Below are 142603 nucleotides of genomic sequence, written 5' to 3' on the forward strand. Positions count from 1 at the left end.
GTTTAGAGACCATTCTAAGAAAGAGTGTGAGAGAAGCTTTGTTAAAAGGGAGTGTAAAGGTTCTCTCCTAAGCCTGCAAAAGGAGAATAGAGTTGTAAGAAGGAGGTTGATTTTCGCCTATTAAAGGAAGATCGTTAGTGGATGTTGATGACCTTGATGGAAGAGGAATTGGTGGAATAAATATAGGTCATGACAACCGAATCACTATAACTCGGTTTGTATTTACTTCTTGTAATTTACATTTACTGCAAATTGCCCTTCCTTACTCTTACTTGCATTACATCCACTACACGCTTCCGTACGCTTTCAATTTCAAGCTATCTTTTCATCGTACAAAGAATTTTTCGAAACCGATAATTTTACCGCTGCACTAATTCACCCCCCCTTTTAGTGTCGACTCGTTGTTCCTAATAGTTAGCACATACTCAATGATAAATTTTATAATTTTTTTATCAATATAATCGACAACATGGGCGAAGTAAAATTCTTACGTCATTTGACTTCATAAACAAAAATATCGTATATATTCAGTAATAAATTGAAATGAGATATCATACACGAAGTAAAATTCTTACCTCATCAATTCTATTAACGAAAATACCATATATATTCAGTAATAAATTAAAATGAGATAGAATTAGCATATACTCTATGATTTTTTTTATTTTATCAACAGAGCGAATATCACGAAGTAAAATTAAATATTTTATTTTTAAAAATATAAATATCTCAATATAATTAAAAAAAATAAGGATCGAAATATTAAACATAATTAATCATAGATAATTAACCCTTCACGTGTCCCATCAAACTGCTGTGAGGTGGACGGCAGCACGATCGAGAGAGACCAGCAAGTCGAACAGTCGCGATTCGGCGTTCGGCGCACGAAGCCTGTGTGACACGAGGCCGTCCCTCCTCCGGCCTTCTTCCGACGAGGTTTACCTCCACGAACGCAGTGCACGCGCGGACAGCGGAAACAGCCTCGGGAACCAGAAGGTTCCACCCTCGTCGTCGTCTTCAACGATCGTCTCACCGTTTGGGATATGATATGGTTTTGTTTGGTTCTCCTTCTTGATCTCGGTACTACTCCAGTGGTTCGTCGGGAAGGAGTTCTCGTCGTTGGAATCAAGAATGAAGTCAATGTTGGGGTTTGGGATTGGCCTTTGGGTTTGAGTCCAATTGAGAAAGGATTACTGCATCCTTAGGTGCTGCTAAGATTGTTGAACAGTTGTTCAACCAAATTAATGTTCGAGTCCAAGCCTAACTTAGTATCTGATATTATAATTATCCCAATGAAATAATTATCCTCAACAAGTTCTAAAAAAAGAATCCAGAATCAAAACCCTGCCACTGTTTGCCATCTCTCAACTCTGAGAACCATTAATTTCTTAGGCAAGTCCTTGATGAACATATGTGATGTCCTTAGTTATATTAGTAGGGATTAATTATACATTATTTTTTATGATTAATTATCTTTAATATTTTGATTCTTATGTTTTTAAAAAATTATATTAAGATTCGTATATTTACAAAAGTGAAACATTAAGATCCCTATATAAGATTAAAAATCAAGAAAGATTTTATTGAAAAAATGAATTAAATGTTTTACATAGAGATCTTTATGTAATCTTTAAAATTATAAGGCCGAGGATACTAAAAGTAACTAATTATAAAGGTAAAATTAAGCCCTAATAATTCCTACTATTTGGGAGATTTTATTAGGAGGATGTCATAATCTGTGAATATTTTGGTGGTGGAAACTTGTGTAATCATGTGTTGCAAATGCATCATTGCTGGTGGTGCACTCTAATACTTCAGAAGCCACTAGCAGAGGTGGATTGCCTACACAATCCTTCACTCATTGCTTGTATAGCTTTCAGGCAAGCATTTCCATAGTGGCCTTATGCAATCATTGTATCTACATTAACAGGGTCCATCCAAATCCTTTACTTGATGGGGTTTCATTATGTTACCTGAATGCACTCAGTGATTGACTCATCTAACTTTCAAGCATTTGTTGTTCCACTATTTGCTACCTTGGTAACTTCATCAGACAGACACAGAATGCAAAGTCAGAATGCCCAAGGTAAGAGAAGTGATTTAATGTTTATACTCACTTTTACAGATAAATGGTGTCATAGTGATGATGGCTTGAGTTGATGACAATGTAAAACACCACTGAATACTGCATGACAATGTCAACCTGGAAGACAATGGATAGCTTACTTTCAGTTTTCTTAAATCCATTGTGCTGCCTACTTTTTCTTTTATGAAAGAAGACATTAATATGTTGGAAGCATAGGGTAAGTTTTAATGCAAGCTTATCCTGAAACCCCACATAGTTAGTAGTCTCACATCTTACTCTAATGATTTAGCACATAACAATGTGAGATAAAAAGAGTTTGCAAACTACAGAAAAACAAAAAATAATGTTAATTTCCTTTGCTAACACTTGCAGTTTAAATCACAGTCTGCCATTCATCTCAGATATCAGAAACTTGTAAACATAAACATCAGCTGTTAATATATCTTATTGTTGTCCCACCAGAAAAAGAACAAAAAGAGAACTGATGCTGAGTTCCACAAAATCATTGTATGCACTATCGGGAACATGACAGAAAAAGATGAATTAGTGAATGCGCATGCAACAAGATGCAGATAAGTAGTGTACATGTGGTCCAACAATGTAAATACTAATTCTCTTCAGATTCTGCAAATTTCTTCATGCATGCTTTTCATCAGTGAACTCAGAGATCAACACACTTCATCATCCATGACATAACATAATAAAACTTCTAAAAGTTGAAAGCAGATATAATTGTCATTCAGCACTACATCAGTGCTTTGTCTCAGTCTAGTTTGTTTCGACACTATAAGATGCTCGGCGCATATACATGTACCGAATTTATATAACAAAAATGCAGCGTAAGTTGGCAACACTAACACAAACTCGATGGCCATATCCAATTTTTTCGTGCAATGTAGTATGCATTTTATCTCATGTTTCAACAATGAGTTCTCCATGGAAGTGCTGTTACAACTACAAAATGCATTGACCGGCACATCCTTGAACATCACAACAGTTGCATTCACCTGTTGTGTCTTCACATAGATGCTCGATAGCTTGAAGATAACACCACAACAATACAACAGGCACACCCATCTTTGACAACTCAAACTGCGATTGCATAGAAATGCCTACCACATTACACAGCTTACTCAACAGAAATATCCAGTAATTGCCGTCTAATTCAGTTAGAAAATTTGTACTTAGCAGATCAAGGTTTGAAGTTAAACTGAAATAAATAAAACCAGGGATAAATAAACTCAAATAAATAACACCATAATGCGTATCCGAACTAGGTGCCGACATACCGTTAAGATGTCTCAAATTGATCTGTTGCAAAGATATAAACTCATTTCAGACTGAACTAATAACTAAACAGAAGTAAACTATTCCTCCTCAAGCTTAATGCGCCGGTATACAGCTCGAAATGTTTGACCGCCATTCCTGGCAACCTTCTGACCTTCTTCAGTCGCAGAAGACAACAACTTAACAACAGGATCGAGTACGAGTTCTTCCTCAGGAACAGCTCCAAATAGAGGATGATCCTCCAAGCAAGATCTCATCCAATCACCAAGTTCCTCCACATCCGTGATTGTGTATATGATACCCCCGACTTCAAGTGCATAAGCATACTCATCGAGCAGTTGAGGGCTGATCACTCTTCGTCGGTGGTTCTTCTCTTTAAAGTGGGGATCAGGAAAAAGAAAGAACATCTTCGATAGCTGCCCCTTCTCGAAGTAGTTAGGTAAGTATTTCATCGAATTGGTTCGAACCACAGAGATGTTCTCATAATGCCCTGGGTTCGAGGCTCTTAATGCCAAGATTCGCTCTTTCACGTACTCAGTTACCTGCACAGAATTTCCAAACCTTTTTGATTTGTTCTATATCGTAGTTCTCGAATTAAGTTTTCGTATACAAAGGAGTAACATTTCTTACCTTATCTCTGAGCTCCATCCCTAGCATTAGAGTATCTGGAAAGAGAGGCGAGAGGCCAACGAGCAATCCACCAAACCCACAGCCAATATCAGCAAACCTGACTTTGCGGGGAGGTGCATCCCCGTCGCTACGACCACCACTCCCGGGAGGGAAAAAGTAAGGGTAGTGATGGGAGCAATCAAAATCCGCAGGACTTAAGGGGATTGGAAAGTGCGAGTCGCTGAGAGGATTGCTGTGTGCCCGTGCTCGATAGAACCGCTTTCTGGGAAGGCGGCCCGATCGGCTTTTTGCTTGTGCAGTGTCAGCATTACTCGACATTGCCACAGTGGATCTAGGACGATTTTGCGATGCAGTTGTCAAAGCAAAGCTCAGACTGTGGTTCCCAGGGTGCCTATCAACATTTCAACAAACACGTCACAGGCATCGACTCTCCTATCTAATGAGCAACTCATCAATGTCACGTCGAAGCCACAAGATGCTAGATTGAATTCGTAGCCACATCAACCATCATCGTCAACTGTATGAATCGAACAAAAGATATACCACAAGACCATGGAACGAAGACACCACAGAAGATTTTTACAACCAAAGAGAAATCAAGATCAGAAACAAAACCTGCAAACTCAAAGACAAATGTATTCGTGAATCATCAGAAGAAAACACTCTCTTGGAATACCTCTGGCGACTCTGCCTCGATCGGGAACGGGGAGGAAGGAAACCCTAACAAGGGAGGTGGGGGGGGGAGGGGCTTCGACGCCGAGCTGGAGCGGTTTGGTTCGTATCGAATACTATAAAAAAAGGCAAAATCGCGGCCGAATCGAGCCGGTTCAGCATTGGACCGGTCACTTGGGTTCGCAAACACGAGAGTTGCTTCCATTGGCATCCTCTCGCGGAGTCTGCAGTTTGTTCCTTTTCAGATGAAGCTTTGGGAGAGCTTCTTTTACTTTTACTGCAAGCTGACAACAAAACAGAGGCCTTTCTTCTTCCCCATGCCCAACTCCCGAGCCTCTCCCATCCAGGCACAAGCTCCTAACGCTCAAGCCAGTTTGACCGGCGGTCAACACGGCATCCCAAGCGCCATCTCATTTGAGCTGCTGGTGGAGTCTCCCCACTGGCCACCACGGGGCTGTGGTGAATGGCTACAGCGGAAAGTTACCACCTAACTCTGCAACTTAAAAGCTTCAGAAGGGGAGGGTGGCGACGGAGTAAAGAGACCTCACATGGTTGAGAGGAGAGCCACCAAAGTCCTCCTGCGCATGTCTTCCTTCCCGCTGGCCACTTCATTTGTTCTACTGCCATTACTGATGCTAATTGGAAGATGCCAGAGGATCGCATTGATTGCAAACCACTCAATAAATCTTTCTGTTCTTTTTGACGATCTACTCACCTCAAACTTAGAAACAAAAGTGCTGTAGCAATGGGATTAATAGACATCAAGTTATGATTGCAAACTAGTTTTGCACACAGCTATAGTTGTGTTTGGTTTTGCATCACCACAAATTTAATATTTGCAGTCCTAAATGCCAATGTAGTTGTTTCCAGGAAGAACATAACTGGTTCAAATACCATATACTAAGCAAATAGATACCTGAAATGATATATATAAGAAATGGAAGGGGAAATATGATAATCTTTAAGCTCTGAGGGGATAGATATGTAAAACCACTGAAAGAATCAAATCCATGTTAGGATTTCAAACCTCTTCTGACAACATTGAATACCTACTACAAATAAAATTAAGCTCCAATGTGAGGAACTCAAAAAGTCCACAAGAAGCCAAAGGCATGGAGTTCAATCTATGATGTCAGGCCCATGTAAGAAGTTCACCATTAGCCAACTTTACTACCTTCCTATCAATACACTGTATATTAATATTATATATATTTACATTGTACTTCTCATTACTGAGAAAAATACATGAACTGAAGCATTTTTAAATCATTGATTTCAGTTCAACATATTTGTAAATCAGTATCATATTAAATTGAATCATGATATTAGAGTTGACAAATTATTGTATAGAGAAATATGATATCAAGTGTAAAGCTAAAAGGCAAATACACTGCTAATACTTCTACTACTGCTCACTCTTCTCCCTTCCCCACCCCATCTTACCATATTATATAGCAACAAACAAACCTCATGGACACCACCACTCCATTCCCTTCTCTCCTCCCCAACTCCCATTCTCACCTCTCTCCACCACCACACTCTCTTCCTCCCTTCCTCATCTCCTTTCCACCTCTCACTCTATCCCTCCTGTCTGTGTGTGTCTCCGCCAGTTGCTCTATGTCTCTCTCGGTGGGTTGGTGCTGCGCGGTGATGGGAAGGCAATGAGGAGGCCATGCCGCTCACGCTGTCAGACCACGGCTCGTGCTGGGACCTCCTGTGCGGCGAGGACGTCAGCGAGCTGGCCGATGACTCGCCGGGCGGCGTCGGGGAGCCGGCCGAGTTCCCCGACGACTCGGACGAGTCCATCGCCGGGTTCATAGAGGAGGAGGCCGATTCCTCGCCCCAGTTCGACTACCCGGACCGGTTCCAGTCCAAGTCGCTCGACCCGGCCGCGCGCCAAGAAGCCGTCACCTGGATCCTCAAGGTGAGTTCCCCCCCCCCCCCCCCCCCCCCCCCCCCCCCCGCCGGCGCACGTTACGCCGCGATCTGCTACCGTGAGCCGGATCCCCTCACCGTCCCCCCCTCGACGGACGTCAACTGTCTTGACCGTCTTCTCGTTTTCCGTTTTCAGGTGCACGAGTGCTATTGTTTTCGCCCGCTGACGGCGTGTCTTGCCGTGAACTACTTGGATCGCTTCCTCTCTCGTCACTGTTTACCGGTGAGTTTAATCCTAACGTTACCGACTCGCATACAATGGTCCTGCCCTTAGCATAATTTACATTAAAGTATCATTTAAAGGAAGGAATTTGTTCTTGATATACCTTCAATAGTCATTCAATAAACCAAAAATATATGTGCTATTGCAAGAGAAACCTACTATTTCAATTTTGATTAAAATAATTAGATGAAAAAAAGGACTATGCATGAGATTCCTACCAATATAGTGCATTTGTGGTGAATCAAAGTACAAAATCTTACATGTCATTTCTATATTCTCCTATGTCGTAAATGAGCAATCTTATCATTTATACTGGAAAATAATGAGATTGCGATTATTTAAGATATGGAAAGACCATTTTTTGCATGAAATATATTGATAAGGAAAGTATGGAGTACTTGAGATGTATATATAAAAATAAGGATGATGGAGAATACTATTAGTCTTCTCCTCAATAAAAGTTGCACATTCACATGTAAATCTTTTGTTGTTTATTTGAGGATGACAACAGTACTAGTCATAGAACAGTAAGGTATTTCAATAGTAGCAGAAAACTGTTCTATCATTTGTTTTGCTTAGAGGTATGGGTAAATCTCAAACATGCTGGGTCTACTACTTGCAGCAAAATGAATGGGCATTGCAGCTTCTGTCAGTGGCATGCCTCTCCCTAGCTGCAAAGATGGAGGAGACACTGCTGCCATCCCTATTAGATTTGCAGGTGAAAGAACTTGAACCACAATATATTGTCATAAGAAGCATCCGCTAAGCTTAATCGGAATGTGCTTAGGTTGAGGGTGCAAAGATCATTTTCGAACCTCGCACGGTCCTCAGAATGGAGCTCGTCGTGCTCAATGCATTGAATTGGAGGCTTCGATCCGTGACGCCTTTCACTTTCATCGATTTCTTTGTTCACAAGATCGATCCTGTAGGAAAATATGCGCAAACTTTGGTTTCATTGGCCACTGAAATTACATTAGCGACAACGAAAGGTCATGTAGTTTTGGTTGTTATTGCAACATGTAAATTAAGGAAATGCATTCTTGATTCGAGCTGATACGTTTGGATTTACAGATGTAAGGTTCCTGAGTCACTGCCCATCGTCACTTGCTGCAGCTGCCATAATCTGTGCCACTGATGAGATTAAGGATCTAGCTTTTGTTGATCCTAGAATTGCAGCCTCATGGTGCATTGGATTGACAGAGGTAAGGAAGAAACTTAATTGTCTTGTAGGATCTGCAACATGACAGAGTCTAGCTCAGAAAATTGCATTGCATTGCACTGCATGTTGTGCATTTTGCAGGAAGGGATTGCAGGTTGCTATCGATCAATGAAGCAAGTTATCGTCAATAGAACGAGGAAAGCGAGCACCTCGATGGACTTGGAGCCAAGTGTGTCATCATCTTATTCTTCTCCACCTAGCAAAAGAAGGAAGCTGAACAACAATTGCTTATGGGTGGACAATGACCAGGAGAGCTCATAGGAAACCTAATAAGTTCCTTTTTCTTTCTCTCTTCCTTTATTTGTTTTCTTCTCTGATTGTGGGTTTAGAGTCTCTCCGGTGAGTAGGCAATATCTTTTTGGGATATGCAGATTCCTCATTATTTTTCAAAGGAGTTGGGGAATAGGATGCTGGTTTATGACTGTGTGTCTGACCAGGACATAGGCTGGGAGTCTCATTGATTTCTTTTGTTCTTTTCTTCTTGAAGTTCTTTAATTTGTGGGGCTTTGCTATCATAGCAAAGTGTTGCAGATTCTCAAGGGAGGGGAATCTGCCATTGTTTTTGGGTGTGATGATAAGTGTGTGAAGGACATGGTCTTTGCTTGTGGAGGGTGTGGGGGCTCTTACAATCACAGGCAGCACTTATTGCTGAATGAATGAAGCATATCATCAGAGTGGGTCTTTTTACAGCCATGGTAGAAAGGAGATGTCACTCAACTTTGCTGGTAAACTGGTAGCTGAGCAACCTTCATTCACCAAATGGCAGTTTGGTTGGCCAGTCAATCCTCCTCCTCAGCCTCACCAGCATTTATTGTATTTCCTCTCTCTCTCTCTCTCTCTCTCTATATATATATTTTATATATATTGGTGAAACTTTGTGTGGTTGTGAGGTTGATGCATGTCAACCTGGAGAGGATGTATGTTCATCCTCCTTCAGGCTGTGCTGTGCAGCCTGTGGTCATGGCTGCTAATTCTCTACATCAATAAAAATAATGATACATCTATTTTATTGGCACAGAAACATGATTCTGATTTCTTTTGCTGCTGGATATCACACAGTTGCTTTTTAGACAGTGAGATGACTTGTTATAGAAAAGTGCAGATCTCCACTGAAGGAAGGCTTACATGGGAGACAGCTCTCATCCAACTCCAAATGTCTTATGAGACAAGAAGGAATCCAAACAATGCACATTCATATGTGCTCACTATCCAAGAGACAACAGTTGCAGTATGAGCAGTGCCCACTCTTTTTGGCCACCATGGTGACATGACATGACTGAATAATTTGCTGCACTATCAAGCTGGGTCAAGTGACAGCAACCTCTCAATCCATCCATCCATGCAAACATGGATTCCTGTTGTCCTCATTGTTTGAATGCAAACTGAGTTTAATGATCTGAGACAGGATTTAGCACGGCATCGGGCAGTAGATTCTGCACTGTTTTAGCAGGGAAAAGCGCGAGCAAGCGCGCACGCGCACACACAAGCGCCGCTCACGTGCCAAACAAACGGACATTTCCACGAGCACTTTAATGGCAGAGACACAGCAGCTTTAGTCTCTTTTGTGCTGTTGCCTGCTTTGGCCTTGACCGAAGAGACTCGTCTTCCGTGAGTAGGATACATCACAGTAAAGAGAGAGAGAGAGAGAGAGAGAGAGAGAGAGAGAGGGGGAGAGTAATGGAATGATGGAACGGACGTGGACATGGCACCAGATCGGGTTGGAACACATCCGGCCAACGCAGCTCAATGAGTGAGAGGTACGGAGCAACAGCAACTCATCTTGTTTCCCGCCCTGCTGCTTCTGCTGCAGCTAACGAACTCATGACCATGGCCAAAAGGAAATCACAAGCTTCTTCTCTTAACATCCTCTCTGGATCAAGCAATATCAGACTCCTGTTCTTCGTATGCTGAGAGAAGGAAGAAAGAAGCTTGGTGATGTTGCTTCTGCTCATGGAAGACTACTGTGCATGTCTCAACCAACTGCAGAAATCATAGAACAGCAGCAGTTAATCCTTGAAAAGCTAAAATAAACCGAAAAGTTTCGCTCAATCCAGCATCAAGAATGCACAAAACAAAAATTAATTCTGTCTCTTGAAGATTTCTTCTGAAATCAGATTCATGTGCAGAGGCACACTTGTCATCTACTTTTATATTAACTCTTAGCTAAACTTCATTCCTCACAATCCAGACTTCATTGATACAACACTCAGACACATGAGCTGAACTTTAAGAGTATTATTAGTGTCATCTTATTCTAGCTTTCTTCTTGTTCTTCTCTAAGAATCTTACACCAATCAAGGAGGATATATGATGGGCACTTCTTAACATTCTCTTAAACTTCATGGAGCAAGAAAGTTTGTTGTCTTGCCAATCAAATGCCATAAGCAACAACCAATTACAGACAAGGAAATAACACATTCAAGATCAAAGCTTAAGCTTTCAACCTCCTCTCTCATCTTCAAATATTCTACATCAGCTGCTGAACTAGCATTTTCAGAGAAATTTTATTAAGCTACAAACAAGTATAAGCTGCAGCTAAGTTGCTAAAGTCGATGATAAAACCGATATCGAAAAAGAAATATATTTTATTTTTCAATGAGAAAAACTGTAAATTACTTAAACAAGTCTGATACAAATAATCATTCCAACAAGAATGGTTCATGTCGGATGTGGCAAAGTTTGCCTGCCGATCCGCATCCGTATTTCCTTCACGATAAACATGTTTGAAAGTATACGATGCTAAAGAATGATTGAAACAGACACAAAATGTTTGAAAAAGAAATGTTTTTTGATTTCAGGGTGCTGTATATGCATTTGCAATGATGTGAGGTGTTCAATGGTGATCTTCTCATGTTGTCAAAGGAAATAAAAAGGAAGTTTCTGTGGTACTAAGTGCTGCATGCATGTGCTGCAGTCTTAAACTTGCACACACACACACACATAGAACTGTGCCAACAGAAAGAAGCATCCAATATAAGTGCTTTTCTATTCTCCTCTCTATCTGGCTCAAGTGCAGAAGCAGAGGCTGCTTTCTTATCATCCACTATTCCCAGCACTCACTCTCCTTTTCCTCTCCAAGTGAGGAATCCTATGAATAAGCCCAAAAGCCTATTACTCTTTACCTCCCACACAAAGGAAAAAAGAGTGCTGGGAGCTAAGTCTCATGTCTTTACCACATTTTCTTTCTTAAAAGGATGCTTAGCAAAGGTGGCCATGGGCTGATAAAGAGAGAGTTCCAGCTTTTGGCCCTGGCTCTTTTGGTTTCAAGAGCTATGTAGCTCATGGTGTCCCTGTAGGACACTGGATGCATGATGATGGAGTCAAAAGTTAGCATCATCACAGAATATTTGGGCATGCTGGTGTTCTTTTTAGCATATTGGAAGCAGGACCACTTGCATGCCTGGGAGAGGCTTGGTGTCTCTGCCTTGGGGGCACTGTTCACCATATAGGAATGTGCCCCATCATTCACTGACCACCCAATCTTCCTTCCCCTACTAACAAACTCAAAAGAGCCTGTCCAATATCCATCTCCTATATCAGGAAGAAGATGGTTGTCTTAAATGGAAAACAAATTCTGACTAACTAAAGAATTTCTTTTCTTTTCTTTTCTTTTTTTGCAAGAGAAGAAGGAACTAATGGCACATTGATCCATTTTTGTTAACATCTAAAAAATTGGCACACATCTACATGTACTATGAATGCTTATGGGGACCGAAATGAGCTGTAAAGACATCTTGTTATCCAGAAATCTTTGCTCTAAAATTCTTCTACCCACTTGTCCATTAAATGGATTGAGCTAAAGGTCCTCTGTTCAATCATCAGAAGCCACCATCTAGTTGTGAAACCCATGATCTCCCCTTTTATTCTGCTTTTCCTCCTTTGGGTTCCTGCCATCATGATATGCAAATGCAAAAGAGACTTTGATGGCTGTGGGGAAGAGAAAGGCCAGTAAAAGTGGTCATGATACCTATAACCCCATGGTTGGAGAGGAAAAGCACCTCAAACCAATTCCTCTGGAATTGAGAGTTCCATCAGAGGATGAACCTTTAGGCTATCTTTTTATTAGCTAAAGAATATATTCTAGAACTAAATATTAATTGGTCCATGAGCAACTTTGTTGACAAGGAGAGAACTAACTCATAGTAACATAACACACTTAACTGTATGTTAAAAGTCAACAACTAGCTGAAGCAGAGATTGGAATTCATAACAATGCACTTTGTCAATGACAGAGAACATGATATAACTATTTCATCAAGAAACACATAATTTGGCCTAAACTTGGGCTGATATTTTGCCAAATCTAAGAACAAAACCCACATGGCAGATTTAGCAGGCATAAATAGAGATTTAATGCATTTACACCAACAAATATCCAATCAAATATTGCCTTCAATTCAGAGACTTGTTATGGTCCAGCTAGATCAATAATTTAAACTGAACTCCATATGATAACATAGTATGTTAACACAGCCTATTACTGGTTTCTTTGAACACAATAAATATCACAGCATGCAATCATGAGAGTTTAGTTCGATAGAGTTTACTGGAGAAATAAAAAAGAAAAGTCAGATATCTGACAGGTCTAAACTAAGTTAGATCTGCCGTACAGCATGTAAGCGTGGAAAAATATTTTCCATAGAAAAATATTTTCTTCCTGCCTGTTTAAAGTATGTTTCTAATATCTTTCATACACTGAGGAACAAGAATTCTGCTTCTACTCGGGTATCGGGTTTCTAATATCTGGTACTAGAAAATATCAATCAAACTATTTCCAATGCCCCAAAATGCCATTTCATGTATGTATCAAATATTTTCACTATTGCAAGTGAAACTGAGACTTGTATCAGAATACCTTAATCCACAAAAGACTTTTTATTTATACTTTTCTTTGTTTTAGCAAACTCATAACAGCTAAAGAAAAAAGTTCTAATTTTAAGCACATCACCCAAAAGGAAGAGAACAGGAATATGAATTGTAGGGCATGCATCAAATACCGATAGAAGAGGAATTACTTTTCTAATTCACTCATAAAGTCAATCTTGTATATGAATGAAACATCTTAGTCTGTAAAACTGGATTTTTCTCTGATACTAAAAGATTATGAGAAATTCTGAATAATTGGGAAGAATTTATTAAGATAAGCGATAAGGAGGAGATTTCCTCACATTGGCATTGATCTTGAATGACTGAAAGTTGTCTTATAGATGATCCCTCATATCTTATAGTATTTTGTCATAGCACAGGTACACCCAAGAATAATTTCCTGAAGCCTGCAACATATGACTGCACATTGATTACACCATTACACCTAAAAAGGAGGAAAACAGTTGTAGATGTCCAGGACCAAAATCTGTGCTTGTTGCAGCTACTAACACACCAATCTTGTTCAACATTATGAAGTGAACCAGATAAACCCCCGCATAGAGAATCCTGCAATGAACTTAGAGCACAAAAGCTCTTAGGATTGCATAATGGAGAACAGAAGGCACCAGCAGCATATTTTCACAAACAGAAACAAAACTTAATTAGCTGAGAATACAGATTAACTGGAGAATCAAGAAGCATTACTAGTGGTTTATGTACCTCAACACATACAAGGAAAATGAATCTGATGCAAGAGTGGATGCAAAAACAGCCCCAAATTTTCCTAGATTGGCACAAGCGAAAATTATCAGTCCACTCAACTTGGTTAATTGAGCCATATGAAGGTGTAAATGAATTTTCATTTTGTCTAATGCTTTGTGTAACTTGTCTCATAATCAAATTGGTGCCTATGATTCATGAAAACAGACAAAAAAACAAAGAAATACCAAGATGTGGTAGACCATACAGATCAGTAATTTTGTTTTAGTCCAACCTATTGTTATGAAGTGCACACCCCATGGACCTCCTCTCACAAACTATCAAACAGAGAGTCTGACTCCAGGAAGGAATCACTACTCTGGAAGAGGAAGGAATCCATGACTCCTTGTTGCTGTGGGATGGGTTCGGTGACCCTATTTCCAAACAGTAACAGGCTAATTAGCCTGCTCATTTGTTTGACAACCCTTCTGTTTTGTTCTTTTTATATTCTTTTGACAGAGTTATATTTGAGCACTATTAGCCTACATAAGCATAAAGTTATACACTTAAGGTATAAGATGTGGCCTCTATTCAATATAATGCACTAGCTTCTCATCATCTTTCTTCTTCTCTTTCTCTCTTCCCCATATTTACATCTAATTTATAGTGTAGAGTGCTGAGAGTGATCTGAATTGTGAGGAAGAAATACTCTCAGCACCTCTTGGAGATCAAAGTAGAGTTTTAACCAGGTAACATTCATCTACAGAAGCTCAAACACAAATGATCACATACCGTTCAGGTTATAGCAGACCTTCCTCAGTCACATCTTGGTAGAATTTGCCGAGAATGAAAATATCACCATAAAGGGAATATAGTCATTGTTTCTTTATTCTTTGTGTAGTGTATATATACATATATACATTTGTCTTAGAGTTGGTAATGATTCTCTTTTGAGACAAAGATAAGCTTACTTTAGAGGAAGAAATGAGCATTAAGAGACTTTTAGTTGGTACACCTGACTGATGTTTTTTGTAATAGCAGATTGGAGCTCTGTGAGCAATGCCATGTCCATATCAACAGTGTTCAACTTCAACAATGGTGGCTCTTGCCAGTTTTATGAATAAAAGCAGCAAGTTCGAAGCTTGAAAGGCACATCAACCAACCACCACCCTAGTTTTTGCTTCTCTTATTCACCAGAAAGAGTCACTCCCCAAATTTGAATAGCTTTTAGGTCCATTTAGATTCCAAATGAAGCCTGCTCCCAACCAGCACACCAACCTTGAGATTTAAACTGGCATCAGGTATGTTTTCCACTAACAGCTGAGCTAACAATGCAAGATTAAAGGTGATGAAACCACTCAAAATGAGAGAGGTTGTGCCAGCCAACCCTTCTTATACCCTCACATTGCTTGGCTCTCATGCCATGTTCAACAAGATGGTTCCTGCTCTCTCTCCCTCCATACCAAAGCTCCACTACAGCTTGGAGTGGAATGTGATCCAGAAGAAGGTTGGCCCTCTGCTGTGGCTGCTGGTCATCTCCACCATCTTTATCCTCTTCATCATGCACTCCTCTTATACTCTCAGCATCAGTGCCAAAGGTGGCCTCAGCCAAAGCCCTCTCATGTCTGCTGCTAACAGCAACGTGATACAACTGGTGCAGAGCCCCCCTGATTCAGAGCTCCTTTCTCCGAACCTCTCCGCACCACAGCCTGCTACTGCTGCTACCATTAGCAGGGTGACACCAGTTGTGGAAGGTCTCCATCCGAATACCAGTGGTAACTGCAGTGCACTACATTTCTCTCACTGCTCAGCCACTGATGTCTGATGAAACCTGAATCTTTTCCTTTCTTTGGTGCCGAAGGAATTGAAGAGCTCTGTGATATGACAAAGGGCAAGTGGGTGACAGAGCCACGAGCATCGATCTATACCAACGTGACATGCCCGACGCTGCCTGACATGAAGAACTGTGGGAAGTATGGGAAGGATCAGAACTATTTGTATTGGAGATGGCAACCCGATAGTTGTGACATACCGAGGTTTGATCCTGTGACATTCCTGAATCTAGTTAGAGGGAAGAAGATGGCCTTCATTGGTGACTCGCTAGTTCGCAATCAAATGGAATACCTGCTGTGTCTCTTGTCTCAGGTAATTCATCTATTAGCTTTATAGGTAGAGAAGCAGAACAAGGTAAGAACAGTTCATGCAAACCTGTTGCAGGCAGAGACTTCCAGGCAAGTCTTCAGGGATTCAGGCGACAAGTACGTGACATGGTACTTCCCTCGCATGAGTTCACCCTCATGGCCATGTGGACGGAGTACTTTGTGGAAGCAAGGCCAAGAATCATAAACGGAACAGCTTCATCCTCATTTGAGCTTCACCTCGACAGGGTGACCATGAACTGGACGGAGAAACTTCCCGGCGTCGACTACGCCATCCTCTCCGGCGGCAACTGGTTCTTTCGAGGACTCCACTTGTACCGAGAAGGAGAGATCGTCGGGTGCGTCAACTGGTGGGGCCAAAACCTGACCGATTTCGGCGTCGCAGGTGCCATCAGAAGCGTCATCAGAACAGCCCTCCTGTTCATAGCCACATGCAAGGAGTGCGAGGGGCTCGTCACCTTCTTGCGGACCTTCACGCCATCACACTTCGAGAATGGCTCCTGGTTCAGCGGAGGACAATGCAACAGGACTCAACCATTGGATGAGAGCCAGATTAGTCTGAGCGACATCACCTGGGAGATAAGGAAGGTTCAGCTGATGGAGATCGAAAGAGCGAGACGGCAAGAGGGGGAAGTGAACATCAAGTTCGAGGTGTTGGATGTCTCCAAAGCGATGATGCTGAGGGCAGACGCACACCCCGGGAAGCACTGGACGACGAAGACGAAGGGGGGTGTTAACGACTGCTTGCATTGGTGCTTGCCCAGCCCTGTTGATCTGTGGAGCGATCTATTGCTTGCGACTCTCGAGAAGAATTCTCTATCTCGTTAGTTGCATACTTGTATGTATCGTCTTCGCATGAGCATTTTATCATATGACTCGTGTGCACTTTTCATGGAAATCTCACCGTCCGTAGCAATGGACACGAATCTTAAAGTCACCACGCGTCCTTTTCTCCTTGAAGCATGCGAGAGATCAATTTCCACTATACCGAGGTCACGGATGACGTTGGAGGAACGGGCGAGATCCGATCCGACTGCCACTGGTGAAGCATCGATTCGGATTCGGATTCGGATTCGAGTTTGATCCAATTAGGATTAGCTCAAATCGACGACAGGCAGAACGTATATGTAACGGATCGGGTTATAGTATTGATCGGGTTATCGGAGGACGAAAGCTTCGTCCCTTTCCCTAGCAGGTAGGTGGTCGAAACGAAAGGCAAGAAATATAAGTGCAACGAGCGGCTCCGGTGAACCCTTTATAGTAAGCTTTCCTGCGAAGAGTGCCTGCATAGGGTTTCTATTCGAGATCGAGAGAGACGGGTACGTCATCAATTCCTCACCACCAGAATGGAGAAGATGGGCGCCGCCGACGCACAGATCGAGGATCTCTTCGTCAGCAAGAAGCCCATCAAGAACCCTCTCGTCCCCATCGGTAAATCGCTCGTTTGTTTCCTTCCCCCGGTAGTTCCTCTTTTGCGAAAAAGGAAGCTAATTTGACTGCCCACGCGAATAACTCGATGGTAAAAATTAGATTTTGTCGGTTTTGGTGAGTTTCCTGTCTCATTTATTTTTCTATTGGGAGATTAAAGAACCTCAAGGACTGGATTTGGGGGAAATTTCTGGTTTTGATTATGGATTCTATGGAGCGGTGAAGAGTTATTGGTGCATCAATCAAAACGTTAGGGTTCTCCATCACGATGGGTTGAATTGAGAAGTTGATGTGTAGGCCTAGTCTTGCATTAGTTTTGGTTTTATATTTTCTTTTTGGTTCAAAATACCATTATGTTGCCAATGTAGTTGTCTTTAATAATGGAGATAGCTGAATAAGGCCCTCTAAGAATATCGTTGGTCTTCGTATTAGACTGTTTTGTTTAGTAGGCGCAGTTATATGTAATTAATTATGTTGAGATGGGTAGTCAGTTTGTGTTGTACTATGTGCAATAGGTCTTCTTGGATAACATGTTCCTTATCTTGAATCAGCATGGTAAGTGAAATCTGTGTATCTGGTTGAGCTTTTAAAGAATGTTTCATCTGGTTTACGGTTTATTTGATGTCGTGCAATGTTTGCTTCTCATTATTTTATAATTAATGCCACTAGAAGGATAAGTAAAATTAGTTTTCCTTATGGTTATATTAAATTTTACAGAAGTAGTTTGTTCTTGAATAATATAGCTCGAATGATTTTGAAGTAGTTGTGCAGAAGTTTAGAAATCTGTCACAGCAAGAGTTACTAGCGCTTGTCATATGGTCGATAATGGGATGTTCTAGTCTTGAAATTGATTGTTATCATCAGAATCTTTTAGGACATGCATTATACATGTCTTTGACCTATAACCAAAGGCAGAAAAAAAAATAAAAAAGTCCAGATGGTTATTTTCATCTCTTTTCTTAACCACCAATTTATTATGGGCCAGGATAAACTAGATCAGGCCACAGCTAGCCAGGTCATCTAAGAAGTTGGGACTTTGTCCAATCCGTCCTATCCTAGTCTCAAATGCTATCAGGCTGATCTAATCCCTTGATTCTTGTTTTTTGGGTTTTTTGTATATTCTTTAAAGGTTCAACTGGTTGCAGATGCTAATTTGTGCGTAAATTTAATCAAGCAGAAATAAAGTTAGTTTTGGCTGATTTGCACGAGTGATTCTTATTTTTAGCTGATCTTTGATTCGGAGGCTTCAAGTTAGTTTGAGGTCTAAATTCTCTCGAACTGTTTTAAACTCTCTTTCTATATATACACAGAGAAGGATGAGGGAGCAGGAGATGAACTATAATACACATAAAAGCATTTGTGGTCTGGATATTTTCCTTTCAAATTAATGAGGGAATACTAGGATAGGAAATCAGCACCATCAAATATAATCTGGTGGTTTTTACAATTTTTTTCCAGTGCATTTATTAGATGACCTGATCCATCATTGGTGCGCAGCCAGCTGGGTATCAATAAGAGTGTTTTGTTGACTATAATGTGTAGCAATATTCTGACATCTTATTTGGATTGAACTAGAATATGATGTGACTTAAACTGGATGTTTTAGCATATGTGAATTAAGTGATACGTTAGATAGCCCTGTCGGGTTCCTTAGTTTGCTTGATGATACACTTTTTCCTGAATGGTGGTATGATGATACCAGGAGACGAAAATTAGTATTGTTTTTCTGAGCAAAGTTTTGGATCAGAAGTACATTCCGTTGGTTTCTTAGACCCTAAGTTTGAACCATTATTAAGTTGTTTAGTCTGCATAAAGTATTTCTTGGTGTAATTTTGTCAATGGTTATGCTTGTGATGGCTCCACATGTCAGTTTCTCTGTTGTGGTTGTCTCTACTCCTCTGTAGAAGTTGAGTTGCCTACTCGTTTCTGCCAACAATGATACATAAACTTTAAATAACATTATTGTTATCATTTTTTCTTTAAATTTAAATTGATTGAAGAAATTTTCAGGTGCACTTATGACTGCCGGTGTGCTTACGGCAGGTCTAGTTAGCTTCAGGCAAGGAAATTCTCAGCTGGGACAGAAGCTGATGAGGGCACGAGTTGTATTTCAAGGTGCAACAGTTGCATTGATGGTTGGCAGTGCTTACTACTATGGTGAGACCTTTAGGGGTTCTAAGAACAAAAATTAAATGATATAAAGATGGCTTGCAGTCATCTTTCATCTATGACTGAGTTTTTATTGGCATCAAAATAATTTATTACACGTTTTCTTTCACTTGGGAAAAGAGTGGTAGCTGACCAAATCTTCTGGAAAATATAGTGGCAATGAAATAATGCGCCAGTACTTTCGTGTTTGTATTATTTACACAATTGTATCAGAATGTATTATGTAATCATGTGATGGATCCATGTATGACATGAACATTTGGAAACATATTGGTTATAAATGGACACTTTGAGTCAAATATCAGGAATTACCATTGCAAGTAGGATTAAGGATGGATCTCAAACAAGGATATGAAGATGGAAGCAGGGTAGTCATATTATTTTTAGTTAAATAAGGTTTGGCAAGGGAATTCAATAGATGATAACCATACTGTCATGGCTGTCATGCAAGACTCCATATTAGGGTGAACTTTGAAGAAATTTAGAACTTAGTGATACCTAATGGTAGTTGACCTCAAAAACCAAACTATCAGGAAATCTGCTTCAATGCAACAGAAAACTGCAGGAATTTAGAAGTGGGAAGAGAATTGTTGTGTGTTTATGGCTTTTTAGACATGTCTCGAAAAGAAAGATTAGACAAATGAAGTGGTGACTAAGTGTGACTGACCAAATTGGATCATGCAGCTTCTTCTTCAATGAATGCATCTCTACCACACCTTAGGCATGGTAAACTTTGCTTTTGTCAAGCTAGGGTTTGAAAGAAGAAGAAGAAGAAGAAGCCCTTAAAAAAATATACACGCTCCTATCAAGCAAACACTTTTCTTCGAAAAATGGGAAAAATGAAAGCTGAAGACTTTTTCTGATAAAATCGATCAAAAATATATTTTATATTTTTATAAGTCGTATTTCAATGATAAAAAGGGAATGCAAAAACATCTGTTAGTGGATAAGTAGTCTATAAATCCAACCCATACAAATCAAGCCATTTCAATGATCAAAGATGGAGGTATATGGATTCCTTTATTACCAAAGCATTTATATGAAGATGGATTCTGCAATTTTGCTGCTTCCACATGCATGAAAAGTCTCCAGCTTGAGATCTTCTACAAGATGAGATCCACCGCTATGGAGAAGGGTTAGTAACAATGGCACACTGTCCATTTCCCAGTCCCTAATTCTTCTGATATATACATCTGTTCAAGTGACAGTTTGGCAGGAAGAGTTGCAGCAGATCAAAGCCACAAGTGGGTGTTCGAGGAGCTCCAAGATCATGAGATCAATGCTTTGCCCAGGTGGAGCAACCTTGTTGATGATTCTGTGAGTGTGCCTCCGCCCACATGATCTATGTCTCTTCACGGTGCAAGCTTCTTTTTGGTGTGTCGAATTCCTCTCTCTCTCTCTCTCTCTTTCTTCCACAAAGCCTTGTGCTAATCCCTTCTCAGCCATACAGACTATAGCTTTTGATATTGGTTTCAATCTTTTGTCATCATGTTGCGTAGCAAACTTAATAATCCATCATCGAGCATATAGTTCTCACAGGATGTCCCAATTTAATTCTAATATCTTAATAATTAAAAACATTAATCTAATGTAATAGTTCATGAGTATACCTTTCTGCTCATGACAGTTGATTAAGATGGAACTGAGAGAAATCGTGACGCCATTTCTGAGTTGTGTCAACCTTTTCTATTCTTCTTCTTCTTTTTCTTCTTCTTCTTCTTCTTCTTCTTCTTCTTCTTCCTCCTCCTCTGTATCTATAGGATGGTCTATCCTTCAAAGTAAATAACCCTTGTCCCACCTTGTTGTTCTTAATTAATTGATACTTGATTGAGAATTGTTCTATCAAGAAACAACATTGTCACAGTATTGTAATTATGACTCTATATCAATGTATTTTGAACCAGCATAGTGATCTTGACATTTTAAGATTGAGAAAGAGAATGTTCTTAATGCCCAGATTTTTTATGGCAGGCATATTACTTTTACTACATAAGGGTTGTCTGAGCTCCAAAGTTGGCAGTAATGGATGCTATCCTACATTTGGTAGCTAGTGCTGGTCCAAAGATGTTAAGCTTTCGGCTGTGGTGATGTTACAGAGAACCAAACCTCTTCTCAGGTCCAAAGCATTCTTCCCTTCATTCTTCTCATCAAAACTTTGGGAAAAAACTTAGAACCTGCTGTGCAACAGCCAAGAAAACACATCCTTATCCTCCAAGTATGCATCTTATTATTCAACTGGAATGATGACATTAATTTTCTCCATCTCTCTAATTCCTTTACCCTCAAGACAAGTATGGAATGACATGTTGTCATTGACAAAGTAGCATCATTGCATATGATTTCAATTCTCTGCCTGTCCTACTTGTATCTTCTAATGGTTCATTTAATATAGACTACTTGAATCTATAATTCCTTGAAATGGTTTGACATTGCCTTTATTATATGCCAACAGCTTTGTTTTCTTGGTCTTTCATCCATCTTCTTCCTTCATATAAAATTTGCAGATAGAGCATACAGTAATATATAGTGAGAGAAGTACAAGACAGACCTCTTCAAGAAATCTATAGCACATGAAGAATACTCAATAGAGAGAGAAGATGCAATTGACATGAACCAGCTAACTATCCACAAGTCATTCAATCATCAACTACACTGAAAACTTTCACATCACCAAAGCAACTGAAACAAGTTTTCGTATCATATTACCTTAACTCTACTAGTAAGAAATGCAACAAGACCAAGTGTAACATAGAAGATACATGTGTGTCCATGCACATCTCATGGTAGGCACAACTTGGAAAGAGCCCTCAAGACATGCACTCGCAACCTCAGCTGGAATATGTAGTCGGCGGTGCGCGAGAAGAGCTGCTCCGGCTGCAACCGCCGGCCGCCGGGCACGAGACCTTGGAGCGTCCTCACCTTTCTCTGCACCGACGCGCGGGAAACGCTCCGCCCTTTCCTTTGATGTCTCGTGCCGGAGATCCCGTGGCGCTTCGATCCATTCCTACGCCTCTTTGCCTTCTCTAATAGCCATGGCCTCTCCATTAGGAAAAAGACGACGGAGAGCAGCGTGAGGCGGAAGCCGAGATCAATGGAAAGAAGGATGAGACTGCAAACGAGGCGGAGGAGGAGGATATATAGATAAGCGAGGAGGAGTGATGCTTGCTGCGAAAAGCCATGCGAGCCACCTCGGGGGGTGTGGAGCCCGGTGGACAATGCTAAAGCATGGCGGCATTTTGTCGTCTAGCTGGAGGCGGGCCACGTCATGTCTTGCCCACGTGTCTGACAGCTCTGACACGTGGGACAGAGGGGGTGTAACATTCGATTCCCCTCATCAATAGGGTTTACGTGAGGATGTTTCCTGCAGTACTGCATGCATGGGTGTCATCGTTATCCACGAAGAATCTGTAACTTGTTCCTCTAAGAAGAAGTAAGGGATAGAGAGTTCAACTTTGTTTCTGTAACAATCCATGTTTTTGATCATTTTAACCATACAAACTCGTAGTATTCAACTTAAAGATTCTTTGCATGCAACTGCGAGAAGCTACACGAAATAAGTTGGCTGCTGACTTTGAGCACATGAAATTGACTTGAGCCCAATAGCAAAGTCTACCACCTATCACAAAAAGAATCTCAAAAGTCCAACTATGATCATGTCTGTCCTCGTTGATTCAACCCGTGGCATGTTTCTCGTGGCAAAACATCTTAGGTGGCCACCAAACACAGCTCTCTTGCCTGAGCACAAACACCATGTTCGGCACCACCCCCTTGTGTTGCAGAAGATGGTGCAAAGCTACAAGTCTCATAATGATACCTAAACCAATCAACATGTGTCAACTCTAAATGATCAGCAGTGTGAGGGGGACCATTAGGGGAGGAACATGGGAAGCTTAACTCGAGAAGAAGAGGATTAGGAAGTAAACAAAAGAGGCTTGTTGTGTCGTGAGGGAGGTGTTGTTGGCTTTTTGTCTTAGCGGTGGGGGGGATTAGATTAGAACTGGGACTGCTTGCTTGCACATGGAAGCACATGACGAGTCTCTCCTCCTTCCATGTCCATTTCTCAGTTCCCGGTTGACAAGGGTAGCTTGTGGTGGGTGCCACGATACACGAAAAGCTCAGAGTTATTCCCCCTTCTTCTCTCTCTTGATGGACCAAAGGTTTAGGTATTGAGCTACATTTACCATCGTTTCATGTCTCGTATGGGGTACCATTGCTTGAAAGATCAAGAGAGGGGAGACAGAGGGGTTTGATCTTTCCATGTGTGATAACTGTGCAACACAGGGGCAACTTCGTGCTCTCACATGCTCTCTCTCTCTCTGTCTCTTTCATGATGGCATGCTTTCTCTGAGCAGTATGAAAACCAGATCAGCACCTAATCATAGCACACATGCATGGTGGAAGAAAATTTTGCTCTCATCACAAGCATGATGAAGGCTTTGCTTCTCCCCAAGCAAACTTTGGAGAGAAGTATGGGTTCGTCTTCAGCTACTAATTAGCTTTCCTATTCAATTGAGTTAGAGCTAGTAGTACCTGGTTTCTGTTGTTGCTTGGAAGTTGTCATAACCATGAGAGAGAGAGAGAGAGAGAGAAGAACCCTAGCTGTGGCACCATTGCACTTTGTTTAGTCCAAGTCTAGAAGTTGCTTGGACAGCAATCTATTAGCAGTGGAGATGGTGTACAGTTTACAGTCCATTAGGTTTAGGATGTTCATGGGGCAGAAGGGTTCTAAGGTGCATGTGCTCCTGGGCTAAACCTGGTGGGTGCAGATAATGATGCATCACTCAGGGAAAGTTAATCATGTGGGAAGTATCCATGAGAGAGAGAGAGAGAGAGAGAGATCATATGACTGTGGGTCTGAAACCCAGAGATGATAAGAGACACCACTCACAAGATGGGGACACTAGTTGAGTTGGATGGCATGCGGAAGGTCTCAATTGGTGGACTTAAATCATCCACTTATTCTAAGAAGAAGAAGATGATGATGAAGAAGGAGAAGAAGAAGAAAGCATGGGTTGGGCTGACCAAAGCTTTCTTGACCCAAACTACCATTATCCTTATGTCCAAACTCACAACTCATGATCTTCTAATTCTATTTCTGATTCTTATAAACTTAACTGTGACCACTTGGAGCAAATTCCGAATTAGTTCGAAATTTTCTTTAGAAATTCTTTGATCTTTGATTATTCCTATCAGAAATAAGTTGTTCCTTTCCAAAACCTGATCATCTTACAATTTCTATCTCTTGCTTGCACTATATTTCATTTTTCACATCATAGATATATATATAAGATTATGCAAGGATCATAATCTAAGAATGATTTCCATAATAAGACCACCACAGAATTAAGAGAGAGCATTTATTTAGCAAACTATTCCTTGCACAAAAAGAGATCCCCTCACTGCCTGAATACTCTTGCAGTGCTTGTCTTTTCAGGTTCATTCTGCAGCAAAGATGTCTCGGCTTCTATCAGCAATTTAGCACGCAACCTTATAATGGACAAATTCTTCCACATCTATTTTCTGGTTGTTAATAACCTGTGTGTCAGATTTTTCTTTTTCTGGGGAGATCCATCAGACAAGGAATTCATAGTCTGACATCTTTAAGGTACTTGTGCAGTACAATCTTAATGCATTTATACAGATATTTCACTCTCATAACCAAAAGAAAAGGTAGATGTTCTGCATCCTCTTCCTGTTCATGTTCAGATGCATGATGATGCACACATTACAGTCTAATTAGAAACCACTACATCAGGTTACTTTCCATTCAGTGTGGCCTGATCACCTTCTTCCATGCTTGGACTAAACTTGGGTCACATGATTCAAAGCTTGCTTCCAAGTAATGCTGCAGTAGGGTGCAGAAGCTGCAAACAGAGCTCAAAGCAATCCAATGGAGAAGCAACCTCTGTACTTTAAGCCACAGATCCTGTTTTCTAGAGGAAGTTTACTGGATGCCCATAATGAGCCCAAATCCAACTCCCATCTGCTGAAGCAAACAAATGGAACGTGACAGAATTTGATCTCCAATTGGAGTTACAGCAATGATCTAGAGAGTTGGGTTATGGAGACTGGAGAAAGTTTCAGCAAAATTCCACCTTGGGCTTTGGAGTGCAGATTACTTGTAATAGCACAAAAGGGTGCAGGGAAGTTAACAATGGAACCAGAGAGCAAAACACCAAACCCACCAAATCAAAGTATGTCCACACTAGCAAGTGGAGGACACACCCCACACAGGAGGCAAGCCACCGGTACAACAAGCTGCTCTCTTTCCTTTCCCTTCCCCATGTATTTTCTTGGTGTCCAAGTGGGCCAAATGGGAGTAACATTTGTTACTTCTCTTTGCTACTGGTACAGTTGAAGAAGACATGGGGATGGGATTGGGTGGATCTGTAGTTTTGTGTGGTGTCCTCCTTCCTTGTTTGATCTTGTTCTTGATCCCTCTTCTTGTCTGGTAATTTCCTGGTTTAAGGGAAAAAGACGGCCTTGATGGTTTCCCTTCCTGCTGCTTCTTCCTCCTCCTCATTCTTATCCTTCTCTGGGTGCATGTGATCTGGACTTGGTTTGGAACCAGGAAAGCTTCCTTCTTTTGGCCAAGCTACCTCCTTTTCGTGACCTAGAGTCCCAGATTTGCTGTGAAGCTCCAAGTTTGCTCGCCGCTCCGTCAGATGACTCGCGGTTCTGCTCCAAGTCCATGAGGAAGGAGATGGTTGTCACACCTTACCAGTCCTCCGGGCCTCACTGGCTTCTTACCCAGGTCAAGAACAGCGGTGGAGCTTCTTCATCTCACCATTCCTCTCATCTTGGTGCCTTGAGCCGGGACTCTATCCCGTTCCAGCCATCTCCAACAACAACGGCTGCAGCAGCAGCAGCATCCTCCCCAAGCAGCAGGATAAGCCCCGCAGTCCTCTTCACCATTGTCATCCTTGCGGCCCTCTTCTTCATCTCTGGCCTCCTCCACCTCTTGGTCAGGTTTCTCCTCAGGAAGCGGCCGCCGTCCTCCTCCATCTCCTCCTCCCCCCACTCCAACGCCCACGCCCGCCGCCGCCGCAACGCCGACCTCCCGGGCCCCGGCACGCTCCAGCGCCAGCTCCAGCAGCTGTTCCACCTCCACGACTCGGGCCTCGACCAGGCCTTCATCGACGCGCTGCCGCTCTTCCTCTACAAGGAGATCCTTGGCTCCAAAGAGCCGTTCGACTGCGCCGTCTGCCTATGTGAATTCGCCCCCGACGACAAGCTCCGGCTGCTGCCCGTCTGCGGCCATGCTTTTCACCTCGGCTGCATCGACACATGGCTGCTCTCCAACTCCACCTGCCCGCTCTGCCGGGGAGCCATATTCGTGCAGGGGCTGGCCATCGAGAATCCCATGTATGGGTTCGACGATTACAGGGAGGAGGATGAGGAGGGATTCTCCGGGGACCAGGAAGCGGAAGCCGATGAGCGAATGTTCTCTGTCAAGCTTGGGAAGTTCAAGAAGCTGAGCACTGGAGCCAGTGACGGTGCTGTCGACGATGGCAGCAGCATGGGTGAGAGTAAAGTAAGCAGAGAGATAGGGGAGACTAGCAGTAGCAACTTGGATGCCAGGAGGTGCTTCTCCATGGGCTCTTATCAGTATGTGGTGTCTGATGCCAGTCTCCAGGTGGCTTTTACAGGTTCCACCATGAACGGCGATGGCAGGGGAAGAAGGGTCAATGCTATGAGCAGAGATGAGAGCTTTTCTGTGTCCAAGATCTGGCAGTGGTCTGATAAGAAGGGGAAGTTCCCAGTGTGTTCAGATTCTGCTCCTTTGGATGGGCACTTGCCATGGATCAGGCCAAGCTTGGAGGATGCATGAACCATGGCTGTAATGTGATAAATCCTGTCCTCCTTTAATGATGGCTTCTCAGAACTCCATCTTTCTTTTGCTTCTCTTCCATTTCATCTACTTCAACTCTTTTATATTCTTTTAACATGCAGTGAAGAGGTATATGATGCTAACCTTATGTTGTAGTGATGCAGATATCTTGTGTTATTCAAGCTTAAATTCTTCTACTGTTCCATTTCTTGAAGGCTTAAGAAACACATCTAATTGTCAAGCCTGCAGAGAACATCTGAAGCTACTGTAGCTTCATAACTGTGCTCAGCTTCCATAGACGTTGGATAGTCACAAACCTCGGTTTAGGATGCTTCTCTGGTCAAGTAGCATCTCCTGCAATCAATGTCTTCTAGTAGATGGGCAATTTTGCTCCTGTTTTTGTTGTCTCTCCTTTCCCATAGGATGATGGAGAATCCAAAGGACTTGGCCATGGATTCAGTCGATGGATGTTCCTTATCTAAAGAGATTGTGTTAGTTCTGCCATTGCTGTAGGTTTCTTGGATTTTTGTCTTCAGTAGTTGTCCTGTCAATTAACCCAGAGGGTCTGTCGAAGACACTAAGTCCAACAACTCATTCCAATGATCTTTGGGGATGTATATAGGATGATCATTGAGTCAATACACTATTTATATAGATATAGATATATGTTTTGATCTTGCTAAAGCGAAAAAAAAAATCTAACTGGAAGCTTGAAGACCGATGTTTCGTGCTATTATTTCTACCGAAAAATAAGATTTCGCTATTGATCGTGCCTGATATCTGAAGAATAACATGTGTTTATTCTTTTAAAGATAAAGTTTCATACTCCATTTTGGACATACTGCCATGATCAAATCTGAATTACTTCATGTAGGTCTTCAGGGCTTCAGACTGTTTCTTCTACAGTAAATGTTGCTTTGCTTTTAACCAAAGCCTTCAACATCATCTCAATTATACACTCTCATTATATATGAATAAGTTTGTGTTTGTGCTTTGATGTAACTTTTAAGACTTCTTGTAGTGGTAATGATCTATTAGAAGTCAGATGGAGTACAGTGGAAGGGATTCTCATGCTGAAAGATTTGGAATGTCAACATCTCTGAAGGGTATTTTGTTCTGAACCCATATATTTCACCTTTTATCTTGTCACTCTTGAATCTTACAACTGACAATCTATTTACTGTGACTGTTTCAGCAAAGAATTTAATGGGGCAGCAACAAACAAACAAAATCAATTTAATTGGATATTCAAGCTAATGCATGCAAACAATCAATGAATGACTGCCCATTTGGTTTTGTTCTGAGGTTGATATGGTTGTGTTGGAATCTATTCTTTTACTGAGTGATTGGATGAAACAGAGGAGGGTGAGAAAATGTCTACATCCATCTGTGAGTTTCAGAGTGCAGATTACAACTTTGAACTCAGCAGTAAAACAACTGAAGAGTCATAACAACTGTGTTGGGAGTAATGTAAGATGATGGAAAGAGTTTTTCCAACCCCCTGAAGCTGATTTCAGATTGGCAGTGCCATTTTTTGTCTCTTGTTTGCATGTGTATGGAAAATCTGTGAATCAACAACTACAAATGCTACTCTTATCAGGCTTTTTATGTTTTCCAGGTCCAAGCTCTTATGAATTCTGACACTGCAAACTGTAAGCCAAGAAAAAGGATTATAATTGAGGCCTCTGCACCACCAGCAAGCAATGTAAGCCAATCAAAGGACAGTGCGTCTGATGTTGTCTGCATTCACCTCCAAAGAACTGACAAGAACAAAAGGAGGACCATCCAACATGGCTCTCTGCTGCCTATGGCCACTGTGTGAGACTTGGTTCCAGTTAAGGAAGAATCTAATGTATTCAGTGTCATCATCACCTTTCCCTTCCACTGGCTTTCCCTTCCACTGGCTATAAATTCTTTAGGATTTTGTTATTGACTCAAAAAAAAAAAAAGTCTATTTACCTTTTTATTTTTTATTTTTTTTGATGTGGACATTACAAGTTGTCTCCTTTTAAGTGCTCATCTTTTTGATCTGTTGTGTAAAATCTTTATTTTCTTTATATATTCAATTTTATTTATACGAAATTTATGCTTCGGTAATAATTATTTAGATAAAATCAATTAAGTTCGAAAAAAACTTGACTTATTTTTAAGTGTTTATAAAGATTTTTTTTTTTAATTTTATGTGAAAGAAAGCACCATAATATTTTGTGACAATAGATGGTAATAACAACAACAATATACCAAAAAAAAAAGGGATTACTTACGGTTCATTGCACCCTGCGCGAATCTAAAAGGCATAGCTGTCGCGTTCTGATCCGTTCCTTTTATTAGAGGTTTGGACTCTACTTCGGGCGGCCCATATGAGAACTGGGCCGAACGGAGAAACCCTCCTTTCATCGGGCCGGGTAGTGGATCGAAGAACGATCCCTGGCCGGCTCCAGATCCGCTCTCGTCAAGCGGGCGACGGGGTGGGGATTCTGCTCAGGTGATCGGCGCTCTTTCTTCTTCTTTGGAATCGATCGCATCCTTTTTCGATCGTGTTGATTGATTGTTCTTGTTCTTGATCGTGTTTTTCTCTTGCCGGTTCCTTTGAAGATCGGAATCTGGTTTTCTATCTTGCTATTGTTCGATCGCCTTTCCTCGGTTGATCACCGTTTCTCGTCCCGTTATTGTCGCCTTCGATGAAATCTTTGATCTGACCGCGTCCCAAATCAAAATATTCGTGGGCGGAATCGGACCGGGCACATGTTCCGTTGTCTTCACTCGATTGTACTTCTTGTAGGCTGGATCTTGTTCTTGTGCTCGATCGTGTTTGTTCTTGCCGGTTCCTTTGAAGCGCTGGATCCAGATCTCCATCTTGCTATTGCTTGATCGCCTTGCTTCAGTGGATCTGTGAATTAGCAGGGTTTTTGGGTTGATCGGCCTTTCTTGTTCCGTTATTGTCGTCGTCGATGAAATCCTTGATCTGACCGCATCCCAATTCGAAATATTCGGGACCGAACCGTACCGGGTACATCTTCCGTTCTTTTCACATGTTTGTTCTTCTTGTTGGCTGAATATTGTTCTTGTGCTCGATCGTGTTTGTTCTTGCCGGTTCCTTTGGAGATCTGGATCCACTTCTCCATCTTGTTATTTCTTGATTGCCTTGCCTCGGTGAGTAGGGTTTTTCCTGGGTTGATCGGCTTTTCTTGTTCCGTTATTGTTGCCTTGGATGAAATCTTTGGTCTGAGGGCGTCCCGATTCAAAATATTCCGGACCGAAGCGGTTCGGTTCATTAAGTTTCGTCCGCGGCCAAAGAGGTGGGGCATTCTAGGTTTTAGGTTCGACGTTGTCTGTCGTCCTGAGCCCCTGTTCTTGATCTCTCATCGCGATCGAGCGGCGAGTTCTTGGCGCGGAGGCGGAGTCATGAAGGAGGGGGAGGAGCAGCAGGGGGGCCCCCAGTCGCCGCCCAGCAGTGTTGGTGTCGATGGCGCCGCTGTCGACTCAGCGATGCCATCATCCGATCTCAAAGTATGTCCTTTCTATCTGCTCCTATCTCATTATTTATGCATTACCATGTTCATGGACATCAAAATCGTGGTGAGGAATTTTCCGCCCCTGGAGTTAAGAGAAGACTTCGATTCCGAATCACTTATGGATTTGATTTGTTCTGTTTCTTGAATTCTTGATCGTTTTGGTTACCGAAAGAGAGTGCTTTTCATTCTATTAGGTAGGTTGGTTCAAGTTACTATGGCTTACAAGAGGAACTTACCTGTTCCTTGGTGATTCTGACCGGATACATGATGGCTATGCTATATTTGTAGATTTACACTTATGCGGATTTGTAGTTAAGTGGAGATTTTTATGGTACAATAGTTACTTTTTAGATTGGGAAATGATTTTTGATAGTGTTCTATTTGTCCAAATAAAAGGAAAAAAAAAGGAAAAAGGAGTTTATGTTTGGCCGGGATACTGATCTTTTGCTGTACTGAGAAGATAAACTGTGGACCATTGCTCTAGGCTCCTCCAGCCTGTGTGAAGGATGAATGTAAATTTTGATTACGAATATCCTTTTTTAGCAACCTTGCTATCCTTAAAGTAGGTCTGAATCTCTGCTTGTCTTTTTGGGAATTTGTTTTTATACAAGACTCTTTTAGATAAAGGCTAGGAGGTGCTGCACAATATACTCAATCATAGCTGCAGCTATTTCTAACCTTTAGTCAAAAGGTGAAACCAATTCAAATCTTAGCTGATTCAACCTATCAAAATAAATTAACAATGACACTGAATTAGGTAAGTTATATGCTGAAGTCATTGTTTGATTAGAACACAAGGACCCACTTCAACTAAAATTTTATTTCAATTGAGCCTAGGTCTAGAAAATATGATGTGGTTAAATTGAATTGCAATTGTGAAGAATGTTGAGCAAATCCACTCTTCCATATTTGTGCTTGATAAGGTGCTTCTTATTGACATCTGATTTTTGGGAGATCTGAATGAAGAAGCTTTCATATTCCATGGGTTGTGATAAAGGCATTATTTTGCTTTTGTGAGTTGATTGTGTGCTATTGTGCAATGGATATGGCTGCATGAAACAAATATATGGCTGCTGCATGCCTGCATATTAAGATAGTCAGGAAAGCAGGTTTAATGGTCAAACTTTATTTATTTGTCACTTAAAAAATGTCAGCAAAAAGAAGAATTTATTTTAAGGATCTTGTTGTGGATACCTCGACAATAGAACAGTCTTAGATGGCTAAAGCTTAACCCATAACTTGTTACATCAGTTTCAACTTCCTTTGGAGCTCATGCACATCCAACACTACTATTAATACTCATTGCACTTACAACACCCATTGGGGATGCTAGATAAGCAATGATCAGTAGCTGCAACATTAGATAATAAATGTCAAAAATGAGATTTTTGATTCAAGCCATTATTAGCGAACTCCATCATAAAAGGTGGAACAGCCAGCAATATGGATTATATCAGATAGAGTACAAAAATAAACAACAAGAAAAAGGGGATTCGAGTTTGAAGAGGGCATCCACAGTCTCAAACTTGCCCTTTTGTGTTCTCTGCCTATATGGATATCAGATATGTGAGGCTTCTAAGGAAAAGTGAATTGAGACGTCAAACTTGTAGGTAGAAAATCCAGGCTGCTTTTGTTTCTCCCATGTACCATCTTCTGTTTATTATATTATTACTGCTGAATACGTGGAAGAGTTTCCAGATTAGCAAAATATTTTTAGATGTACTACACTGCTGAATACGGGGAAGAGTTTTGCAATAGAGTGGTCATAACTGTGGAATTGATATTTGAAAGAATTCTTTTGAGATGCATATTTTCCAATGGTTTAATACATTGTTTCATATTCAGGAAAGTCGAAAACTGCCTGGAACAGTTAATTGGGGTACAGCAACTATTGTTGGAGTATTTGCAGGACTGCTATATGGTGGAAGCAAAGAGGCTTCTGCATCTGTGGTAAGCGTTTTTTTTTGGGGAAAAAGTTTGGTTTATATTGTTTGTCTTATTTCTCATTAGAGAACCACTTACTATACCTTCACTGTATTGTATGCTTCACTGGGGACCCCTTTTTTAAACAGCATATATGCTTTATCGGTCAAGCTAACAACTCGTTTTGACTACTGATTTCTGGGACTTAGTTGGAAAACTCATTAATTGTTAAAAATATATCTTGATAAGAAATTTGTATCTGTTAGGGGCTAATATCTTAGATTTTGCTCTACAAGTCCTTTATGAACTCAGATAGGTTGATGGTTTCGTCTGCATGGTAGCATTGTGAACTCGAGACTGAGGAGGGCTGTGGTCCCAACTTGATCAGAACTTAGGATTTCTATTGCCTTGTATCTTATTCTTGACTAAGATTATCTATCATATGGAATGAATATACGGCACGCTTCGTTATATTACTAATTTCATTGAAAAACGAGCTCATTCATTTTGTTTCTCTTCTTTTTGTCATGCATTATCACATTTATGGGAATCTTTGCCTTTATCATTGTAGCAAGTTTCATGCACGTCTATTTTTGCAATTATTTAAATGCTGGGGTCTGGCCTATTACATTTTGCCAAACAAGATCAACCAAAAGCAAGCAAAGCAACAGCATTGTGAAATTGCTTTGGAAGTCACAGGTATAGCAGTATAGGTGTGTTGATGTAAGAAGCTGGTTTTTTATAACTTAACTGCCCCTTTTCTATTGATTGGTAAGCATATTCTATCTTGTCAGAGCAAGGATGCAGAAGTTATGTTGAAGCTTGGGAGTACTCCAGACAAGCGTGAACAGTACAGAATAATGAGAGATGCAATGGAGAAAAGATTCATCCGCGTAGCTCGTGGTTCAATTGTTGGTGGTGTTCGCCTTGGCATGTTCACTGCAGCATTTTATGGCTTGCAAAATCTCCTGGCTGAAAAGCGTGGTGTGCATGATGTGTATAATGTGGCTGGTGCTGGTTCTGCAACTGCTGCAATGTTTGGTCTTATAAGTGAGACAATTTGACTATTTTCTTCTGTGTTTTACCTACATCTGTCTGATCAAAGAATGGTTTTCCTTGACAATGAAGTAGCTTATTTTTCCTACAAGAGATTATTTTACACAGGATGCTCTGAGTTATTTTCTGCCCACTAGTAATACTAAAAAAAATTGATCATGTAAACTAGAAGAATTGATTTTGCCTCTATATTTAATCAATTAATATTCTCTTTGTTTCCATTACCTTGTTTGACAAGTGTATCTCTATTTAGTTTGAATGTTGCCTGACTTGAAATCTATACTTCTTAAGGCTGTGGTATCATGATATTGCACATGTGCAAGCAATATATGCATTATTTATTTATTGCTAATGTTTTAAACTATTAATTGCTCGATAACACAGACTATGGCATCCAATGATGATATGCATATTGTATTCTGGATTTCTGGATGACTGACTAATTTATCAACCAACTGTTTCAGATTTTTCTCAGACACCAAATTATTGATGACTTCAGCATATGTAGTCACCAACTTTATTAGTAGATTCATTCATGTTTTGATATTTAACTCTTATGCTTGTCATCCTTTTACACACACAAAACATTATGCCGATTATTCTTATCAATTAAGTATCTTAATCATTCTGTATATGAATTGTAGAGAAGATTAGGAATGGTTAGTGGGTGTGTTATCAGCTAGCAATCAAATTTTCAACTCGTATTGTTCTATAATATCAGTGCCAGGTTCCTTGAAGTGGCGTGCTAGGAATGTGTTGCTTGGTTCAGTCCTGGGAGCTGGAATTTGTTTCCCTTTAGGTAATATAAATCTGTCGGACTCCTTTTAGATTGTGATACGGCTTGTGATTATAACCTAGCTTGCATTCTGTTACTTCTATCGATAACAATGAAAGACTTAATACTTTATGTTGTTTAACGTGAGACACAATGTTGATTCATTGCTTTATTTTGCAAGGTTGGGTACATCTGAAGCTGATGGAGAAGGCAAATGAAGAAAGATTAAATTCTAAACCTTCTGATCTGGATGAGGAGGGAGAGACTAATAGAAGCCGTGTTGGTGCTGCCATAGAGAGGCTTGAGGGGAACCTACGCCGGTAGCAGCAGTTATCTATTACCTTGTGGAAGGAAAAAATAAAGCAGACCAGGAGGAAATAAGCAGGCAGACAAGGCTCAGCTGAGCAACAGAAGAATTTACTGGTTTTCTTGACCTTGCGCTGTGCGAGACAGTATGGTTGATCCAGAATTTTCACTGATTTCTTCAGGAGTAATGATTCTTTGCTCAAACCAAATCTGTGGTAACCATAAACTACTTGGTTTCCATACACGGAAGGCCAAGGCCTATGAGCCATCATGGATAGATGTTGTCTCGGTAAACAAATGGTAATGTAATCGCTTTCCTCCCACAAGATCAGGATGTTCTTGACATTAATATTGTTTTTGTTGTGATGATGCTAAATAGAGTATAAGAATATTGGTTTCTGGTTTTAACTGTCGTCGTTTGTTGATGTTCCAATCCAGGAAGGTTGACTTTGATTTGCTGTAACCTACGGCAAATCTGCATGAGTTTTAATGCCCTTTTTAGGGAACAGTAAAGCTTGGATATATTTCTGGTTTGGCATTGGGGTTAGAAGCGGGCGGCACCGAGTTGGCATACACGGCAACCCATTCGGTATACATGAGGTTGACCAGAAGTAACGAAGTAGTTATACACATTTGTATTAAAGAATTTTAAGCAACCAATACATGCCACAAAGCCATAACCTTCCTAATTTCATAAATATTATATCAGAACAAAAAGCAACAAGTCGACGCTGTATCGTACGGTTTCTACCACACCAACAATAACAGGACCAGACAAAGGCCAGCGAAAAGGAATAGGAACATGAAGACTGGACGACACCCACCAAGCCGATCTACCAACAGGTAACAAAAAGGAAGCCCAATCCGATTACGCTAACGTGCGTTGACCACCACCCTTTCCAGGTCAAAGAACACCTCAGCGCCCGCTGGCGGCTGGCGGCGGCGGGGCCGGTGCAGCGAAGCGGGCAGAGTAGTCGCGGTGGTCGTCGTATCCCCCCTCGGGGCTGTCGCCGCCCTGGCCCTCGTCGAAGTTGAGGGCGTAGCTCAACGGGTCGTACTGGAACCTCGCCAGCCCCCCCGCTGCCCTCCCCCTGTTAGGGTTCCGCCCGAACCGCCGGAGGAATGTCTTCCACCTCGGCCCGGCCACCAGCTCCGACCACTCCCTCCCCTTCATCATCAGCGCCCTCAACCCCGCGCCGCTCCACCACCGGCGACGCTCGTCCCCTCCCTCGGCGGGCGCCGGCGCCTGGATCCGCTCCCAGGGGCTCGAGAAGGGGAAGCAGCAGCAGTACTGCCGGCGATCGGACCCGGCCGACGGATCATCGAACGGGTCGATGTTGGCGTCCACCTCCATGTGGCGAATCGAATGGATTGGCTGATTGAGATACAGAAAATTGAGACTGAATGAATTCGCCTCCCCTGTCAAAGAGGACAGAGAGGACGACGGCAATAAATATCGTCTATTATAACGGTTTCGGAGGCAACGTAACGTTACAACTAAAAGATCTTGTCACGGGTGTAAGACATGTCGCGGCTGTCACGAGGCGTGTTGTTGGACGCCACACCTACCGGGCCTACGGGGCACGATCATGTTCGATGTCGCGCCTAACGCCGCCGCTTCACTCACGACTCAAGGACGTGGTGCGTGCGCCACATCATCCCCCTATCGTAACTCGAGCAGTGACCCGAAGCGGCGGGCTTCACTCATATTGGTCGTCGTTTCTCCAAGTCTCTGGAAGCATTAAAAGAGAACGAATCCTTTTCCAAGTCTGCTTCCTTCATGCAAACCACGCGACGGAAAACACGACCTGTGGAATCCAAGCAAAAGAATACTGTTCTTACTGTTCTATTAAACCCCTGTTAACTCCTAAATCTGAAATTATCACTGAGCTAATGAACTCTTTCAAGATCATTCGAATTATGATCACAACATCCATCATATCATACAGTGACTTGAACAAGAGAGAAGATTTCTCATTTGAGCTGTGATGAGTATATATATACATATATGTACATAACAAAACATATCTCCTCATTTGTACAATGGTACTTCAGGGGAACTACAACTTCATCTGTAAAATCTACCATCCTGCTAAAACTACTACTCTTTCTTGATTTATCATCACTATACCATGAGAAGCAACATGATCATCTACAGTTCACATGACAAAAAAAAATAAAATTGGAAACACATGAGGAAGCTCAGACATGGTAGACCATTGCGACCTCCAAAGTCGAAGCATGAGGGATGCTGAAAGCATACATGTGGCCCCTGCAGTTTCTCCGCAAGAACTCATACCCAAGATCGATCGCCAGCCGCTTGATGAGGCTCGACCCGCTCTTTGCTCTCATGTACTCGTGCCCGAGTATGAAGGCCATTCCTGCCTCCCTTGCTTCCAGCAGCTCTTGCAACTCTTCCTTCGCCTCTTCCTTTATTTTCGGGCTCCTGGGCAAGAGAAACCTCACTTGTTTCTTTGGTACTATCACAGGCGAGAGTATCTCCCTCGAGGCTGATGGGCCTGGCACATCTTCAGCTTCAACTTTCTCCTCGCGGATCCTCAAACCTGTCCCGACGACTGTCATTTGCCCATCATCCTTATCGGTTTCTTCAGCCAGACCGCTGGGCTTTGATCCTTCAGATCGGATGAACTCAGCAATGCTGCAAACAAGATCCCTCTCAAACTCCAAGTCATCTTTTTGTATGTCTTGGTACCCGTATCGGACGATGACCCTGTAAAGCCTGTATTCCTTTGGGCCAACCCGACCGACTAGGAATCGTTCTTGGGGGTCGACGTACGGCATTGGCACTGATTTAATGCAAAGGAAGACAACAACCTGAGCCAGAAGAAATTTAAGAATGGCTTGATATATTACGTAATATCAAAATGTATTGATAAAGTGAAAATGAAGACATATATTTGATCTACTACCACCATAGTCACAAGTATTTAGACCACCTAAAATTGATATGTAAAATGTAAAAAAGATTACTTGGCAATACCTGGTGAAATGCAGGCAAGTTGGTGACGAAGTGGGAGAAGATGGCTGGGATTCCTGATACGAGCTCAGTGTGTATGAGGCCAATGCCTCGCACACGTACAAAGCCTAGGGTAGGGCCGAGGCTTAGAAGCCAATTGATGGAAACCTTGTTCTCAACATCAAACTCGTACTTCTTTATGGTCCCATAATGCCAGATGTACATGATGATCATAAAAACGATGCATAGTGCGAGAGGAAACCAAGCTCCTTCAAGGAACTTGATTAAAGATGCCGAGAAGTAGAGCGCCTCAATTGAACCAAAGAAAAGAATGAAGCATGCAGCCAGAAAGATGCTTTGATGCCAACAGAGGACAATTACGAGGAACATCAAGCAGGTGGTGACCAGCATGACAGACATGACTGCTAACCCTGTTGCAAAAGATGATAAATCAAAAAATTAGCAAATTGAAAAGGTTGCTTTGCATATGAATCATCTCGATAGACATCATGCACATAAAGTAAAATAAAGTATTAATCATATGCTACAAGCTTCTGATGGCTACTATCATTACCACATCAATATCCGGCTACATTACACTATTGTCAGGTAATTTAGTTACCACTGTTAGTTGATGACACATCCTTTTTCTTTCTATTCCTATTTTGCATGCTGAAAGCAAGCAGAAGTGACAGAAAGGCAGCAAAAGCTGTAAACCAAGATACTGCACTCTTGGAAAGTACAAAGGAAGCGAACAAGCACTACAAGACCAGAGGTGGCAATGACACAAGGGATCTAGAAATTATGAATATAATAGCGTGATAACCACATTTGATTATTTATACAACATGGAAATTGGAATGATAGAGAATGACACACAATAAAATGGATTCTATAGCACCATATAGGATTAAAATGCAATAAGAAAACAAACAAAAAACAAAAAAAACAAGAACAGCAGCATGATGCTCAACTTAAAATGGCCTAGTAAATCAGCCGAGCCACCAATCAACCTTTGCTGATCCTAGACACCCCGATTTCTCAAGCTCATATGATCTTTTTTATCCTAGTTGGTCCCTGCCAATGCTGAATAATACCAGACTAATCTTGGCTAATACCATGAGTTGATCTCAAGGGATCTCTGGAGTCCAACCAATTATAACCAATTAACCAGGATTGTTAATCACGGCCAACCTGAAATCAAATTATTTTACTTTAATCATTCTTATCGAAACCTGAAGACACGCCACCAAGTATACTTTTCTGTGGTAAAAAAAACACTTAATATAAAGATAAACACTTTCCAACAAAGAAAATACTCATTAAACAAGAGACCAGCCGTCGCTTCTAACAAATGGACAAACATATGTTGATCCCTACAGACATCTTCAAACTTCATTTTAATTTAAGAATTTGCAATAATCATTACCAAAAGACGATATATAGATTTCCAAATTTTGTTGTGGAAGACTTTGGATACAAAAATTACATGATCTAGATGAACAAGCACAATAATTTTAATATTATAAGACCACTTGCCCATGATGAAAGTACAAAATCTATATCAAAAGATGGGTGGAATATGAACAACTCCAAAAGGCATAAGTAGGAAAACATAAAGAATATACCAGTGTGAGAACAGAAAAAAATTTCAGAGAGATAAAACCAAAAGGGTTGGAACACCTAACATGAGAATGGCAAGTAATAGTTGTTTGATACTTTATATGAATGTAATACCTGATGCGTTGCCCAGGAGCTTTGTGTCTCTAAATCCAACAGTGACAGCTAAGCAAAGTGTCATCAAAATCCAGTTGATCTCTGGGATGTATATCTGACCATGTATTTTGGATGATGTATGCACTATCTTCACCCTAGGAAAGCATCCCAAGGCAGAGCACTGTTTAATGATTGAGAAAGTACCCGTAATAACTGCTTGGCTTCCCACCACAGCAGCAAGAATAGCAATTGCCATGACTGGCCATCTTATCCTCTCTATCAAAGAAAATTACAAGTGAATCATGCAAAATCAAGCATTACGATGATTACTGATCCCGAAAGCAATTTCAACCTAACATAGAAGGTAACTACCTGGTACAGATACATAAAATCCAATTCGGTAATCAGTTTGGATGATGTGATGCTGAGAGAGATAAGCAGCTTGTCCCATATAAGCAAGGAGCAAGGATGGGTATACCACAGAAGTAAAGGCAATCTGTACAAGTGCCGTTTCATTAGAGAGCTAGAGTGGGTGACCCAGGCCACAAATCACTTTGAGCAAGATTATTAAAGCAATTTTTATTAGAATAATCTAAAACGCAGCATTCTATCTTGATACCATATAATGATAAAGTATTATGTAGGATGGAAAATTAGGTGTTACAACCACCACATATCAAGATTGCATCATTTTAACATATTTCAACAAAAAATAAATTAGTTAACAGCAGAATCTTATGATCAACTCAGTTGTGATCATTTTGGCTGGCATAGTGCACAAGGTTCTGACCAATATAGCGTTAAGCCAGTGCACTTCAATCCCATTTAATTTTTAACTCTTCGTAGTTAAATACTATATACTTTTCTCAATCCAATTTTTTTCCATTATTCTAGATCATAATACGTAAAAAATCACCATACGCCATAAACCAGAAACGTCTGATGGTCTACAAAATCAAGCAAGCAATGTTTCACCACTCGAGTAAAATCAAGAACATTATGAGAAGGAAACAAACTTATAGAATTAACAAACATGCATGTTCACCAACAATAATCCAGATCCATTCTCTCTTTTTTCCTATACCTTTATTGATAACGGTGAGAAATGTCCCAGATCAGCAAACATAGCTTCGGAACCTACAACAAAGTAGAGAATGTAGATTCAAGCATAACAAGATTTATTTCCACAAATGAGCAACTTCGACAAACCTGTTATGCATAGCAGAATTCCACCCAGTGACATCCAGCCTCCTCTTTGGGTCTTCTTCAAGAAGTTGTACATATATAAGGGGGAGAAGGCCCGATATACACGTGGATTCCAATAGAATATATTGTACACACCAATGACGCTAATGCATAATAGCCAGAGCATAACAATTGGCGCAAACAGGAACCCTAGTCGGTGAGTACCATAATGTTGCAAAGCAAACAAGCAGACCAATATGAGACATGCGATAGGAACCTCGACATCTGGAAATTGAGAACTGATATATCAGAAAAAGTATTTAACATCAACAACTAAGAAAACAATGACCACATAGCCAGTGTATAAAAACCACCTCGATTAGTTTACCACTGAAGATTACATAGCAACTACTTTCCAGTCGCATTAGAGATTCGAAAACATTTTTCTCTATTATGATATATTAGCTAATTAACTAATTTACTACTAGAATACACAGTAATAGCTACTTCCAATCTCATTAGAACTTAATACTTCACGAGCATAAATATCATATAGCTACTAGATGCAAGTGTTTTAAGTATTGCTACATTTCAACGAGCCATAGACTGCTTTATCGTACAGTAGATGGGGAAAGGATGAGCATAATGGATGAAAGATTTCAACTTTAAAAGTTAAGGAGAAATATATGGAGTAGCAACTGAGATGGTACAAGCTTGTCTAATGATGACCTTAGAAGGATATAAGCTGCTATGTTATATTTAACATCGTTAACTTTAGATAGCACGATGACAATAATATACTCTAGGTCAATAACAAACATTATGGAAAAGCTCAAGGTCTCAAACAAATGGACGTGATTAGACAAAATTCCTGTGAAAAAAGAAGTTTATTGTTGCTTAATAATAAAACAGCAATATGCATCAGATTATTCTAACGAAAACATAAGGCAAACCATAAAAAACAAAAAAACTTGGAAAAAAACATAACGAGTCTTTTCTAATTGATACAGAAATTATATGACAAGAAATACTGTTGAATTTTGCAGCCATAGATGATTAGTCAGAAGGCAAAGAACTTGTGTGCCAATTTCATCCACAGCCTAAACACAGTATGATAAATAAGAAGTTACACAGAGAAGAGGAGAGCACTATCCAATGGCAGCTACATCTGTCCATCTACATCTAGTTCTTGTAAACATAGCATCTGTGTAAAAAAATATCTGTATTACAGAATAATTTCCTTACATTTGTGATGTTCCTTGGACATAGCAAGCTCAAGTCCTGAGACTGCCGAGAAAACTGTCGATGTCAAAGACAATATCAGATCAAAGAAGCGAACAAATTTACCACTAAAAGAATCCAAAAAAAAAAAAAGACAGGGAACAAGGTACAACCAGAGATTGCAGGAGTGAGGATACCATCAGCAATAACCATGCAAGTGCCAATCAATGCAAGAATCAGCAGCATAAGCTGCAGCGCATGATGCTTCTCCAGTAGTCTCTTCACAATCGATGCAGCAGCACCACCACCAGAGGCAGGACTATCTTTTTTCTTATAGGCTGAGAGCTCCACATCAGCTAGCTGGCCACTTGGCAAGAAACCAAAGCTCCCGTGGCGGCACAGGAGCGAGTAGAGAGCAAATGTGCCACCTTCACCATTGTCGTCAGCTCGGAGCACTACGAAGACATACTTGAGGAGAGGGATGAGGGTGAGGGTCCAGAAAACAAAGGAGAGCACGCCGTAGATCTCGTCATTGCTCTCCGTGTGCTCGATATCATCGGCGAAGGTGCTCTTGTAGACGTACAGTGGCGAGGTGCTGAGGTCCCCATAGACTACTCCGAGGCTTTGGTAGGCCAGCATCAGAACTGACCTCCAAGATTGTTTCTGCAATCCAAAAGGCAAACAAAATCTTCCTCCTTTGAACACAAAATCCCCTCAAAATCTGAACTTTCAATATGAACTAATCAAATTATACAATCCAAAGCATTTATGTTAGCTTAAAACCAACGAAAAACTTCAAAATCTTAACTTCAACAATGGGAGAGAAAAGTCTGTAAACCAATTAGAACTCCCAACTCGGAAGCAGGAATCCATTACAAACATCAAAATCCGGAGCTTAACGTAAAAGAAGTAGGCAAACTACCACAGATAACAGAAGCTCTATCGCGTCCTACGAGTCGCAATCCCTAGAAACCAACTCTTATGTCCAAACTTTGGTACAAGAAAAAAAATGAGAACTTTCGACATCACAATCTTAAAAATCTAGACTTTAATCCGGAAGCAAACTCCAACCCACCTTGATAGTTCGGGAACGCTGTCCCCTTTCGAGATCCATTGCCAAGCGAGCACAACCTCACACACCCATGGTTATTTTTCCCACGGCAGTCGAAGCTGCAGAAGAGATGCACAGTAGCAGACAAAAGGGATTAGGCTTCAATTCTTTATGCAGATGCGAGAAGGTGGCAAATGGGAGTAAGCTTGAGAATCCAAGGGCGGATATATCGAAGAAGGAAACACTGAGGGATTAGGAGGAGATTAGAATATTATTATTACAGCCCTGTTAGCTCTACTTCTTTGGGCTCTGCTGTTCTTGCTCCTCTTCAGCCACAAGACTTTTTTGTCCTATTAATAAACAGAAAAAAAAAGTCTCTCTTTTTATTTTTTCTCTGGGAGCTTCTCAAATCTCAACACAAAGTAGGAGAGAGAGAGAGAGAGAGAGAGAGGTGGATGGTTGGGTGGCCAATTGAGGTGAGGGAAACAGAGGGATTAAGCTGAAAAAGGCCGTGGTTTTACTTGTGGGGGTGATGAAAGGGAGAGATTATAGGCCAAGGTGTTTGTTTATGAAGGAAAGGTGATAGCTTGGTGCTCCTTTTGGTGCAAGTGGGAATTGACTTATCAAAGGGACAAATGCCCCTGACATCACCCAAACAAAGGAGGGATGACCACTACCTGCTTGCCTTTTGGTTTGAACAAATCAATATCCATTCCACACCTTTTGATTTGTCTAATCAATCATCAACCTCCTAAAGACTACAAGTAAATTGCAGCCACCTTTTTTTCCTTTCTCTGCAAGAAACTGGGTTTTATGGATGACACATCTCACATGACTTTTTGTGGTTTGAATCATAAATCTCTGTAAAGGTGGATTAAGGGAAATGAATCTTTCCATGAGCAAAAAAGACAAGTACAAGTTTCCTTTGTGACCAAGTGAATTTTATTTAAGAATATCCATAGATTGCATATTTTGGAAAGCTTGTAGAGGTTAGATTATATCAATTAATTTGTCATTTTAGCATGTGAATCAATTTCTATATCTTTAATATTAAATTGTCATCCATGGATGCACTCTTTGTTTGTGGTGTTAATGTACAGAAGAAGACCAAGAAGAACAGCAAGTTGGAAATAGTCAATTTAGGGGGTTTTGCTATTCATTTGAATTATAATCTCAGTAATCATATTTTCAACAGAGAATCAAATCCAATTTTATCCTGCATTGTGGTGTTCTTCATGAGCTAAATTAAACCTTTAAGAGACATGATACACCTAATCTCATTTCCTTTTTCTAAAGCACATCCTGTGTCTTTGGTTTAGCACATGATTTGAAAACAGTGGAAGAACACAAATCAAATTATGCTTCCATTGGATTTCTATAGTGTGGAGACCTGGATTTAACATTAAACAACTTCCAACAGCTACTTTGAACTTGATAGGGTCATCATACTGTCTCTTTAGATAACTCCAATTGACAGGTGCTTCAAGCCAACAAAAACAAGAGTGAGATACACTGTCAAGTAACCTAACCTATACCTATGAACAAGTTGACATTTGTAATTCTTGTTACCTAATAATAATTAGCCCCACAGAATATTTTTTGACTGCTTTAATACTCAAAACAGTTCCTACAAAAAAGCCATGGTCTTATCAGTTGGGTGAGAATGATGTGATTACTGATAGGATGTCAGTGGATAGCATAAATATTTGGTTGTCTGTCTACCTACCAATCCAAGATGGAACTATGGCTTGTTCTCAGTACATTCTTGTCTACATTTATCTAATCTTACACCTTGAAAAGATAATTAGAGAAATCATATTGTAACAGGACATCTATCAAGCTAAAAAAGCTGTGTATATATATGAATCTACCAGTCTTTTCTTGTAGCCAATGGCTAATATACAGAATGTTCTGCAGTGGACAAGCTTATCTGAGTTGAGCTTTTGTGAATCTATCAATCTTTTGTTAGTCTTTGAATCATTCCTTTGTTTCAACTGGTTAAGTAAAAAGTTGCAGGATAAGCTCAGGCCACTAAACAAATCCACCACAAGATCTGAAGAAAGGATGCAGTAGTAAGCCTGCATGCGCACTAAACACCATTAGGTAAGTCTTCAAGAAACTTTTGTTGCTGCTTTTGTCTTTATTTTAGTATATGCTGTGTGTGTGTTTAGGTTTTGATGTATTGTGTCTAATACATGGATCCATTAACATCCATCCTTTGAAACCTTATGGATCATTTGGTAGTATAGTTCTTGCTGGTTCTTTACTGCTAATTCTCAGAAAGCTCTATAGACAAGTCACATAATATGTAGAGCAGCTTAGTTTAAGGTCATCATCTGCAGACATCGAGTTTTGAGGATTCGGATCCATGCATGCATCTGATCCATATCACTGCCATGAAAACTGGATGTTAGCTAATGTCTAGTGATAAGGGACCATTTGGTTTATCATTCATACGGTCCGTACCCGTACGGTTTTGTCTTTTCAATTCCAAAAAATATCTTTGAGGATAAGAAAGACCTAACGAACTTATGAACCGTTGATTCTGATACTCTTCGATCAATATGAGACTAAATAATCTTATCATCGAGCATAGTCAATTGCACGAGCCAAGAAAGTCGAACTACGAATCAAAAATCTTCTTTGGGGCATCGATTTTCTCCAACAAATGTGACCTTTCGAACAGTGACTTGAAACCAACAGCATTTCTTCCTCCACAAGCATCTCTGTTTTTGTTTCTGGAAGAGCTCTACAAACATCTCTTTGGGTCTTGAAGAAATAATAAGGGAGTATTCTTCAGTGTTGTAATGCATATATTTATATAGTCAACTCTGTGATGAGGTCAAACTGAGACTTTGCCCGGTTGGACTTGGACTAGACTCCATGCCCAGGCCTTCATCTTCTCAACTTGCATGTCTGCTAAAGCAGAAGCCAACTATGGCTCTCCTCTTGCAACCCACCACATGACATCCACTGGTTTCAGACTCTTCAGCCATGGCTTCACTCTTTGAGGTGTTTTGCCCCCATCTGGTGGGACCTCCCTGCCATGCTCAAGATGACCTCATGCAGAGACTTCCTTCCCCATACCCATACCCCAGCATGGCCACTGCAGATCCTCCAGCCTTTTGCATCACAAAAGAGGACAAGAGAGCTTCTTGCACTTCACCCATTTAGGCTTCTGTAACATCAAGCTCCTCTGGTGGGCCATCCCAGTAGAGGGACCTACACAGCCATGTCTCCCTTTGCTTGGTGGCTGCCAAGTGTTGCAGGTGATCAATGTCCAGCTGCCATAATCAACAATGGTGGCCACCAACCATGCCATATGATGATTGGGTTTGGTGCTAACTACAACAAGGAAATTAGGTTCTTGTCCATAATTTGGCCTACCTTTGATTAAGCCTCCTATAGAAAGCCATCAATTCTAGTGGTGAAAAATAATATACATGCATCATCAATCATGAATTGACTAATTCTTTATACCTTTTTTAGGGGATAGACTATTATCATCATCATCATCTTCGTCGTCATCATAGTCAAGCAATCGATCAAGATATCCATTCCTTTAATAATATAATATTTTTATCATTGAGGATACATTTATTATAATTCATAATCATTGATTGAAAAATATAAAAAATATATATATATAATATTATAAAAAATATAATATAGTGAAAAAGATAATAGACATATTCTTCATCATTATACCACCATAAATAAATATTTTTTAATATATATATATATATATATATATATATATATATAATAAATTTAAGACTCAAATGATCCAATTGATCGATCGATCTGATCTAAGTTTTGCGACTATGATCATGAGCCACTCATCGATCGAACCATGCATGAGCCTCATGCCTCATCTCATCTATCGTCAACCAACAGAGGATCGACGGTTCATTTTGGGTCTGAATCGATGGCGGGTCTCCTCTTTCGTTGTCTATCTATGTAGTCTCCTATTACTGCTTGATAAGAGACCACGTTTATCCACTTGGAAGAACGGCTCTTGTACGGTCTAGTTTGACTCCGTCGCAATTAGCTGGCTCTATGTAGATTTTATTGCGCAGGATCTGCCGACAGATCCACTTAGATTCCGTCATCCACCACGACGTCTCATTTGTCGGCTGTCCTCATCACGTATCCGATGGCGGAAGCGAATCACCCAAGACGAAAACACTGGGTGTAAGCCAGTTGACTCGGTCAACTAATATGGGTCCCTTCCGCCGCGGCCAGTAAGAAGGCTCAGAAGGTCGTATCCTGCTTGAGCAATTACATGTCAGCCGCGACCGGATTCAATTCCGTCGTCGTCACCGCCTGTGTCATCTTTGTTGCGCTATGATGGGTGGATGGAAAGGGATGGAGCTGAGCCCCGTTCGTCGGAAGGAGCCATGCACGTTCCTGAGGAAGAAGGCTACTTCTTCTCTGGTGGGTATTGAGTCATGGGACACCATGACCTCTCACCCACTCTTATTGTCGTCTTGCGATTACCTGTTTCGTGTGGTTTAGGGTTCCAAGTTGAAGTACGAACAAGCAATCCAATCTCATCATCCATGGCCACGAAGCAGACAGGCATCTTAGTCTGAAAAATCCAAATCTTTCATAGATATTTTTTTTGTCTATTTTTGAATCGCAGAAGACAAAAAGATTCCACGTTGAAACAGCCTTAGCCATGAGAAATCTTTCAAGGGATACATCTTTGCTACCAGGGAAGAATCTTGTATTTAGCTCTGGCTGTTTGCCCCCACCGAAAGAAATATGACAGGGAGCATCTTCTAGATATCTTGGTTGAGATCAACCAGGCAACAAGTAGCACAACAACATAATTGAGATGATGCCATGGACTTCTTACTAAGATGATAATGAGTCTAGTATACAGCTCATACCATGTATGTCATACCGACCTGAATAATGTTCATGTGAGGAACACTCAAATTGGCTGCTCCTGCCCGGCAATTCCTCCTCAAGAATGCATAGAAGTAGTTTATGACGAGCTTCTTCCAGAACCAGGACTCCTTTCTTGCCCTCACATCTCCATGGGCCAACAGATATGTGAATCCAGAATCCATTGCTTCTCTTAGAGCCGAAAGTTCATATTCCAAACTGGGATCTTCGTCGGAAGTGATAGAGCTTGACGGAAGCAATGAAACTCCTGCTTCAGAAGTACGACTTTTACGGATTCCTGTATCAGATAACAGTGGAATTTGCAGTTCATCAACTCCGCTCGGTGCAGCGGAATCTTGGGACCTTACAGACTCATGATCATGCTCGATGTCGATTGGACTCGTCTCCAATGCAAGCTCTTGAGCCTCCCTTCTCAAAAACTTCTCAAGGCTCTCCACCAAGAGCTGCTCAAAATTGTGGTGGTCTTCCTTCCGGATATCCTTGTATCCATAACGGGCAACGCAACGGAACATATGGTAGTCCTTCTGGCAGACTCTCCGAAACAAGAACCTTTCCTCTTGGGGGACAACCGGAACAGGGACATACTTGATGCAGACAAAAACGATGGTGGAATGAATTGCAGGGAGGGTAAGCAGAAACTGTCCAAATATTGAAGGAATGCCTTGGACTAGCTCATTGTACACAAGTCCGATGCCAGGGACCCTAATGGAGCCAAGGGTGGATCCAAGCTCAACCATGAAGTCCATGGATATCTTCTCTCGAATCTCACTCTGATACTTCAACACACTTCCATAGTTCCAGGTGTACATGACACATAGAAAGCAGGTAGCAAAAGCGAGAGGCAGCCAGCCGCCTTCCATTATCTTGGAAAGAACTGCACATAGGTAAATAAACTCCACTGTACCAAATACGGCGGGAAAACATAGAGCAATAAACAGATTGGTTTGCCATATAAGGAGCATCACTAGTGTCACCAATGAAGTGCTCACCATCATCACCAGAACCTCCGCAATGCCTATAGAAAGAACCTAATCAGTCATTCAGCTCCACTATTTGCATTAATTTATCAAAACATCAAGAAATTACATGAATTACATAGGTCATCTATGAGATGGAAATTGACAATATGGCCAAGAGAGAGGTGAAAAAATAAAGATGGAAAGAGAACATGAAGAATCCAGCAATAACTAATTAAAAATTATAAATAAATATATAATTGTACAGGAAATTTTGAAAAGGTGCTTCTTAACAAGAAGATAAAAAGTCTAGTTACCATAGGCATTGGCGATGTCTGTGGTATTCCGGAAAGTAGCAACAACTATTATGCACATAATCATCAGGAACCAGTTGATGACAGGAATATAGATCTGACCCATGAATTTCCTGGATGTATGGATAATCTTAATCCTGGGAAAGCAACCAAGGGCCATGGATTGCTTTATGCAGGAAAATGTTGCTGAAATCATGGCCTGACTGGCAATCATGGCCGCGAACGTGGCAATGACAAAGACTGGCCAGAATAAAATATCTATACAACAAATTGACATCAAATAATGTGTAAGCTAGTTACAAGGTAAATCTTTGGACTAGAAAATTAATCTTTAATTTAACTTAGAATGAATAGTATAGAGAAGGCTCACCTGGGACAGAATCATAAAAGATTCCTTCCACTGAAAATGGATGTTTCATCAAATACGCAGCTTGGCCCATGTACGCCAAAAGAAGACATGGAAATACAGTAGATGTGAAGGCTATCTGCACATACAGTAGGAGTTAGTGAATAAAAACTGTCTTAATTGCAAGGGTCGATCACGGCATCACCCCAAAGAAAGATAACTGTCATAAACCTGTATAGACTTTACAGAGAAATGGCCCAGGTCAGCAAACATTGCTTCAGCTCCTACAAACATGAAGCAAAAGGAAATTCCATGAAATATACATAATATGTATACACAAAGCAGAGGTCAGAAGCTAGTCAAAATACATTTAGCTGGTAATAAAGCTAAAAAAATCACTAGCGAGGTATGAAAAGTTCTCTCAACACAATGTATATGCGTACCACAGCCACAGAGAAAAACATAAAGTACAATCACATATATTATCTCTTTTAGTTATTTGCGCTGTAACGAATATTACATCAGGTGCTTTCATCAATGCAGTACCCAAAAAAACACAAGATGCACGGAAACATATTATGTCATTCAGATCTACTAAAGAAAGGCATCCCTGGCATTGATGATTTTTCATTAAATAATTAAGTTTCCTTCGATCTTCCTCTTACTGCAGCTGACTCAATGTGGCGCTTATCTGGAATGTCAAAACTTTAAACTACCTGGATCTACAGTAGCAGTCAGTTATGTCGTGGAATTTGTTAACTCATTGATACTCCATGGTACATTGCCTTTCTCAATTTTCTTTTTGTCTCAGTGTCAAGATGGCAGTACTATGTTGGCACAGCCTTCCGCTGTATCATGCCAAGTGGTGTGCCAGTGTTCTGTCAGCACAACTTTAGATTCTGGATACTGAAAAAACATGAAGTGTTCAGTGACATGGAGCTCTCTCTCACCACAATATAAATTCATATTACAATTTTGATTATGCTCCGTGAGGTCGAGCCTTGACACCACGGTCAAGGAAATGAACTCTTTACTTAAAAATAAGGGTAAGACTGTATACTAGACCCATCCCAGCCCTTGTATCAATGAGAGACTTATATACTAAGGAACCATTTTTATTTTGAATATTCTCCTTGCACTAGATGAACTAAATAATCTTTAATTATGACAAAACAAACAAATTATTCTTGAGTTCCCATTTTTTTATATTAGGCTGTTAAGATAGTACTAGATCTACCTACAAGATATTCTAATACGATCAAAACAACTATGACTTACTAAGGCCAAATAACAAAAATAATCATATATGTTACTCATCAAAACTGACCTACCAAGTTGCTCTAAAATTTGACCACATGACTTTATTCAGCTTGGACATGATTATATTCTTCACAGGATGCATTAGGGGTATTACTAGCTTTGAGTTAGATTTAGCGTTAAAGATTAAACTATCTTCAATCACTATATCAGAAGTGTGATCTATGGTGTGAAGTGTAAGCCATTATCCCAAGTCATTATAATCCTGAATCACTATATCAGAAGTGTGATCTATGGTGTGAAGTGTAAGACATTACCCTAAGTCATTTTATAATGACTTCAAATCTAGATTACCCCTAAAACTTAAAGATGTAAGTGATGTCGAGTCACTACACTCCTCATGGCTAATGGCTATACTTCCATTGAAGTACAACAAGCCTTAGCCACCCAAATCCAGATTAAACGTTTTGGTAGAATTCTGGGGTTGGTGCACTTCCACATGCTTAAAATACGGTTGGTGCACCACCACATTAAAGTCCAGATGACCGCATTCCTCTTTACTTTCTTGCTCTTTACCCATCTAGAGTCAATAAACCACACTAGCCAATGACAGAATTATCTGAAAACAAAATCTAGAGACTGAAACCACTTAGAAGTTAATTATTTTAAATGGTTGATGATTTTAAAAGACTTACATGAAGTTAAGCTGGGTATGTGAACAAACAACGATTATATGCATTAATGTACAGAATCAGATTTCAGTTTCTTCGCATCTTTAGAAATTTCAACCAGTGTACTAGGATAATCAAATTAAACAAATTAGGAAAATAATATTGGACAAAAAAAATCCATAATGAAGTATTTGAAAAGAATCATTAAGAAAAAAAAAGGATAAGTATCTGAAGTTATGTAGTTAAAGAAACCTGTGATGCACAGAACACAACCGCCAAGAGCAGACCATGCTTTAGTGCTGTTTCTCTTGAAAAAGAAATATATATATGCTGGATTGAATGCTCTTAGAACGGAAATATCATACTTAAGTATGTTGTATATTCCAATGGACCCCAAACTGAAGAACCAAAGTGCCAAAATAGGAGCAAACAAGAAACCCACTTTGCCGGTCCCAAACCTTTGTATACTGAACAATACTACAAGAATTACACTTGAGAAAATGACCACGGCATCTGCAAGAAGAAATTAAAATATCATGAGTTGACACGAAATTGACAGTACTAACAATTTCAAGCTAAAAGGGGAAATATGGCACTGTAATGGCTTGTGCATGTTGGTTCAGATGCAACAAAAAACTGTCACCAACCTGTGTCGAATCCTGAAATTCTGCCTTGAAGACCGCTCACAGCAGACATAACTGCACATGAAACGGCTATGAGATATAAACATTAAGCAGAGTTTAGAAAGCATAACCACAGCCAAGGAACTAATCCCTACTAGTTAGAAATGAGAGAGCAACTGCATGTGAGAAAAATAAACTGGAAAACTGATGTACCTGACATGGATGGAGTAAGAATGCCATCTCCAATTATCATAGAGGTACCCATCAGGACCAATAACAACAGAAGACGTTTTGAAAAAGAATTTTTCTCCAAGAGATCTTTTATGTATAGTGCTCTTTCTAGCTCTGGAGTAGGCAGCTTGAGCCTAAAGCTGGAGATATCTTCATCGGCACGCTGCTGATTTGGAAGTAGACTAACCTTGGCATATCTGCATATCAGTGAATACAATGCAAAAGTTCCTCCTGCAGGCACAGATGCAGTGAGTGTGGAACAATCAGAACATAGTGTCTTTCTAATCGAAACATGATATATCACAAGCATTTCAAATAATAAATAAATGTGCAAATCTGATATTTTTTTTCTCAGATAAATAAATTGAATTCTGTAAATTAAACAGCTACATGTGAAGTTGTGCAAAGGCATAGAACTTTTCCAAAGTCTTTCAATACCTTCACCATTATCATTTGCTTTCAGCACTATAAAGATGTATTTTGCAAAAGGAATGAGTGCGATTGTGTACATCACCAAGGATAAGGCACCCAAAACATCGACTTCTGATTTAATTGGGACTTTGCTGAAGACATCACTAAAGACATATAAGGGACTCGTGCCCATGTCACCATAAACAACACCAAGAGTCTGAAATGCCATTGCAAGCGTGCTCCAAATTGAGATGTCCTGTTCGATTTGTAGTGAAAGAGTGAGAAAGCAAGAAGTTCGATTCCACCGATAACTAAACGGAGAAAAGCTCCATCTACAGAATAGGAAGCAGGACACCGTATACCACACTATGAACGCAAGAAAATCCAACAAAATCGAAAATAACACGTTTGTCATTAGCAAGAGCAAAGTTCCATCGACACAATAGGAGGTACCGAACACCAAAGACCCGCCGCCCGAGATGGTACCTTTTCGCGACGCTTGTGAGCGTCGGCGATGTCCATGGCCTCCACGTCCAGCGAGTCCACGCTCCGCGCCTTCTTCACCAGCCTCCGCCGCAGCGTGGCCTGCAGCTCCGGCCCCAGCACCAACGCCTCCTCCTCGATGGACCACGGCGGCGACTCCGAGTCCACCTCGCTGCCGTCTACCCACCGCACCGTGCGGGCGCTGCTCGCCTCCTCGACGATCCCGCCTTCCTCCATCCCTTTCCTACCACCTCACTCCTCCAAGATCGGATTTTGGACGCCTCTTCCCCTTGGTTCTTCCCAGCCGACGCGAGGGAGAAGAAGAGACTTTTCTATCTCTGACACTGAAGCCAGCACGGTTCTCGTAGAAGCGGAGTTGTGTTTGGAAACAGAGCAGGGCCCACAAGGGGTAACCTTTTGGGTGGAATCGACGGTGGCTGTAATGGCGACGTTTGAAACGTGCGCTGCTAACCAACGGTTACGTGTATGGATATCGATGATGGGCATAAACAATGCCATGGTAGCATAACCCATCCTATATATTCCTCTCTCACCAGTATATTCAATGTCGGTCCGGACACCTGCCTTGTGATTGGGACAGATTTCGAGTCATTCTTGGGACCCACATATCAGCCACCGATGGCCACAATCAAAAGGCTGGTAGGTCATTTGGTAGACGAGAATGGGAAGGAAAAGAAACATCGTGTCATATTGGTCCGTGTCTTCATATATTATTATGGGAATTATATCAGATATAGGGACATCAAAGAGACTTGGTGACACCAGTGAGTCAACTAATTGAACACGAGGTTCAATAAAAATATTATTTTCGCTATAAATACTACATTATTGTGTATATTTTATGATATATATATATATATATAATATTTGATTTGTTTTTTCTTTGGTTTCTTGCACTTTATTCTCTTCTTTCTGTCAACAAGATATTTTTTAATGCTTCTTTTATTTTATTTATTTTCTTTTTTTGAAATTTATATTTAATTTTACTCTCAAAATTATTATTTTTTTATGTGTTTACTAGTTTAATTGATAAAAATTTTAATAAATCAGACTTGAATCTTGATTTTATCACTTTATTCATTATAAACAAATAAAAATGAGATTCACTATAGTGCTTCAATCACCATCAATAATATAATACTTTAAATTATCTTTATGAAAACCTCGAATAATCTTGAGAGAATATTAATGTGGGTGATATCGATAATATTTGGATTAACCCAATTTGGTTCAAATCTATGTAAAAAAATTTAAGTGAAGTTAGAGAAAATCTTCGAAGCTTAATTGAGCATCGACCTATACAAAGATCATTCATCGTGCATCGTGGGGTTCTAGATATGATTTATCTGATAGTTTAATTAATCATGAAACAAAAAATAAAAATTTTAAATATACAATAATTGATATCGATTAAAGTTTTTTAAATATATTTAAATAGGATGAATATTATGTAATATGTGCGAAATATTTTTTATTTTTTATATCAAGCTAATATATATATATATATTATAAAATTATATTTATTATTTTTTTAGGGATCCAATAAATAATCTTAGAAGAGTTGTATGTCTACGTCTCATGTTATAAAGTAACTTTCCAAAGGATAACCTCTTATATATATGTCCATTTTCTTTAATGAATTGATACTGCTATGAGATGAGTTGTATATGCCTTATGGAGACAAACAATGCAAGAGCATTTGATTATGATGTAATGACATTAAATTCTAACATATAGAAAGATGATCCAAGTGTCTTTTCCTTTGTCACAGCACAAGAATTTACACATGCAAAGTGGCTTCATTTATTGGGAAGGTGGTGAAGCTGAAAATGATTGAAATCTATGTGTCAAAAGTCTAAGTGGATAGCTGTTTCCCTTGACAATGCCATGGTTTTCTTGTCTTCACCTCAAAACAAAACATCATCTCATTTCTTCATATGACTTTGTGCACTCATATTATATTACAATAAGACGACAACCAGTCACAGATCTTTTTCATGGGTTTCCAGTTATTGGATATCTCTCTTCACAATTGAGTGAAGAAAAGTTCTTGTGATCACCTCCAAAAAGTAGCAAAAAGGGTCAGAAGAAATGACTGGAATAACTCTGGCTAAAAGAAACATACAGATTGTATTCTTTTCATCTCTTCCAATCTTGTGGTACTTCAGCTGGAGATTGGGGTTGTGTTCCGTGGAGCTCAGCCAAAACTCCCAACTGCTTGTTGAGTCTGCATGAAGGTTTCAGGAAGCAGATCTCTGCAGCTTTTACTCACCTAACATCAGAAACAGACGGGTGTTCCACATATCAATGGGGCCAGGCAAGCACCAGTGCACGCAGTCGTTGTACAGGGTGACGTTCTCATGCGCCCAATGGCCATATCTACTCGGATGCCCATCGGGCCTCAGCAGCATAGCTCCCGTGGTGTCCAACATCTTCAACTCCACTCCCTTTGCCCTCCCCACCCTCTCGGCTTCCCTGAACTCCTCCACTTGTGCCTCGTAGAACTCGAGATCCAATCCCTCCAGCCTCGTCTCGTTGCCCCGGAACGGCCTCGTCCTCACGCAATTCCCTCCCTTGTTCCACTCCCCGTTCTCGAAGTGCGACGGCGAGACCGTTCTCAGGAAGACCTTCCCCCCGAAGCCATCGAGCTCGGTGATGGCGCGGAGAGCGGTCCGGAAGGCCATCCTGTGGGAGTACCGCAGCGTCAGGTCGGTGACGTTGTCAACCAGGCAGAAGTGGCAGCCGACGATCACTCCCTTCTCGTAGAACATGGCTGGCCGAGTGAACCAGTTGCCATCGGATATGATCACGTAGTCGAACTCGTGGATTCGGGACGCCCAGTTGTCGTCGACCTCGTCGAGGTAGAGGTTCCACAGGCCAGTATGGTTGGGGCCGTCTGTGTCTGCTTCCTGAGCTTTCACCAGGAACGGCGACCAGAAGGTTGAGATGGTGAAGTTGTGGGCGGTGTAGAACATGCGCTTGAAGTTCTCATCCGTGGTGTTGGAGATGTCCTTTGGATACTCCACCTGATCGGCACAACAGACAGAGAGAGAGTGGTCAAACTTAGAAGATCCATAATGAATGACAAGATTATAAGATTCTACGAGTACAGATATGGATCCCATGTGGGCACGTCAATTTATATTCACAGCTCGCGCTCCAACGTGAAGGCCGGATGTGTTGTGTTCTGTCATGTTTATTCATTTCATTGAACGTTTAAGATGGTTGATAAGGTTAAGATCTGGCTTTGGAGGAGGTATGAACGGGTATTGCTTTGGTTTGATGGCGCCTTTACCTTCGACAAGAGGCACATCAAGGACTGCATGTGGTTTCTGGCCAAGGAGTCGCCCACGAACGCCAGGGACTTCCCTCTCACAAGCTCGAGGAACCAAGAGGCGTCGAAGCGCGGCAGCTCGCAGGCCGCCGGCCTCCACCTCCATTTCAGGAAGTCCATGTCTGGCCTCCCGTACTTCATGCAATTCTGGTGCTCCTGGATCGTGAAGCACGTCAGGTTCGTGTAGTACAGCGCGTCTGGATCCCGAACCCACTCGCCCTGGGAGATGTCGCACTCCCGGGGCAATCTGATGGAAGGATATCGAGGCGGCGGCGGCGGCGGCGGAGGAGGAGAAGGCGACGAGGAAGACAAAGAGGAGGCGGAAGAAGAAGAAGAACGTTCATCGTTGTACGAGGGTAGGGGAGGCTGGTTGCAACAGGAGATGATGGCAAGCACCAACAAGATGAGGAGGATGGAGAAGAGAAGTGTCCTGGGATTGCCGTGTGCATGATGGTAGCCCCAAATCCGAAGCCTGTAGGCATGAGGCTTCATTGGAAGAGGTCAGACGATGGTGAAGGAAGAAGAAGCCATGACTCTATAAAAAGCAATGGTGGCGTGACTTCATCTCTGTTCGATAAATATTGGGTGGTTGGCATGTCTTTTGCTGCCCACGTTCCGCATGTTGGGCTTCAGAAATAAAAATTAATATTTTTATTGAAATTAAGTATCATAAATTAAAAATAAAAGTTTTATATTTTTGAAAATGATAATCAACATATTGTGAATCCACAAAGAAAAAAAAAAGCTAAACTTTCTTTTTCTATTTTCAGGATTATTATATATAAATTAAAAAAGTGTTGTTTATATATAAAATAAAAATAAAAATCACATAATAAATAATTAAGAGAGCACCTAAGCAACCAGAATAAGACATGTCACTAACAGTTAATCTATGTACTGAGTTGGCCTGTGATCATGACCTTGGCGACCGAGTATGGTTTATGATGCTGGTCGATGAGCCAGAACAGCTGCAACAATGGTGGCATCCCACCAAGACATCATGAACTCCACCACGAATCCATGGCGGAGAAGTGATGGAAGAGGCAATAGAGGAAAGCTCTTGGCTCTACCAACGAAGGAGGGACCATTGCGCCATGGGCGTGCACACGACGTGAGGAAGCTCGGCGGCATTAACGCAAACACCAAACGCACACTCAGTCCTCTTGCATCAAATACGATTTCTTTCATCGCATGTTCATGTTTTAGTCAAACAATGGCATCCCACCAATTATTTCCAATGTAAATTGAACCCATTAGATCCACTTGTCTCCGCTGCATTCCTTCTATTCAGATGCGTCCGTCGGAGGATGGTACTAAGAACATGTCCGAAGCTGCAGAAATGATAGGGATGGAAGAAAAGCTTCAAGAACTCTTCAGATCATTCAACAGAATCCATACACATACAATTATTCATCCCCTCCATGAATGATATAATCCACTCTATTAGATTGATTTGATGATCCTGTAACGTGGATCTCGGGGGAAAAATTTCTTCTCAGCCCCAAGCCCACACAAACACTGGTCTTCCTGTTGCTTCACTCCCCCAGCATCAGAAACAAGAGCTGGTTCCACATGTCGATGGGCCCGGGCAAGCACCAGTGCACGCAGTCGTTGTACATGGCGACGCTCTCATGGATGGAGTGGCCGTACCTGCTCGGGTGGCCGTCCGGCCTCAGCAGCATGGCCTGCGTCGTGTCCAGCAGCCGCATCCTCACCCCCGGCTGCCGCTCCGCCTGCCTGAACTCCTCCAGCTGCTGCTCGTAGAACTCCCGGTCCAGAGACTCCAGCGTCGTCTCGTTGCTCCGGTACGGCCGCTTCCGCTTGCAGTTGCCGCCCTTGTTCCACTCCCCGTTCTCGAAGTGCGACGGCGATATGGACCGCACCAACACCTTCCCCTTGAAGCCGGCGAGGCCGTTGATGGCGCGGAGGGCCGTCCGGAAGGCCATCCGGTGCGAGTAGTGCAGCGTCAGGTCGGTGACGTTCTCGATCAGGCAGTAGTGGCAGCCGACCAGCTTCTTCTGCTCGTAGAAGAGGGAGGGCCGGGTGAACCAGTTGCCGTCGGAGATGATCACGTAGTCGAACTTGTGGAGCTGCGACGCCCATTTCTCGTCCACCTCGTCCAGGTAGAGGTTCCAGAGGCCAGTGTGGTTCGGCCCGTCTGTGTCCGCCAGCTGCGCCTTCACCAGGAACGGGGACCAGAAGATGGAGATGGTGAAGCGGTAGGTGGGATAGAACATGCGCTTGAAGTTGTCATCTTTACTGTCCGACATGTCCTGTGGTCGCTCCACCTGCACACGATCGATTCCATCGTTACTAATCTTCTCAACCGGAGATCAAATCGAGAAACATCAAGCCAGATATCGATGATCTCCTGCAAAAGACTCGGGAGAACACCGTCGTGGACATGAATCTGACGTCAAAGGTGCCGAGTTACAGGTTGGATGTAGCATCTGACAATGTCAAAAACGGAGGCTAGAAAAGAGTAGATGAGAACTCTGAGACCTGCCAGCTTTTGGAGTGATGGCAACCACGTGGGCGAGTCGGCGATGAGAGAGCGACAGCAATGTAAAGATCGAAACACGATGAGTCCTAAAGGTTACAGAGGCGATTCCCATTGCCCTTTCGAGGTGAAATCTACAGACTTGACTTAGACTGTTCTCTCTGGTTCGTCTCGGGCCACGAGATCTTACCATTAGATCCTGCCGGTTGGCTGGCTCTTGTTAGGGGCATCGCCTGGGCCAACCAAATGCTATCTTGTTTGTCCTCTCTCGCTTCCATTAATCGATGTGGTGTGTGTTTTGCTCCTCCCCTCTTTTCCCCCTTCCTTTTAACCTACCTTTCCCACCTCCTCACTCATTGCGACGAAAGGAAATCACTAGGAAAGAAGCAAACAAAAGACTGGATTAGCTTTGTTGCCCACTCACTGTTCATTAAATATTTAGGAGCATCTAGATCTGTTGTGTTGATCCAGGAGAGGAATCCGATTCGCAATTTGATTTCCAAGAGCAGATCAAATTCTTGATTTGGAATTTCTATCGAGATTAGATTTCAACGCCAACGGCAGATGGCATCTCGTGAGCTGAATTCCGGTGGCTTCTGCCTCCAGAGAGCAGGAAAAGAATTGGAGATCGAGTCATGGAGAGAGAGAGAGAGAGAGAGAGAGGGGGGCTTACGCCGGACAAGAGGCACATCAGTGACTGCATCTGGTTCCTGGCCAAGGAGTCGCCGACGAAGGCCATGGACTTGCCCGTGACGAGGTGGAGGAACCAGGCGGCGTCGAAGCGAGGGAGGTCGCAGCCCTCCGGTTGCCACCGCCACTTGAGGAAGTCCAGATCCGGCCGGCCGTACTTCATGCAGTTCTGGTGCTCCTGGATGGTGAAGCAGGTCTTGTTGGTGTAGTAGGGGGCGTCGGGGTCCCGAACCCATTCGCCCTTGGACAGATCGCAGTTCTCCGGCAAGCCGAGGGGAGGGTACCGCCGCGTGTAGGGGAGAAGAAAGATCTTGACCAGCAGCACGAGGACAACCGCGGACAGCAGCACCACCTTACCGACGCCGTGGCCATTCTGCTGCCTCCGAAGCGGCGGCTTAACGGCGTAAGAAGGCTTCATGGTTCTCCGACGGAGGAGGGAGAAGGAGCTATGACGGGATGGTGACTGCTTGCCGACCTTCTCCTCGCTCTACAAAGAGGAAGTAAGTAGTGGTGGTTGAAGCAGCGCTTGATAATATCGAGTGGTTGGACGTGAGCGAGAGCGTCTTCTCTTTCTTTTTGTTCCATGCGGGCCATGCAGCGAATGATGCGCTCAGCACCTCCACAACAAAGATGGCTCTCTCCCATCCATTGCTGCCGTAAATTACACTCCAGACGATGGAGATTAAGAATTCGATCATCCCTCCCCCATAAACGTGTAATCCACTCGTAGATCCGACCATGTCGAGCAAAATCCCTGTCGTGGTTGGCCAGATTTAGTCTGATCTGATAGCTGCACAGCCTTGTTCATGTGATGGATGGGTTGTCTTTTGCCTCATGACACCCTTCACATGCTCTTTCCTTCAGCTCTGTTGAGCACAGAACATTGACGTGATTCTTAAATGGAGAGACAGACACAGAGAGAGAGAGTAAACAAAGCCACACATATCAACATCTTGAGCTGTAATGGATACATTGAGGCATAAACAATACCTAACATGCAGCATTCATTTGATGAAACGAGTAGAGATGCAACTGTACAACGTCCACAACGTTGCGTGGATGCTAAAGAATATTATCCAAAATAATACTTAATTTGGACAATAGTAAGCCAACACCACATTTATATTCAATTAACCTTTTTCTTTCCTCCTTGTTTAGCTGTAAAGCTCACATCTTCTGATTACTATGATTTGTTTATTTTATGGTAGAGGGTTGTCAGACTCCTGCAAGTATTTATGCTGATTGCCATTTTCTATGCTATCTGCATTCCATGCCAAGAACAAGCTGAGATCAAAATGTTCTTTGCTTATTTGTGGTGTGTCATATGGTAATGTGAAGAAGAGACTCCTTTGCAAACACAGATGATTTGCGCTTGTAGAAAAAGAGGCATCATTTTGAGGTTAATTTTCTGTCAACTTTTTGGCTTTGTTTTTTCTTATTATCCATGAGATTTCTCTTTTCATTTTAAATGTCATATCATTAATTTGGAATTCAAACTTTTAACACATCTTAATTATAACATTGTTTTAATGGTTTCTTTCATTTGATGAGCATAACTATTTAACTATTTTTTTCTTCTTTGTAAGTAATTTTATAGCATCAAAATACTTCCAAGAGGGCTATATATATATATATATATATATATAGAGAGAGAGAGAGAGAGAGAGAGAGAGAGAGACTTATATGAACATGGTATAAAGAAAAATATTTTAATTCATTGTATATGAAATCTACTTATTATCTTATTGCTTGAGAACCCAAAAAGAGGTTCCATCAACTCTCCTATTGAGGTTTCAAAGACATCATCTAATAAATTTTACACATAAAATATTAATACGATGATAATGTATGATACTTTAAAAAAATGATAATTTATTAGAATGAGAATATTGATAAAAATATTTGTGAGACATGACATTACTTTAGTACATCAGCTATACTCCAAAATTGTTAGATATATCGTGTAGACACTCCTCTAATTAATTTTTATAACCAAACAAAACATCATTATGACGGATATTCCGAATTAGCCATAAATCATACACTATAATAGCATATAAGATAAATTAGTTTATTTATCCAAGATAATTTATTCCTGCACTGACCAAGAAATCTAAACGTTATTTCTCATTTATGTTGAAAAATCTCAAAAATTGATTGACTAAATGAACAATCAAAGAAAATATGAGACAATCCATCCATTTGAGCAATGTTGAATCTCGTATTTTGATGATGAAACTACTTGATATATGTTTATGATTTAATCTGCGTTTTGAGTGACGCAGGATGCTTCGATCAGGATGAGACAATTAAAGCAGGATAATCATGTTGTACCGAAGGAACATGTCAGAAGATTGGACGTCGGGCCGGTGGATCGGTCGACGTATCGACAGAAGGCTTCGGGCCGTGAACTCGGGCATCGGGCCAAGAAGAGCGGGTATTGTGCCAAGGATATCGGAGTTGCGGAGTCAACTGGCCGATTGGGCAATAGGCTGCACGAGAGGACGATGCGCTGAAGAATCGGACGAAGCGTCGAGGGACCAATGACATGTCGGACAACTTGGTTAATTGCTTAGGATTAATTGTCTCGATTGAAGTTTTGTTTTGTTGTGCAGGATTAACTACGATAAGAGTAAGACAAGCAGCAGGTGTTGCGCCGGAGTCAAGATCAGGATCACGTTGGGAGTTCGAGAGTTCGACGGAAGTTCGGACGGTCGTCGGAGGTTCAGCGAGAACAGATCCGAGAAGTCCAGAAGCTTGCCAAGCGAAGCTCGTCGGAACTCGCCAAGTGGATCGTCGCAAAGTCCAGGAGTATGCCGGATGTCCGCAGAAGGATCACCGAGGGTTATTGGTTGATCGACGGAAGTTGGCCGGAAACTCGCCGGAAGAAGCGATTGACGCATCGGAGCAAAGCTGCAGAAGTTGTCTTAGAGTTAATCGTAGTTAGCATGATGATTAAGCATGAAAATGGGAGGTGATCCCATTAGCTTAATCTTGGGGCAATTGGGCCCCTGAAAAGATTCAAAGTGGGCCGAATGGAGTGAACCATTCGGACCCTGATTGCACCAGGAGGTGCAACCGCCCCAGCCAGGAGGTGCAACCGCCTGGGCTGTGGGGTTGGGAGGTGCAACCGCCCCAGCCAGGAGGTGCAACCGCCTGGGCTGTGGGGTTGGGAGGTGCAACCGCCCCAGCCAAGAGGTTGCACCGCCAGAGCTCAAGTTCCGAGCTCTGCCAGGCGATGCAACCACCGAGCTCAGTCTTCGAGCTCTGGCAGAGAGGTGCATCAGCCTAAGCTAAGTCTCGAGCTCTACCAGGTGATGCATTCACCAAGCTCAGTCTTCGAGCTCTGGCAGAGAGGTGCATCAGCCTGAGCTCAGTTTCGAGCTCTCCCAGGTGATGCAACCACCGAGCTCAGATTTCGAGCTCTGCCAGGTGATGCAACCACCAAGCTCAGTCTTCGAGCTCTGCCAGGTGATGCAACCATCGAGCTCAGTCTTCGAGCTCTGGCAGAGAAGAGCAATCGGCTGAGCTCAGTCTTCGAGCTCTGCCAGGCGGTGCCACGTCTCCAGTCAAGAGGTGCAACCGCCTGATCCCAGAATTCTGGGATTTGATCGATTTGATCGTTTTGAGCTCGAATTTTGAATTGGGTTGGGGCCTATAAATACCCCACCCATTCAGCACTGAAAAGATACAGACATATACCGAAATCTTGATCTTTTCTGTGATTCTAAGAGCTCAAAAGTGTTGTAAAGCCTTTAAGTCTCCTCCTTCTGTTCTTCAAGTTTTCAATTGTAAAGTGAGGAGAGAAAGGTCTGTAAAGGTTGTCTCCTAAGCCTGTCAAAAGGAGAGAAATTGTAAGAGGGAAGTTTGGCCTTCGCCCATTGAAGGAAGGCACCTAGTTGACGTCGGCAACCTCATCGGTGGAGGAAGCCAAAAGTGGAGTAGGTCAAGGCTGACCGAACCACTCTAAATCTCTGGTTTGCGTTTATTTTCGAGCACTTTATCATTACTGCAAACCTCCCTCATCACTACTGCTCTCTGCGCTTTCACGAACAAATTCTAAGTGCTGTTCTTCCAAATCTGCATTCAGACGTAAATTCGTATTTTCATACATTACAGTTTACGTTTACGTTTGATTCTGCAGAACTGTTTTCCGTGCTTTTACGAACGAGCTTCTTTGTAGTTTACGCTTACATTTTAATCCTATTAATAACTGCAATCTGTCCTCTATGATTTTACGAACGAGTTTCAACATTTAGACGCAAAACTGCATTCAGACGTAAATCGGCTTTCCTCGCTCAATCGTCAGATTTCAGTTCACGTTTACGTCTTGATTTCAACTGGATACTGCCTTCTGCGAGTATACAAACGAGTTTCAAAGTTTAGACGTAAATCTGCGTTTAGACGTAAATCTGCGTTTAGACGTAAAACTACGTTTAGACGTAAATCTGCGTTTAGACGTAAAACTGCGTTTAGATGTAAAACTGCGTTTAGACGTAAATCTGCGTTTAGACGTAAATCTGCGTTTAGACGTAAATCTGCATTTAGACGTAAATCTGAGTTTAGACGCAAAACTGCGCTTAAACGCAATCTGCGCTTAGACGCAAACTGCACTTAGATACAAACTGAGAATTTGCTTTTGCATCATAATAGTTTTTGAACGAACGCAGCTTTTGGTTTTTAAATTAATATAAGATTTCCACTGCACTAATTCACCCCCCCCCCTCTTAGTGCTCTCGATCCTAACAATTGGTATCAGAGCGGGGTATTTCTCATTTCGGATTTACACCCGAGAGAAATGACTTTTCAAGAGGGTTGTTCGGTCTTTCGTCCACCGTTCTTTAACGGATTGGACTACACTTATTGGAAAACTCGAATGAGAGTTTTCTTAATTTCTCTAAATCTGGATTTATGGAATATCATTGAAAACGATTTTCAACTTCCCTCCAAACCGATGAACGAATGGTCGGTTTTGGAGAAGAAGAATTTTTCTTTAAACGCAAAGGCTATGAACGCCTTATTTTGCGCATTGGATAAAAATGAGTTCAATCGGATTTCTACGTGTGAAACGGCTTTCGATATTTGGCGCACTCTTGAAATCACGCACGAGGGAACTAGTAGAGTCAAAGACTCGAAAGTTAATATTTTACTGCTTGATTTCGAGCTTTTTCATATGAAACCAAGCGAAACCATTGTTGACATGTACACCCGTTTTACGGATGTCGTCAATGGTTTAAAATCACTTGGTAAAAGCTTTTCGAATTTTGAACTCGTTAACAAAGTTTTGCGCTCACTTTCTAAAACTTGGGATTCAAAAGTAACTGCTATTCAAGAATCGAAAAACTTGAACCATTTTCCACTTGAAGAACTAATTGGTTCATTGATCACATATGAAATGACGTGCAATGCACGTGAAGAACTTGAGAACCACCTTCCAAAGAACAGGAAGGATTTGGAACTCTGGACAAATGAATGCCACTTGAGCAATGACTCAAGTGATGAGGACAATGATGAACAAACCAACCTTCCAAAGAACAGGAAGGATTTGGGACATAGAACATTTGAAGACCACTCGAGCATAAGCTCAAGTGATGGTGAACTTAAACTACAAATGAAACGAAAATTAAAAAGCAAAAAGAATGGAACTACTTGCTTTAAACGCAAGAAGAAGAACAAAAATTGGGATGAATCGAGCTCATCTGAAGACGAGAAAGTCAACAAAAGCGAGGCGGCAAACTACGCCTTACTAGCCTATGACATTGAGGTAATTAAAATACCTTTGGTTTATTTTGAAATTACTTAATGCTTTCATGATATATTTTCTTTTTAGTTTAGAATTAATTTTCTTGAAAATTACATGTTTAAAAATAAAAATACAAAAATTATGATCATGCTGATAATTTCGAAAATAATATTGCATATTTTATGATAAACAAACAAAATGATTTTGATCATGGTTAAGAAGTAATAATGTGTATCATGTTTGATTAACATTGTTGAATGAAATCACGTTTGATTTAAAGTAATGCATAAAGATGTAATATGAAATGGTTATTAACAATTTTATGCATGTGATTTTAAGTTATCCATGATCATGAGCTTGTTTGATCTTCTTGACTTAATTTCAAGATCTATAGCAAAAATCATGTTTGAATATATGAAAGTGTTAATTTCATTTTCGGATTCACTTAACAATTGGTATCCTAACAATCGGATTTTCTCATACACTTATGAAAAAATATTTTTTCTAAAATGGATTTGATGAAATGATTCACGCTTATAAACTCCATCTTGAAATATGAATGATAGTGTTTTTGCTTGCAAAGATTTGTTTCACATTCATATCTCCTATGATTCGTGTGCAGAAAAAGAATTTATAAATCATAACACAATGTGATTTCTTATACAAAAATAAAGTGCTTTTGTGATTCTTTGCTAAAGAGAATAATTATTAAAATCATGATCTTGATAACATGAAGCTCTTTATAAATCAAGATCGTTCATTATGCTCCCTACATTTATCAAAAAGGAGTTTTTCAAATGAAATGCAATTCAATGAAGTGTCATATTGATATCTTGAAACTTGGAATATTTTAAAATGTGATCTTGATAAGAATGTTTCAAGTTGCTCTTTGTACTATATCTTTTCGAATGAATCATGAGCCTTGATATCATATATTTCATAATACAAGATTTCTTTGCCTTATGTCTTGAACTTTAATGCTTATCTTAATTTGGCATATAAAGACTAAGGCATGCTTAGATGAAAAAGAATATCTTAAATAAATGCTTTTCCCATCTGATCGAGATTAATGATTTCATGATATTTTGTGAATCTCGAAATTAATGACTAGATTATGAATTTCAAATTAATAATTTGATTTGAATAAGTTTTATCTAAATCATAATCTTGATCTTGCAAAATTGAAGTCACAAATAATATCTTGTGGTATTCATGAATTGATACTCACAAATATGAAAGCATTGATATTCATGACTTGAATTCGATTGAAACATTGTATGCTTAATTTAATCATTCTCCTATGTTTCAAAAATTCCTTAAATGCCTTATGTGATGATTGAAAACTAATCTGCTTTATGATGAATTACGAATCATGACTTGATCTATGATATAAATGACTTGAAATGATTAAAATATTTAACACTTTTATGCTCTACCCCCTACCTTCTTCTTGTTTTCAATGATAAAATGGGGAGAAGTTTTGATCATGCATGGTAGGATATAATTTGACAAAATTGATACCATCATGATATGAAACATTAATGTAATTATGAATGGTGATATGATATCATGCATGTAATACTTCAACTTATGATAATGATGCATGCAATGATAAAATATTCATGATGAAAAATTGTCTTGACATTCATAACTTGATTATCCATCATTTGTCATGATTTTGAAATCGTTCTAAAAGGAAAAGAGAACTACAAAACTGTATTCTCTCTTTCATTTTTACAATGACAAAGGGGGAGATAGCTAGCTTGTACAAGTCAAGAAGATGCAAAAACTAGATTGCTAACTTGCTTATTTCAAGAAGAAAAATTGTCTTCTTGAACATCACTATCTTGAATATCTCAAGAAGCAAAACTTGCAATTTGCACATTGCAATAGGAAGCAAGAATCATGAGCTTACACAAGAAATTTATCTTGCAATTGCTTTCGAAATTTTTGCTAGCTTATATATTGTGAAACTTGTATATCGTAAAAATTGCTAGCTTGTTGGTCTAAAGAGAAGCAAAAAGTTGCTATCTCAAAAGAAGCAAATGTGCTATCTTACCTATCTCAAGAAGCAAAAATGCTAACTTGCGCATCTAGCAAAGTGAGCAAAATTTTCAAGAAGCAAAGAGTTGCCTTCTTGAACATCTCTAATTTCCTAGCTTACATAATGTAGAACTTGCTATCTTGAACATTACCAAAAGTGCTATCTTATATGCTATAAAACTTGCATATCTAAAACTTGATAGCATGAATGTTCTAAGCATGATGTAATACTTGCTAAATCTTCTAGCTCCAAGATTGCATGATGATAAAACTTGATACTATCTTTTTCATGCAAAGAGTTGAACCAATATCACACACAAACACTTGATTGTGATACTTCTCCTTTTTGTTGATGACAAAGGGGGAGAAGTATGTTGATGACATGACATGTGATGCATAAGTTTATGCATAAGTTCATGTTGACGTATTGCAAGTATTCATAATGAATATTGCAATGACTTGAATTCAGTTTGAATTCAAGGTTCTATCAATATGACATATTGATAGGGGGAGTTTATTTAAACTCCGGGAGTTAAGTTTAACTCCGTCATCAAGTGGTTGTCATCATCAAAAAGGGGGAGATTGTTGAATCTCGTATTTTGATGATGAAACTACTTGATATATGTTTATGATTTAATCTGCGTTTTGAGTGACGCAGGATGCTTCGATCAGGATGAGACAATTAAAGCAGGATAATCATGTTGTACCGAAGGAACATGTCAGAAGATTGGACGTCGGGCCGGTGGATTGGTCGACGTATCGACAGAAGGCTTCGGGCCGTGAACTCGGGCATCGGGCCAAGAAGAGCGGGTATTGTGCCAAGGATATCAGAGTTGCGGAGTCAACTGGCCGATTGGGCAATAGGCTGCACGAGAGGACGATGCGCCGAAGAATCGGACGAAGCGTCGAGGGACCAATGACATGTCGGACAACTTGGTTAATTGCTTAGGATTAATTGTCTCGATTGAAGTTTTGTTTTGTTGTGCAGGATTAACTACGATAAGAGTAAGACAAGCAGCAGGTGTTGCGCCGGAGTCAAGATCAGGATCACGTTGGGAGTTCGAGAGTTCGACGGAAGTTCGGACGGTCGTCGGAGGTTCAGCGAGAACAGATCCGAGAAGTCCAGAAGCTTGCCAAGCGAAGCTCGTCGGAACTCGCCAAGTGGATCGTCGTAAAGTCCAGGAGTATGTCGGATGTCCGCAGAAGGATCACCGAGGGTTATCGGTTGATCGACGGAAGTTGGCCGGAAACTCGCCGGAAGAAGCGATTGACGCATCGGAGCAAAGCTGCAGAAGTTGTCTTAGAGTTAATCGTAGTTAGCATGATGATTAAGCATGAAAATGGGAGGTGATCCCATTAGCTTAATCTTGGGGCAATTGGGCCCCTGAAAAGATTCAAAGTGGGCCGAATGGAGTGAACCATTCGGACCCTGATTGCACCAGGAGGTGCAACCGCCCCAGCCAGGAGGTGCAACCGCCTGGGCTGTGGGGTTGGGAGGTGCAACCGCCCCAGCCAAGAGGTTGCACCGCCAGAGCTCAAGTTCCGAGCTCTGCCAGGCGATGCAACCACCGAGCTCAGTCTTCGAGCTCTGGCAGAGAGGTGCATCAGCCTAAGCTAAGTCTCGAGCTCTGCCAGGTGATGCATTCACCAAGCTCAGTCTTCGAGCTCTGGCAGAGAGGTGCATCAGCCTGAGCTCAGTTTCGAGCTCTCCCAGGTGATGCAACCACCGAGCTCAGATTTCGAGCTCTGCCAGGTGATGCAACCACCAAGCTCAGTCTTCGAGCTCTGCCAGGTGATGCAACCATCGAGCTCAGTCTTCGAGCTCTGGCAGAGAAGAGCAATCGGCTGAGCTCAGTCTTCGAGCTCTGCCAGGCGGTGCCACCTCTCCAGTCAAGAGGTGCAACCGCCTGATCCCAGAATTCTGGGATTTGATCGATTTGATCGTTTTGAGCTCGAATTTTGAATTGGGTTGGGGCCTATAAATACCCCACCCATTCAGCACTGAAAAGATACAGACATATACCGAAATCTTGATCTTTTCTGTGATTCTAAGAGCTCAAAAGTGTTGTAAAGCCTTTAAGTCTCCTCCTTCTGTTCTTCAAGTTTTCAATTGTAAAGTGAGGAGAGAAAGGTCTGTAAAGGTTGTCTCCTAAGCCTGTCAAAAGGAGAGAAATTGTAAGAGGGAAGTTTGGCCTTCGCCCATTGAAGGAAGGCACCTAGTTGACGTCGGCAACCTCATCGGTGGAGGAAGCCAAAAGTGGAGTAGGTCAAGGCTGACCGAACCACTCTAAATCTCTGGTTTGCGTTTATTTTCGAGCACTTTATCATTACTGCAAACCTCCCTCATCACTACTGCTCTCTGCGCTTTCACGAACAAATTCTAAGTGTTGTTCTTCCAAATCTGCATTCAGACGTAAATCGTATTTTCATACATTACAGTTTACGTTTACGTTTGATTCTGCAGAACTGTTTTCCGTGCTTTTACGAACGAGCTTCTTTGTAGTTTACGCTTACATTTTAATCCTATTAATAACTGCAATCTGTCCTCTATGATTTTACGAACGAGTTTCAACATTTAGACGCAAAACTGCATTCAGACGTAAATCGGCTTTCCTCGCTCAATCGTCAGATTTCAGTTCACGTTTACGTCTTGATTTCAACTGGATACTGCCTTCTGCGAGTATACAAACGAGTTTCAAAGTTTAGACGTAAATCTGCGTTTAGACGTAAATCTGCGTTTAGACGTAAAACTACGTTTAGACGTAAATCTGCGTTTAGACGTAAAACTGCGTTTAGACTTAAATCTGCGTTTAGACGTAAATCTGCATTTAGACGTAAATCTGAGCTTAGACGCAAAACTGCGCTTAGACGCAAAACTGCGCTTAAACGCAATCTGCGCTTAGACGCAAACTGCACTTAGATACAAACTGAGAATTTGCTTTTGCATCATAATAGTTTTTGAACGAACGCAGCTTTTGGTTTTTAAATTAATATAAGATTTCCGCTGCACTAATTCACCCCCCCCCCCCTCTTAGTGCTCTCGATCCTAACAAGCACCACACAACATATAAAAGCTTAGCCTCTACAAGACCAAATGTAGCAATACAGTGAGAAATAGACATTCTAGAATGAAGCAATTTATAACAAAAATAAATCACACATGTTATTCCTTTCATAAATGAGACCAATCAACAGATGCTGATTGGTCAAATGCATATTGGGAGACAAGTAAGGCATAGGCAACTATAGTTGATGGTTCCATTCATTATTATTATTATTATTATTATTATTATTATTATAAAAAATCTGATAATTAATTTTAGAAATAAAATCAATAATCAAATGTCCAAACAACTCATTCAATTTACAAAGGTCTCACTTATGATCAACAATCAAACTTCAAACCCAAGAAGATTCATTCACAAAATCCATATTAAAATGATCTATTTTAACACTAAAGACATCAAAAATCTAATAACCTAACCTTCACAAAAGAAAAAGCTTCAAGACCAACTAGTATTAATAGTAGAAAAAACCTATTGACCTTTTTTGTGAGTATCATGATAAGTGTAACATTATTTTTTTTATTAATGTTAAAATAAAAAAATATCATCCACATACATAATTTGAATAAACTTATATCCATTCAAGACGTAAACTTTCACTCGTCAAATAGTCATAATAATAAGAAAGTTAATAATTAGATAACGATAATATAAAAAATAAGAAGATAAAAGATCATTTTATCTGATATCCTAATCCCTTTAAAAAATTTAGATAATTTCTCATTATTCTAACAAATATATATATATATATATATATATAATAATAATAATAATAAAATCAATTTTAATGATGATAAAAGAATTTATTCCTCTAGAAGGTAGCGTGAATACACACAGCCATGCGGTAGCGGAAACCTAAGGTGGCCTCTGTCTATGTCAACCTCTTCTCTGCCCTCGTGTCCTCGGTAAAGCTACGGTGGCGAATTAGGTCAGGCGATCGACGCCCTTTCTGTCTTCTTTGCCATTGATCAGACCCGTTTTCAATTGATTGTTCTTCTTGCTTGCCGGATTTTATGCTTGTTCATGATGGTGTTTGTTCTTGCCGTTTCCTTGAAAGATGTTGATCCAGTCATATTTCTTGCTGTTGTTTGATCGCCTTCCATTAATGAGTTAGTAGGGTTCTTTGGGACGTTCGTTGCCTTCGATGAATTCTTGATCTGATTCTTGTGGTTCCAGCTGAATGGGCTTTTTTAGACGATAGATTTGGGAGATTTTACATCTAATTATCGTCGATTGACGCTTGGAGCATTTTTTCTATGTGTCAGTGGATGATGTATGGCCAAAGTAGGCCACCTCTGTTATCTCATTGTTGAGAAATTCTTGTTTTTCTTGTTTAGTTATAAGTTCTGGACATGTTTAAGGTATGATTGAACTTAAGGTTTGAGGTAGATTAATTCTAGGGCATGGTTCTTAACTTTAAGAACTGTTTAAGATATGAATATGACTTAATTATATTGCATCCACGTCAACTATGCGTAATTAAATATTAAGCTATTTATATGTCACAGTCTGTAGGATAAAAGTTGGGATTGCTGGTAATCTGGTGAGATATGTGGTGATACATCATCAAGAGCTATTGCTTGCATCATCAAGAATCATGTAGCTGAGTTTTTATAAGTATGTGTCATGTAGATGAGAGTCATGTGCATACAATCAGGTGAAACTGTAGATTTATGTAAAAGTGGAATTATTAGATCCTTGAAGAACTTGCAGTTCTCATACAATCAGGTGAAGTTGTTGAATCTAGGCCTAGGAGGTTAGTTCATTTTACAACTCTACAAATTGCAGAATTTTTATTCGGCCTTCAACTTTATTGCTTTTGGACTATGTGGTTAAGCTCTTTACAAGTGAATTTTAGGTTTTATGTTTCTCGGATAATGATGAATGGTATGGTAGCTACCTCTATGGACCTCTTTGTGTGGAATAACATGTCTCAAGATATTGATGTTGTGCCTCAGGTTGAAACTACTTTGGTATTATACACCGAGAAATGTGATTAAATACCATGCAGTAACAAGCACATGAAGCCTTATACCTAGGGCAATAGTGGTATAGACAAGTATCTTGCCAAGATTGAGTTCCACATGATCTTTCATTTATAGAAAGAATGTTAAAGGTACCTGGTTGATGCATTATAATACATATAAACTATTGTTTGGCAGATATGGTAACCAGGAAATTGGAAAAGCAGCAACAGTACCTAATGCATGGAGACCAAAATCTAGAAAATTCTTGATAGTAGTGTTAGGATACAAGTATCAATTATTAGTAGGCCATGTAAAGCTGGTTTAAGTAAAAAAATTTTGGAACTCGACTGGATAATTTGTTGATGCGTGCTATCAATATCTATCGTTGAATGTCCCTGTAAATTGTTCACAACTTCTTCTTTTTATGATTGTATCAATTTCCTTGCTTCCTTCTTTCTGATTATCTAGGTAGTATCTTACTTTAATTATCTGCATAGTATGCAATGTTTTGCATGTGAAAATTAAGTGTTGTGATTTTGATCTTTTCCTCTTTAATGGATTGGGAAACAAGGACCATAAACACCATTCATTTAATCAGTATTAATTGTGGAACTCTCTTCTATTGGCTTGTTATATATACCATGCTCGTTAATATATGTGCTTTTACAAGAAGCCAATAGAACAGAGTTCCACAACTAATACCAGTGGCTGACCAGTCCTGCATTGAGGGAAAAATATTGTGTCCAGTTCCATTGTCTGACATTATTGTTAGTGTCTATCTACTTGTGTTTCCTCGTGCAAAGATGGCATTGCAGAACATTGGCGCTTCAAACATCGATGATGCCTTCTATCGGTATAATGTGCCCAAGATGATAACTAAAATAGAAGGTTGTGGGAATGGCATCAAGACAAACATTGTGAACATGGTGGGCATTGCAAATGCCTTGTACCGACTAGCTTCTTACACTACCAAGTATGTTGGCTGTGAGCTTGGTGCTCAATCCAAGTTCGATGAAAAGACTGGTACTTAGCTTGTTAACGGAGCTCATGACAATGCCAAATTAGCTAGACTACTAGAGAACTTTATCAAAGAGTATGTACCGTGTTATGGATCTGGTAATCCTGTGACTGCACATGCTTTTTGATAATGTGCACATTCCGCTGGTAATGTGCCTGAGAAGGAAGAGAAGAAAGCAAAATCAAGTGTGGAAAGTGGGAGCTGCAAAAGCAGGAACTGAAGCAAAGGAGACACCTAGCACTATGGAGCAGATGATTGTAGAGATCGAAGGTACACTGAAGAAGGGATCCAAACTTAGTGAGCTTGTCTCCTTTCTGGGCTCTCTGACTGAGTCTTATCAGGAGAAAACGAATGCACTTTTTCAGGCCCTGTTTTAGGGTGTGGGTAAAATAGGTTGCAAAATGGGTTGTCAAGAAGAAGAAAGAACTACCTTCTGGCTATAGTGCATGATAAGGAATCACAGATGCGTCTTCTGTGTGCTATTGGAACATTCTGTGGGAATTTAGTAGGGATGCACTGAGGAAGTTGCTTTGGTAGCTAAATCTCTTTATGATGAAGATGGTTCGGAAGAAGATTACATAGTGCAGTGGTACAAAGATGGTCGAATGCTGAGTCAGAGGTAGAAGAGGAGTAATAATAGTTTCTATCACGTATCGATCTGTGTGATGCCTATTTCATCCCTTTGCGAGTTTTAAACTTGGTCATGTACCAGTACTATTGTGTTTGACTTGGTTCTTATCGAAATAAAGAAGTTATATTGTGGTTGGTACATAGTGTGTATCGTCTGTTTGTTTCGGAATCATGTATTGTTATTGGCTGCAAGAATCTTGCGCCAAGCTTGCTATTAAGTTTTCATGTTCACCAGAGAATCCATACCATTTGGGTGAGATGGGATCGTTGTATATGATGTATTGGTATCTCTAAATTTATCGTGCCACGTTCCTATTAAGCATAGCTTATTTTTTAGGTTTGCTTGTAGGCTGCTACTTTTATTAAGATTGCCTATTGTGTTCAAACAGTGGTGAGTAGCTTGTTATTCTTTTGACATGCATGATTTGTTTTAAAGGATTGGTGCTGGAAATTACTCAAGACCGAAGCAAACTGGTATTTGATATATGCATTCTTTCTTATTTTTTTGACATGATATTTGATATTAGTAGTAGATTATTACACAACTGTTTCAACCAGACACTCATTTATTACACACGCAAGTGTGTGTGAGTTCGAAGTACTGCAGTTCATTGGCTCTATGTTGATTTGATGGAATACAAAGGATGCGAGTTTTGTACCAAATATATTGCATCGGTCGTGATGAAGGAAAAGTATAACAGTTGATTGGCTCTATGTTAACTCGATGGATTACATATCAAGAGAGGATGGTGCACTTCAGTCTCAAGAAATCTTGCACGCATGCATATAAGCATTTACAATAAAATAAGGCTTTAGTGGCATCCATTTGTTCATTTATCCTTCTGCTAAACTGCTTCCTTTCTTTGGTCAGCCTAAAGCTATTTGGTTGTGCACTACTTATACATGCATGTCTGAAGTATTGTAAGCTTTACCTATTCTGTCAAATTGCATGTAACAAAATGATGCATGATGCGACACATCAGGCTTAGCTAGATGGCATGAACTGACTGATACTTTGATGACCCAACTTATTTGGGACCTCAAGATACCCTCTTTTTAGAGGCATACATGCATGCTAAAGTTATTTGAAGGCTAGCTTAGAAAAGGTTGCCAATGGACTTAACCAGCTTGCTTGTGTTCCAAGGACCAAACCTGAAAGTTTGAGCTTTCTTGTTTGATGGAGAAACTAGCATTTTCATGTACTGTTAAACCTGAATTCTCTGTTTCTAAGCCTCATCCAGGAACAGACATAAAGAACAATTTGATGTGTTAGTTTTCTGAAAAGACAGAGATGCTTCACCAGAAGTGAACTCTATCTTAAGCCTGAAATATCAGAAAGTTTGGAACCATGAAAGCAGCTATAATGTAACATTTCCTGGAGAAGATAGGAACCTCATGTGCTTAGTATTATGCAAAATCACGAGGAATGTTTGTACCCCAAAATACTTTGAATGAGCCAAGACTAAGACATTGATGGAAACACACAAGAGGCCACTAAAACTTGAGTAGCAACAGTCTTGGAAATGATGGTGGTGGCAGTGTAAAGAGAGCAGTCAGTCATTTTCTGTGGTGGATTTGTGCAGGTCACTCTCTCTGAACATTCAGTGCACTAGAAATAATTCAGTATCTAACTTCAGTTGAAGGTTCTCCAAACAGTGTAAAGAAAGTTTGAAATCCACAAGTTCTGTGAGGAGAGGGCTATGTTTTTTGGAAGATAAGCAGCTCCAGGTAGAATTTACCAGACGCCTCAAGTTCTGAGAGAGCCAAGTCCTGAAATGTCAAACATCGACTATGACAACATTTGAATTCAAGTGAATCTTGCTGTGGTTTTTGGTGCTTCTGATGCATAGTTTGCCTTGAACTGAACTAATTTCTTATCCCTATAATGTCTTTAAACAGGCACATGAAAACAGGATTTCATGGACATGGAATGGGAGAGCCGTATACAATTCAAGGCATGTCAGCCATGAAAGTAAATCCTTGTCCGGATTGCTAGAGACAAGTCTTTCAATCTTCTGGCGCAAAGACATCTGAAACATTAGGGTTTTCTTGAAAGCTCACCACCAATAATTGCCACCACCTGCAAGAGATTCCTGTTGCATGGCAAATATGATATGTGCAGCCACTGTGGCCTACAACCCTTTTTCTGTTCTCTTCCACCGAATCGAATGTTTCAAGCAGTAACATCTGACTGCTATCCAATAAGCAGTTGGGTGTTGCTGTTTTGCCTCTTCGACTCGGTGGTCTTCTTCTTAGTAGCCATGGTTAATGTTCTTGAAATGATTACTGAAATCATAACAGGACAACTCCTCCATCCGTATCAACTAAATTCGTGATGCAAGAGCATTAATTATTTGCATGGTAAACTTGTGCATGCAGCCTACCCGCTTAATCACGCTGAGAGAGATGAGAGAGTTCAAAAGGGAAGAACACAAAAAGGAGGATTCAACTGTAATCCGAGCCGAGTTCTTCTGGATTTTGTGGAACACAACTATGTTCAGGTGGCAGCTTCTCCAGCTTCTTCTGGAGCTCTGTTTCTTTGTCTCTGAGCTGGGCATTCTCACGGAGGACCTGATCGCGCTCTCTCATGGCACGGTTGAGATCATCGAGGAGCCGGCCGTTTGCAGACCGGAGATGGGCAACCTGCGACCGCAGCTCGCTGAGTTGCTTCAGCTTGCGCATGCGCGATCGCCGCGCGGACTCTCTGTTGGATATCATCCTCCTCTTCCTCCGCTCCTCGGCCCAGCACAGTCGCTGCTCTTCCGCCTCGACCACGCTGTTGTTTGGAAGGCCGACTTCATGCATCAACGGCGAGCTCTGAGCTTGGTTCGGGGAGCAACATCCAAAGAGATCGCTCAGGTGGAAGGAGGGGATGCCGTTGTTTGGAAGGCCGACTTCATGCATCAAAGGCGAGCTCTGAGCTTGGTTCGGGGAGCAACATCCAAAGAGATCGCTCAGGTGGAAGGAGGAGGGGATGCTGTTCTCAGCCATGTGGTACTGAGACTGGCAAGAAGGCATACACGAAGGTGAAAGGTATCTAATGCTGGCAATCTCACCTGGATACATGGTCACAAATTTTCCAGAGAATGGAAGATCCAAGAAAGATCTCGGTCACAGTGGGATGTTCTACTGAAGGGGAAGGAAGCATGGAAGGTATTGATGTGAATTTATAGAGTGCCAAGACTCGGCAGTACCACTTTGTCCGGTTCAAGCAGCATCTCATCCTGCTGGATGGATGCCGAGCAATGCATGCATGCATGCATCCATCCATTACAATTCCTCCATCGCTCTCAGACGATGGCGTGCAGATGACGGAACCCTCGACACCAAAAACCTTGTTGCCCCCATTAAAGTAGAAGCTGGTTCATTAGCAGTGACAAGCATTTGCTTTGAAATGAAAGAGGGCCAGGATGTTGGTGCCACTATAATGCGGGCATAGCTTTGGATGCATCTTCAAGAAAAGGAGAAGAGAAAGGGCACGACTGTGGATGATGGATGACAGAATCATGGGCTAAAACATAAAGACAAACTTGGCTTTCATGCAGTGTCACTGTTGATCAAGGGGAATGTTTTGGAGCGAGAGAAGGAAGAGGATGTAATTGGTGAGAGGTATGTTAGATTAGATTATTGTTTAGCATGGCTTGATTCAGCTTGTGTCACGCAATTGAAGTCACTTTCTGTAAAGTGAAGATATAGCATATCAATTGCCATGGGATCCACTGAAATGGACCACTTTGGATGGCGATTGGATGGATAATTGAGGAGCTGTGGAATCAAATTGATTAGAGCTCATTCCAGTCCCAGCTAAAAAGAAAAAAGTATTTGATCATATTATATATCTATTCAGTTTATTCTTCATTCCAGGATCATTTTTAATCTCTCAACCATGACATTCTAGATGGTTTGGACCTGCACTCTGCTGACATAATCTGAAATGCTTTTATCTTTTCCTTCTAGATTTGGTACATGTTTATTAGTTTTATAAAATGTAGACTCCACTTCACCACATTGATATCAACATTCATATCTAGTGCATTCTTATTAAATTGAGTTTGTTGACTTAGGTTTGCTCACAAGTCATTGTAGCCACTCTGAATCTGATGCACAATCTTTATGCTTTGGTGGTTGTTCTTGATATTTATGGTGATGGATAAGAGTGAATCCTTTTGGATTATAATATTTGACCCTGTTGCATACATCTTATGTTTTCTCTCTTGTCATATCTTGATGTTTGATGTAGTTGCTCCTACTGGTGCCAAAAAAAAAAGGGGTGCTTTGTGTGTTCTTTTCCTTTGGCTCAATTATACATTAAGAGGTCACTCCAGTGGGCTTAATAATTGCTACAAAAAAAAATGGTATTTAATTACCTTATGAATTTGCCGAAAAGATAATTTTCCAATTAGGAAAGAACAAGAAAAAGGAGCTTTAAATTGTATCCCTGTTCACTTTATTGTTATCGAGTGTAATGGATCTCAGTTGACAATGGCAGACCTCTTTTGGCATCTAGCACTTTCTTTTCTGAATAAGTAGATTATTGCTAGCATGAAAATGATGTGTGGTTTGAGTAGTGTGATAATATATTTGTCTGATTTCCACTTTGCTGGTTTTCCAATTCTACATGAGATTACCAGTTCATAATACCTGGTGGAGATTTTTATTTGAGACCCTACATGTTTAAGACATGGCAAATTATATCTGAATTATGAGCTTTCGAGGCTGGTTAATGCTGTGTAAAGTCGACGATCGATGAACCGAAGTTTTCAGGTAACTAATTACTTGTCTTTTTGGTTGATCACTTTGATGCAAATGTCAAGAGACCTATTCTCAGCTGGAAAGGTCTTCTGACACTCGAGTACTATGCAGATTTCTTCTAATTGCCTTCCTAATCATCTCCAGCAAAGGACAGTAGTTTTCAGAAAGAAAAGTAGCAGCATTGTTCTTGGCTTTGCTATGATTTACCACTCACAGCAAAAAGCTAATGTCATTTTGCTTCCATTCTTGAAATGTGATGTACAAATGTTGCACTTGCAGTTTTCCATCACAACCTTTTCCAATAAACAAATCTACTTCACCAGAATTTAGTAGTTCTTAGCCTTCTTTCTTTCCTGTTTGGCTTCAGTATCAGGCTGCTTGCTCACTCTGATGTTATAACCATAAGATTGATCCAAATATGCCTACAAAGATATGTGTACAGGATGTTCTTTTCGGCTATATCTTTGTTTGTCTGGATGACAGGAATGTTAGTAAACCAGAGTGTTCATCCCAACACAGGAAACAGTAGGGAGGAGGTTTTGTCTTGTTCTTGGACACCAGCATCTTGAAGACTCTTTTTGACTCCATTTCCTGTCTTCCCAAAGGCACTGACACACCTCACTATCCTCTTCTCTTGTTCTTGAAAGACCAGATGGAACCTACAAGGTTGTCCAGGGCAGTAGCTAAACATCCATCATTAGCATTCTGAAGGTGAATGATATAAGCTGTGCTTGTTTCCATCTTGCCATCAGAATTCGAGTCTCAGGTAAACAGCTACAGATATCATTGGCTCATTGGCTTTTCTATTAACAACTAATACTTGTCATCACCTGTTTTCATACCAAAAAAATTATCTTTTGCTGTGCTAATTAACTTGCTGTTTTGACAGGCTGATGAGCAGAAAAAGTGATCTGATATCAATAGTCAAGGTTGAATGAGTTTCAAATTAAACTCTCACAAATCTGACCTCCGAACGAGCTTATATCGATCAGATTTCAAGTAAACTGATACATTTCTGCAATCCATGAACATTTGAAACAGTTGCAGGTAGGAATTCTTGCACCAGTCGACATAAGTTGGAACTAATTCCTGGCTCAAACATGCTTGTTCTTCGGCTGCACTCAGGTCTTGAAATGGTGAGGATGCTTCATCAAACTTGGATCAAACCTGCTTATTGATGCTTCATCAACTACGTGTTCAAAGGACACATGAAAGGATGCTGAAAAGGGTGGGAAGAAAGTTGATGCATTATTTCTTCAGCAAAGATGCAGCAGCAGCAGCAGCAGGAACGATGATTGGGTCTTCCACCAATCTGTCATGGAATTTTTTGAGTACGGAGTAGACCAGGAGTTGACATCTGCTACCCCATCTCTGCACTCTCTTCTGTCTGTGTTGAATAGGCTCAAGCACCATATGGTAGAATTAGGCCTAAAAGACCAAATCCTTTGTGCAAACAGATTGAAATCAAGTAGCCTTCTTCTTCTTTTTTGTCTCAGCCAATATATCGATTTCCAGTAAAGCAAAACTTTGGTATACTTTGTGATGCAATTCCTTTTTCTTTTTGAGAAGAATGTGGGGAAACACACTCCAACTTTATGCTGATAAATACTTGATCACTTGCTTTATTCTCATCCCCCTAATAGGCTGCAATTTCCAAGTCCTGCAAGCTTCTTAAATCTCTCTCTCTCTCTCTCTACAACCACTGTAGATGTTGAACCTTTTGGTGTTGGGGGTTTATGATCGGATCAAAACAATTTGCTCTCTGCACTGATCCTAATTGTGGGTTGAGACTTGTAAACTTGAATGAATTGCTTCTGCTGCTGTATACAGTGCTTGGAATTTATGAAGATGATCAACAGAACAGCTTTGACTGCTCTAAATGAATGAGCAAAAGCTTCAATCAACTGGTCATCTCAGGTATTATTCTATTGGCCAAGGAAAGAGAAGGCCCTCCTCACTCCATCTACACCAAATGCATCGATACAGCGACTTGCCTTGTCCTTTAGTACCATTGCACTCTGCATAGACCTTTATGATGCACTATCAATTCGATCCAGCTTTCTCTCACTGTACAGATACATGTTTTTGCTTTTCTTCGTTGATCGTTCTGTGACATAAATTGCATCACGAGAATGACATTGTTGTGCCCACACATTCCCACTACCAAACAACACTTTATGTTGATGTGCTGTGTGTTTGGTCCAATAGGATTGGCTCACTAAGGATAAGCTCACTTGCCTACCCCCAATAATGAAGTCCTGTTGTTCCACACCCACCATTCCACCACTTCCATGGATCTCTTTGATCGATCTTCGATCTTCTCTTGGCTTCTGGTAGTGGAAGAAGAGGAGGTGTTAGTCCAATGCAAAGCTTGCTCGGTGGGTGGAAGAACGCATGCAGAAACAACAAAAAAGAGGTGTTGTTTGATGCACTGAGATTGTGGATGACAAAGCTTCATTAGCCTTCTTAAACAAATGACAAGCCATCGTCGTCGTCACTGTCACCGGTCGTGGTGTCACGTTGGTGATGATGTATGCAGCTTCGAGTCCGAGACGCCTCTTCTTCTTCTTCTTCTTCTTCTACTTCCTCTTCTTCCCAGAGGCACGATGAGGAGCTGTCACCAAAGTAAAGCTCGGTATGGCCATAAAGATGATGAGGTTGATGGGGGGGGAGGAAAAAGGGCTTCTTGAAGCCACAGAAAGAGATTCCAAGAACATGTTGAGAGTTGGATTTGCAGATGGATCTGCCTAACACACCTCCATGTCCATGTGTTGGCTGTACAACTACAAGTGGCAAAAGGAGTTTGCAGGATTTTTTTAGCTTGGAAACCATCACTTGCTACCTCCAAGCAAAAGGTGAGTAGGGAGTGTGAGGGAGTTTGCTTCCTTCTCATGCTTTCCTTCTCTTTTCCCAGACTAATACAGGAGTGATTCCTCCATCCATCACATCACATCACACAAGTCAAATCCTTGGACACAAACAACCTCTACAAACAATTCAAGTGACTTGTCATGGTGTGTGTTCATCCAAAAAAGTTAGTGCAAGAATCGATCAGGAGGACCTTCCTTTACACACTGCACCAAAAACAAGAACAATGTGCTGAGTTCCCTCTCTTCTTAATCTGCAGGTAGCTATTACACACAACAGTTCAGTTCAGGAGGAGCTGTAATTAATGGATAAGGCTAAGCATTCTTTTCGGAGTAGCAAGCAAGTTGAACTTTCCATCTTCATAGCATTCTTAGAGATCCAACCCAAGCTCGGCCCAAATGATCTCTCCGGCTTACGAAGAAAGCCGTATCGGCCCGACCCGAGCCTATTAAGAAGGATCGTAATCCAAAAAAATATTAGTTTGATGATGATGTATCAGATATACTTAACATGATTCAAAACCTTATGTCGTAAGCTTTTAAACTAAGAGTTTAAGTTTTTTTTCTAGAAAAAAATGAGATATATATATATATATATATATATATATATTTCAAATCGAAACGTTGTTTTTATAATAATCGGAGGTAAAAAATCGATGGCAAAATATCATCATCATCATCATCATCATCATCCTATTTAAACTCCCAAAAAATTTCAACCTATTTGCGGTCATGTTTTCCTCTGCGAAAACATAATTAACATAAAAATTATTAGAAGAGGAGTAAATTGATTATAATAAATTTTTTTCAAGAAAATATATATAGTTCCGATTAAAAATATCCATCAAATGAGTGAAATAATAGCTTGAATTCCTCTCTTGAAGAGTCCCTCCCTAATTGCAACAATTTTACAGTGATAACACTTCTAATTCTCCTTACCTTGTTGATCATAAGAAGCTTCAGCTTTCAGTATGGAGTTTGTGCCAACTCCATTTAAATGAGTCTTTCTCGTCTAACAAAATTCTCCCTAATTTGAGACATAAATAAATACCTTAAATGTTACTATGTGATGGGAGACACTTCATCTACTCCTCCTCCTTCGTCTTATTCTTCGAATTCATCATCATCATCATGTTCTTCTTCTTCTTCTTCTTTTCTTATACTTGTCTTCTTCATCATAACATGGGATATGGGTCAGAAATCCGATGATACATCAAGACAACACAATAGAGGCATCAACATCACACACGCATAGGTGGCTAACCATACAAGTTTACCAAACGTACATCTCCTTTCTTTTATTAGTAGAAGTTTGTGGATTCATCAAACCTCTTCTTTCCTCTACAAAATCATTTGATGTCTCTTTTAAAACATTCAATTCATAAAGTAATGAGTTTCATGTTTAAATCCACGTATCGATGTTATGTATGTTATTTAATACAATAAAAATATATTTTATTCTTTTAAAAGTTAAGAAACTAAGATTTTTCTTAGTCCGATCAATCAGATTCACGTTGTGTGATGCATAGACGTATAGAGCGTGTTCGAAATTAATCGATGTTCGTCGAAAAATCCTTCGATAGAGATATTGCATGTTTAATACCAATAATTTTTTTTAATACTTAAGTTAAATAGTATGATCTTTGAGCACACACATGAGGATCTTTTAAAGTGAGATAACTCTTAAGTTGGTCGAGAGAGACTAATTACAAGGGTTATCTAGCCATAAATATGTTACGTCGTATGATTATGTGTTAACTCGAAAGAACTACAAGTCATAATTAGATATTATTTTTATCCAATTAATTATTTCATTGAACCAAAACTATAATATTCATATCATCCTCCTTTGCTAAAAGTTTTTTTTTATAATTATATTTTTATAAAAAATGAAGTCGATTATTCAATAAATTGATTCATAATTGAATCAAAGATCATAATATAATGTGAATTAATAAACAAAAAATGAAATCCTAAAGGAAATAATGGGCATCAACAAATTTATAATATTTATAACTCATCATTTTATTTATGGAAGAAACTAATAGAATAAAAATAATAATAACTCGAGTTGAGAGCACGAGAAAAAAATAACTTGAATAATAGAAGGAGACAACAAAAATCCCACGAGGCATCATCAATCGTGCATGAGAAACACAAATTAGCATCCAATCAATAATGGAGATCTCAAAGAAATGAATCACTTCCTCGTGGGCAAACTCGAGTCACATATTTGGACCTCAATTATTGTACTCTCTCTCTCTCTCTCTATCTCTTTTTTATTTATCTTGACTTATCTAATTGTCTTGTTTTTAGTGGGACATAAATTTTGATACCATTTGTATCCTCAGTCATAGATATATTACAATATTTGGTTGGATAGAATTAAGTATTAATTAAGTAATAAATTGTTTCTTCATATTAGTTTATGAGTAAATTTCGAGAAAATCTCCCTATTTTTTAAAATTTTATCTAATATTTGAAATATTATTATTTTTTCTAAAGATCAATCCATTGGGTCCGATTATAATATTTGATAATATTTTTTACTATTATTTTTTTCGTATAATTGAAAATATATAATTTATTATAATATTATAAATCGATTAAAATCATATTGATTGGACGGAAACATATCATTGACGTGATTCTTATGATGGGAAGAAGATGACAAAGTGATGAGATCACCCAAAAAAAAAAGAAAAGAAAAGAAAAAGAAAATTGAAAATTCATGAGAATAAATAATAGAGCATACGCGTCTCGTTTTCTGCGTCGGCCCCACCGGTGGGACCCACGTGACCGTCCTTTCTGACACCAATCGAGATGGTGGGCCGGTGAGTGAGTGGGTGGGAGGGATCCTTTTCCCGGTGGAGATTACCATTGGACGGCTGTCCTCCCGCGGCCCGCCGAAATCACAACTTTGTCCTTCGGTGAGGGCAAGCAAAACCAAATCGTTTCGATTTGAACGAAGGGTAGTAATGTCAAATCGCATATTTTTTTTGGAACACCTGTCTGAATCAGGACGTGAAGTGACAACTCTATCCCTCCATAAATATGTCCTTTCTATATCTAATAAGGGTTATACTGTCAATTCGTAATTAAATAGAAGAATAGCGAGCAACGGTATCGCCTCTCCTCCCCCACAAATTCCCACCGCAGGAGGCGAGGAGCGGAGAAGGAACTCCTTCCTTTCCCTCGCCGACGATCTCAATCGCACTGGAAACCGCTCATCGGTCGTCGACGACGGTCGCAGAGCTGGAAAAATCTCATCTTTGCGATTTTCCCTGAGTCATCTTCTCGTTCCGTGTCAAACCAGGGAAAAGAAGGGCGGGAGACGTGTAGGACACGTAGTATCCACCTCAGATCGTTTTGTGCTTCTTTGATGGTTATCGTTTCGGTCTAAATTTGATTGTCTGTCGTTTAAAGATCCTTATTTGCTTCTTGCCGTTTGGATTGCGAAGCCCTGGATCTGGAAAAGCAAACAAAGTTGGGTTCTTTGGACGATTTATACACAATCGTTTAGTTATTTTCCATTCATCGTACTCTGTACAAAGAATTTAATGTTTGGGTGTTAGAATTGCTCGATTCGCTGTAGCTTCTTCACAGATCGAAGGGTCTTGGCAGGTTGGTTCTCGAAAATTTAGCTTGGAATCTCTGCCCGCAACCCGTTTGATCAGGTTCCCGTTCTCAAAATTTGATCTTTTCCAGCTCTGCGATTGAAATTTATCTGTTGCTTGAAGCAAACTTCTCGAGGCCTTTTAATCTTCTCTCCTAGAAGTCCTACTTTTGGGTGATACAAATGACTATCGTAAGCATTTCTCCCGATGAGAGCAATGGGCAGCGAAGGGCCAAAAGGATTCTTGATGAGACAGTTCCGCTGTTACCGAGCAAGCAGGAGGAAACTGGGGAATTTGATGAGTTCAATGGAGCTTCTTTTGCTGGGGCTGTCTTCAACCTATCAACTACCATCGTCGGAGCAGGGATTATGTCCCTGCCCGCCACCATGAAAGTCTTGGGGCTGGTGCCTGGGATTCTCCTGATTGTATTCTTTGCTTTCTTCACGGAGCAATCGATTGATATGTTGATCAGGTCTAGCCGAGCAGGGAAAACAGTTTCCTATGGAGGAGTAATGGGCGATGCATTTGGAAAAACCGGCAAGGTGTTGATTCAATTGTGTATTATCGTGAACAACGTCGGCGTGTTGATTGTATACATGATCATTATCGGTACGCTATCTGTCAAGTTTTAATTGCCAGTTATAAGATCAGTCTTGCTGAGGTGAAGAGTGTAATCATTTCTATAGTTGATGCATCCTTATTTAATCAGTTCATAATTCATTATATGCATGTGCATTTTTCCTCCAAGGTAAAATCATGTTCTCATTTTGTTGTCTTAATTATATATCTGAAATTTGAAATTTACTACCTTTCCTGATAATTGAACTAGTCAAATATTTTCTTCGACAATTACAATGTTATAGAAGTTTTCATATATGAAATTGCTTTGCCAAGCCATTTTCTTCTCATATCTATTTTACTTTTCGCTTCCTATTCTGATATCCCTTCGAATGCCTTCTGATAGTTAAAGCAGTCGTTGACAACTTGTTTCAACCATAGTATTGTTTTGTTCTCGTGGCATGAATCTTAATCACGATTGTTTTGCCAGGTGATGTGCTTTCTGGTACATCTTCGAGTGGCTACCACCACTCTGGTGTTTTGGAAGGATGGTTCGGGCAGCACTGGTGGACTAGTCGTTTTGTCATTCTTCTGGTCTCAATGCTGGCAGTGTTTGCTCCATTGGCATGCTTCAAGCGTGTCGGTATGTGTAATACATCTTGACCGTCTCTAATATCTCATACAATTTTACAAGTCAAATAGTCATCTTCGAGAAGTTAAATTGCTGCATTCTTTTTGCAATTCTGATCTTACCATCTCTTTTCTGGCAGATTCACTGAGGTACACATCTGCCTTATCTGTTGCCCTGGCAGTTGTTTTTGTGGTAATTACAGCAGGGATTGCTGTTGTTAAATTGCTTGCTGGAAGCATCGCAATGCCCAAATTATTTCCGGATGTACCAGATTTAGCATCTGTGTGGAACTTCTTCACGGTGGTCCCAATTATTGTGACTGCATATATCTGCCATTACAACGGTAAGAACACTAGAATCTCATATAAAATTGTTTGTAAAATTATTTACATCAGAGCCACACAGATTAGAAGTATGTCTTTTGTTTGTCAAAATGATGTGATTGATGAATCTGCTTAACAGGATTACTGGTTACCTTTGCTCATTAAAGTTTGGAATTCTGACACACTGACCATTCTTTCTTGTATTGTGATTATGCAGTTCACCCTATAGAGAACGAACTCGACGATCCTTCCCAGATAAAGCCTGTTGTACGAACATCACTAGCGCTTTGTTCCACGGTCTACATAACCACGAGCTTCTTTGGGTTCCTCCTCTTTGGTGAATCCACCCTTGATGATGTGCTTGCCAATTTTGATTCCAATCTTGGCATCCCATACAGCTCTGTTCTGAATGATGCAGTCAGAGTTAGCTATGCTGTGCACCTCATGCTCGTGTTCCCCATGATCTTCCATGCCCTGCGGGTCAATGTGGATGGCCTACTTTTTGCATCGGCCGGCCCCTTAGCTTCAGACAATAGGAGGTTTGCTATAATTACAGTGGTGCTTCTATCGATCATTTTCTTGGCTGCAAATTTCATTCCCAGTATCTGGGACGCCTTCCAATTTACTGGTGCAACTGCTGCAGTCTGCATTGGGTTCATTTTTCCTGCTGCCATTACACTCAGGTGAGTCCTAGCAATTCACCATCGCCACTTCCCTTTCCCTTTTCTTTAATAACCACGGCAAAATCACTTCGATATATGGATCCATTTGATGAAGTTGACTTGTTTCGGAGTACAGCTTGCATATATGGCAATGACATGTTCGCATCTGACCTTTGGATGCTCGATGGATTCTGATGTGTTCTATGCTTTTTAGAGCCATAAGTAGTTTCTGTATCATCTTCAGTAAATTTATGCGCTTCTGAGTTCTCTTAACATTGTTTCTCCTATTTCAGAGATCCTCATGGCATTGCGACGAAGTGGGGCAAGATCCTGGCGGTTTTCATGATCATCCTCGCCGTTCTGTCAAATGCCATTGCTATATACAGTGACGCCTATTCTCTCTTTAAGAAGACCGATGCCTCCCCTGAATCCTAGGATGATTTTTAATGCCGGTGGCTCATATATATATATCGGATAATATAATTGTTGGCACCCTGTAAGTTTCCTCCTTCAATAATAGACACAGCTCAACATATAGGTTGAGTTGCATGCTCCATGTATGTAACCTGTACAATTTCTTAATCTGGACCTGTTGTTTGAACATTGATAATTGTCAAGCTGGGCCTGGAAGTATGAGGTTGTCTGTTTCTTCTCAAGTAGTCATGCATTTACAATTAGAATTTTCTCTTAAACTGTCTTGATCAAGATTTTGATGACACTATATTCATGCTGTGATCCTTTTTCATTTCTCAAACACTTCATATCAGTATAATTAGGTGGATAAAGAGGCCTGATCTTTTTAGACTTGCTGAAACAAACATGCTCAACTCACAGGAGACAGCCACATCTATCTTCACTGCATCATTGTTAGCTGTCTTTGAAGTTTCACTAATGTCAAAAGCTAGGCAGGAATGATTTCTACAAAGTTTGACAAAAGTTCCACACAACATTATATGTATCACATGCTATCATCAGTGAGCAACATGATGTGGAAACTGATGATTTCAGGGGCCAGCAAACTCTTACATGGTTAACATCTACATGACTACATGGTTATACAAGATAGTATATCTCGATAATTTTGATTTTCCAAAATGATTCAAACCATCAATTTTTATTATTTTTAATTTAAAATAATTTTTTAAAATATAAAAAATAAATTTATTTTTGAATAATTAAAAATAATTTAAAATCACGATTCAAATGCAAAGATCTGTGCTTCAAGATCATGGTGAGGACTGCTTACTTCGAGACCATCGCTGTGGGAGTGGTGAGCTGAAGAGCTCCTTTGCCTTCGAGTTGATTCGCTGAAAGCCCGGTGATCTGATCCGATGAAGCTGCAAAGATGGTGATGTGATGAGAAGGGTCGACACATCACGTGGATGCTTCATTCCATGGCCAGCTTGTGACGCGTGGAATGACAGATCGCAAACATACACAGCCTTCTGTTCTCCCACCGAAAGAAAGGAAGGCAAACTTACACGATTTCCTACGCGACTTCCTGTGACCGACTCGTGAGCAGCTGACACGCTTCTCAAAAGACGCCCACCGGCGGAGAGTTGGGCAGCACGCGCCTGTGTTCTTAAACTCCCCAGCAGTAATCCTCAACCCTAGTGCTTGTTACAGCTTCCTTGCGATGAAAGAGATGCATGGGTGTGTGATTCCAGGAGCTGCAGTGTTCAGCCTCTTGTTTTCCCACTTCATCCGCCTCACTAAACCCTAGAACTCAAACCTCCACTGTTTCCAGGTTCTCAAGCAAACACTTAAATCTTACTCGAAGGTTTCTTCCTCTCTCTGCAAATATTTCTAGTATATGTATCAGAAGGCATGCCAAGCAACTTCTCTTTCTTCCCCATTTCTGTTCTCCATTATAAACAAAGATTTGATGATTGTTTCACTATGTCTTCGTTGATCTCCCCTATAGGATGCTGCTGTCTCACTCTCTCTCTCTCTCTCTCTCTAATAGTTAGCTCCTACCATAGGTTTCCCAGATGGTATCTTCAACAAGCAAAGGATGGAACAATGTTCTCAAGCCACTGCAACCTGATCTGCGCATAGTTAGGCTGCCGAAACGAACCTGTCATTAGGAAATCAATATCGGACAGGATGGGCTGAAATGATGTGTCCTAGTTTACCGGGCACGAATCTTGACCTTAATATATTTCCATGTAGCTTAGATATCAACAAATCTTTCAGAGCCTTGCTTTGTCAGTCCAACCACAGTTTTGACTGATCAACTACACTGTTCGAAGTAGAAGCAATTAAATATCGACATGTGTACTGGTAAGGGCTTCATAAGCCACGTTGGTCACGGTCAAACCTATTGGGACCAAGAACACATGGATAGAGACTCGGCCAAAACCCTAGGCAAAAGCCATGGTCACCAGACTCCGACCCTCTCATCGTTGCATGCATGGCGGCAGACAGGCTCTAAGCACCCGTATCTTCCATCCACGCATACGTAGAACCACGTTCAACTTTTCTTCTCCATGCTTTGAACTTTGCTCCACGGTTTGAGTGCTCCAAAGTACCAACTGGGACGAAGGCATATTTAATTGTTAGGGACCAGTTTTCAAAAGCATACTGTCTGAGTTATATCTGGGAAGGATGGATGTGTTTGGAATCCTGGGTAGCTACTCTTCTTACATCTCTAGAGTAATCTCACCTTAGAGGTCTCTGTGGACATGGGGTGCATAAGCTTAAGGTTCCTTTTTCTTGTGCTTTTGATCTGCTCGGTTACTCTTGCTGACTCTATTGCAAGCGCTCGCAGTGGTAGGCTACATTCCTCTCTTAGAATAGATGATCATGGAATGGTATGCATCTATACTTACTTTGGTTCCTCTTTTCTCCAGTGGTTGAAGTACTGACGGAGAAGAATGGTGGTGCAATGGGTGTCGATGAGGTTGCTTTCTTAGATCATCATGAACTTTTGAATACCCTACGATGGAGAGTGATTTCGGCAATGTTTTCTTCACAGGAAGTACTTCCTGGCAGCACGACAAGCAGGAGCAGATGGCTGTGGGGAAGGAAGATGAGCGCAGAATGGTTGGAGAAGAAGGACACAGTGGAAACAGGTGCAAAACCTTATGCTGGAAAGTGTAAACATGGAGGGAAGAGGGGTACGAACTTAGAGAGTGTTACAAGTCTTCACTCGAGGGTCAAACTGGTTCGCCATATACCTTTCAGCTCTGACTACCGTGGCCCAAAAACCCATCCCCCAAAGAACAACTAAGGCAAAGACACCACTGCAACTCCTTTTATTGAGCTCACTAACCCGTAGATTTAGACTTTGTTTCCTTTTTTGCTTCATACATGTCTTAGCGACAACAGGAGAGAAGCCTCTGTGTATGTGTATGAAATGGTTAAAGGAGTAGTAGTAGCTGTTTGTTTCTAACACATATGTCTTCAAGCTTATGATGAACAGAGTCTTTGTTCAATATTTGTATTATTAAGAATATTTATTCGGGTATTCTGATATCAATAGAAGATTAGCATATCTTTTCCTTTGTTAACCTTTTAGATTTCCTATCCTTTATATATCATGATCCTTGGTCTCAAAAAAGGAACAGAGATTAGCACACAGATTTTAAGTAGTTGCTCCATGAATGGGGTTATAGGGCACAGGAATTATAAGTTCTTGATCCATTTAAAGTATCTGGATTTCTTGATGCAGGACCGGCAAAGATCTCCGAAGAGAAGATACTTGGTTCAACAACAAAGATGCATGATAAGGTCTCTCTCTCTCTCTCTCTCTCTCTCTCTCTCTCTCTCTCACACACACACACACACACACACACACATAAACGTAAGCACACAAGAAATATTTTGTTGAAGTGTAGAGAATCATGAAAACATTAGAAAGACATGTTAATTCTACCTCTAAATATTTGCAACATTTTCATTTTCTGATTCAGGATTCCAGAAGAATTAGCATACCTAAGCCAAGGCCAAAAACCACTGTCAAAAAGCATACAAAAGGGAGTTCAGGTGAGGCAGTGAAGCCAAAGGCAACAGCACAAGCAGCCTCCCATGGATCATCCCATGACCCATTCCAGAGAATTCAACCTAAGAAACAACTGGATGCAGTCACTGAAATGTTCAACATGCTGCACAAGGACTACCAAACCAAGGCTCGCCGCAGGCCTCCCATCAACAATGATACTCCTTTGAAGCATCTTGATGCTAAGCCCTAGGCAGAAGATGGCCTCTCTCTCTCTCTCTCTCTGCTGGCTTGGTACTGTAAAGGGCTTAGGTCATAGTTGTTCTTTGATCAGCACATAATAGATATTTGGATATAGGAGTGGTCAATAATGCCTACAAGCCTCTTCAGTCCTTCCTACCTGTTTGCTTCCAAGCACTGATAGGTTTGGACAATTTTGGCAGTAGATGAGCTTGAGGCCTTGTTTCAAATCTTCAACTGTAATCTTGTACCACAAGATGCTTTCAGATGTGCTTTCTTAGGTGCTACAAAATCTTAACAATGAAGAAAGCAAGTTTCTACACATCTGAAAGAAGAAAAACCAAAGAGAACCATGCTAAGTTTTTACTCAAATCTTGAGTATCTCAATCTCCAGCTTGATAGTGAGAATTACTTGGATAGCAGTGGAGAAAGGTAGCAATTGATCTAGCTAGCAGTACTGCTTAGTGTGATTTCAGATGCTCCCATGGTATGGGTTGAACTTTAATAATGGTTGATAGGTATAGTGTTTGATTAGTTAGCAGACTATATTGGATTGGGTATATATATATCATTAGCCTATGAACACAAATCCATTACAAGTTTACTACAATAAACCTTCAATGGTGAGTGTACAGTGTGATTTGTTTTGTTTGCTTACAAATTTGGATTCCAAAAAATATTAATCAATTAAGTGTGTAGGCTTTTTTTATTAAAAAAATATATTCAATTAATGACATATATAACATGTAAACTGGAATATGAGACCTATTAGAATGTCTTAATAGAGACCACTATTCAACAACATACTAACCAATCTGAATATTAACTGAGAGTGTCTAGGCTTCCATGTCATGTTAATTTGTCATAGAAATAATTCCCTCGGATCTTTATATAGCATTATCCACATATGTTTTGCATGTAATTAACTACTTTACAGAAATATATATATATATATATATATATATATATATATATATATATATATAAAGGATAAAACAAAATTGATGACGATTCTGGACGACAGAGTTGACTCTCCCAAGTCAAGTCAATGAAATGGACTCGAAGGTTCAGTTCTAGTGTCCCCTCAATCTCATTTTAGCAACCGGTACCCACCAATAACACCAACACAACAAGGAAGTACATCAAGGGTCTGTATCACCTGCCTCGTCTAAGCCACAAGGCGGACAGATGTGTCTTCTCATTGGCTATTATATGTGGGTTCCAGTAGCTTAGAGGGCAGGGATGGAACATTTGCCTGCCCCACCGAAGGCATGTCGTGATAGCTGCGATCGCATCAGACCCGGTTCCTCTTTTCTCGACTTCTCTCTCTCTCTCTCTCTCTCTCTCTCTCGACGATCCAGTCCACTGTTGCGCTCGTTGTCGCCAAATGGATGAGAACAATCAGCGGATTGATGCACAAGATGCATAACCGGTTTCTTTTTCTTCGTGCCGAGAGGTATGTGTTCGTTCTTTGAATGATGTGAGGCTTTTCGCTGCGCAATCTCTGGTTCCTGCGGTTCTTGATTTCCACCCCTTGTTTTGGTCGATTCGTTCCGTTGATTTCAAGAACCACCTTTCGTTTATTTCTCGAAAGCCATTCTCGATGCTGAATTCAGAATGCGCGCAGTTTTCTTGCATAAAAATCGAAGCGGAGCGTGTTCTTTTGTTGTTTTCTTTTCAGACATTGTGGTTTCGCTTTGGCGTCGATCTTTTTGGAATTGAAGTGATAAAACCCAAACTCAGCTTCCGTTTCTTTTGTTCTTGATTTCAAGAACGAGTAGTGGAGGTGAAATGTAGATGGAACATACAACATGTGGCGCAAATTAAATAGGGTATTTCTTGGAATTTCATCTTCAATCTACAACATGATGCAAGATTAATAGCAAGTAAAAAGATCACCCTAAATACCATGCCAGAAACACGTCCTTGACATTATTGTGGATAATAAGTCTGTCAAATTGTTGCTTATCTGCTTCACCAACATTGAATGTATAAGTTCAGTTAAGGATGCAAATTCTGTAGATCCTTAATTAATCTGAACTGCCCACATGATTTAGTTAATAAACTCTGTGATTTATGCATTTTTATTCACAAGATGGATGGATGTTCTTGAGGTACCCTTGATGCAAATTCCATAGACCTCCTTCATAAGAAAAACATCCATCATATTTTCTTCATACTAAAATAATAAATATCGAGAAGTCGATTTGGCCTACTTAAGCATTTTAATTGAAAGCTTGACATCTTATACTGTAGGCCTTCAAGATGTTCCATTGCTTTCAATACCAAAAGGTGCTAAGGAATGCTGAGCCAGACTTCAAGGTGTTCCATTGATTGTTATAAGGCTCTACCAGAAGCATTCTCATGGACAGCACCAACCGAATGAAGAAAGAGTATCATCTCTTCCCATATGTGCAAATGGCGTTAAGATGAGCATTGACTCAAGTGCATCACTCTCTGTTTCTGACACTAATCCTGGCTTGCAATACATGGCAAAGAGGAATGCACACTGGAATCTGCAACAAAACAAGGACCTTTCTGCATCTCTCTCATGCGTTCCAAGATATTCATACAAGTATGTGATTTATTGATTTTCTGCTGTCGTTAAATAATCTATTGGTTTTCAAAATAGATTGATTATGTTACATAGGATTTATTAAGCTGAAGTCCAAGAGATTAACCACTTAACGCGTGACTTATATCCGAATGAAAGCTCTACTATCCCTTAAATATTTTGCAGTCACAAATTCTCCGGCAACTTCAGATTAGGAAACTTACCTCCAATGTCTTTCTTGAATTTACTATTATTTACTGAACTTAGGACTTGGGTGGATCAAATCAACTTTTAAAGTTTCCATAGATGGCACGTGTGGGATTGACATATGTTGGGTGTTCCATACTAAATTCTGTCTGAAAACACATAACTCAAGAATTTTGGTGCGATCTGATCCACCTAAATAATCTTTTATAAAAAAATGTTTTTGAATAGTTCTTGGACAAGAATGGAGGAATATTTAGTATTCTTCTGCAGTAGCAGAAAAAAATTATAGAAGATGTTCAGATATTCTTTTTATTGATAGAATTTGTCAAAGTTGTTAAATGAGAGGCCCAATGATAAATCTATTTGCATGCTACCTTCATGCATGTCCAACTATGTCAAGTTGTTTCAAGCATGGTTCTAAATACTCAGTCGGACCAAGCAGTACATACCCCCTCTGATATATTCCCGACTGATCAGGAATTAATAACGGTATATCAAATCCTATATTGTTTAAAAAAAGGGTGTACTCAATACACGAGGTTTCCGCCAATGCAGGGTCTAGGTAGGTCAATGTATACAGCCTTAAATATTTAAATATTTGAAGAGGCTGTTTCCATGATAGCCTAATTTAAAACAATCCGCTTGATATTATACTTTGTTTTTATTTTAAGTGATTGATTGACATTGCTGATATAATGTTTGGTATATTGGTGCCATAACAATCTGGCTAAGGATCGATTTAGTATCAGATCAAGATTTAAAACACACAAGTTGCAAAATACTGGTTGAATACTTCAACCGCAGCATAGTACCATTTGTTGTATATCTACCTTTTATATATATGGACCTTGATATCTCTTTGTCCTTAGTATGAAGACTAAAGTCTTCTAAACTTCATTATTAATCCCTCACAGGAGATGTTATATAGTCACATTCAGTTTACAAGATTAAGGAAATCTCTACATGGTTATGTTAAAATTAATGTAAAGGAGTATTCTCATTCTACATATTAGTCAGTAATGTAAAGGAGTATGTTGACAATAATGTATTAATTCAGTTTACAAGATTAAGGAAATCTATACATGGTTATGTTAGCAATAATGTAAAGAAGACAATACATTTGTCTATATGTTATCCAGGGACTTAGTGAGTGAACCAAGTAAGGATGTGCTCTCCTTCAATCGGACACATCTCAGTCATGATTTAAGTTGATGTATAGATCTAAATACATCTCAGCTTTAGAACAGATTCTTAATAGCAAAGAACCATATCTTAATTCTGTGTTGCATGATTGAAAGACTGTAATCCAGAGTCTTAACTAGAGTTGATTTGCTTTTCCATGGCTTACACATTCTTAAGGATATATGATTGAAATTCTTCTTGGAGTCAAATTTTCTTTTGATAGCATTGGCTTACCTGACGCATCAAATAGTCTCTTGTTTAAGCAATGGGATATAGTTATCTAACTTCATGCAGATGGTTAATATGTGCTGGGGATATCCAGAGAGCCACACAGAACTTTACAACAGTTTTAGGACAACAATCTTTTGGGCCATTATATCAAGCTACAATTCCAACAGGTGAATTGGTAGCTGTTAAGGCGCTTGCAGGTAATTCAATCCAAGGAAAAAAGAGTTACCAACAGAGGTATACTGCTCAGTTTTTGGACTGAAATTGCATGAATGAGTTTGCTAACATAAACTGAAAATGTCTTCTATTATGGTTTTAAGTTTGTTTTAGTGAGATAAAATTACTACTGGCATCAATCTGAATTAATACATGAGTGAAAGCCACGAAATCAGGCAGAAAGCTATTTTGGAACAATTAGACAGCTAGATAATCATGTTAACCTAACTATTTGATTGTGTCAGAACATAAATAAATCAAGTAAATCTGGGCACACTCTCTCTCCTATGTCTCATGTAGGCAACCCAGTTGATTAGACTCACACACACATATCCTCAATCAAGATCATAAAAGGAAAATAAATAAACTAATAAATAAGAATATCATCTTAGAGAAGTAAAGTAAGATAGGGATAGGACAACTAGGCCATACTCTTCAAAACACATAATTTCATTTATGCAAGTTATGATTGTATATAGACTCATAAGATGTTCATGTAGGAAGATTTTTCAATTAGACTAACACTCATCTTCCTAAAATTTTATCTGAAGAGATGATAGTAAATGTCATATGTCACCAAAAATTCTATCCAAAAGAAATGTGTGGAATGTTCAAACATGACCCTAATAGCTTAAACTCTTCCAAATTTATCTGTGTCCATGATAGGGGACTCAAACTAAAGAATTTAATTAAAAAAAAGTGTAAATATGACCTAAAATAGGAATTAACAATATGGACAAAAAAAAATCCAAAAAGGTAAGAAAATTAAAAGAAAACCCAAGCTAGACTCACAGAAGTCTTAAGTCAACCTAAATATGCCCAAACTAGACTAACCTAAGACTAGATGTCTCATGATCAATAAGAAGAAGCATTATGCGTGTATAAAAACAACGAATCATGTCTCATGATGTACTTACTATGTTGGGTGTGGTTTGAGCAAATGCAACTTCCTCGTGCTTAATGTATCGGCACAGCAGGTCCCAGCCAGGCAGGCAGTCCCCATCATCGACTGTCAACTCCTACCATCTGTCTTCTTCTTATCTTCGAGTCGTAGCAGCTGCAGCAACAGCAGCAGCAGCAGCTCCACCTGAAACTGACTCACCACCTACTCTCATTAAGACAAGGAAGAAAGGGGAACATCCACGACGTGCCCGACTCGGTAACCTACAGCTTCGTGATGGCGAAGCTTACCTCATACTCTCTCCACTTTCCATGTCGCTGCCACCAACCCAACCACCCTTTCTGGCTTAAGAAAGTACGCCACTTGGCTCCTCGCATGGTGGTGCAAGTGCAAACACATGATCACAGGGGAACACGCGACATGGGTTGTGCCTTAAGTGTTCAGCATCAATCATAGAGATGCAGCTGAGGATGGGAGGTGGGCTTCCACCATCTTCCAGTCCTTCTGTGCCTTGATCCCGACTCAACATGGATGTTTCCTGAAGACGAAAAAGAAAGACACATGAGAGCAGGGTTTTATTAATGATGGAGGCACATGACACGACAAATTTCCTGACACACACAGAGAGATTATTATTATTATTATTATATTTTGGTAACATCGATCCGTCCAGGACATTAAGTCACAAGGATACATCATCACCCATTGTCGACATCTTCCGAACTCTCTTAACTTCATCTTGACGCAGAGATGCTCTGGTTACGATGGCCGACATTCTCGATCAACTTAAACTAGTAACAACATTCTGATTTGAATTACGGGTAAGAAAAGCTAAATCATACACAGCCGTATCTAAGAACTCAAAAAACAACACGTGTTTAAAAAGAGAGAGGACTCCCTCCGCACCTGATGAAGTTTAGAGGCAAGTGCCTCTCACCTTCTCACGTATCATCATCATCCGTGCATGTTTCGGTATTCAAGTCCTCCTTACTTGAGAATCACAAAACAGTACATTACAAACTTGATTACCTTTTGTATATATACCAGGGCTTGATCCGCATCATCTGTGATCACATCAGAAATAGCAGTGAATAAGAAAAAAAGGCAACGATTCATTGTAATAAACATGCTAATAATGCAGAGAAGAAGACATCAGCAAATTTACATTACCCACCGAACTGAGTTTTCTTATTGCTGCCGAGTGTTTTCTTTAGGAACATAATAACATACATACAGGCAGGCCATCACACTACCTACCTTCTTCAACCATAAAACATATATATACAGAGGCGGCGGCACAGACTCGAGTTTCACCTCCGTCACATCCTCTCAAACATAATACTACTACACAACAATCTTATTCTTACAGCCACCTTCTCCCTTCATTACACCTACTAGATAAGGGCTCATAGTCAACCGCTGTAAAAACAACCTCTCTCAACTCTCCATACCTATCTTCTACACTCAAAACTGACAAGAACTGCCCAACCTCTGCTTGAGCCTCTGGCCAGTGGCACCACACTTCCGGCTACGGAATGCACCTTGCAGCAGCTCCTGGAACTTCTCAAGAAATGCTGACCACTCCTCTTCTCCCATGTTAGCCAGCTTCACGAAGCTCACACTTGCAGGCAGCTGTTCGTTCGCACTCCTACTATTCCTACCCTGAAGCCCACTGGCACCACCGCTATTTCTACCAGTGGTACAATTAGCTCTTGGAACACCAGCCACATAGTTCTGACTATTCCCAGCAAGAGTCATGGTCTTCAAAGAAGCAGACAGTCTTGAGGCATGTGGAGGCCACTCACGGGCATCCGAGCAGTAAGTAGTATCCTCCATATTGTGCTCAATGTTCTCATCATCTTCCTCCTGCTCCTCCAAGCTCTCTTCTAATCTTGACAGCGGGTTTCTGGAGATTCTTCCTCTGGATCCAAAATTGAAAGATGGAGATTTCGGCATCACCGGATCAGCTTCCTCATAGTCAATATCAAACTGAATTGTGTCATCATAATTTGGACTGATTACTGGAGAAATGACCACTTTTTCTGCTATCAGCCGTCTTGCCTCAATGCACACAACTTCCAGTTCGCTTGGCGCCTCTTCCATTCCCCTGAATTCCCTGCTCATCATCTCACCAATCTCTGCAAGGCAAAGCCCAAATGCAGCTGCTTCCTTGAGAAAAATTGTTGACAGGATCAAAACTCTAAGGCATGCTTCGCGGATCATGGGCAGCTCCATACGAAGCATCTCAGAATCTTTCACCGGATCAAGGTTTGCAATATACTTAAGCTCATCCTCACAGAAAGGGATTGATGCCTGTGGCCAGTGGATCCACTCAAAATATGGATCATCCAAACTCTCCGGCAAGCAGAGACCATGATCGATTGGAATAAGTTCTGTCTGAGCCCCAAATCTACCAGTTGCCCCTTCAAGTTTCCTCACCAAGAGGTTTCCAGCATGCCTGTCAGTATTAAAAATTCTAATATCGAGGATACCAATCCTGTGTATAGCTGCAACAGGGAAACTGGACGTCCCATGGTCACTAGCATCGTAGTCATGAGGAATAAATTGTTGAAAGGATGCTATCTTGCTGACTGCACTCCGCTTCCTGTCAACAGCCTTGCCGCTAGTATTAGAGTTAACACCTTCATTCACATGGAAAACCGAATGAGTGATCTTGACAAGGACCGTGGGGGGGACATTGGCAAAATGATCATAATCCAGGAGGTATGCAGCAACTTCCCTGAATCCAGTCTCACCAACCCGCACAGACCTTTTCAAGCCTGGTTGTCCAAGGGCCTTCCCAGTGAAACCTTTAGGATTATTCGGTGCAAATGGTTCCTCATCTGTGGGCTTCACAATTGCAACACTCTCACCTTTGGTGTTCCTGAAGTAGTAGGCACCACCAAGCCCACTGTGAACCGGTAAAGGAGCAACGCCATTTTTAATAGCCTTCACAACATCCTTGACCAGCTGTCTTGTTCGAGAGCAGCGGCTAGAGCACACTAAAACTTCGATTGGGCCACTCCGATCCCTTTGCTGGTGGATGTCCTTTCCAGTAGGAGAGAGGCACGGAGTGGAGGAACTTCTATGCATGGAATTCCTGGTAAGAAGCAATGGTGAATCATTCCGGACAGCACTGAGATCATTTTTCAACACAAGGTCACCAAAAGTGAGCGAGCTCTCATCGGTAGGTACATTAAGAGCAATCTGTAACCTTCTCTTCACAGTATGAGCATTATCCGCACGATCCAGTTCAATACCCAATACACATCCAGTTTCAGTTTGAACGAACACACGCCTTCGTCCACTTGGTTTTCCTTCACTTTGGTTGCTCCGATGGTACTCGTAGTTAAGGGTGTGGGTTAAGACGGAAACTGCCATCTGGGTCTTAATGGGGCTGTCCAAGTTAGGCGACATGGAATAAGTAGGATCCACAGTTATCAACAACAGATACTTCGGCCAAACAGATGATTTTCTTCTTTCTCTTCTTCTCTCTTGAGCACACGCCACACACGGAGGCTGACGCGGTTATAGAGAGAAGGTGCAGTACAGGATCGATCATTAAGTGAGAAAGTAATACTGGACCAGCAGACCTTGAACAAAAACTAGAAAGCAGTAGGTCTGTGGGAAGATGAGCGACCACCCTACATTGGAAAACCCATCTTATTGGCCATTAGGCTGATATGAAGGAATCAGGACCTGTCAACAAAGTGTTCTACTTGTAAGCACTGAAACAATAAAACCAACTTACGATAGAAAAGTAATTACCGATTCATCACATCTAATCTTTGGAAAATTCAAGCAATTCATAGCATGTATATTCGCAAGTGAAATAAGCAATCGTGAACCAGATGAATAACATAAAATTACCAAAGCAATAGACAGACTGGAGATCAACAATAAATAGTATGAACAATTGGCGGCTACGAAAAAGGGACAAAAACCAAGACAGGACTTCAACTTTACTACTTCGTTTCTAGTCATGACAATATTATAGAAACTAAAGACACCAAAGAAAAATAGCGCTAAGAAGTTGCCAATCCAATATGCAATAAAACAAGATTCTCCGTATAACATTTGTTTTGAAGCATTAGCATAAAATTACCAAAGCAATAGACAGACTGGAGGTCAACAATAAATAGTATGAACGATTGGCCGCTACGAAAAAGGGACAAAAGCCAAGACAGGACATCAACTTTACTACTTCGTTTCTAGTCATGACAATATTATAGAAACTAAAGATACCCAAGAAAAATAGCGCTAAGAAGTTGCCAGTCCAATATGCAATAAAACAAGATTCTCCATATAACATTTGTTTTGGAGCATTAGCATAAAACTAATCCATTTGCACCCAAAAGTTCTCCAAAATAAGTGTCGTTTCCTACAAAAACAAAAAGCGCATATCTATAAACAAGAACCGGATAACAATCGATGAGAAGCAACAAATGAGACATCCAAACACATAAACATAACAAATCAAGTGACCAAGACCCCATGCTGAGATATTTGTTTGATCAGTTGCTGAAAGATAACGATCAAGATTTAGGAGTGTTAATCAAACAATCAAAATGCGCTGATGCTTCACTGAGAGATTCCACGGACCTCATCAAACCAGAATGAAAACCGTGCAAAGTCTTTGCCACTTTTTCCCCAAAAATCAAGAAAATTATCATATCCCAAAAACAAAATACGAGAAGAAGCAACAGTCGACGCTTACTCCACCGGTTCTTGGTTGCTTTAGAACCAAACCTTTCCGTTCCAAAACGTGCCCGCTAATTTCAAGTAATAAAACCTGACGATCTAAGTAGCGATCGTCTCGGTGTAGCCGGATGAAACCAAAACCCTAATATTCCTATGCAGAAACCAAATCGCCCCCGAAAACCCCATCATCGTGTCCAAGAATCCGCAAGAATCAACCAAACAACCAAAGCTAAAAACGATCTGAGGCACCTAGCGACATCAAGAACGTCCAAACGAGGAGATCGTAAAAAGAAATCGTCTAGGAACCAAGCGTCATACTGGCAAGGGAGATCGCGAGAGGCGGCGGAAGTAACCCACCAGCGGCTGCGATCTCACCGAACCACCAGCTCCACGGCGACCCGACGCGGGAATCCGACCCGGTTGTCGATCCCACGGCGGAGGATCGCGCTCCTCCTCCAAGTCCACTCGCTCTTTCCCTCTCCCTCTCCCACTCTCTCGCCTGTCTTCAATCTTCTTTGCCCTTTATTAGGAGTTGCAAAACAAGCCCGTGGTTAAGACAACTAAACCCTCCCGTGATTAAGGCTTTAAGCCGTAATAAATCATATATTAATTACGCCAAACGTTTGCCCCCTTTTCTCTATCTGGATTCGAAGTCTCTGGAAGGAAACGGAGGAAGAGGGAGCCGTTGGACTGGCGAGCGAGAATCATCCGACGGATGATATCAAGCAACGTGGGGACAAGAGATTGGTGATTAATGAGGTCAGGTTACCGCCTCATCACCGGAACTGAACTGCCCTCGGTTGATTGTCTAAAGAATGTATTCCACACGCCCAAATCTTACGAGGAAATACTTACGCGCCGAGATGAAGACACAACACTGCCGCGTGTAATCTGAAAGCTTAGGGAACGCCGGCAGGTACGTGGTTCCGTATTACACCCATTTACTGGACTGGCTGACTGAATCACCCCTGAAAGGATGGCGGACATATTCGATGTTTCTGCGGCCTTTGCGGTCCAGACCGCGTCACCCGTTAAAGGTTTCATGAATGATTGAGCATTCTGCATTGTAGCATTTAGCTACACCCAATTTTGGGGGCTCATAAATTTATGTGGGTCCCACCATCCAAGTGATTAATATATAAGGTTTTTATTTTTTGGGGATAAACAATGAGGTTTTTTTTTTCTTCATATATTAATCACCATCCAAGTGATTAATATATGAGGTTTTCTTTTTTTTTTGGGATAAATGGTGAAAATAAAATTTGAGCATGGAATTTTATAATAAAATGTTAAGGTCTTTATCAGTTAAATAAACTAATATCTTTAATGATACTTAATTTTTATGCTCACAATGAATAAAAGTATTAACATAATAACATTTAAACTCTTTTAAATCATTTTGAGAAAAATAGTAAGATTGAAATTTTCTTGATATATCTGTTATCAGATGACTGGTTCATTTAAAATTAGTATTTTTGTAATATCTATTTTACTAATAATTTTAAAATTATAAGTATCATTATCCAACCTAAAGAGATGATTAATGAATTAATTTGTTGAGTTTGAATCATTGATCTTAATTATTTAATTTAAAAACTAATAATAATATAGTGGTAGCTCAATACAGTAACATAAAGTTACTAAAGTGTTAAAACTGAATTAATAATATTAGGTGAGATTAAACTAAGGTATTGATTGAGATAATAGTTCATCTCAATAATGTTTAGAAGAAAAAGTGCAACTGTGATGTGAAAATTATGTGTTACAGTGTTGTTCTCTTTTATTTTTGGTAATGGATTCAATACCAAAAGGCAAGCTCAGGATTGTGCTTGGTGATCAATCAGGAGTGAGCATAAAACTTGAAGGCACAAACAAAATGATGAGTACTTAAGGAAGGTAGGAAGTAGAGGTTTATAGGGTGTAGGAAGGGGGGGCAGGCAAGTGATGCTGAGGTGAAAGGAACCAGTCTCTAACCTATGAAGGTGAGTTGGCCCTCTTGTGATGGAAATTAATTATGCATTTTGCTTAAAGATTGGTGAAGCACATGAACACTGAGAGAGACTGCTTGGACCTTCTTTTTCCAACAGTACTGTGACATGTTATCCTCCTCCTCCTCCTCCACTGTTGGTGATGAGGCTGCTGAGCTTGTTGAATGTGGCTGTACAATCAAGTGCAGCCTCAACATCTCATGGATGATGATAAGGCAATGCTTCACAAAACTTGTGCTCTAATCTTTTTTGTTTTCCTCAAAAGAAAATTTTATTAGATCCAAATCTACTGAAAGAATTTTTGAAGATCTTTTCTAGTAAGAAAAAAAAGGGGGGGCTCTTTGAATGCATGAAATTGACAAAGCTTCGAAGGAAACAACAGTCAGCAGATGCTTTGATCAAGCAGATGCTTTGGTCAAGCAGCCGAGCAATCCAGACTAAGCCATGCATCATTTGCTCCGCGTGACTTCCTCATCAAAGAACGATGGCATCTTCAACACGCCACTTTCGCTGCGTTGCTGCACGCCATCTGTGAAACCTGCAAGAAACAGTCAACACCGATTTCACTTTCTTTGTGCTCGCCTCCTCTCATACAATGAACTCCAAATGCTGAGTCTTCCTACTAAAAACTTGATCACCAAGCAACGCAAACATTCCCTTCCCCTATAAAAACTCGATCTGTACAAAGCATTCTTCCTCGAGTTACTACACTTCAGTCTCCTCCCGTCGCCGAGTTCATCTTCGTGTGTTGGGCCAAACCAAAAGCTAGTCATGGAGATCAGCAACGAAGGCCATAAGAACTCATTCCTGTCGGCGTTGGCGTCGTGGTTCCGATGCTTCTTCCGCGCCAATCATGCAAAGGGAGAAAAACCGGCGGGATCGGCTGCGCCGGACGCAGCGATGGTTGCCGCTGCTAAGCATTTCTCTCACAAAGTCAACTTAGGATAGACTCGTGTTCTTGCATGCCACCACTGTAGTTTGTATTAGTGTTTTCTCGTATATATTTGTAAGCTCTTAAGCTAACTGTACATGAAAGAATACGCAAGATTTGCTCGTGCTATGATCGATAGAAGTACCTTTGTGATCATTGGAGAAACTTGATGGGAGTATTGATGAAGCGTTTTTAGTTGTTGATTAGAACATGATAATAAAAAATTGAAAAGCATGCTTTCCTATGGAACAATCTCTCCATGGAAATATGTGTCAGATGACGAATAGTCCTTGTCGTTGTGAGCCAATGCTTCTATATGCAGCTGAGAAAGCTTCCAGGAAAACTGTTGTTGAAAGTTGATCCACAGGAGTGCATGTATCATCAAAAAGTCAAACGACCGCACAACCACAAGTCAATTAGAAACCGGCAAGAAGAAGAAGACGAAGTCGCGCTTCCCTTGCCCTCTCTTCATGTAGATCGACTGCCTCCTCACCTGCTGCTTCGAAGTCCAATCGCTTACTAATTCTTTGACCTCGGCTGCTTTCTTCTTTCTAGGAAAGAGGGAGCGCAAACACTTGATCGCCAAGAAATGTAAACCTCGACTGCTCGTTACCATCCAAAGAAAGGTCAAAAGCCATCAACTGCAGAGAGATAGGACATGTTGAAAATATTGTCAATAAGTTTCATCACTTATATTCTAACATATATATACTCTTATGTATATATATAGTGTCACTTTAATAATAATAATAATAATAATAATAATAATAAAACAGTAAATTTAGTTCTTCCATTAAAAACATTTGGTATACTCAAATGTTTGTGGCCGTATCAATCTAGTATCACTTGAAGAAAGTAGGTATTTTCTTACATTCATTTATTATTGTAATGACAAAACTTGAGTTTATATGTTAATGGAAAAAAAAAGTTTTAGAAAATTCGGGTTTGGTTGAAAGATAAGGAGATTATAAGATTAAATATTTAAAAATATATAGAGGTGGTGAAAACATATCTAATGAATTTAAATTTTTTTAAGAAATAATAGAATTTTATATTAATTCACTATGTTATACACACTAACAAAATGGTGTTCTCGAATTTTAAAAATTTTCTGAAGTATTATATTTTCTAGGATACTAAAAGAAAAAAGAACAAAACTTAAAGTTGACAGTAAAAAATACATCTTATTAGAGTATGCTGAGAATTCCAATTATTACAAACTCTACGATCCTATCATAAACAAAGTTATGATATGAAAAAAGTTTGATAAATAACATATTTAGAATTGAAAAAATTAATGAGCAGAATAAGAAAACTATATCTTCATAAGAGGGTGATATAATACAAGCAAACACCGAAGAGTCTTTGCCTGAATTATCATCTAGATCGGCTAAGTCATATAATTCAAGAAGTCTGATTATAAGAAAAACAAGAACGATTCAGGAGCTATATGACGTGACTCAAAAGGTTGATACTAACAATGATAATTTTTTTTTATTTTATCTTTTTGCAGGATAATCCATTATCATTCGAAGAATATTGCAAAGAAGAGAAATGACGACAAACTATAAATAAGGAGATTCGTGCTATTAACAAAAATGATATATGAGGGCTTACTACACTTCCAAAAGACTATCAAATGATCAATGTTAAGTGGATCTTCAAAATAAAAGGAAATGCATATAAGAGGAGGTAGAGAAATATAAGACACGATTAGTTGTAAAGAAGTATTAGCTATGAAAAAATTTATAAATGCTTACGGGGCACTAAGATTTACTGCTCTTCTCCTCTACCGCAAACATGCTTGACTACCACAGATAGGAAATCGCCATTGCTGCATGAACTATCAAGCCAATTAGTAACAGAGGCTCGGTGGCTCTTACTCCTTGTTTGGCGAAAAGGTTCTTTTCTAGACACCAATCGACCTACAAGCTCAGGACTCCTCAGACAAGTACTGCACTTTCTATTAACGAAGGAAGATATGCCTGGAAAGTTAACCGATGAACTCGAAGTTTTCCATTAGATAAGATAGAGTGACTTTAGTATTTCTTTAAAAAGCTATTATCTACATCAAGAGAAGGTGGTTTAAAGAAAGAATAAAGCCAGCGGACGAGACTGACCATTGGGACAGACAAAGACAATTATCAATCATTGGAAAATCTCTTGTCGACAAGGGATATATGGAATCTCCATAAGAGGAGCTGTGGTGGTATCGTGCTATTAGACTGTCTGACTGGGTTGGCTATTTTCTACGCTCCCAATGACTGTATTGGATGAAGCACTGGAAAGAGAACAAGACAAGGCTCCAATGACTGATTCTACTGCTCCTCCACCCAGGGAAGGAATGGAGCTTCGCTCTCTGAAGAGAGAGTTGAGAGTTCTTGCTTCCTGCCTTAAAAGTAGATTCAAAGAGATGAGATATGATTCCTTCAGCCTGTCCATTCACAGCGGATGAAGAAATAACATTGTACAGTGCGAACGCGGAGTAGAAAAGATGCATGGTTCTACCACTTAACCTCATTCGTTTTCTCGTCATTCATTCTCTATGCATTTGTCATATTATCAACAAAATCTCTTAATTTTTTTCTAAGAGAAAAGTTAGTTTATACTTTCCAGAATTATCTTCTCTAGAAAAGAAAAAAGGGGCTCTTTGAATGCATGAAATTGACAAGGCTTCGGAGGAAACAACAGTCAACAGATGCTTTGGTCAAGCAGCCAAGCAATCCAGACTAAGCCATGCATCATTTGCTCGGCGTGACTTCCTCATCAAAGAACGATGGCAACTTCAACAAGCCGCCTTCGCGCGTTGCTGCACGCCATCTGTGAAGCCAGCAAGAAACAATCAACACCGATTTCACTTTGTTTGTGCTCGCCTCATATATTTTGACTGACGCCTCTTCTCCTACGTTTAAGTCCAAATGCTGAGTCTTCCAACTAAAAACTTGACCACCAAGCAACGCAAACAATGAAGCTTTTTTAGTCGTCGGGAGAGGGAGGGACACAATCTATATAAATAGAAGAGGGACATGTTAATAAATTTAAGTTAAAACTTATTCAATAAAACTTATTTAATAATTATTCTTATATTCTATTATTTTTATCATATTATTAGAGCAGTGAGAAAAGTGAAACTTCGCTCTTGTCTTCGACTAGCGACCAACGTCGTTGAGAAAAGCAAAGTTTCACCCTTGCCTTCGGCCATCTTTCTCACCACGATAGTCTTCGTTGATCTACCAATAGTCGACAGACTTAAGGAGAACGAAGGACAAACTTAAGGGGAACGAAATGAACGCTTGTGCTCTCACAACAATAGTAATCATAGCAGCAACGATTTGCTCTACTCACGAAGCCACTCGCTTATAAACCATTCTTTGCATCGATCCAAGATAAGATTTCCATGTTGAAAATATTGTCAATAAGTTTCATCACTTATATTCTAACATATATACACTTACACACACACACACACACATATATATATATATATATATATATATATATATATATATATATATATATATATATATATATGTATATATATATATATATATATATATATATATATGTATATATACATATATATATATATATATATATATATGTATATATACATATATATATATATGTATATATATATATACATATATATATATATATATATATATATGTATGTATATGTATATATATATATATATGTATGTATATGTATATATACATATATATACATATATATATATACATATATATATACATACATATATATATATATACATATATATATACATATATATATATACATATATATATACATACATATATATATATATATATATATATATATATATATATATATATATATATATAGTGTCACTTTAATAATAATAGAGAAAATTCAGTTCTTCCATTAAAAATACTTGTTTAGCATGTATATATAACTAAATTATAGCGTCTTTAAGATGCTATGCAAGTTAGTGGCTTAACGGCTTCCTCCTCTATCTCACTTATCACTACAAACGAAAACTGTAAATAATTATATTTCTAATTAATATTTTGAGAGAAGACCTTTCTATTCCCCAGGAATCTCCTCCACCATAGCTGGGTCAAGTTTATGCAGCAGCTTCCAAGAAAGCAATATGTTATTTGACGGCATCAACCTTGGTCAAGCAGTCCAAAAGCTTTACAGATTCCTTGAACTCGATTCCAAGTTCCTTCTCAGAAAGAAGCAGCGTAAAAAACTTGATCACCAAGCAACATAAACCATTCCTCTCCCTATAAATATATGTTGATCGTTAGCATTCGAACTACGATAGAAAGCCATCAACTCTCCACCTACGACGCATTCTTCCCTGTGTAGAGCCTCCATTTGTCTCCAAGTTGTTCTTCTTGTGCTTGCCTAAACCCGAAGCAAGTGATGCGGAGCAGCAGAATGGGCAGTAAGCTACTGTGGTCGTGGTTCCGACGCTTCTTCCTGACCGACCACGATCATGGAGTGAAGCAGGGATCGACTGCCCCGGCTGCCGGGCCAGATGCAGCGATGGTCGCCGCTGCTAAGCATTTCTCTCACAAAGTCAACTTAGGCTAGTTTTGTGTATCTTTCATGCGACTGTAGCTTGTATTTCTCAGCATTTTTAGGTGATGTGATTGAGTTATAAAACTTATTGTTCATAATCCATCAAAAATGTATATGTATCTCACAAAAGTATAGAAGATTACCGCATTATGTACTTTTAGATCGACAATTTCCTTGTTTTCTAAATATTTGCAAGACTGCAATGACTCATCACAAATTAAAAGTATATATATATATATATATATATATATTAAGAATATATATAAATAAATAATATGATGCTTCTTTCTCATTAATAAACAAGAGGGATTGGAAATTATTATTTTCCGAAAATTTAAAAAGTTTCTTGAATTAAAATTACATTAAGTCAACCACATCGTTGTTATTAATCTTCATTTTATTGAAATTTTTTATGACTCAATAAAAAAAAGGATAAGCTAATGAATTTTTTTCCATGTTTTATTTCTTCTGCGCGTGAAAGAGATTAAGAAAACTTTTAAGGACTAAAAATAAATTATTTATTTTGACTTTTTTACCCATATTAATTTTATGGCCTTTCTTTCTGTTTTCACTCGCATTATTGATTCTCAGATTTGTAGTAATATCTAAGACAATTAGCTGCTTCTCATAGTTGGAGTCCTTTGATTAAATATGTTTTAATCTATAATATAATTAACAAATTATATAATATTTTGGATAAATTCTTGAAAAAAAACTCAGCTTTTCCACCACTGATTTATAGAATTCTCAAACAATGTTATCTTTTTTTCTTCTTTTTATAATGGATCGGTAAACCAGTTCAGAAATAATATAACGTGGTATAAAAATATTATAATATAATAATTTTTATAAATTTTATGAAAATATTATGCTTTTAGTATTTTTATATTATGTTATCGTATTTTTAGTAATATTAGAAAAACTATAACATCATAAAAAAATTCTATAAGACTTTATTTTTTTATCTTAATCATGCCAAAAAAATATAACACAGCGTTTTTATTCTATATTATAATATTTTTAGATTTACTGAAAATATTTTAACATAATATAAAAAATACTTTAAATTCATCGATCCACTCAATGGATTGATTTTAAAAAAAAAGTAAAAAAGAGATAAAATGGGGGTAGGTGACAGAGGATATTTCAAAACTTAGATTTAAAAAATGATGTTAAAATGATACTTTTCTAGAAATTTCTATTTTTAAACAAAATTCATCCCAGTGTTTTTTTATTTTTTAGGAGATTAAGATTTACATTTGTTATTTACAATCCTATAATATTTTTTTTAATATTCCTAGGTTATCCCTTTATATATATACATATATACATATATATACATATATACACCCACACATATATATATATACATATATATATGTATGTATAAATATACATATATACATATATATATATATATATATATATATATATATATATATATATACATATATATATATATACATATATATATAACACTTAATTCTAATAAAATCTTCTCACTCCTTATCTATCATTTTTTTAATTTTTTTCTTCTCCGCTATTTCTTAATCATCGATGATACATAAAATGATAAAAATAGATAAATGGTGAAATGAAATAATATGAAAATGGAAGAAGAAGAAGGGAAAGTCAATGTCATTATAATGCACCAGAAAAGAAAAAAAAAGTAGGTAAAAAATGAATTAGAGGAGTTGTAAATAATAAAATATTAATTTATTAATTTTTTAAAAGATCATGAATAATAATGATGTTGTGAATATTATTATTATTATTATTATGATTATAATAATAATTATTATTATAAAAATTATTATTATAAGAATTATTATTATTATTATTATTATTATTATTATTAGATGATAGAGGGTAGGGGTGGAATTTTTCTTAAAAAATAAGCTACTTCCGTTCATGTCGTCAGTAGCTTCCAAGCACACTCCACCACTGCCACCCCCAGGTTTATCTTCTTCGTTTTGCTCTCCTTCCTCCACAACTTCATCTCGGGCGCTTGAGAAGACTACTAACCAGAGATTTATCGCACAAGAGAAACGTTTATTGTATCAAGAGAATAAATGGATTAAATATCCATAGAAAAACAAACTCTTGGAAAGGTTTCTTAAAAAAGATAATTTATTTTAAAAATAATTAATATAATATTTCTGTGGAGACTATATAAACTCCATATATTGAGTCATAAAATATATAGAGTTTTGAAGTCGTATAAAATTTTAAGTGAAAGATAGAAGATTTAGTTTTCTCATACACTTTCTTTGTGTGATAAATATATCTCTTTTTTTATTTATTTTTAATATTTAGTATCAAAGTAGAGGTTAAGTTATGACTTTTTCTTCGAACACTATATAATTCCAGATCCCTTAATTGACAAAAAAAAAAAAATGATATATGGTGCATCTAAATGAAGGTATTTTTAGGCTCCCAAGATATATATGGAAGATTGTAAAAGATGAATTTATTTAACCAAGTCTAATAAAAGATGGAGTAATAAATACAGAAGCAAGAACAATTCAAAGATAGAGAATAAAGAAAGAGAAAAAAATATTGTTCATGATCTACTAAGAGCTTAATGATATAATATTCGAGATCATTACTCTAGAAATACTTCAAAAGAGACATGAGAAAAAACATTTAGTGATATGGATAAGGTAAAAAAGTTTCGTCCATAAGTTTTACAAGTTAAGTTTGAAAAATTACAACAAGATACTTATGAATCTATTTTTAATTATTTCTTAAAAGTTATTTCTATTGTTCGAGATAAAATGGTAAACAATTAAGTGATAAAAAGTAATAGAAAAAAAATACTAAGATCTCAAGATTCAAAGTTTGATTTTATTGCTATAACAATCGAAGAGTCTAAAGATTTAGAACAATTAATGGGTTCTCTTTAAGTTCATAAATAAAGGCTCACAAAAAGATAAGAAAAAAAATCTAAAATTATGTATATCATTATGAATATTATTTCTTTAATATCAGTTAGGACTAATCCCTTAATATTATTTTATAAGTTATCAGTCTAAGTCACTTTGGTATCTACAAGACCAATACAATAATATAAATATAATTTAAAATGTCCTATGAATGATATAACTTTTATTATAATTCATATCACAAAAGTCTATCATCCCAAGACATTTTGGTAACTATAAGTCAGATAAAACTTAAGGAGATGATTTACAAATAATATTCATCAAATTTTTTTAATTTAATTTATGTTAAGCAATTCAATGATAAAATAACAACCATAATAATTATTGAATATTAATCAACAAAAGAAAAAGTACATATGATAATCATGATAACATATAAATCATTGAAAGATTAATATTATTTTATAATTTTAAATATATACATGTGATTAACCAAATGAATATCCAAAACAATAATTAGATTTTATTTATCACATGTAAAAATATAATCAACGATTCATATGAGAAAATTATAAATGTAAATCATAATTTATATTTTTAATAAAAAATTAAATCCAATCATAAATATAATCATGATCAAATTCAAACATAATTATAATAAATCATATTTATCAATTTTCTAATTAATGATATAAATTAGAATTCTCAATTTCATAAGGTAAAACTGTAAATATGTTGATAAGATATAAATTGGAATTACGAAATTTATAAAGGATGGAATTATAATTTGATAAAAACCTAGCTTCGAAGGAAAAACTGTAAATATGTTAGAAACCCTACTACCTGTGCCACCGTTGCCTGCGCGTGCACGACTACCGCAGGGCTGTCGTCACCTACGCATGGTTGATACTGCTTGCGCATGGTTGACCACGGTTCCTGCCCACGTGTGGCCGCCACTTGGGTGCGGCCTGTGCTTGCACGTGGCTACCGCTTGGGCTCGACCTATCCACGTGCGACTGTCGCTTAGGCGGTTGTCTGCCCTCGTGCGACCACCGCATAGGCGATGTGATGCTCGTGTGTGTGTGTTGCTTACATGTGACTACCGCCTATTGCAACTACTGCTGTGGCGTGCACGTTGCCCGGCGTAGCCTCTATCGCCATCAGATTTGTTGGTCGTACGTAACAAGATCGGTGACGTCCATTTGCTTCACATTCATGGAGATCGTGTTTACAACAAATCTAACATTACTAGCAGTAGACAATAAAACAGAATAGATAGGAATACATATCGATGAAATATAGATCATTCAAGCATCGTAAACAAAAATAATAGATCTAGTACATTTGATCTCAAGAACCTATGTTTTGATACCAATTGTAAACATAAAATCTATAATATGATATGAAAAAAATCTTTTATGCTAAGATTGAAATTAAATAAAATTAGATATGGTTTTACGATACATACTTTTTGATGTCATATGAAAAATAGATTTTTGTGTGATCTGTAAAGGCACCGTCTTTAGATCCAAGATCGCAGTTAATTTACAAAGAGAACTAGATCCTTCTCCTCTCTTCCTATCCTTTCATAGTACCACTTAGATTGATGGTTAGGGAGAAGAGTTAAGAGAGAGACTATAATCCCTATGAGTTGCGCAACCTCTATTATCCAGTCCCTAGAGATCTTGTCTATTTATAAGTAAGAGCAAAGGGTCTATGATAACTTATTATGAGAGTTCCTCCCATCTAAGGTATCATCCCTAAGGAATTCTATTTTAATATGGACTTCTTTTCTATTAGTTAATATATATCATCAAAATTTAATTAGTTATATTATATATCTTATCCAATTATAAATGACAATAAAATCTAACCATTCCTTTAGCCCACTCATTCATAGCGGATGAATTAATAACATTGTAACTTCAAATGTTTTTGCTAACCCTCCCAAAAGCTCGTGCGAACACAGAGTAGAAAAGACACAAGGTTCTACCACTTAGTAAGGTAAGTACCAAGTACATAGTAGCGGTCCATACCGATGAAAAGGTCTAAGTGAGCTCCTCAAATTGCATTTTATCTTTCTAGCGCTAAGCATATCATATTGCCCATAATAATTTTATGCTACGAAATGATTTGTTTCACTTAAACCTATTCTCTTTCTCGTCATTCATTCTCTATGTATTTGCCACATCATGTCAAGACAACCGGATAAATAATCAATATTCTCGTAAAACCTCTTAAATTTAAAATATTTTAATAATTAAAAAAATGACATATTAGATATAATAAGTTTAAGGGATGAGAATACTAAAATTAAACTTATTAAAGTATGATAAAAAAATTCATCGCATCAAGTGAGAGGTTTATTACATTAAGAGGAGAAATAGATTAAATGCTTATAGAAGGATAAACCAATATTGACTATTGTTTCTTAAAAGGATTTCTTGAAAAAGAATGATTTATTTTAAAAATAATTAATATAATATATCTATGAGATTATATAAACCCTGATCATAAAACATATAAACTTTTTGAAACTATAAAGAGTTTTAAATGAAAGATAGAAAATTTAGTTTTGTCCGACTTTTTCTTTATAAAATAATAGAACTATCTCTTCTTCTTATCTATTTTTAATATCTAACTACCAGTTAGAAGGTACTAAGATTTACTACTTTTTTTTTTTTCCACTAGCCGCAGACATGCGTTACTACTTGAACTATCAAGCTAATTAATAACCATAAAGAAAAAAGGGGCTCTCTGAATGCATGAAATTGACAAAGCTTCAAAGGAAACAACAGTCAGCAGATGCTTTGGTCAAGCAGCCGAGCAATCCAGACTAAGCCATGCATCATTTGCTCCGCGTGACTTCCTCATCAAAGAACGATGGCATCTTCAACACGCCACTTTCGCTGCGTTGCTGCACGCCATCTGTGAAACCTGCAAGAAACAGTCAACACCGATTTCACTTTCTTTGTGCTCGCCTCCTCTCATACAATGAACTCCAAATGCTGAGTCTTCCTACTAAAAACTTGATCACCAAGCAACGCAAACATTCCCTTCCCCTATAAAATCTCGATCTGTACAAAGCATTCTTCCTCGAGTTACTACACTTCAGTCTCCTCCCGTCGCCGAGTTCATCTTCGTGTGTTGGGCCAAACCAAAAGCTAGTCATGGAGATCAGCAACGAAGGCCATAAGAACTCATTCCTGTCGGCGTTGGCGTCGTGGTTCCGATGCTTCTTCCGCACCAATCATGCAAAGGGAGTAAAACCGGCGGGATCGGCTGCGCCGGACGCAGCGATGGTTGCCGCTGCTAAGCATTTCTCTCACACAGTCAACTTAGGATAGACTTGTGTTCTTGCATGCCACCACTCTAGTTTGTATTAGTATTTTCTCGTATATATTTGTAAGCTCTTAAGCTAACTGTACATGAAGGAATTCGCAAGATTTGCCCGTGCTATGATCGATAGAAGTACCTTTGTGATCATTGGAGAAACTTGATGGGAGTATTGATGAAGCTTTTTTAGTCGTTGATTAGAACATGACAATAAAAAATTGAAAAGCATGCTTTCCTATGGAACAATCTCTCCAGGAAATATGTGTCAGATGACGAATAGCCCTTATCGTTGTGAGTCCATGCTTCTATATGCAGCTGAGAAAGCTTCCAGGAAAACTGTTGTTGAAAGTTGATCCACAGGAGTGCATGTATCATCAAAAAGTCAAACGACCGCACAACACAAGTCAATTAGAAACCAGCAAGAAGAAGAAGACGAAGTCGCGCTTCCCTTGCCCTCTCTTCATGTAGATCGACTGCCTCCTCATCTGCTGCTTCGAAGTCCAAACGCTTACTAATTCTTTGACCTCGGCTGCTTTCTTCTTTCTCAGAAAGAGAGAGCGCAAACACTTGATTGCCAAGAAATGTAAACCTCGACTGCTCGTTACCATCCGAAGAAAGGTCAAAATCCATCAACCGCAGAGAGATAGGCCATGTTGAAAATGTCGTCAATAAGTTTCATCACTTATATTCTAACCTATATATACACATATATATATATAGTGTCACTTTAATAATAAAAATAATAATAATAATAATAATAATAATAATAATAATAATAATAATAATAATAGAGAAAATTCAGTTCTTCCATTAAAAATACTTGTTTGGCATGTATGTATAACTAAATTATAGCGTCTTTAAGATGCCATGCAAGTTAGTGGCTTAATGGCTTCCTCCTCTAATATCTATGGCATCTCCTCTATCTCACTTATCACTACAAACGAAAACTGTAAATAATTATATTTCTAATTAATATTTTGAGAGAAGACCTTTCTATTCCCCAGGAATCTCCTCCACCATAGCTGGGTCAAGTTTATGCAGCAGCTTCCAAGAAAGCAATATGTTATTTGACGGCATCAACCTTGGTCAAGCAGTCCAAAAGCTTTACAGATTCCTTGAACTCGATTCCAAGTTCCTTCCCAGAAAGAAGCAGCGTAAAAAACTTGATCACCAAGCAACATAAACCATTCCTCTCCCTATAAATATATGTTGCTCGTTAGCATCCGAACTACGATAGAAAGCCATCAACTCTCCACCTACGACGCATTCTTCCCTGTGTTGAGCCTCCATTTGTCCCCAAGTTGTTCTTCTTGTGCTTGCCTAAACCCGAAGCAAGTGATGGGGAGCAGCAGAAAGGGCAGTAAACCACTGTGGTCGTGGTTCCGACGCTTCTTCCTGGCCGATCACGATCATGGAGTGAAGCGGGGATCGACTGCCCCGCCTGCCGGGCCAGATGCAGCGATGGTCGCCGCTGCTAAGCATTTCTCTCACAAAGTCAACTTAGGCTAGTTTTTCTGTATCTTTCATGCGACTGTAGCTTGTATTTCTCAGCATTTTTAGGTGATGGGATTGGGTTATGAAACTTATTGTTCATAATCCATCAAAAATGTATATGTATCTCACAAAAGTATAGAAGATTACCGCATTATGTACTTTTAGATCGACAATTTCCTTGTTTCCTAAATATCTGCAAGACTGCAATGACTCATCACAAATTTAAAGAATATATATATATATATATATATATATATATATATATATATATATATATATATATATATATATATATATATATATATATAAAGAATATAAATAAATAAATAATAGGATGCTTCTTTCTCATTAATAAACAAGAGGGATTGGAAATTATTATTTTCTGAAAATTTAAAAAGTTTCTTGAATTAAAATTGCATTAAGTCAACCACATCGTTGTCATTAATCTTCATTTTATTGAATTTTTTTATGACTCGATAAAAAAAAGGATAAGCTAATGAATTTATTTTCCATGTTTTATTTCTTCTAGGCGTGAAAGAGATCAAGAATCCGTTTAAGGACTAAAAATAAATTATTTATTTTGACTTTCTTTACCCATATTAATTTTATGGCCTTTCTTTCTGTTTTCACTCGTATTAATGATTCTCAGGTTATTTGATTAAATATTTTTTGTAATATCTAAGACAATTAGCTGCGTCTCATAGTTGGAGTCCTTTGATCAAATATATTTTAATCTCTAATATAATTAACAAATTATATAATATTTTGGATAAATTCTTGAAAAAATACTCAGCTTTTTCACCACTGATTGATAGAATTATCAAACAATGTTAGCTTTTTACCTAACACCTTTGAATATCTTTTTTTTTCTTTTTATAATGGATCGGTAAACGGGTCCAGAAATAATATAATGCAGTATAAAAATATTATAATATAATAGTTTTTTATAAATTTATGAAAATATTATGCTTTTATTATTATTTTTATATTATGTTATCGTAGTTTTAGTAATATTAGAAAAACTATAACATTATAAAAAAATTCTATAAGATTTTATTTTTTATCTTAATCATACCAAAAAAATATAACACAGCGTTTTTATTCTATATTATAATATTTTTAGTTTTACTGAAAATATTTTAACATAATATAAAAAATACTGTAAATTCATCGATCCACTCAATGGATTGATTTTAAAAAAAAAAGTAAAAAAGAGATAAAATGGGGGTTGGTGACAGGGGATATTTCAAAACTTAGATTAAAAAAATGATGTTAAAGGGATACTTTTCTAGAAAATTTTATTTTTAAACAAAATTCATCCTAGTGTTTTTTTTTATTTCTTAGGAGATTAAGATTTACATTTGTTATTTACAATCCTATAATAATTTTTTTAATATTCCTAGGTTATCCCTTTATATATATACATATATACACACATATATATATATATACATACATATATATATATATACATATATATATATACATATATATACATATATATTTATATATACATATATATACATATGTACATATACATATATATATATATATATATATATATACATATACATATATATATATATATATATATACATATATATAACACTTAATTCTAATAAAATCTTCTCACTCCTATGAAAATGATAAAATGGTGAAATAGATAAATGGTGAAATGAAATAATATGAAAATGGAAGAAGAAGAAGGGAAAGTCAATGTCATTATAATGCACCAGAAAAGAAAAAAAAACTAGGTAAAAAATGAATTAGAGGAGTTGTAAATAATAAAATATTAATTTATTAATTTTTAAAAAGATCATGAATAATAATGATGTTGTGAATATTATTATTATTATTATTATTATTATTATTATTATTATAAGAATAATTATTATTATAATTATTAGATGATAGAGGGTAGGGGTGGAATTTTTCTTAAAAAATAAGCTACTTCCGTTCATGTCGTCAGTAGCTTCCAAGCACACTCAACCACTGCCACCCCCAGGTTTATCTTCTTCTTCGTTTTGCTCTCCTTCCTCCACAACTTCATCTCTTACTTGGGGCGCTTGAGAGCTGCGGGAGAGGTTTTAGTCTTGAAAAGGAGTTGCTTGAAGCCGGATGATAAGCGATCCATGGAGGTCGTCGCGTTGAGAAGACTACTAACCAGAGATTTATCGCACAAGAGAAACGTTTATTGTATCAAGAGAATAAATGGATTAAATATCCAGAGAAAAACAAACTCTGAGAAAGGTTTCTTAAAAAAGATAATTTATTTTAAAAATAATTAATATAATATTTCTGTGGAGACTATATAAACTCCATATATAAAGTCATAAAATATATAGAGTTTTGAAGTCGTATAAAATTTTAAGTGAAAGATAGAAGATTTAGTTTTCTCATACACTTCCTGTGATAAATATATCTCTTTTTTATTTATTTTTAATATTTAGTATCAAAGTAGAGGTTAAGCTATGACTTTTTCTCCAAACACTATCTAATTCCAGATCCCTTAATTGACAAAAAAAAATTATAATATATGGTGCATCTAAATGAAGGTATTTTTAGGCTCCCAAGATATATATGGAAGATTATAAAAGATGAATTTATTTAACCAAGTCTAATAAAAGATGGAGTAATAAATACAGAAGCAAGAACAATTCAAAGATAGAGAATAACGAAAGAGAAAAAAATATTGTTCATGATCTACTAAGAGCTTAATGATATAATATTTGAGATCATTGCTCTAGAAATACTTCAAAAGAGACATGAGAAAAACCATTTAGTGATGTGGATAAGGTAAAAAAGTTTCGTCCATAAGTTTTACAAGTTAAGTTTGAAAAATTACAACAAGATACTTATGAATCTATTTTTAATTATTTCTTAAAAGTTATTTCTATTGTTCGAGATAAAATGGTAAACAATTAAGTGATAAAAAGTAATAGAAAAAAAATACTAAGATCTCAAGATTCAAAGTTTGATTTTATTGCTATATCAATCGAAGAGTCTACAGATTTAGAACAATTAATGGGTTCTCTTTAAGTTCATAAATAAATGCTCACAAAAAGATAAGAAAAAAAATCTAAAATTATGTATATCATTATGAATATTATTTCTTTAATATTAGTTAGGACTAATCCCTTAATATTATTTTATAAGTTATTAGTCTAAGTCACTTTGGTGTCTACAAGACCAATACAATAATATAAATATAATTTAAAATGTCCTATGAATGATATAACTTTTATTATAATTCATATCACAAAAGTCTATCATCCCAAGACATTTTGGTAACTATAAGTCATATAAAACTTAGAGATGATTTACAAATAATATTCATCAAATTTTTTTAATTTAATTTATGTTAAGCAATTCAATGATAAAATAACAACCATAATAATTATTGAATATTAATCAACAAAAGAAAAAGTACATATGATAATCATGATAACATATAAATCATTGAAAGATTAATATTATTTTATAATTTTAAATATATACATGTGATTAACCAAATGAATATCCAAAACAATAATTAGATTTTATTTATCACATGTAAAAATATAATCAACGATTCATATGAGAAAATTATAAATGTAAATCATAATTTATATTTTTAATAAAAAATTAAATCCAAACATAAATATAATCATGATCAAATTCAAACATAATTATAATAAATCATATTTATCAATTTTCTAATTGATGATATAAATTAGAATTCTCAATTTCATAAGGTAAAACTGTAAATATGTTGATAAGATATAAATTGGAATTACGAAATTTATAAAGGATGGAATTATAATTTGATAAAAACCTAGCTTCGAAGGAAAAACTGTAAATATGTTAGAAACCCTACTACCTGTGCCACCGTTGCCTGCGCGTGCACGACTACCGCAGGGCTGTCGTCACCTACGCATGGTTGATACTGCTTGCGCATGGTTGACCACGGTTCCTGCCCACGTGTGGCCGCCACTTGGGTGCGGCCTGTGCTTGCACGTGGCTACCGCTTGGGCTCGACCTATCCACGTGCGACTGTCGCTTAGGCGGTTGTCTGCCCTCGTGCGACCACCGCATAGGCGATGTGATGCTCGTGTGTGTGTGTTGCTTACATGTGACTACCGCCTATTGCAACTACTGCTGTGGCGTGCACGTTGCCCGGCGTAGCCTCTATCGCCATCAGATTTGTTGGTCGTACGTAACAAGATCGGTGACGTCCATTTGCTTCACATTCATGGAGATCGTGTTTACAACAAATCTAACATTACTAGCAGTAGACAATAAAACAGAATAGATAGGAATACATATCGATGAAATATAGATCATTCAAGCATCGTAAACAAAAATAATAGATCTAGTACATTTGATCTCAAGAACCTATGTTTTGATACCAATTGTAAACATAAAATCTATAATATGATATGAAAAAAATCTTTTATGCTAAGATTGAAATTAAATAAAATTAGATATGGTTTTACGATACATACTTTTTGATGTCATATGAAAAATAGATTTTTGTGTGATCTGTAAAGGCACCGTCTTTAGATCCAAGATCGCAGTTAATTTACAAAGAGAACTAGATCCTTCTCCTCTCTTCCTATCCTTTCATAGTACCACTTAGATTGATGGTTAGGGAGAAGAGTTAAGAGAGAGACTATAATCCCTATGAGTTGCGCAACCTCTATTATCCAGTCCCTAGAGATCTTGTCTATTTATAAGTAAGAGCAAAGGGTCTATGATAACTTATTATGAGAGTTCCTCCCATCTAAGGTATCATCCCTAAGGAATTCTATTTTAATATGGACTTCTTTTCTATTAGTTAATATATATCATCAAAATTTAATTAGTTATATTATATATCTTATCCAATTATAAATGACAATAAAATCTAACCATTCCTTTAGCCCACTCATTCATAGCGGATGAATTAATAACATTGTAACTTCAAATGTTTTTGCTAACCCTCCCAAAAGCTCGTGCGAACACAGAGTAGAAAAGACACAAGGTTCTACCACTTAGTAAGGTAAGTACCAAGTACATAGTAGCGGTCCATACCGATGAAAAGGTCTAAGTGAGCTCCTCAAATTGCATTTTATCTTTCTAGCGCTAAGCATATCATATTGCCCATAATAATTTTATGCTACGAAATGATTTGTTTCACTTAAACCTATTCTCTTTCTCGTCATTCATTCTCTATGTATTTGCCACATCATGTCAAGACAACCGGATAAATAATCAATATTCTCGTAAAACCTCTTAAATTTAAAATATTTTAATAATTAAAAAAATGACATATTAGATATAATAAGTTTAAGGGATGAGAATACTAAAATTAAACTTATTAAAGTATGATAAAAAAATTCATCGCATCAAGTGAGAGGTTTATTACATTAAGAGGAGAAATAGATTAAATGCTTATAGAAGGATAAACCAATATTGACTATTGTTTCTTAAAAGGATTTCTTGAAAAAGAATGATTTATTTTAAAAATAATTAATATAATATATCTATGAGATTATATAAACCCTGATCATAAAACATATAAACTTTTTGAAACTATAAAGAGTTTTAAATGAAAGATAGAAAATTTAGTTTTGTCCGACTTTTTCTTTATAAAATAATAGAACTATCTCTTCTTCTTATCTATTTTTAATATCTAACTACCAGTTAGAAGGTACTAAGATTTACTATTTTTTTTTTTTCCACTAGCCGCAGACATGCGTTACTACTTGAACTATCAAGCTAATTAATAACCATAAAGAAAAAAGGGGCTCTCTGAATGCATGAAATTGACAAAGCTTCAAAGGAAACAACAGTCAGCAGATGCTTTGGTCAAGCAGCCGAGCAATCCAGACTAAGCCATGCATCATTTGCTCCGCGTGACTTCCTCATCAAAGAACGATGGCATCTTCAACACGCCACTTTCGCTGCGTTGCTGCACGCCATCTGTGAAACCTGCAAGAAACAGTCAACACCGATTTCACTTTCTTTGTGCTCGCCTCCTCTCATACAATGAACTCCAAATGCTGAGTCTTCCTACTAAAAACTTGATCACCAAGCAACGCAAACATTCCCTTCCCCTATAAAATCTCGATCTGTACAAAGCATTCTTCCTCGAGTTACTACACTTCAGTCTCCTCCCGTCGCCGAGTTCATCTTCGTGTGTTGGGCCAAACCAAAAGCTAGTCATGGAGATCAGCAACGAAGGCCATAAGAACTCATTCCTGTCGGCGTTGGCGTCGTGGTTCCGATGCTTCTTCCGCACCAATCATGCAAAGGGAGTAAAACCGGCGGGATCGGCTGCGCCGGACGCAGCGATGGTTGCCGCTGCTAAGCATTTCTCTCACACAGTCAACTTAGGATAGACTTGTGTTCTTGCATGCCACCACTCTAGTTTGTATTAGTATTTTCTCGTATATATTTGTAAGCTCTTAAGCTAACTGTACATGAAGGAATTCGCAAGATTTGCCCGTGCTATGATCGATAGAAGTACCTTTGTGATCATTGGAGAAACTTGATGGGAGTATTGATGAAGCTTTTTTAGTCGTTGATTAGAACATGACAATAAAAAATTGAAAAGCATGCTTTCCTATGGAACAATCTCTCCAGGAAATATGTGTCAGATGACGAATAGCCCTTATCGTTGTGAGTCCATGCTTCTATATGCAGCTGAGAAAGCTTCCAGGAAAACTGTTGTTGAAAGTTGATCCACAGGAGTGCATGTATCATCAAAAAGTCAAACGACCGCACAACACAAGTCAATTAGAAACCAGCAAGAAGAAGAAGACGAAGTCGCGCTTCCCTTGCCCTCTCTTCATGTAGATCGACTGCCTCCTCATCTGCTGCTTTGAAGTCCAAACACTTACTAATTCTTTGACCTCGGCTGCTTTCTTCTTTCTCAGAAAGAGAGAGCGCAAACACTTGATCGCCAAGAAATGTAAACGTCGACTGCTCGTTACCATCCGAAGAAAGGTCAAAAGCCATCAACTGCAGAGAGATAGGACATGTTGAAAATGTTGTCACTAAGTTTCATCACTTATATTCTAACATATACATACATACATATATATATATATATATATATATATATAGTGTCACTTTAATAATAATAATAATAATAATAAAGCAAATTCAGTTCTTCCATTAAAAATACTTGTTTCGCATGTATATATAACTAAATTATAGCGTCTTTAAGATGATGTGCAAGTTAGTGGCTTAATGGCTTCCTCCACTAATATCTATGGCATCTCCTCTATCTCACTTATCATTACAAACGATACCCGTAAATAATTATATTTCTAATTAATATTTTGGAGAAGACCTTTCTATTCCCCAGGAATCTCCTCCACCATAGCTGGGTCAAGTTTATGCAGCAGCTTCCAAGAAAGCAATATGTTATTTGACGGCATCAACCTTGGTCAAGCAGTCCAAAGGCTTTACAGATTCCTTGAACTCGATTCCAAGTTCCTTCCCAGAAAGAAGCAGCGTAAAAAACTTGATCACCAAGCAACATAAACCATTCCTCTCCCTATAAATATATGTTGCTCGTTAGCATCCGAACTACGATAGAAAGCCATCAACTCTCCACCTACGACGCATTCTTCCCTGTGTCGAGCCTCCATTTGTCCCCAAGTTGTACTTCTTGTGCTTGCCTAAACCCGAAGCAAGTGATGGGGAGCAGCAGAAAGGGCAGTAAGCCACTGTGGTCGTGGTTCCGACGCTTCTTCCTGACCGATCACGATCATGGAGAGAAGCGGGGATCGACTGCCCCGGCTGCCGGGCCAGATGCAGCGATGGTCGCCGCTGCTAAGCATTTCTCTCACAAAGTCAACTTAGGCTAGTTTTTTGTGTATCTTGCAAAAGTATAGAAGATTGAGTTATGAAACTTATTGTTCATAATCGATCAAAAATGTATATGTATCTTACAAAAGTATAGAAGATTACCGCATTTATGTACGTTTAGATCAAAAATGTATATGCTTGACTACCACAGATAGGAAATCGCCATTGCTACATGAACTATCAAGCCAATTAGTAACAGAGGCTCGGTGGCTCTTACTCCTTGTTTGGCGAAAAGGTTCTTTTCTAGACACCAATCGACCTACAAGCTCAGGACTCCTCAGACAAGTACTGCACTTTGTATTAACGAAGGAAGATATGCCTGGAAAGTTAACGGATGAACTCGAAGTTTTCCATTAGATAAGATAGAGTGACTTTAGTATTTCTTTAAAAAGCTATTATCTACATCAAGAGAAGGTGGTTTAAAGAAAGAATAAAGCCAGCGGACGAGACTGACCATTGGGACAGACAAAGACAATTATCAATCATTGGAAAATCTCTTGTCGACAAGGGATATATGGAATCTCCATAAGAGGAGCTGTGGTGGTATCGTGCTATTAGACTGTCTGACTGGGTTGGCTATTTTCTACGCTCCCAATGACTGTATTGGATGAAGCACTGGAAAGAGAACAAGACAAGGCTCCAATGACTGATTCTACTGCTCCTCCACCCAGGGAAGGAATGGAGCTTCGCTCTCTGAAGAGAGAGTTGAGAGTTCTTGCTTCCTGCCTTCAAAGTAGATTCAAAGAGATAAGATATGATTCCTTCAGCCTGTCCATTCACAGCGGATGAAGAAATAACATTGTACAGTGCGAACGCGGAGTAGAAAAGATGCATGGTTCTACCACTTAACCTCATTCGTTTTCTCGTCATTCATTCTCTATGCATTTGTCATATTATCAACAAAATCTCTTAATTTTTTTCTAAGAAAAAAGTTAGTTTATACTTTCCAGAATTATCTTCTCTAGAAAAGAAAAAAAAGGGGCTCTTTGAATGCATGAAATTGACAAGGCTTCGGAGGAAACAACAGTCAACAGATGCTTTGGTCAAGCAGCCGAGCAATCCAGACTAAGCCATTCATCATTTGCTCCGCGTGACTTCCTCATCAAAGAACGATGGCAACTTCAACAAGCCGCCTTCGCGCGTCGCTGCACGCCATCTGTGAAGCCAGCAAGAAACAATCAACACCGATTTCACTTTGTTTGTGCTCGCCTCATATATTTTGACTGACGCCTCTTCTCCTACGTTTAAGTCCAAACGCTGAGTCTTCCAACTAAAAACTTGACCACCAAGCAACGCAAACAATGAAGCTTTTTTAGTCGTCGATTAGAACATGATAATAAAAAAATTGAAATGCATGCCTTTTCCTCGTAGAACAATCTCTATATGGAAATAAGTGTCAACCTTCTTCCTAATCTATATAAACGAGAGGGACATAATCTATATAAATAGGAGAGGGACATGTTAATGAATTTAAGATAAAACTTATTCAATAAAATTTCTTCAATAATTATTCTTATATTCTATTATTTTTATCATATTATTAGAGCAGTGAGAAAAGTGAAATTTCGTTCATGTCTTCGACCAGCGACCAACGTCGTTGAGAAAAGCAAAGCTTCACCCTTGCCTTCGGCCATCTTCCTCACCGCGATAGTCTTCGTTGATCTGCCAACAGTCAATGGACTTAAGGAGAACGAATGACAAACTTAAGGGGAACGAAAGGAACGCTTGTGCCCTCATAACAATAGTAATCATAGCAGCAGCGATTTGCTCTACTCACGAAGCCTCTCGCTCGTAAACCATTATTTGCATCGATCCAAGATTTGTATCCTTGATAGGAGCACCATCTTGCGATGGCATGATAGAAGATAAGATTTCCATGTTGAAAATATTGTCGATAAGTTTCATCACTTATATTCTAACATATATACACTTATATATATATATACATATATATATATATATGTATATATATATATATATGTATATATATATATATATATGTATATATATATATATATGTATATATATATATATATGTATATATATATATATACATATATATATATACATATATATATATATAGTGTCACTTTAATAATAATAATAATTGAGAAAATTCAGTTCTTCCATTAAAAATACTTGTTTAGCATGTATATATAACTAAATTATAGCGTCTTTAAGATGATTTGCAAGTTAGTGGCTTAACGGCTTCCTCCTCTATCTCACTTATCACTACAAACGAAAACTGTAAATAATTATATTTCTAATTAATATTTTGAGAGAAGACCTTTCTATTCCCCAGGAATCTCCTCCACCATAGCTGGGTCAAGTTTATGCAGCAGCTTCCAAGAAAGCAATATGTTATTTGACGGCATCAACCTTGGTCAAGCAGTCCAAAAGCTTTACAGATTCCTTGAACTCGATTCCAAGTTCCTTCCCAGAAAGAAGCAGCGTAAAAAACTTGATCACCAAGCAACATAAACCATTCCTCTCCCTATAAATATATGTTGCTCGTTAGCATCCGAACTACGATAGAAAGCCATCAACTCTCCACCTACGACGCATTCTTCCCTGTGTTGAGCCTCCATTTGTCCCCAAGTTGTTCTTCTTGTGCTTGCCTAAACCCGAAGCAAGTGATGGGGAGCAGCAGAAAGGGCAGTAAACCACTGTGGTCGTGGTTCCGACGCTTCTTCCTGGCCGATCACGATCATGGAGTGAAGCGGGGATCGACTGCCCCGCCTGCCGGGCCAGATGCAGCGATGGTCGCCGCTGCTAAGCATTTCTCTCACAAAGTCAACTTAGGCTAGTTTTTCTGTATCTTTCATGCGACTGTAGCTTGTATTTCTCAGCATTTTTAGGTGATGGGATTGGGTTATGAAACTTATTGTTCATAATCCATCAAAAATGTATATGTATCTCACAAAAGTATAGAAGATTACCGCATTATGTACTTTTAGATCGACAATTTCCTTGTTTCCTAAATATCTGCAAGACTGCAATGACTCATCACAAATTTAAAGAATATATATATATATATATATATATATATATAAAGAATATAAATAAATAAATAATAGGATGCTTCTTTCTCATTAATAAACAAGAGGGATTGGAAATTATTATTTTCTGAAAATTTAAAAAGTTTCTTGAATTAAAATTGCATTAAGTCAACCACATCGTTGTCATTAATCTTCATTTTATTGAATTTTTTTATGACTCGATAAAAAAAAGGATAAGCTAATGAATTTATTTTCCATGTTTTATTTCTTCTAGGCGTGAAAGAGATCAAGAATCCGTTTAAGGACTAAAAATAAATTATTTATTTTGACTTTCTTTACCCATATTAATTTTATGGCCTTTCTTTCTGTTTTCACTCGTATTAATGATTCTCAGGTTATTTGATTAAATATTTTTTGTAATATCTAAGACAATTAGCTGCGTCTCATAGTTGGAGTCCTTTGATCAAATATATTTTAATCTCTAATATAATTAACAAATTATATAATATTTTGGATAAATTCTTGAAAAAATACTCAGCTTTTTCACCACTGATTGATAGAATTATCAAACAATGTTAGCTTTTTACCTAACACCTTTGAATATCTTTTTTTCTTCTTTTTATAATGGATCGGTAAACGGGTCCAGAAATAATATAATGCAGTATAAAAATATTATAATATAATAGTTTTTTATAAATTTATGAAAATATTATGCTTTTATTATTATTTTTATATTATGTTATCGTAGTTTTAGTAATATTAGAAAAACTATAACATTATAAAAAAATTCTATAAGATTTTATTTTTTATCTTAATCATACCAAAAAAATATAACACAGCGTTTTTATTCTATATTATAATATTTTTAGTTTTACTGAAAATATTTTAACATAATATAAAAAATACTGTAAATTCATCGATCCACTCAATGGATTGATTTAAAAAAAAAAAGTAAAAAAGAGATAAAATGGGGGTTGGTGACAGGGGATATTTCAAAACTTAGATTAAAAAAATGATGTTAAAGGGATACTTTTCTAGAAAATTTTATTTTTAAACAAAATTCATCCTAGTGTTTTTTTTTATTTCTTAGGAGATTAAGATTTACATTTGTTATTTACAATCCTATAATAATTTTTTTAATATTCCTAGGTTATCCCTTTATATATATACATATATACACACATATATATATATATACATACATATATATATATATACATATATATATATATACATATATATACATATATATTTATATATACATATATATACATATGTACATATACATATATATATATATATATATACATATACATATATATATATATATATATATATATATACATATATATAACACTTAATTCTAATAAAATCTTCTCACTCCTATGAAAATGATAAAATGGTGAAATAGATAAATGGTGAAATGAAATAATATGAAAATGGAAGAAGAAGAAGGGAAAGTCAATGTCATTATAATGCACCAGAAAAGAAAAAAAAACTAGGTAAAAAATGAATTAGAGGAGTTGTAAATAATAAAATATTAATTTATTAATTTTTAAAAAGATCATGAATAATAATGATGTTGTGAATATTATTATTATTATTATTATAAGAATAATTATTATTATAATTATTAGATGATAGAGGGTAGGGGTGGAATTTTTCTTAAAAAATAAGCTACTTCCGTTCATGTCGTCAGTAGCTTCCAAGCACACTCAACCACTGCCACCCCCAGGTTTATCTTCTTCTTCGTTTTGCTCTCCTTCCTCCACAACTTCATCTCTTACTTGGGGCGCTTGAGAGCTGCGGGAGAGGTTTTAGTCTTGAAAAGGAGTTGCTTGAAGCCGGATGATAAGCGATCCATGGAGGTCGTCGCGTTGAGAAGACTACTAACCAGAGATTTATCGCACAAGAGAAACGTTTATTGTATCAAGAGAATAAATGGATTAAATATCCAGAGAAAAACAAACTCTGAGAAAGGTTTCTTAAAAAAGATAATTTATTTTAAAAATAATTAATATAATATTTCTGTGGAGACTATATAAACTCCATATATAAAGTCATAAAATATATAGAGTTTTGAAGTCGTATAAAATTTTAAGTGAAAGATAGAAGATTTAATTTTCTCATACACTTCCTGTGATAAATATATCTCTTTTTTATTTATTTTTAATATTTAGTATCAAAGTAGAGGTTAAGCTATGACTTTTTCTCCAAACACTATCTAATTCCAGATCCCTTAATTGACAAAAAAAAATTATAATATATGGTGCATCTAAATGAAGGTATTTTTAGGCTCCCAAGATATATATGGAAGATTATAAAAGATGAATTTATTTAACCAAGTCTAATAAAAGATGGAGTAATAAATACAGAAGCAAGAACAATTCAAAGATAGAGAATAACGAAAGAGAAAAAAATATTGTTCATGATCTACTAAGAGCTTAATGATATAATATTTGAGATCATTGCTCTAGAAATACTTCAAAAGAGACATGAGAAAAACCATTTAGTGATGTGGATAAGGTAAAAAAGTTTCGTCCATAAGTTTTACAAGTTAAGTTTGAAAAATTACAACAAGATACTTATGAATCTATTTTTAATTATTTCTTAAAAGTTATTTCTATTGTTCGAGATAAAATGGTAAACAATTAAGTGATAAAAAGTAATAGAAAAAAAATACTAAGATCTCAAGATTCAAAGTTTGATTTTATTGCTATATCAATCGAAGAGTCTACAGATTTAGAACAATTAATGGGTTCTCTTTAAGTTCATAAATAAATGCTCACAAAAAGATAAGAAAAAAAATCTAAAATTATGTATATCATTATGAATATTATTTCTTTAATATTAGTTAGGACTAATCCCTTAATATTATTTTATAAGTTATTAGTCTAAGTCACTTTGGTGTCTACAAGACCAATACAATAATATAAATATAATTTAAAATGTCCTATGAAAGATAAAACTTTTATTATAATTCATATCACAAAAGTCTATCATCCCAAGACATTTTGGTAACTATAAGTCATATAAAACTTAGAGATGATTTACAAATAATATTCATCAAATTTTTTTAATTTAATTTATGTTAAGCAATTCAATGATAAAATAACAACCATAATAATTATTGAATATTAATCAACAAAAGAAAAAGTACATATGATAATCATGATAACATATAAATCATTGAAAGATTAATATTATTTTATAATTTTAAATATATACATGTGATTAACCAAATGAATATCCAAAACAATAATTAGATTTTATTTATCACATGTAAAAATATAATCAACGATTCATATGAGAAAATTATAAATGTAAATCATAATTTATATTTTTAATAAAAAATTAAATCCAAACATAAATATAATCATGATCAAATTCAAACATAATTATAATAAATCATATTTATCAATTTTCTAATTGATGATATAAATTAGAATTCTCAATTTCATAAGGTAAAACTGTAAATATGTTGATAAGATATAAATTGGAATTACGAAATTTATAAAGGATGGAATTATAATTTGATAAAAACCTAGCTTCGAAGGAAAAACTGTAAATATGTTAGAAACCCTACTACCTGTGCCACCGTTGCCTGCGCGTGCACGACTACCGCAGGGCTGTCGTCACCTACGCATGGTTGATACTGCTTGCGCATGGTTGACCACGGTTCCTGCCCACGTGTGGCCGCCACTTGGGTGCGGCCTGTGCTTGCACGTGGCTACCGCTTGGGCTCGACCTATCCACGTGCGACTGTCGCTTAGGCGGTTGTCTGCCCTCGTGCGACCACCGCATAGGCGATGTGATGCTCGTGTGTGTGTGTTGCTTACATGTGACTACCGCCTATTGCAACTACTGCTGTGGCGTGCACGTTGCCCGGCGTAGCCTCTATCGCCATCAGATTTGTTGGTCGTACGTAACAAGATCGGTGACGTCCATTTGCTTCACATTCATGGAGATCGTGTTTACAACAAATCTAACATTACTAGCAGTAGACAATAAAACAGAATAGATAGGAATACATATCGATGAAATATAGATCATTCAAGCATCGTAAACAAAAATAATAGATCTAGTACATTTGATCTCAAGAACCTATGTTTTGATACCAATTGTAAACATAAAATCTATAATATGATATGAAAAAAATCTTTTATGCTAAGATTGAAATTAAATAAAATTAGATATGGTTTTACGATACATACTTTTTGATGTCATATGAAAAATAGATTTTTGTGTGATCTGTAAAGGCACCGTCTTTAGATCCAAGATCGCAGTTAATTTACAAAGAGAACTAGATCCTTCTCCTCTCTTCCTATCCTTTCATAGTACCACTTAGATTGATGGTTAGGGAGAAGAGTTAAGAGAGAGACTATAATCCCTATGAGTTGCGCAACCTCTATTATCCAGTCCCTAGAGATCTTGTCTATTTATAAGTAAGAGCAAAGGGTCTATGATAACTTATTATGAGAGTTCCTCCCATCTAAGGTATCATCCCTAAGGAATTCTATTTTAATATGGACTTCTTTTCTATTAGTTAATATATATCATCAAAATTTAATTAGTTATATTATATATCTTATCCAATTATAAATGACAATAAAATCTAACCATTCCTTTAGCCCACTCATTCATAGCGGATGAATTAATAACATTGTAACTTCAAATGTTTTTGCTAACCCTCCCAAAAGCTCGTGCGAACACAGAGTAGAAAAGACACAAGGTTCTACCACTTAGTAAGGTAAGTACCAAGTACATAGTAGCGGTCCATACCGATGAAAAGGTCTAAGTGAGCTCCTCAAATTGCATTTTATCTTTCTAGCGCTAAGCATATCATATTGCCCATAATAATTTTATGCTACGAAATGATTTGTTTCACTTAAACCTATTCTCTTTCTCGTCATTCATTCTCTATGTATTTGCCACATCATGTCAAGACAACCGGATAAATAATCAATATTCTCGTAAAACCTCTTAAATTTAAAATATTTTAATAATTGAAAAAATGACATATTAGATATAATAAGTTTAAGGGATGAGAATACTAAAATTAAACTTATTAAAGTATGATAAAAAAATTCATCGCATCAAGTGAGAGGTTTATTACATTAAGAGGAGAAATAGATTAAATGCTTATAGAAGGATAAACCAATATTGACTATTGTTTCTTAAAAGGATTTCTTGAAAAAGAATGATTTATTTTAAAAATAATTAATATAATATATCTATGAGATTATATAAACCCTGATCATAAAACATATAAACTTTTTGAAACTATAAAGAGTTTTAAATGAAAGATAGAAAATTTAGTTTTGTCCGACTTTTTCTTTATAAAATAATAGAACTATCTCTTCTTCTTATCTATTTTTAATATCTAACTACCAGTTAGAAGGTACTAAGATTTACTATTTTTTTTTTTTCCACTAGCCGCAGACATGCGTTACTACTTGAACTATCAAGCTAATTAATAACCATAAAGAAAAAAGGGGCTCTCTGAATGCATGAAATTGACAAAGCTTCAAAGGAAACAACAGTCAGCAGATGCTTTGGTCAAGCAGCCGAGCAATCCAGACTAAGCCATGCATCATTTGCTCCGCGTGACTTCCTCATCAAAGAACGATGGCATCTTCAACACGCCACTTTCGCTGCGTTGCTGCACGCCATCTGTGAAACCTGCAAGAAACAGTCAACACCGATTTCACTTTCTTTGTGCTCGCCTCCTCTCATACAATGAACTCCAAATGCTGAGTCTTCCTACTAAAAACTTGATCACCAAGCAACGCAAACATTCCCTTCCCCTATAAAATCTCGATCTGTACAAAGCATTCTTCCTCGAGTTACTACACTTCAGTCTCCTCCCGTCGCCGAGTTCATCTTCGTGTGTTGGGCCAAACCAAAAGCTAGTCATGGAGATCAGCAACGAAGGCCATAAGAACTCATTCCTGTCGGCGTTGGCGTCGTGGTTCCGATGCTTCTTCCGCACCAATCATGCAAAGGGAGTAAAACCGGCGGGATCGGCTGCGCCGGACGCAGCGATGGTTGCCGCTGCTAAGCATTTCTCTCACACAGTCAACTTAGGATAGACTTGTGTTCTTGCATGCCACCACTCTAGTTTGTATTAGTATTTTCTCGTATATATTTGTAAGCTCTTAAGCTAACTGTACATGAAGGAATTCGCAAGATTTGCCCGTGCTATGATCGATAGAAGTACCTTTGTGATCATTGGAGAAACTTGATGGGAGTATTGATGAAGCTTTTTTAGTCGTTGATTAGAACATGACAATAAAAAATTGAAAAGCATGCTTTCCTATGGAACAATCTCTCCAGGAAATATGTGTCAGATGACGAATAGCCCTTATCGTTGTGAGTCCATGCTTCTATATGCAGCTGAGAAAGCTTCCAGGAAAACTGTTGTTGAAAGTTGATCCACAGGAGTGCATGTATCATCAAAAAGTCAAACGACCGCACAACACAAGTCAATTAGAAACCAGCAAGAAGAAGAAGACGAAGTCGCGCTTCCCTTGCCCTCTCTTCATGTAGATCGACTGCCTCCTCATCTGCTGCTTTGAAGTCCAAACACTTACTAATTCTTTGACCTCGGCTGCTTTCTTCTTTCTCAGAAAGAGAGAGCGCAAACACTTGATCGCCAAGAAATGTAAACGTCGACTGCTCGTTACCATCCGAAGAAAGGTCAAAAGCCATCAACTGCAGAGAGATAGGACATGTTGAAAATGTTGTCACTAAGTTTCATCACTTATATTCTAACATATACATACATACATATATATATATATATATATATATATAGTGTCACTTTAATAATAATAATAATAATAATAAAGCAAATTCAGTTCTTCCATTAAAAATACTTGTTTCGCATGTATATATAACTAAATTATAGCGTCTTTAAGATGATGTGCAAGTTAGTGGCTTAATGGCTTCCTCCACTAATATCTATGGCATCTCCTCTATCTCACTTATCATTACAAACGATACCCGTAAATAATTATATTTCTAATTAATATTTTGGAGAAGACCTTTCTATTCCCCAGGAATCTCCTCCACCATAGCTGGGTCAAGTTTATGCAGCAGCTTCCAAGAAAGCAATATGTTATTTGACGGCATCAACCTTGGTCAAGCAGTCCAAAGGCTTTACAGATTCCTTGAACTCGATTCCAAGTTCCTTCCCAGAAAGAAGCAGCGTAAAAAACTTGATCACCAAGCAACATAAACCATTCCTCTCCCTATAAATATATGTTGCTCGTTAGCATCCGAACTACGATAGAAAGCCATCAACTCTCCACCTACGACGCATTCTTCCCTGTGTAGAGCCTCCATTTGTCCCCAAGTTGTACTTCTTGTGCTTGCCTAAACCCGAAGCAAGTGATGGGGAGCAGCAGAAAGGGCAGTAAGCCACTGTGGTCGTGGTTCCGACGCTTCTTCCTGACCGATCACGATCATGGAGAGAAGCGGGGATCGACTGCCCCGGCTGCCGGGCCAGATGCAGCGATGGTCGCCGCTGCTAAGCATTTCTCTCACAAAGTCAACTTAGGCTAGTTTTTTGTGTATCTTGCAAAAGTATAGAAGATTGAGTTATGAAACTTATTGTTCATAATCGATCAAAAATGTATATGTATCTTACAAAAGTATAGAAGATTACCGCATTTATGTACGTTTAGATCAAAAATGTATATGCTTGACTACCACAGATAGGAAATCGCCATTGCTACATGAACTATCAAGCCAATTAGTAACAGAGGCTCGGTGGCTCTTACTCCTTGTTTGGCGAAAAGGTTCTTTTCTAGACACCAATCGACCTACAAGCTCAGGACTCCTCAGACAAGTACTGCACTTTGTATTAACGAAGGAAGATATGCCTGGAAAGTTAACGGATGAACTCGAAGTTTTCCATTAGATAAGATAGAGTGACTTTAGTATTTCTTTAAAAAGCTATTATCTACATCAAGAGAAGGTGGTTTAAAGAAAGAATAAAGCCAGCGGACGAGACTGACCATTGGGACAGACAAAGACAATTATCAATCATTGGAAAATCTCTTGTCGACAAGGGATATATGGAATCTCCATAAGAGGAGCTGTGGTGGTATCGTGCTATTAGACTGTCTGACTGGGTTGGCTATTTTCTACGCTCCCAATGACTGTATTGGATGAAGCACTGGAAAGAGAACAAGACAAGGCTCCAATGACTGATTCTACTGCTCCTCCACCCAGGGAAGGAATGGAGCTTCGCTCTCTGAAGAGAGAGTTGAGAGTTCTTGCTTCCTGCCTTCAAAGTAGATTCAAAGAGATAAGATATGATTCCTTCAGCCTGTCCATTCACAGCGGATGAAGAAATAACATTGTACAGTGCGAACGCGGAGTAGAAAAGATGCATGGTTCTACCACTTAACCTCATTCGTTTTCTCGTCATTCATTCTCTATGCATTTGTCATATTATCAACAAAATCTCTTAATTTTTTTCTAAGAAAAAAGTTAGTTTATACTTTCCAGAATTATCTTCTCTAGAAAAGAAAAAAAAGGGGCTCTTTGAATGCATGAAATTGACAAGGCTTCGGAGGAAACAACAGTCAACAGATGCTTTGGTCAAGCAGCCGAGCAATCCAGACTAAGCCATTCATCATTTGCTCCGCGTGACTTCCTCATCAAAGAACGATGGCAACTTCAACAAGCCGCCTTCGCGCGTCGCTGCACGCCATCTGTGAAGCCAGCAAGAAACAATCAACACCGATTTCACTTTGTTTGTGCTCGCCTCATATATTTTGACTGACGCCTCTTCTCCTACGTTTAAGTCCAAACGCTGAGTCTTCCAACTAAAAACTTGACCACCAAGCAACGCAAACAATGAAGCTTTTTTAGTCGTCGATTAGAACATGATAATAAAAAAATTGAAAAGCATGCCTTTTCCTCGTAGAACAATCTCTATATGGAAATAAGTGTCAACCTTCTTCCTAATCTATATAAACGAGGGACATAATCTATATAAATAGGAGAGGGACATGTTAATGAATTTAAGATAAAATTTATTCAATAAATTTTTTTCAATAATTATTCTTATATTCTATTATTTTTATCATATTATTAGAACAGTGAGAAAAGCGAAACTTCGTTCATGTCTTCGACCAGCGACCAACGTCGTTGAGAAAAGCAAAGCTTCACCCTTGCCTTCGGCCATCTTCCTCACCGCGATAGTCTTCGTTGATCTGCCAACAGTCAATGGACTTAAGGAGAACGAATGACAAACTTAAGGGGAACGAAAGGAACGCTTGTGCCCTCATAACAATAGTAATCATAGCAGCAGCGATTTGCTCTACTCACGAAGCCTCTCGCTCGTAAACCATTATTTGAATCGATCCAAGATTGGTATCCTTGATAGGAGCACCATCTTGCGATGGCATGATAGAAGATAAGATTTCCATGTTGAAAATATTGTCGATAAGTTTCATCACTTATATTCTAACATATATACACTTATATATATATGTATATATATATATATATATGTATATATATATATATATATATGTATATATATATATATATATACATATATATATATATACATATATATATATATATAGTGTCACTTTAATAATAATAATAATAGAGAAAATTCAGTTCTTCCATTAAAAATACTTGTTTAGCATGTATATATAACTAAATTATAGCGTCTTTAAGGTGATTTGCAAGTTAGTGGCTTAACGGCTTCCTCCTCTATCTCACTTATCACTACAAACGAAAACTGTAAATAATTATATTTCTAATTAATATTTTGAGAGAAGACCTTTCTATTCCCCAGGAATCTCCTCCACCATAGCTGGGTCAAGTTTATGCAGCAGCTTCCAAGAAAGCAATATGTTATTTGACGGCATCAACCTTGGTCAAGCAGTCCAAAAGCTTTACAGATTCCTTGAACTCGATTCCAAGTTCCTTCTCAGAAAGAAGCAGCGTAAAAAACTTGATCACCAAGCAACATAAACCATTCCTCTCCCTATAAATATATGTTGATCGTTAGCATTCGAACTACGATAGAAAGCCATCAACTCTCCACCTACGACGCATTCTTCCCTGTGTAGAGCCTCCATTTGTCTCCAAGTTGTTCTTCTTGTGCTTGCCTAAACCCGAAGCAAGTGATGCGGAGCAGCAGAATGGGCAGTAAGCTACTGTGGTCGTGGTTCCGACGCTTCTTCCTGACCGACCACGATCATGGAGTGAAGCAGGGATCGACTGCCCCGGCTGCCGGGCCAGATGCAGCGATGGTCGCCGCTGCTAAGCATTTCTCTCACAAAGTCAACTTAGGCTAGTTTTGTGTATCTTTCATGCGACTGTAGCTTGTATTTCTCAGCATTTTTAGGTGATGTGATTGAGTTATAAAACTTATTGTTCATAATCCATCAAAAATGTATATGTATCTCACAAAAGTATAGAAGATTACCGCATTATGTACTTTTAGATCGACAATTTCCTTGTTTTCTAAATATTTGCAAGACTGCAATGACTCATCACAAATTAAAAGTATATATATATATATATATATATATATATATATATATATATATTAAGAATATATATAAATAAATAATAGGATGCTTCTTTCTCATTAATAAACAAGAGGGATTGGAAATTATTATTTTCCGAAATTTTAAAAAGTTTCTTGAATTAAAATTACATTAAGTCAACCACATCGTTGTCATTAATCTTCATTTTATTGAAAATTTTTATGACTCAATAAAAAAAAGGATAAGCTAATGAATTTTTTTCCATGTTTTATTTCTTCTGCGCGTGAAAGAGATTAAGAAAACTTTTAAGGACTAAAAATAAATTATTTATTTTGACTTTTTTACCCATATTAATTTTATGGCCTTTCTTTCTGTTTTCACTCGCATTATTGATTCTCAGATTTGTAGTAATATCTAAGACAATTAGCTGCTTCTCATAGTTGGAGTCCTTTGATTAAATATGTTTTAATCTCTAATATAATTAACAAATTATATAATATTTTGGATAAATTCTTGAAAAAAAACTCAGCTTTTCCACCACTGATTTATTGAATTCTCAAACAATGTTATCTTTTTTTCTTCTTTTTATAATGGATCGGTAAACCAGTTCAGAAATAATATAACGTGGTATAAAAATATTATAATATAATAATTTTTATAAATTTTATGAAAATATTATGCTTTTAGTATTTTTATATTATGTTATCGTATTTTTAGTAATATTAGAAAAACTATAACATCATAAAAAAATTCTATAAGATTTTATTTTTTATCTTAATCATACCAAAAAAATATAACACAGCGTTTTTATTCTATATTATAATATTTTTAGTTTTACTGAAAATATTTTAACATAATATAAAAAATACTGTAAATTCATCGATCCACTCAATGGATTGATTTAAAAAAAAAGTAAAAAAGAGATAAAATGGGGGTTGGTGACAGGGGATATTTCAAAACTTAGATTAAAAAAATGATGTTAAAGGGATACTTTTCTAGAAAATTCTATTTTTAAACAAAATTCATCCTAGTGTTTTTTTTTATTTCTTAGGAGATTAAGATTTACATTTGTTATTTACAATCCTATAATAATTTTTTTAATATTCCTAGGTTATCCCTTTATATATATACATATATACACACATATATATATATACATATATATATATACATATATATATATATATACATATATATACATATATATTTATATATACATATATATACATATATACATATACATATATATATATATATACATATACATATATATATACATATATATAACACTTAATTCTAATAAAATCTTCTCACTCCTTATCTATCATTTTTTTAATTTTTTTCTTCTCCGCTATTTCTTAATCATCGATGATACATAAAATGATAAAAATAGATAAATGGTGAAATGAAATAATATGAAAATGGAAGAAGAAGAAGGGAAAGTCAATGTCATTATAATGCACCAGAAAAGAAAAAAAAACTAGGTAAAAAATGAATTAGAGGAGTTGTAAATAATAAAATATTAATTTATTAATTTTTAAAAAGATCATGAATAATAATGATGTTGTGAATATTATTATTATTATTATTATTATTATTATTATTATTATAAGAATAATTATTATTATAATTATTAGATGATAGAGGGTAGGGGTGGAATTTTTCTTAAAAAATAAGCTACTTCCGTTCATGTCGTCAGTAGCTTCCAAGCACACTCAACCACTGCCACCCCCAGGTTTATCTTCTTCTTCGTTTTGCTCTCCTTCCTCCACAACTTCATCTCTTACTTGGGGCGCTTGAGAGCTGCGGGAGAGGTTTTAGTCTTGAAAAGGAGTTGCTTGAAGCCGGATGATAAGCGATCCATGGAGGTCGCCGCGTTGAGAAGACTACTAACCAGAGATTTATCGCACAAGAGAAACGTTTATTGTATCAAGAGAATAAATGGATTAAATATCCAGAGAAAAACAAACTCTCGGAAAGATTTCTTAAAAAAGATAATTTATTTTAAAAATAATTAATATAATATTTATGTGGAGATTATATAAACTCCATATATTGAGTCATAAAATATATAGAGTTTTGAAGTCGTATAAAATTTTAAGTGAAAGATAGAAGATTTAGTTTTCTCATACACTTCCTTTATGTGATAAATATATCCTTTTTTTTATTTATTTTTAATATTTAGTATCAAAGTAGAGGTTAAGTTATGACTTTTTCTCCAAACACTATCTAATTTCAGATCCCTTAATTGACAAAAAAAAAAATTATGATATATGATGCATCTAAATGAAGGAAGGTATTTTTAGGCTCCCAAGATATATATGGAAGATTGTAAAAGATGAATTTATTTAACCAAGTCTAATAAAAGATGGAGTAATAAATACAGAAGCAAGAACAATTCAAAGATAGAGAATAAAGAAAGAGAAAAAAATATTGTTCATGATCTACTAAGAGCTTAATGATATAATATTCGAGATCATTGCTCTAGAAATACTTCAAAAGAGACATGAGAAAAAGCATTTAGTGATGTGGATAAGGTAAAAAAGTTTCGTCCATAAGTTTTACAAGTTAAGTTTGAAAAATTACAACAAGATACTTATGAATATATTTTTAATTATTTCTTAAAAGTTATTTCTATTGTTCGAGATAAAATGGTAAACAATTAAGTGATAAAAAGTAATAGAAAAAAAATACTAAGATCTCAAGATTCAAAGTTTGATTTTATTGCTATAGCAATCGAAGAGTCTAAAGATTTAGAACAATTAATGGGTTCTCTTTAAGTTCATAAATAAAGGCTCACAAAAAGATAAGAAAAAAAATCTAAAATTATGTATATCATTATGAATATTATTTCTTTAATATCAGTTAGGACTAATCCCTTAATATTATTTTATAAGTTATTAGTCTAAGTCACTTTGGTGTCTACAAGACCAATACAATAATATAAATATAATTTAAAATGTCCTATGAATGATAAAACTTTTATTATAATTCATATCACAAAAGTCTATCATCCCAAGACATTTTGGTAACTATAAGTCAGATAAAACTTAAGGAGATGATTTACAAATAATATTCATCAAATTTTTTTAATTTAATTTATGTTAAGCAATTCAATGATAAAATAACAACCATAATAATTATTGAATATTAATCAACAAAAGAAAAAGTACATATGATAATCATGATAACATATAAATCATTGAAAGATGAATATTATTTTATAATTTTAAATATATACATGTGATTAACCAAATGAATATCCAAAACAATAATTAGATTTTATTTATCACATGTAAAAATATAATCAACGATTCATATGAGAAAATTATAAATGTAAATCATAATTTATATTTTTAATAAAAAATTAAATCCAATCATAAATATAATCATGATCAAATTCAAACATAATTATAATAAATCATATTTATCAATTTTCTAATTGATGATATAAATTAGAATTCTCAATTTCATAAGGTAAAACTGTAAATATGTTGACAAGATATAAATTGGAATTACGAAATTTATAAAGGATGGAACTATAATTTGATAAAAACAAGGAAAAACTGTAAATATGTTAGAAACCCTACTACCTGTGCCACCGTTGCCTGCGCGTGCACGACTACCGCGGGGCTGTCGTCACCTACGCATGGTTGATACTGCTTGCGCATGGTTGACCACGGTTCCTGCCCACGTGTGGCCGCCACTTGGGTGCGGCCTGTGCTTGCACGTGGCTACCGCTTGGGCTCGACCTATCCACGTGCGACTGTCGCTTAGGCGGTTGTCTGCCCTCGTGTGACCACCGCATAGGCGATGTGATGCTCGCGTGTGTGTGTTGCTTACATGTGACTACCGCCTATTGCAACTACTGCTGTGGCGTGCACGTTGCCCGGCGTAGCCTCTATCGCCAACAGATTTGTTGGTCGTACGTAACAAGATCGGTGACGTCCATTTGCTTCACATTCATGGAGATCGTGTTTACAACAAATCTAACATTACTAGCAGTAGACAATAAAACAGAATAGATAGGAATACAGATGGATGAAATATAGATCATTCAAGCATCGTAAACAAAAATAATAGATCTAGTACATTTGATCTCAAGAACCTATGTTTTGATACCAATTGTAAACATAAAATCTATAATATGATATGAAAAAAATCTTTTATGCTAAGATTGAAATTAAATAAAATTAGATATGATTTTACGATACATACTTTTTGATGTCATATGAAAAATAGATCTTTGTGTGATCTGTAAAGGCACCGTCTTTAGATCCAAGATCGCAGTTAATCTACAAAGAGAACTAGAT

The 142603-nt window shown here is 38.3% G+C and overlaps 12 protein-coding genes, 3 long non-coding RNA genes, 1 other non-coding gene and 1 pseudogene across 27 annotated transcripts; 10 read left to right on the forward strand and 7 right to left on the reverse strand.

The window, feature by feature from the left end:
- Positions 1 to 3318: 3318 nt before the first annotated feature.
- LOC135584560 (tRNA (guanine-N(7)-)-methyltransferase-like) lies at positions 3319 to 4772 on the reverse strand. Of its 5 annotated transcripts, none has more exons than XM_065192739.1 (3): positions 4680 to 4772; positions 4004 to 4394; positions 3319 to 3915 (listed from the first exon to the last, which is right to left on the reverse strand). In XM_065192739.1, the coding sequence occupies exons 2-3, from the start codon at positions 4319 to 4321 to the stop codon at positions 3454 to 3456; spliced, it is 780 nt and encodes a 259-aa protein (XP_065048811.1). In that variant the 5' UTR covers positions 4322 to 4394; positions 4680 to 4772; the 3' UTR covers positions 3319 to 3453. The 5 variants fall into 5 exon arrangements, with proteins under 5 accessions (XP_065048811.1, XP_065048810.1, XP_065048808.1 ...); XM_065192738.1 differs by having other exon boundaries at positions 4004 to 4520; positions 4680 to 4767; XM_065192736.1 differs by having other exon boundaries at positions 4004 to 4520; positions 4619 to 4766.
- Positions 4773 to 6160: 1388 nt separating this feature from the next.
- LOC135679232 (cyclin-D2-1-like) lies at positions 6161 to 9075 on the forward strand. The gene is made up of 6 exons (XM_065192734.1): positions 6161 to 6599; positions 6747 to 6833; positions 7456 to 7551; positions 7621 to 7822; positions 7905 to 8035; positions 8134 to 9075. Exons 1-6 carry the CDS (start codon positions 6348 to 6350, stop codon positions 8311 to 8313), a joined length of 948 nt encoding a protein of 315 aa, XP_065048806.1. The 5' UTR covers positions 6161 to 6347; the 3' UTR covers positions 8314 to 9075.
- Positions 9076 to 14992: 5917 nt separating this feature from the next.
- Positions 14993 to 16663, forward strand: LOC135679229 (xyloglucan O-acetyltransferase 3-like; annotated as a pseudogene).
- Positions 16664 to 16950: 287 nt separating this feature from the next.
- Positions 16951 to 19482, forward strand: LOC103992945 (uncharacterized). The gene is made up of 2 exons (XR_010515184.1): positions 16951 to 17207; positions 19248 to 19482. It is a non-coding gene; the product is annotated as an uncharacterized LOC103992945 (transcript).
- A 5707-nt stretch (positions 19483 to 25189) lies between these two features.
- LOC135679228 (RING-H2 finger protein ATL47-like) lies at positions 25190 to 27409 on the forward strand. The gene has a single exon (XM_065192731.1). The coding sequence runs from the start codon at positions 26065 to 26067 to the stop codon at positions 27202 to 27204; it is 1140 nt and encodes a 379-aa protein (XP_065048803.1). The 5' UTR covers positions 25190 to 26064; the 3' UTR covers positions 27205 to 27409.
- A 2185-nt stretch (positions 27410 to 29594) lies between these two features.
- LOC135679233 (uncharacterized) lies at positions 29595 to 35379 on the forward strand. 3 transcript variants are annotated; one of them, XR_010515183.1, is made up of 6 exons: positions 29595 to 30714; positions 32565 to 32669; positions 33437 to 33692; positions 34420 to 34497; positions 34655 to 35079; positions 35218 to 35379. XR_010515183.1 is itself a non-coding variant. In XM_065192742.1 (6 exons), exons 3-6 carry the CDS (start codon positions 33222 to 33224, stop codon positions 34795 to 34797), a joined length of 597 nt encoding a protein of 198 aa, XP_065048814.1. In that variant the 5' UTR covers positions 30700 to 30714; positions 32565 to 32669; positions 33214 to 33221; the 3' UTR covers positions 34798 to 35187. The 3 variants fall into 3 exon arrangements, 2 of the variants coding, with proteins under 2 accessions (XP_065048813.1, XP_065048814.1); XM_065192742.1 differs by lacking the exon at positions 35218 to 35379 and adding an exon at positions 33214 to 33341 and having other exon boundaries at positions 30700 to 30714; positions 34655 to 35187; XM_065192741.1 differs by lacking the exon at positions 35218 to 35379 and having other exon boundaries at positions 34655 to 35187.
- A 64-nt stretch (positions 35380 to 35443) lies between these two features.
- On the reverse strand, positions 35444 to 43306 carry LOC135679227 (potassium transporter 6-like). 2 transcript variants are annotated; one of them, XM_065192730.1, is made up of 9 exons: positions 42954 to 43306; positions 42076 to 42541; positions 41903 to 41956; positions 40682 to 40942; positions 40557 to 40609; positions 39845 to 39968; positions 39494 to 39748; positions 37781 to 38187; positions 35444 to 37614 (listed from the first exon to the last, which is right to left on the reverse strand). In XM_065192730.1, exons 1-9 carry the CDS (start codon positions 42990 to 42992, stop codon positions 36982 to 36984), a joined length of 2292 nt encoding a protein of 763 aa, XP_065048802.1. In that variant the 5' UTR covers positions 42993 to 43306; the 3' UTR covers positions 35444 to 36981. The 2 variants fall into 2 exon arrangements, with proteins under 2 accessions (XP_065048802.1, XP_065048801.1); XM_065192729.1 differs by having other exon boundaries at positions 42052 to 42541; positions 42954 to 43304.
- On the reverse strand, positions 35696 to 36133 carry LOC135679740 (uncharacterized). Its single transcript, XM_065193724.1, has one exon. The coding sequence runs from the start codon at positions 36131 to 36133 to the stop codon at positions 35696 to 35698; it is 438 nt and encodes a 145-aa protein (XP_065049796.1).
- Positions 43307 to 47515: 4209 nt separating the features above from the next.
- On the reverse strand, positions 47516 to 53489 carry LOC135679236 (potassium transporter 23-like). Its single transcript, XM_065192746.1, has 9 exons — positions 53139 to 53489; positions 52680 to 52908; positions 52224 to 52472; positions 52035 to 52085; positions 51640 to 51900; positions 49691 to 49743; positions 49484 to 49598; positions 49117 to 49371; positions 47516 to 48858 (listed from the first exon to the last, which is right to left on the reverse strand). The coding sequence occupies exons 1-9, from the start codon at positions 53370 to 53372 to the stop codon at positions 47819 to 47821; spliced, it is 2487 nt and encodes an 828-aa protein (XP_065048818.1). The 5' UTR covers positions 53373 to 53489; the 3' UTR covers positions 47516 to 47818.
- A 1469-nt stretch (positions 53490 to 54958) lies between these two features.
- Positions 54959 to 57133, reverse strand: LOC108953362 (protein trichome birefringence-like 19). The gene is made up of 2 exons (XM_018828889.2): positions 56452 to 57133; positions 54959 to 56182 (listed from the first exon to the last, which is right to left on the reverse strand). Exons 1-2 carry the CDS (start codon positions 56980 to 56982, stop codon positions 55421 to 55423), a joined length of 1293 nt encoding a protein of 430 aa, XP_018684434.2. The 5' UTR covers positions 56983 to 57133; the 3' UTR covers positions 54959 to 55420.
- Positions 57134 to 57839: 706 nt separating this feature from the next.
- On the reverse strand, positions 57840 to 60491 carry LOC135679237 (protein trichome birefringence-like 19). The gene is made up of 2 exons (XM_065192747.1): positions 59664 to 60491; positions 57840 to 58778 (listed from the first exon to the last, which is right to left on the reverse strand). The coding sequence occupies exons 1-2, from the start codon at positions 60096 to 60098 to the stop codon at positions 58026 to 58028; spliced, it is 1188 nt and encodes a 395-aa protein (XP_065048819.1). The 5' UTR covers positions 60099 to 60491; the 3' UTR covers positions 57840 to 58025.
- Positions 60492 to 71374: 10883 nt separating this feature from the next.
- On the forward strand, positions 71375 to 78330 carry LOC135679238 (uncharacterized). Its single transcript, XR_010515185.1, has 2 exons — positions 71375 to 71459; positions 76046 to 78330. It is a non-coding gene; the product is annotated as an uncharacterized LOC135679238 (long non-coding RNA).
- A 293-nt stretch (positions 78331 to 78623) lies between these two features.
- LOC135679239 (uncharacterized) lies at positions 78624 to 80433 on the forward strand. 2 transcript variants are annotated; one of them, XR_010515187.1, is made up of 3 exons: positions 78624 to 79664; positions 79788 to 79945; positions 80024 to 80433. It is a non-coding gene; the product is annotated as an uncharacterized LOC135679239 (long non-coding RNA). The 2 variants fall into 2 exon arrangements; XR_010515186.1 differs by having other exon boundaries at positions 79788 to 80433.
- A 4457-nt stretch (positions 80434 to 84890) lies between these two features.
- Positions 84891 to 88212, forward strand: LOC135679240 (amino acid transporter AVT6A-like). 2 transcript variants are annotated; one of them, XM_065192750.1, is made up of 6 exons: positions 84891 to 85389; positions 85474 to 85991; positions 86431 to 86583; positions 86711 to 86914; positions 87112 to 87577; positions 87850 to 88212. In XM_065192750.1, the coding sequence occupies exons 2-6, from the start codon at positions 85565 to 85567 to the stop codon at positions 87989 to 87991; spliced, it is 1392 nt and encodes a 463-aa protein (XP_065048822.1). In that variant the 5' UTR covers positions 84891 to 85389; positions 85474 to 85564; the 3' UTR covers positions 87992 to 88212. The 2 variants fall into 2 exon arrangements, with proteins under 2 accessions (XP_065048822.1, XP_065048821.1); XM_065192749.1 differs by having other exon boundaries at positions 84891 to 85991.
- Positions 88213 to 90043: 1831 nt separating this feature from the next.
- LOC103992356 (uncharacterized) lies at positions 90044 to 92016 on the forward strand. The gene is made up of 5 exons (XM_009412016.3): positions 90044 to 90328; positions 90409 to 90458; positions 90534 to 90630; positions 91230 to 91288; positions 91471 to 92016. The coding sequence occupies exons 1-5, from the start codon at positions 90241 to 90243 to the stop codon at positions 91747 to 91749; spliced, it is 573 nt and encodes a 190-aa protein (XP_009410291.2). The 5' UTR covers positions 90044 to 90240; the 3' UTR covers positions 91750 to 92016.
- An 882-nt stretch (positions 92017 to 92898) lies between these two features.
- Positions 92899 to 97584, forward strand: LOC135679241 (uncharacterized). Its single transcript, XR_010515188.1, has 3 exons — positions 92899 to 93192; positions 93993 to 94311; positions 95974 to 97584. It is a non-coding gene; the product is annotated as an uncharacterized LOC135679241 (long non-coding RNA).
- Positions 97585 to 98190: 606 nt separating this feature from the next.
- LOC103992357 (phosphatidylinositol 4-kinase gamma 5) lies at positions 98191 to 102242 on the reverse strand. 3 transcript variants are annotated; one of them, XM_009412018.3, is made up of 2 exons: positions 102044 to 102240; positions 98191 to 100723 (listed from the first exon to the last, which is right to left on the reverse strand). In XM_009412018.3, the coding sequence occupies exon 2, from the start codon at positions 100439 to 100441 to the stop codon at positions 98489 to 98491; it is 1953 nt and encodes a 650-aa protein (XP_009410293.2). In that variant the 5' UTR covers positions 100442 to 100723; positions 102044 to 102240; the 3' UTR covers positions 98191 to 98488. The 3 variants fall into 3 exon arrangements, with proteins under 3 accessions (XP_009410293.2, XP_009410294.2, XP_065048823.1); XM_009412019.3 differs by having other exon boundaries at positions 98204 to 100723; positions 102083 to 102242; XM_065192751.1 differs by having other exon boundaries at positions 98204 to 100723; positions 101975 to 102241.
- Between the last annotated feature and the right edge of the window lie 40361 nt (positions 102243 to 142603).

This window comes from Musa acuminata, chromosome BXJ1-7 (genome assembly GCF_036884655.1).
Source record: "Musa acuminata AAA Group cultivar baxijiao chromosome BXJ1-7, Cavendish_Baxijiao_AAA, whole genome shotgun sequence".
NCBI lineage: Eukaryota > Viridiplantae > Streptophyta > Magnoliopsida > Zingiberales > Musaceae > Musa > Musa acuminata.

Excerpts from the sequence above, each read along its gene's own strand:
- LOC135679237 (XM_065192747.1), bottom strand. The coding sequence starts at position 60,098 with ATGAAGCCTTCTTACGCCGTTAAGCCGCCGCTTCGGAGGCAGCAGAAT. Across the intron at positions 58,779-59,663 it reads TGATGTGCCTCTTGTCCGGC|GTGGAGCGACCACAGGACAT; the intron begins GTAAGCCCCCCT and ends GATCGTGTGCAG.
- LOC135679228 (XM_065192731.1), top strand. The coding sequence starts at position 26,065 with ATGAGGAAGGAGATGGTTGTCACACCTTACCAGTCCTCCGGGCCTCAC.
- LOC135584560 (XM_065192739.1), bottom strand. The coding sequence starts at position 4,321 with ATGTCGAGTAATGCTGACACTGCACAAGCAAAAAGCCGATCGGGCCGC. Across the intron at positions 3,916-4,003 it reads GGATGGAGCTCAGAGATAAG|GTAACTGAGTACGTGAAAGA; the intron begins GTAAGAAATGTT and ends AATTCTGTGCAG.
- LOC103992357 (XM_009412018.3), bottom strand. The coding sequence starts at position 100,441 with ATGTCGCCTAACTTGGACAGCCCCATTAAGACCCAGATGGCAGTTTCC.
- LOC103992356 (XM_009412016.3), top strand. The coding sequence starts at position 90,241 with ATGGGGTGCATAAGCTTAAGGTTCCTTTTTCTTGTGCTTTTGATCTGC. Across the intron at positions 90,329-90,408 it reads TATTGCAAGCGCTCGCAGTG|TGGTTGAAGTACTGACGGAG; the intron begins GTAGGCTACATT and ends TCTTTTCTCCAG. Across the intron at positions 90,631-91,229 it reads GAAGGACACAGTGGAAACAG|GACCGGCAAAGATCTCCGAA; the intron begins GTGCAAAACCTT and ends TTCTTGATGCAG.
- LOC135679227 (XM_065192729.1), bottom strand. The coding sequence starts at position 42,992 with ATGGATCTCGAAAGGGGACAGCGTTCCCGAACTATCAAG. Across the intron at positions 39,969-40,556 it reads TCTCACCGTTATCAATAAAG|ATTGCCTTTACTTCTGTGGT; the intron begins GTATAGGAAAAA and ends GCACTTGTACAG. Across the intron at positions 39,749-39,844 it reads ATTTTATGTATCTGTACCAG|AGAGGATAAGATGGCCAGTC; the intron begins GTAGTTACCTTC and ends TTTCTTTGATAG.
- LOC108953362 (XM_018828889.2), bottom strand. The coding sequence starts at position 56,982 with ATGAAGCCTCATGCCTACAGGCTTCGGATTTGGGGCTACCATCATGCA. Across the intron at positions 56,183-56,451 it reads TGATGTGCCTCTTGTCGAAG|GTGGAGTATCCAAAGGACAT; the intron begins GTAAAGGCGCCA and ends TGTGCCGATCAG.
- LOC135679240 (XM_065192749.1), top strand. The coding sequence starts at position 85,565 with ATGACTATCGTAAGCATTTCTCCCGATGAGAGCAATGGGCAGCGAAGG. Across the intron at positions 85,992-86,430 it reads TGTATACATGATCATTATCG|GTGATGTGCTTTCTGGTACA; the intron begins GTACGCTATCTG and ends TTGTTTTGCCAG. Across the intron at positions 87,578-87,849 it reads CCTGCTGCCATTACACTCAG|AGATCCTCATGGCATTGCGA; the intron begins GTGAGTCCTAGC and ends CTCCTATTTCAG.
- LOC135679232 (XM_065192734.1), top strand. The coding sequence starts at position 6,348 with ATGCCGCTCACGCTGTCAGACCACGGCTCGTGCTGGGACCTCCTGTGC. Across the intron at positions 6,600-6,746 it reads CCGTCACCTGGATCCTCAAG|GTGCACGAGTGCTATTGTTT; the intron begins GTGAGTTCCCCC and ends TTCCGTTTTCAG. Across the intron at positions 7,823-7,904 it reads TACATTAGCGACAACGAAAG|ATGTAAGGTTCCTGAGTCAC; the intron begins GTCATGTAGTTT and ends TTGGATTTACAG.
- LOC135679233 (XM_065192741.1), top strand. The coding sequence starts at position 30,610 with ATGAAGGAGGGGGAGGAGCAGCAGGGGGGCCCCCAGTCGCCGCCCAGC. Across the intron at positions 30,715-32,564 it reads TGCCATCATCCGATCTCAAA|GAAAGTCGAAAACTGCCTGG; the intron begins GTATGTCCTTTC and ends TTTCATATTCAG. Across the intron at positions 34,498-34,654 it reads TGGAATTTGTTTCCCTTTAG|GTTGGGTACATCTGAAGCTG; the intron begins GTAATATAAATC and ends TTATTTTGCAAG.
- LOC135679740 (XM_065193724.1), bottom strand. The coding sequence starts at position 36,133 with ATGGAGGTGGACGCCAACATCGACCCGTTCGATGATCCGTCGGCCGGG.
- LOC135679236 (XM_065192746.1), bottom strand. The coding sequence starts at position 53,372 with ATGGAGGAAGGCGGGATCGTCGAGGAGGCGAGCAGCGCCCGCACGGTG. Across the intron at positions 52,086-52,223 it reads TCTTACTCCATCCATGTCAG|TTATGTCTGCTGTGAGCGGT; the intron begins GTACATCAGTTT and ends TTTCATGTGCAG. Across the intron at positions 49,744-51,639 it reads TTGTGTTCTGTGCATCACAG|GAGCTGAAGCAATGTTTGCT; the intron begins GTTTCTTTAACT and ends TCATGTTTGTAG.